This window comes from Impatiens glandulifera, chromosome 2 (genome assembly GCF_907164915.1).
Source record: "Impatiens glandulifera chromosome 2, dImpGla2.1, whole genome shotgun sequence".
Lineage (NCBI taxonomy): Eukaryota > Viridiplantae > Streptophyta > Magnoliopsida > Ericales > Balsaminaceae > Impatiens > Impatiens glandulifera.
In genome coordinates, this window is record NC_061863.1 from 57,843,573 (window position 1) to 57,986,626 (window position 143,054).

At 31.9% G+C, this 143,054-nt stretch overlaps 16 protein-coding genes across 20 annotated transcripts; 9 read left to right on the forward strand and 7 right to left on the reverse strand.

The window, feature by feature from the left end:
• The first annotated feature begins 9,058 nt into the window (after window positions 1–9,058).
• Window positions 9,059–12,361, forward strand: LOC124927771 (carboxy-terminal domain RNA polymerase II polypeptide A small phosphatase 1-like). The gene is made up of 6 exons (XM_047468243.1): window positions 9,059–9,663; window positions 10,269–10,397; window positions 10,479–10,599; window positions 10,712–10,793; window positions 11,683–11,836; window positions 11,916–12,361. Exons 1-6 carry the CDS (start codon window positions 9,358–9,360, stop codon window positions 12,045–12,047), a joined length of 924 nt encoding a protein of 307 aa, XP_047324199.1. The 5' UTR covers window positions 9,059–9,357; the 3' UTR covers window positions 12,048–12,361.
• A 2,013-nt stretch (window positions 12,362–14,374) lies between these two features.
• LOC124927509 (putative serine/threonine-protein kinase-like protein CCR3) lies at window positions 14,375–17,043 on the forward strand. Its single transcript, XM_047467938.1, has one exon. The coding sequence runs from the start codon at window positions 14,457–14,459 to the stop codon at window positions 16,815–16,817; it is 2,361 nt and encodes a 786-aa protein (XP_047323894.1). The 5' UTR covers window positions 14,375–14,456; the 3' UTR covers window positions 16,818–17,043.
• A 140-nt stretch (window positions 17,044–17,183) lies between these two features.
• On the reverse strand, window positions 17,184–21,497 carry LOC124925607 (putative ABC1 protein At2g40090). The gene is made up of 12 exons (XM_047465657.1): window positions 21,193–21,497; window positions 20,813–20,967; window positions 20,531–20,656; window positions 20,344–20,439; window positions 20,086–20,186; window positions 19,777–19,813; window positions 18,869–19,087; window positions 18,456–18,567; window positions 18,256–18,347; window positions 17,976–18,155; window positions 17,762–17,875; window positions 17,184–17,681 (listed from the first exon to the last, which is right to left on the reverse strand). The coding sequence occupies exons 1-12, from the start codon at window positions 21,374–21,376 to the stop codon at window positions 17,481–17,483; spliced, it is 1,617 nt and encodes a 538-aa protein (XP_047321613.1). The 5' UTR covers window positions 21,377–21,497; the 3' UTR covers window positions 17,184–17,480.
• Window positions 21,498–31,923: 10,426 nt separating this feature from the next.
• Window positions 31,924–33,523, forward strand: LOC124926687. The gene is made up of 3 exons (XM_047466963.1): window positions 31,924–32,240; window positions 32,337–32,614; window positions 33,120–33,523. The coding sequence occupies exons 1-3, from the start codon at window positions 31,964–31,966 to the stop codon at window positions 33,204–33,206; spliced, it is 642 nt and encodes a 213-aa protein (XP_047322919.1). The 5' UTR covers window positions 31,924–31,963; the 3' UTR covers window positions 33,207–33,523.
• A 30-nt stretch (window positions 33,524–33,553) lies between these two features.
• Window positions 33,554–38,147, reverse strand: LOC124926688 (nudC domain-containing protein 2). 2 transcript variants are annotated; one of them, XM_047466966.1, is made up of 6 exons: window positions 38,013–38,147; window positions 37,738–37,886; window positions 37,611–37,659; window positions 37,370–37,512; window positions 35,096–35,190; window positions 33,554–33,737 (listed from the first exon to the last, which is right to left on the reverse strand). In XM_047466966.1, exons 1-5 carry the CDS (start codon window positions 38,059–38,061, stop codon window positions 35,104–35,106), a joined length of 477 nt encoding a protein of 158 aa, XP_047322922.1. In that variant the 5' UTR covers window positions 38,062–38,147; the 3' UTR covers window positions 33,554–33,737; window positions 35,096–35,103. The 2 variants fall into 2 exon arrangements, with proteins under 2 accessions (XP_047322922.1, XP_047322920.1); XM_047466964.1 differs by lacking the exon at window positions 33,554–33,737 and having other exon boundaries at window positions 34,916–35,190.
• Window positions 38,148–42,971: 4,824 nt separating this feature from the next.
• Window positions 42,972–48,236, forward strand: LOC124925816 (nuclear pore complex protein NUP88). The gene is made up of 9 exons (XM_047465926.1): window positions 42,972–43,423; window positions 43,704–43,831; window positions 44,418–44,540; window positions 45,297–45,441; window positions 45,547–45,608; window positions 45,782–45,995; window positions 46,083–46,997; window positions 47,075–47,324; window positions 47,713–48,236. The coding sequence occupies exons 1-9, from the start codon at window positions 43,091–43,093 to the stop codon at window positions 47,985–47,987; spliced, it is 2,445 nt and encodes an 814-aa protein (XP_047321882.1). The 5' UTR covers window positions 42,972–43,090; the 3' UTR covers window positions 47,988–48,236.
• Window positions 48,237–48,957: 721 nt separating this feature from the next.
• On the reverse strand, window positions 48,958–53,713 carry LOC124926021 (cytochrome P450 90A1). The gene is made up of 8 exons (XM_047466176.1): window positions 53,158–53,713; window positions 52,781–52,930; window positions 52,434–52,694; window positions 49,896–49,988; window positions 49,734–49,812; window positions 49,554–49,660; window positions 49,329–49,462; window positions 48,958–49,251 (listed from the first exon to the last, which is right to left on the reverse strand). The coding sequence occupies exons 1-8, from the start codon at window positions 53,671–53,673 to the stop codon at window positions 49,164–49,166; spliced, it is 1,428 nt and encodes a 475-aa protein (XP_047322132.1). The 5' UTR covers window positions 53,674–53,713; the 3' UTR covers window positions 48,958–49,163.
• Window positions 53,714–72,184: 18,471 nt separating this feature from the next.
• On the forward strand, window positions 72,185–73,574 carry LOC124926980 (protein yippee-like). Of its 2 annotated transcripts, XM_047467314.1 has the most exons (6): window positions 72,185–72,302; window positions 72,561–72,688; window positions 72,820–72,863; window positions 72,965–73,073; window positions 73,144–73,199; window positions 73,273–73,574. In XM_047467314.1, exons 2-6 carry the CDS (start codon window positions 72,593–72,595, stop codon window positions 73,361–73,363), a joined length of 396 nt encoding a protein of 131 aa, XP_047323270.1. In that variant the 5' UTR covers window positions 72,185–72,302; window positions 72,561–72,592; the 3' UTR covers window positions 73,364–73,574. The 2 variants fall into 2 exon arrangements, with proteins under 2 accessions (XP_047323270.1, XP_047323269.1); XM_047467313.1 differs by lacking the exon at window positions 72,185–72,302 and having other exon boundaries at window positions 72,314–72,688.
• Window positions 73,575–74,760: 1,186 nt separating this feature from the next.
• On the forward strand, window positions 74,761–77,947 carry LOC124923955 (serine/arginine repetitive matrix protein 2). Its single transcript, XM_047463966.1, has 5 exons — window positions 74,761–75,144; window positions 75,233–75,353; window positions 75,698–75,812; window positions 76,248–77,291; window positions 77,459–77,947. Exons 1-5 carry the CDS (start codon window positions 74,961–74,963, stop codon window positions 77,717–77,719), a joined length of 1,725 nt encoding a protein of 574 aa, XP_047319922.1. The 5' UTR covers window positions 74,761–74,960; the 3' UTR covers window positions 77,720–77,947.
• Window positions 77,948–78,114: 167 nt separating this feature from the next.
• On the reverse strand, window positions 78,115–81,337 carry LOC124923954 (putative receptor-like protein kinase At3g47110). 2 transcript variants are annotated; one of them, XM_047463965.1, is made up of 2 exons: window positions 78,625–81,337; window positions 78,115–78,400 (listed from the first exon to the last, which is right to left on the reverse strand). In XM_047463965.1, the coding sequence occupies exons 1-2, from the start codon at window positions 81,287–81,289 to the stop codon at window positions 78,195–78,197; spliced, it is 2,871 nt and encodes a 956-aa protein (XP_047319921.1). In that variant the 5' UTR covers window positions 81,290–81,337; the 3' UTR covers window positions 78,115–78,194. The 2 variants fall into 2 exon arrangements, with proteins under 2 accessions (XP_047319921.1, XP_047319920.1); XM_047463964.1 differs by having other exon boundaries at window positions 78,115–78,535.
• Window positions 81,338–82,012: 675 nt separating this feature from the next.
• On the reverse strand, window positions 82,013–86,021 carry LOC124923956 (auxin transporter-like protein 2). Its single transcript, XM_047463967.1, has 8 exons — window positions 85,881–86,021; window positions 85,285–85,703; window positions 85,095–85,207; window positions 84,827–85,010; window positions 84,631–84,728; window positions 83,079–83,286; window positions 82,752–83,009; window positions 82,013–82,395 (listed from the first exon to the last, which is right to left on the reverse strand). Exons 2-8 carry the CDS (start codon window positions 85,690–85,692, stop codon window positions 82,192–82,194), a joined length of 1,473 nt encoding a protein of 490 aa, XP_047319923.1. The 5' UTR covers window positions 85,693–85,703; window positions 85,881–86,021; the 3' UTR covers window positions 82,013–82,191.
• Window positions 86,022–100,752: 14,731 nt separating this feature from the next.
• LOC124925558 (2-oxoglutarate and iron-dependent oxygenase domain-containing protein CP2-like) lies at window positions 100,753–103,780 on the forward strand. The gene is made up of 9 exons (XM_047465593.1): window positions 100,753–101,202; window positions 101,797–101,844; window positions 102,084–102,260; window positions 102,364–102,514; window positions 102,593–102,679; window positions 102,757–102,881; window positions 103,013–103,131; window positions 103,233–103,344; window positions 103,432–103,780. Exons 1-9 carry the CDS (start codon window positions 100,891–100,893, stop codon window positions 103,486–103,488), a joined length of 1,188 nt encoding a protein of 395 aa, XP_047321549.1. The 5' UTR covers window positions 100,753–100,890; the 3' UTR covers window positions 103,489–103,780.
• A 5,477-nt stretch (window positions 103,781–109,257) lies between these two features.
• Window positions 109,258–112,748, forward strand: LOC124925613 (bystin). Its single transcript, XM_047465664.1, has 11 exons — window positions 109,258–109,745; window positions 109,827–109,953; window positions 110,028–110,082; window positions 110,171–110,495; window positions 110,776–110,855; window positions 110,971–111,018; window positions 111,553–111,699; window positions 111,781–111,853; window positions 112,109–112,184; window positions 112,287–112,368; window positions 112,518–112,748. The coding sequence occupies exons 1-10, from the start codon at window positions 109,422–109,424 to the stop codon at window positions 112,358–112,360; spliced, it is 1,329 nt and encodes a 442-aa protein (XP_047321620.1). The 5' UTR covers window positions 109,258–109,421; the 3' UTR covers window positions 112,361–112,368; window positions 112,518–112,748.
• A 657-nt stretch (window positions 112,749–113,405) lies between these two features.
• On the forward strand, window positions 113,406–116,217 carry LOC124924111 (probable protein phosphatase 2C 15). 2 transcript variants are annotated; one of them, XM_047464179.1, is made up of 7 exons: window positions 113,406–113,787; window positions 113,883–114,413; window positions 114,487–114,664; window positions 114,743–114,896; window positions 115,015–115,078; window positions 115,166–115,273; window positions 115,447–116,217. In XM_047464179.1, exons 2-7 carry the CDS (start codon window positions 114,198–114,200, stop codon window positions 116,038–116,040), a joined length of 1,314 nt encoding a protein of 437 aa, XP_047320135.1. In that variant the 5' UTR covers window positions 113,406–113,787; window positions 113,883–114,197; the 3' UTR covers window positions 116,041–116,217. The 2 variants fall into 2 exon arrangements, with proteins under 2 accessions (XP_047320135.1, XP_047320136.1); XM_047464180.1 differs by having other exon boundaries at window positions 114,046–114,413.
• A 220-nt stretch (window positions 116,218–116,437) lies between these two features.
• Window positions 116,438–119,953, reverse strand: LOC124924112 (syntaxin-31). The gene is made up of 6 exons (XM_047464181.1): window positions 119,633–119,953; window positions 118,330–118,580; window positions 118,021–118,166; window positions 117,077–117,115; window positions 116,753–116,950; window positions 116,438–116,668 (listed from the first exon to the last, which is right to left on the reverse strand). Exons 1-6 carry the CDS (start codon window positions 119,850–119,852, stop codon window positions 116,509–116,511), a joined length of 1,014 nt encoding a protein of 337 aa, XP_047320137.1. The 5' UTR covers window positions 119,853–119,953; the 3' UTR covers window positions 116,438–116,508.
• Window positions 119,954–122,179: 2,226 nt separating this feature from the next.
• On the reverse strand, window positions 122,180–141,063 carry LOC124923797. The gene is made up of 7 exons (XM_047463771.1): window positions 140,978–141,063; window positions 140,573–140,716; window positions 136,553–136,617; window positions 127,640–127,699; window positions 127,327–127,411; window positions 126,135–126,199; window positions 122,180–122,407 (listed from the first exon to the last, which is right to left on the reverse strand). The coding sequence occupies exons 2-7, from the start codon at window positions 140,710–140,712 to the stop codon at window positions 122,367–122,369; spliced, it is 456 nt and encodes a 151-aa protein (XP_047319727.1). The 5' UTR covers window positions 140,713–140,716; window positions 140,978–141,063; the 3' UTR covers window positions 122,180–122,366.
• Between the last annotated feature and the right edge of the window lie 1,991 nt (window positions 141,064–143,054).

Below are 143,054 nucleotides of genomic sequence, written 5' to 3' on the forward strand. Positions count from 1 at the left end.
CTCAAAACTGATACAGTATTTAGTATACCATTTCAAATATTTTTTTGACATACCTAATACATTTTGGTATTTTGCAATATTTTTTCACAAGATTTGATCAATTACCATTCCATTCTCAGTGTAAAAAGACTGTTTTCCCCCTCCATGCGAGAGGAAATAAGGGGAGAGAAAATGTTTGGAAGAAGAAGATCCAACTTCCATTCCGTTTCAATAAGTCCCAACCAATTCAAAAAGATGATTTATTTGCATATTTTCATCGCCATTGTCCTCCCTATTAAATACGTTTTTATCTGGAAGGTGGAAGCGCTTTGAGCGAAAAACCATATATGTTATTTTAAATAAGTCAACTACCATTTTTTTTTAATAATAATTTTTTCATCCTTTTCTAAAGAAATTTCATTAAGGTATCAGGATGGGATGACCTAAGCTAACTGTCCAATATGTTGCATTAATGGGAGCATGAGTGTCACATTTTTTTGTTTTAAATCTGAATATTGATTTAGATAAAGAATTGTTAATCATTTTTGTTTGGAAATACATTTTTATGTGAACTTAAGAGTATTAATAAACAGCTCAAAACCTCCCAATTAATATTTCATTAAGTTATTTCTCGATTATAATATATGCCTTCAAATTTTAAAATTTTGGTTTATACATTAGTATCAAAAAAAAATTCTGAAAAACTCAATATATAAAAATTATAAATAACCCAAAATCAACCAAGTTTTAATGCCTAAATACCTAATTTAAAACAACTATTTTTGTTACATTAGAATGCCTCGATCCAAACATAATTCACCCTCCCGAAAATTGCATGACCCACATAAATAAATAAATAAAAATAAAACCTATTATATTCACACATAATTTAATGATCACAATCACGCAGGAAGAAAAATAAGATAATTGTCTTTATTTTAATTTGGTTATAATAATAAATAAAAGACAAATACACAAATGTGCGGAAATAAGATAAAAGGATCCAGATTAATGCATCTACAATCAGCATGTCCCACCGAAAATTAAGATAATTTGGAAGTGGCCGGTCTTGACTAATAAATTCTAAAGACAAGTTAATTTCATCCACTATTCTAATGTCCTAGTGGAGTGACTGATTGTTATATATAACTACATTCCAATTTTATTTTAAAATAATAATAGTTTTATCACTAATTTTTAAAATAACACTCCGAGTTCAAATGTCTAAAACGTTGTATTATTTTTTTTATTTTTTCAAACTTATCGCAATTTTTTTAATGCGATAATAAAAATAACTAATAAAGTATTTGTTGGTTGTAGAGGTCACCATAATAAACTCAAAATATTAAAAAATATTTTGGACGCGATATACAGTTAAGATAAGAATGAATGATTTATATAGGGGTTGTACTAAAATAAGTCCACCAAATTCTTTTTATTACCTATCAAATTTTAATGTATTTCAATCATCATAACTCTAGTTTCTGATTTCGTCCCGCTAAAAGAAAGAAGAACGCACCCAAACATACAAGTTGCATAGTTCGGCCCTTTCCTAGTAATCCATATTCTCATTAATCCCAACCTAATTCACGACCCTACACAACCACAAGTTGCAATGAACATTATTGAACATCATGTTAAAATAAATTTCATTGAATATATCAATATCCCTTAATTCACCCACAATCCTCACCAACCTTATGATAGAAGGAGAAGAACATCATCATTGATCAAACAGGGACAAGATTTACTACAAATAGAGTTACAAAATAAGAACATGCTAGAGACAGAAGAGCATCGAATACAAAGAACATCGTATGGAGATGGATATTTGTCTTACTTTGAGCCGAGCAAATGCATGTTCCCAAGGAGAAAATGAATTAATTTTATTTGTTTCACGTAGTTTAGGTTTGATTCACAAATTTAAATCAAATTGTATTCCCTTGAAACCAAACAGGCCTAGGCGTTATGGGCCTTGTTTGTGGCCATATTAAGTAAATGCTCACAACTATTGCATTTAATTGAGATCAAAATAATTGAAATGTTGACTATTAAATGGGAATCATTTTAATTTTATTTTATTGAATGAGTCAAATTAATTGGGTATGAACATTATTTCATTATTGGTGGAAATTTAAGCATATGATAACATTTTTTTTAAAATAATCAATGTAAGTATGTAACTATATTATTAAATGAGGGCAAATTATCTAGGCGACCATCTAATTACTCATCGCTTAGTTTTAGTACTCAAATTAAGGTTTAAAATAAATCGGTCCTTCAACTTTTAGAAATATGATGACCATCCCTCAACTTTTTTTTTTTTAAATATAGAAAATTATGATTAAGATATTATTTTATATATTATCTTTAATTATTTATATTTATTTATAATTATTAAATCTTTTATATATATAATATTTATATAATATTAAATATATTTTTTATCACTAATTTTTATATCTATATAATTATTAAATCTCTTTTATATTAATAATATATGTATATATATATATATTATTTGTTTTGATATAGACATATTTATATACAAAAATAAAGTTTAAAAATAATTTATATAATATACATAATTTATATAATTATCTTTAATCATTAATTTGTATATTTTTTTATATATATATATTATTAAATTTATATATATATATATATATAATTTTAAAAATTAATTTAAGAGTTAAAAATAGATTTTGTAGTTGATTGTTTTGTTTATATATATATATATATATATATATATATATATATATATATATATATATATATATTTATTTAGATCAAATAAATAATATATATTATATAAATATAATATTAGTTAGAAGGTTAAAGATAACGGAAAAATTGATAGAAGAGTCGTTAGTGACCTTTTATAAAAGTTTTAATGATGTTTTTATTTTAAAAAATAATATAAGGACAAAATGTATGCTATCGAAGTAATTGAAGGATCATCTAAGTAATTATTTGCCCTTAAATAAATAGTCGCTTGAATAACCATACAACCATAACCTTGTTTGGGAGCAAATCAAACAAATATTTAAAATTGTATGTGTGTGAAAATCTTTTAAGAAATCAAATAGATTCCCGACCCGACCAAATATGTCGGCTCATTTGATTTTATTTTATTGAATGAGCTCATTAATTGGAGATCCATGTGCTTTATATATATTATTTCATTGCTAGAAAATTGATTCATGCAGCAAATGGTTGGAAATTTTGGCATTAAGAAAATACAGTTGTGCATTTTACTTTATTTGCTTTGTGTTTTTTTATTTTAGCCAATTATTGACAAAATTATTTGCAGTAAATGACAAATAGTTGGTAATTTTTGTTGTGGAGTGATTAGTGTGTTAATTAATCCATTTAAGGGGATGATTTTAACTATTTAAGAAAATAAATGTTCAAATAAATGCCTCAAATCAATATTTTTTTCTTCAAATTTTGTTATATTTTGTATTTTTTTATATTGTATTTGTGAATAAAGTTTTTTATTTTAAGACAAAATGTCTAATAATAAACTTTAAGGCTAGTCATTTAAAAAATTACTATGTGTATATTCATTTTATTTCAACATATTTAAATATTAACAAATATGTAATTATTTTTTATAAATATGAAGAAATGATTAACACTTACCTATTCAATCTTTTTTTCCATACACATTCAATTTACCATTTCCTAAAACATTAAAGGGGAAAAATGTTATCTAAAAGCTTGAAAATGGAATAAAGGGTTTGAATTTTAGGGAGTTCAACTAGCTTTCAATATTTAAAATAATAATAATAATAATTGCTAGCACCATTTATTTTATAAACAACCAAAATAATACTTTTATTGTAACTGAATTAATTTATAATATAAATAATCTAATAAATAATATTTTTATTTTTAATATCTTTATTTAAATGTATAAAATAATAAAAATAATAAAAATATAAATATATATTTTTGAAGAAATGATTGGGAGGGAATTTAATAAATAATCTGACCAAATATAATTGGTTGAAAAAATAAAAAAAATTATCTCCTCTTCCCCCTTTATCCAACCAGTGATAGTGATATCTTTACACATATTCTTTCCTCCGTTCCTTTTACCAAATTTCATCAATTTATCCCTTCTCATATCATAATTTGGTGACATATTGAGCGAGCAGATGGGCTTATAAAATAAAGGTAATCTAAAATACATGGGCTTCTCAACCCATTGGACTCAAAGTCATTAATTTACAAATAATAAAATTTGTAAATACTTATAATACTTGTGAATTTTTATGTCTACTCATGGTTTTAAATTAAATGAAAAAAATATAAGTTTGATAGCATTATTTAACATGCCCCAAATTTTGTTTTTATTGAATTTTATAATAAAATGATGAAATTTAAGTTAAGTTAACTTTATTTGTTTAAATTTACTCAAAAAAAACTTTACTTATTTAAATCATAATTTAAATAGATATATATTTTTACTTTTTATAATAATATTATATATTTGATCCTACATAACTTTTCTCCGCTAAATGTAAATTATTTGAAACAAAATTAAATAATTAATTTAATTTTTCATAAATAAATTGATTGAAATGGGAATATATATCATAATAAGTTAAAAGAAAGATTGATTTTAAATTAAAACTAGTACTTAAGTTTGGTAGAATCTAAGAGTGGTTTCATTCACCTATGTATATATATAATTATTAAGCCCGGTCATGTAATTATATATTGGGCTTTAAGGAATTGAGAATCCATTCTCGTTCTATCTATATTTCTTATTATTTTTTTTAAAGAGAAATGATATTCTCAACGACAAGTTAGCGAAAGCAAGGCCACGAATCCTACGTGACCTTGCCAGCTAGGAGAGAGAAAAAAAATTTAAAAAAATTGAAATTTTCTATTTCCCCCCAAAACCAAAAATCCTATTATTTCTATATTTCTATTTCCCCCCAAAATCTTATTATTTCTCTCTTTTGTTTCATTCTCTCTCTTTCTCTTTTGTTTCATTTTTCCTAAACCCACCGGCGATTCTCTTCTTTCATTTTCACCGACTTCTCTTCCGATCGATCGAAATGGTAAGACTTCTTCCGTTAATGAAACGTTTTATTTTTTCCCAAAACCAAAACCCACACGACAATCTCTCTTTATTTTTCGTTTTCATTTCCCAAAACCCAACCCACTGTCGATCTTACTGAAACGTTTCATCGACTTCTTATCTTCCGATCGATTGAAATATAAAGTCTTTTTTCTTTCTTTCGTTTATCTTCCGTTCGAAATGATTGTCATATCAATATTTATGTTTAACGTTTATGGTTTAGCTGCTGAATCGATTTAGATTAGAGTTCTAAAAGATCTGGATCTTCATACATGACCTACAAATCAAATTAACATTACAATAAGATTATTGACAAGAAAAGCTGGTTTCGGGACCAGAAAAGCTAGTTTCGGGACCAGAAAAGCTGGTTTCGGGACCAGAAAAACTGGTTTCGGGACCCGAAACGGCAAAAAAAAAAAAAAAAATTTTTTTTTTTTTTGGAAATGAGTGGTTTCGGGACCCGAAATGAGTGGTTTCGGGACCAGAAATGAGTGATTTCGGGACACTTTTTTTTTAATTTTTTTTAATCTGAAACATTATAATGAATCTTAGAAAATCAAAAATAATTGAAGATAATGTTATTATATTAGAAATTTACATAATTAAACATTTATTTACAATGTTACAATCTGTCATTTATATCACATTTAAAATACAACCTACAATTTGAGAGATCTCAAATAATCTCATTTTTCATTAACTTGATCAATAAGAAGATTTGGATCTTCATACATGACCTACAAATCAAATTAACATTACAATAAGATTATTGGTTTATAAAAAAATAAAATAGCAATAAAAGATCGTATAGAAACCATTTCGAAGTTTGAAATCACCCTAAAATGGTGATTTCGGGACCAAAAATGCTGGTTTCGGGACCAGAAAAACTGGTTTCGGGACCCGAAATGAGTAGTTTCGGGACCCGAAACGGCAAAAAAAAAAATGTTTTTTTTTTTTTGGAAATTAGTGGTTTCGGGACCCGAAATGAGTGGTTTCGGGACCAGAAATGAGTGGTTTCGGGACCAGAAATGAGTGATTTCGGGACACTTTTTTTTTAATTTTTTTAATCTGAAACATTATAATGAATCTTAGAAAATCAAAAATAATTGAAGATAATGTTATTATACTAGAAATTTACATAATTAAACATTTATTTACAATGTTACAATCTGTCATTTATATCACATTTAAAATACAACCTACAATTTGAGAGATCTCAAATAATCTCATTTCTTCATTAACTTGATCAATAAGAATATTTGGATCTTCATACATGACCTACAAATCAAATTAACATTACAATAAGATTATTGGTTTATACAAAAATAAAATAGCCATAAAAGATCGTATAGAAACCATTTCGGAGTTTGAAATCACCCTAAAATGGTGATTTCGGGACAAAAAATGCTAGTTTCGCGACCAGAAAAGCTGGTTTCGGGACCCGAAATGAGTAGTTTCGGGACCCGAAACGGCAAAAAAAAAAAAAAAATTATTTTTTTTTTTTTTTTTGGAAATTAGTGGTTTCGGGACCCGAAATGAGTGGTTTCGGAACCCGAAATGAGTGGTTTCGGGACCAGAAATGAGTGATTTCGGGACCAGAAATGGTTTTTCTTACAACCTAATTGAAATTAGTTCTGCAACTAAACCCATAACAACAGTCAAACATTATATAATCATACTTTCGGGTCCCGAAATCACATTTTTGGGACCCATAACAGCCAAACATTATACAATCATACTTTCGGGTCTCTAAACCATCCATTTCCGGACTCATAATGCAGCAAATACACAATAATCATAGTTTTCTATCGTTAAAATCATTAAAATCATTAAAATCCCTAACTCTAACCGCAAAAAGCTAAACGATCTTCAAATCATTAAAATGATCTACGATTCTAAAAGAGAAAATGTTATTTACCTTGTCTTTTGAGATCTGGGAGATTTTGAAGTCTTGTATGGAGATGTACCTGAACCACCAGCCTGAAAAGATAGTATGAAGTGAACACGAAGGCAGACAATGAAGTGAACATACACGAAAGAGTTCTCTTACCATTTTCGATCGAAAGAAGATGAAGAAATTGAAGAAGTCGGGGATGCCGGAGAGAAAAATCGCCAGAGAAGAAATCGGGGTTCGCCGAAAGTGATAAATGAAAATAAGAAAGAGAGGAAAGAAGAAAGAGAGGAAAGAAGAAAGAGGGGGAAACTGAAATATTTAATTTTTTTATTTTGTTTTTTTTTTCTCTCTCTTAGCTGGCAAGGCCACGTAGGATTTGTGGCCTTACTTTCGCTAACCCTTCGTTGGGTTTATCATACCTCTTTTTTAAATTATCCATATTTTTATTCTCTTTATCAAACTAACCACGTTTTCATTATCTTTATAAAACAATTCATATTTTTTTCTATTTAAATAGTTAAAATAAAATAAAATCTAACTTAATATATATTATAATAAAATAAAAGAATTTAACAAATAAAAGAAGTCAAATAATAATAATTATATTCCTTTCAGCTGCATATTATTTTTTTACAGTAATTTTTTAAAATTTATTTTAAATTTACTATAATTTTCTTTTATCATCATAAGTCATAAATAGGAACTAGGAAAATTTCCGTGCGATGCACACGGATAAGGATAAAAATAAAATAAATTATAAAAATTATAATAATATTTATTCAATGTTTAAAATTATTAAAATAAAAAATATAACGTTTTCATTCCACGTTTTATTATCTTCGATAAAACAACTTATTTTCTCACATGTTTCACCACATATTTTTTCCGAATGAATCTCTCATTTCGTGACTTTACACTTTCACTTTGTCAATCAAATATTTTATTCATATTTTTTTAATAATTAGCATTGTGACCTCACACTTTGGTCAATTAAATATTTGATTCATATTTTTTTAATCACTTTCAAATGATACCAGTCTATTATCCCTCGACAAACCACATCTCAATCACATTTGGTTAAAAGTTGTACTTGTTTTGTTAGGTTGCAAGTTCGAAACCCACAATTCGACCGAAGTATCCATTTACTCTCACATAAATATCCAAATTAACCACAGTTCTCGACCCAGCAATTCAGAAACTTTAAAAATTAAGCATCATTATATATATATATAGATGAGTTAGTTAAAAATTTGAACTTTTATTGTTAAAATGTCTCGCGTTCATCAAATTTGGTGTTGAATCTTAAATATAAAGTGTTGTTAGCCTAGTTGGTTAAAAAGTTGTAATTGTTTTGTTAGGTTGCAAGTTCGAAATCTACCAATAACATTTTTAAATTTATTTTTAACCGTTTTAAGTTTATGGGTGAGTCAACCCACAATCCGACCCAAGTATCCATTTACTTTCACCCACAACTCTCGACCCGGCAATCCAGACACTTTAAAAATTAAGCATCATTATATATATATATATGTAGATAACAATCAACTAAGACCTTGTTTTTATTCAGTTTTTTCAAATAATCCAACAAAATCAATTATCACATCTCTCTCTCATCCATCAAATCAATCAATTCATTAACTAAAATACCTTCTATTTTAAATTATTATTATTTATTTTATTTATATATAAAAATACCCTTAAGTCTTTTTACAAAAAAAAAAACATTATCATTTTCTCAAAATTACCACTCATAATAATTGTTTTCTCCTTTTTAAGTTATAAATAATCTGAAACGAACAAGCCTAAGTAAATCAATATATTGAAAAATCATGTTATTATAAAAAATAAATTTAAAATTTTTATAAAATATATATATATAATAAATATATTTGTATGAATCCCGATACAATTCGGATCGCGTGATGTTTCAATCATTAATAGTGAAAAAGCTAAGGTCTTTTAATAATACAATTATTATTAGTATAGATTATTCTAAAAAAAAGTTGATTAATAAGAAAACCAAACGATTCCTAAGCATATCATCCTCAACCTCACTGTCGGAGCGTGGACATCATCGTCCCTTTCTCTCTCTAGACTTGGTCGAGGATGTTCGAGCTTTGACCACTGCTCCACCATCGTCGAGGAGGCTCACATAATAGCCGGCGAAATAGAAAGCGACGGCAGACACAAAACTCTGAAAATTTGTTGGACGTATATGTCTATGTCTATGTTTATATATATAGAGAGAGAACCATATTATAATAATCATTGATTGGCCAATCTTATTACTTTTCTATCTATCTATCTAGGACACCCATTTGTTAAATCAGCTTCTTTTCCATCCCGGATTAGGATAACTGTTGCTCAGTCGCCCGAACAGAAGGCCGATATGGCCCAAACTGAAGTCTACGCGCCCAAGAGTCTGCAACTATGGAGGGCCCTGTTGAATTGGTTCTCCTTCTTCTTCCAGATCTTCGCTCAGGTTATTAGAGGAACTCCTTCGGTGTCACAGGTCTTTTCCTATGTCGGTCTAGGGCATCGAACCATGCTCTCTTCCAGTTTCCCGTCTTTCAAACCCCTCCCCGTCGTTGAATTATCTGAAGTACATGAGCTAGGGACAGAGACCCCTGTTGCTGCCAATGATGAAAGGGTTTCTTTGTCTGTCAATGATGACCTTCCTGTTGATAGGCTCACGGTACTACTTTCCTCCTCTTGCCCTTTATTATGTCTTGTTTACATCTAGATTCATATAATTGCCTGTTGTGACTTGTGAGCTAGTTAGTTTGCCCACCTTTTTCAAATCTTTAGAAATGGATATAAACAAAGCATATATAACTCTAGCTTTGAGCTGTAGATTTGGTAATGATTTCAACTCTTGTTTGATCATAACTGTAACAATTCTTCATCCTATTTCTATAAGCTCTATATGACACATTTGATTTCTCTCAAGACCATTCATAATGCTTTCCTGAATGATTACCATGTTTCATAATCATTCAGGGGTTGGTTGATGCAGAGACCACTAAAATCTGAGTTCTCAAATCAATGGTATATTGGTTGGATTGGATGAAGAGGTTAGGAGATAAACCCCTTAGAAAGTTAGCCAAATTATGCTACAGTAATGAGATTATTTTCACATTCTAGATTTGTTTCAAACATTATCATATTCGCAACTATTTCTTGGCATCTGTAATACCCCTATATGAAATATAAAATTCTGATCATACAGTGGTTCTAACTTCTAACTTTTATTTATGCTAGAGTTTTGATTTTTCTTTTCTTATCCTTGTTTCTGTACAGGTAGTTCTTGACCTAGATGAAACTTTAGTCTGTGCATATGAAACATCCAGTTTGCCATCTATACTTCGGACTCAAGCGATAGATGCTGGATTGAAATGGTTTGACCTAGAATGTGTATCTTCAGACAAGGTGCCTTTCTGTTTAGGAAAAAGCTTCCATTTCTGTACTATATATGGACAATATATTATAATTTTTAATTATTGGTTGAAGGAATCTGATGGGAAATCGAAGATCAACCATGTTACAGTGTTCGAACGTCCTGGATTACGAGAATTTCTAAGACAACTCAATGAATTTGCTGACCTTGTGTTGTTTACGGCAGGTCTTGAAGGTTTGGTTGCTGATCTGATTTTTTTTAAGTTAAAAATGTTTCTTTTGTATCTAACTGGTTGGTCACCAAGCCTTGACTTGCCTTCACTGAAACGTATGGTTTTCTGTTTCAGGCTATGCCAAACCCCTTGTTGATCGAATAGATGCTGAAAATAGGTTCATCAAAAGACTGTACCGTCCCTCTACAATTAACACGTAAGTGGTATTGTCTTTCATTATGTCAAGAATGTGTAGTTTTCCACAAGATATCCTTGTTATTTTATTAAAGAGGTCATGATTTATCCTTCAACCTTGCATAACTCATTTTATTTTATATCATTTATACATGGCTAATTTTTTGTTTTTGAAACGTTATAATTTTAAATTAAAGTACGATACAATGCATGGCCACATCTATGGTAGAAAGTTACAAAGTGTTTGAGTACAAATCTAAACACAGATTGTCATGAGTTAATCAAACAAAATGAGACGACGCATGCACAATCATTCCATCAATGTCATCACATGAAAAACAAAGTCATGTCGGATGATATTCCTCCAACCCTTAATCGCCAAAACCATGGTCACCAACTCCCATGAAATTGGATTTGAACCATTTGGTTAACCTTTTAAGAGTTCTTTAGGATATTACTTTCAAATCTTTAAAAACTTTGTTTGGATGATATTGATAACCCAGTGTCATATATGAATTTCTCTATGTAAATTTAATCTCATTCTAGATGTCTCAAAAAGAATATATGAATTGTGTATTCCCCTGCACCAACCAACCTCAATGTGGAATATGGAAAATAAAACTCTATTGTAATCTCTCCATTTTACTATTGAGGATACTTATGCTAGATTTATGTAGTATTGTTTTGTCCAGAACAAGACTCAATTGGTAAGCTGTGAAACTGAATTACATTAGGTTGTTTTTTTGTGAATACCTGTACTTAAATTGATTATTTGAGATCTTATTGTCTGATCTACCTGGTAGTAAAGTAGTTTGTTTCTGTGCTTGCTTTGAAATTGCCTTTTTCCAGTAAATAGGCTTCAAATATAACTTGTTTAGAAAATGAATGGTTAAAATCCCTATTAACAACAGGGAATATCGAGAATATGTGAAGGACCTGTCATGCGTTTCAAAAGATCTACGCCGTATGGTTATAGTTGATAACAATCCATTCAGTTTCATACTTCAACCAGTGAATGGAATTCCTTGTTTGACATTTTCTGTAGGACAGCCACAGGATGACCAGGTAACGAGAAATATGATCAATCCACCTCTTCCTTCTAAAGATTTTTATACAATTTTTATTTTTTGGTTTTGTTAATCAGCTTCTGGAGGTGATCCTCCCACTGCTGCGGCATCTTTCTGAACAAGGGGATGTAAGGCCCGTGTTGTACGATAGGTTTCATATGCCCGAGTGGTTTCAAAAGAACGGTATCCCTCCATTGGCTGCTGGATAAAATGTAGGATAAATGTGTATCTAGACTACTACTATTACTACATAGAGAAAAACTGCATCTTCTTTTGTAATCTAAAGGAGGAGGCTGGAACATGAGTGGCGGTTGGTTACCTTAGCAGATGGCTGAATCGTGACTTTCCTGTTCATGAAGGGTTTAGATGGGTGCTGCATTATAATATATATATATATATTCGATGTACATTATTTGTGTGTCAAAGAATCATGAAATGGTCTAATACCCGTGCAACTCCATTGATACACTTCTATATGTTGATGTATTGTGCTGAAGAATAAATTATTTTCATGTACATGTGGCTTTTCTTATTCGTGAAAAATAAATCCTTCAGTTAAAATTGGTAATAACAGATCATTTCTGAAAACATGAACAAAAAGAAAGCTATTATACTAAGAATTTGTATTGAACTTATGTGTTTGTTTGTTTGTTTGTCTATTTCTGGTTCTCATTGGATGATTGTCTGTTTCTCATTAAGTTAAGGATTGCAGAGAGGTATTCCAGCTCATCATAAGGGAAACAAAAAGTTAAAAGGAAGAATAACCAGGTTGGTGTCTCCTCTCACTTTTGATCTTGAAATCCTGGATTTCTGGATCAGGTTTTCTAACTCAAATAATCATTCTGTAGGCCATAATAATATTAATCATGATAAAATCCTTCTATCCATCATGTGAAGAAGTCAAAAGAAACATGTTGAATGTTTCCTAAACCCCCTATTCATGATCTTACTTGAACAAGGATCTGTTCTGTTTTGTTCTATAAACTATAAACTTGGGCTTTTGATTATACATTATAGGATTTCCATCTAGAAGTAAGTTATTGGATGATGATGCTAGCAAATATTTGTCAATTTGGTCAAAACCATCCCCCCCATATATATTAAAAAGTGAAACACCCATTTGAAGTCAAATTCACATTCACCAGCTTCATACACATGAATTTGACTTCCTTATTTTAGTCATCTCCAAACATTTTGTTTGTTGTGTTTCCATGTGCATATGCATTCATTTGTCTCTGTTTTGACTTTTATCTTCCATTAAAGAAAGGTATATCATATATACATATGAAGAAGTTAACCCCCCCAAAATATTGAAATAGACTTTCCTTCTCATTTTTATATATTATTATTATTATTATAATGGTGGGGGGATGGCTTGTGTAACAGTCTTATATTATTGAATTCCATAAAAAAAATATATAAAAAATAAGTTAAACATGGTTTGAGCTCTGAACACTATCATTGTTCTCACATATGGAATACCTTAAAAAGAGGAAAAAAGCTATAAGAACATGATCTCTCTTCTAGAATTGTGTACCCATTTTAAATCATCTAAACTACCTGTCATTGTATTTATTATATATATTTTTTTGGTCAAAAACAGAAAAATAAAACACTAATATATATTGTATATATATATATATGCTTTTTTCTCAACTCTTTTTTGTCATTTGGAGAATGTGTGATAATTCATGAAGAGATTTGCACATTTAAGAGGCTGAAATGTCCAATATTACAAATATCTACAATTTTAAGAGAGTTAAATCTTAATAAATAATAATTATTTAAATTCAACTCAAATTAAATTAAAATATTTTAATTTAATCTGGTAAAGCTAAAAGACAATGTAAATCGTTAAAATTATATCTCGTACATCATTTGCAAGTAGTTTGGCATCATTAATTTTTCCTTTTATATATATAAAAAAAAGCTTAATTTAGATATTTTATTTAATTAACTTTTGAAAGACTTAGGAAAGAAAATTTTAGTAATGGGTCCAATTAGTAGAAAAGAAAACCAAGTGGGCAGGTAAATAATTTACTATTCTTTTAGAAGTTTCCTTCAAAGCCCGTCATACTACTTTAACTTTTTCTTTTTAATTAATTTGAAAAAAAAAAATCTATAACGTTTTAATACGTGTTTGACCCTTTATTATTGCAATTTCCAAAAGAAAATGTCATTTTTTTCCCCTAATAATTTTCTCAAACTCTAAATAATTTATCATTCTAAACTAAAATTGACTTTAAATAAATCCAATCATTACATAACCTAAAGTTCTAATTAATCTAAAAATAAAATATTATAAACAGGTAGGTTTTATTAAATATTTATTTTATAATAAAGTAACACAAAAGTGTTTGGTATAGGGTCCCACCTCTACCGCCAGTGACCAGAAAAATAATTATTTAAAAAATTTCCACGTGTATTACAGTGATTGGTGAATAAGTTTTAATCTAACAAAATGCAGAAAATAAGGATTTTCAGTTTCGTATATATACACATGTATCAATGTTCTTTTCTTTCTCTCTCTAGATTCTTGCTGACCTCTTCCACTTCTCTCTCTATAGATTCTTCCGTTTTACCCACCAAATGAAACGGAGCAGATAGAGAGGTCGGCTATGGCGGCCGTTATTCTTTTTCTTATAGCCGCCTTAATGGCGGTGCCGATTCAAATAACTGCTCTTGGTGGCTCCGCTTCCACAATCGCCGTCGTTTATAACGGAAATGTTACCGTATGTGGTATCACAAGTGAACAACAATCAAGAGGAATCAAATGTTGGCGAGGTAATCAAGTCACCGATGTTTTCGCCGGCGTCTCCTTTGATTACTTAGCCGGTGGCCGGGATATATTCTGTGGTACTGTCTCTGGAGGGTTAAGTCTTCTCTGTTTTGATTCTGAGTTTAGGGCGAAGAGATTGTATCAAAGCCCAACTGTTCGATTGAAGGATCTGACAGTTGGTGAAGGACAGATTTGTGCTCTGACGAATGGAACCCGAAATGCTAGGTGTTGGCGAGGTGGTGTTGGGATTCCGCCGACGTTTTCGAATGAGTCGGATAGGTTCATTTCGATATCATCTGGAATTGGGTTTTCTTGCGGAGTTTTGATGGGTTCAAACAAGGTGGTTTGTCGGGGGGATAGTGATGGAGGGTTGGCTAGTTTAATTGAAGCTGAATTTGCTAACTTTTCAATGAGTAACATAAATGCAGGAGGTAATTTCGCTTGTGGATTGAATCTCGCCGGGTTTATTGTCTGTAAAGGAAGAAATGAATCAGGGCAATTGGATGTTCCTCAGAATACGGCGTCAAGGTATTCATCTTTAGCCCTGGGAAACAGCCATGGATGTGCAATCAGGAAATCAAATGGGTCAGTAGTTTGTTGGGGAAATCTTGGTGAAGATGAGTCTATGAGATCATCACAAATAGCTGATAGTATTTCATTTGAATCGATAGTTGCAGGTTTTAATTTTACATGTGGATTATTGACGAGTAATTTGTCAGTCATGTGTTGGGGAATTGGCTGGCCTACTGCTGGAGTTGTTCTTCCACTCGGTCAGGTTCTTCCAGGTCCTTGTGTTCAATCTGATTGTGGCGATTGCGGTATATACCCTCAATCGCAGTCTCTTTGTTTTAATTCTGGCAACATCTGTAGAACCTGTAACCTTCATGTTCCTCCCGCCCAACCTCCCACCCCGGACCGTGGTGATTCTGTGCCGGCGCCGCCGTCGCACTCCAAGGGTCTGAGAAAGGGTTTGCTTGCGTTTGCGATAGTTGGGTCAATTGGTACAGTTTCAGGCGTTTGCACTTTATTATACTGCCTATGGATCGGCGCTTGTTGTGGGCATAAAAAGATTCATAATTCAGTCCAGCCGACGGTTGCGGCGTCAAATTCCAACAACGGCCGGACTTCAAACAACAACCCTTTTTCGAGGTCGTCGACTCTTCGGAGACAGGGATCGAGGATTATGAGACGACAGAGAAGTGGGACATCATCTTTCAAACACCCGGAAAGAGCAGAGGAGTTCTCGTTCCAGGACTTATCCGACGCTACTAACAATTTCTCGCCGGAAAACAAGATCGGAGCGGGAAGTTTCGGGGTGGTTTACAGAGGGAAGTTGTCGGACGGGAGAGAGGTCGCAATCAAGAGAGGAGATACAGAGGAACAAGCGAAGAAATTTCAGGAGAAAGAGAGTGCGTTTGACTCGGAATTAGCATTTCTCTCTAGGCTTCATCACAAACACTTGGTGGGTCTTGTTGGGTATTGTGAGGAAAAAGACGAAAGATTGTTGGTGTATGACTACATGAAGAATGGAGCACTTTACGACCATCTTCACAGCAAAGACAACACCCAGAAAGACAGCAGCGTTCTCAATTCGTGGAAAATGAGGATCAGCGTTTCGCTAGACGCAGCAAGAGGAATCGAATACCTTCATAACTACGCCGTCCCGCCCATAATTCATCGCGACATAAAGTCTTCAAACATCCTCTTAGACTCCAATTGGACTGCTAGAGTCTCGGACTTCGGTCTCTCCTTATTGGGGCCACAGCCAGATGGTGAGTTCCGGCCCATTAAGGCTGCGGGAACAGTGGGATACATAGACCCGGAATACTACGGGCTGAACGTGCTGACGGCGAAGAGCGATGTTTACGGACTGGGAATCGTGTTGTTGGAACTGTTGACGGGAAAGAGGGCGATTTTTAAGATTGGAGGAGAACCGACGAGCGTGGTGGACTTTGCTGTCCCTGCTATTGTTATTGGTGAGATGGGAAGTGTTCTTGATCCAAGGGTTGGGAGACCTGAGGGGATAGAGGCGGAGGCGGTGGAGCTGGTGGCGTACGCGGCGGTGCAATGCGTGAATAGGGAAGGGAGGGATAGGCCCACCATGTCGGATATGGTGACCAATTTAGAGAGGGCATTGGGGATGTTAGATCATGGTAGCCACGGAAGTATAAGCAGTGGTACAGTGTCTTCTATTGATTGAAACATGTAGATCATTTTTGTTTTTGTTTTTGTTTTTGTTTTGGTTGGTTTTGAGAGGGCGGGAGGAGGCCTAGGTTCAATTGGTTTGGCGGCCTGCCTGCCTTCCTGCCAGCATATTACCTGATTTGTTTGGATTGTTTTATTTAGCTCTTAGGTAGAGGTGTAGAATGTAAAGATGTGACACTTTTTTGAACATGCAATTCAAATTTTTGTCTTTTATTTATTTATTCGGTTTCTTGTCTATTAGATAGATAGATAGATCAAACAAAATAGGTTGGCTGAATGGAGTTGGAGAAGTAAATGAAAGAGGGCCGGGATTAATGAGATGGCCGGCGGTTGTTTCTTGAGTTTTGGGCACATGTCACATTAATATGTAATAAATAATAATAATAATAATGTAGTCAAATGTTATATTGCACAACAAACTCATGCTCTTCAAATAAACAAGTCATTCAAATTGGGTATTTTACTACTAATCAAATAACACCTCCTCAGCTTATTTATTATTATTATCATATTAGTTGTTCTTTGGTAACAACAAATAATAATAATCCCTAGTCTTTAATCTTTGTATGATTGTATGGAATGGATATCCAATAACACCTAAACTGCTGAGATAAAGAATATACCTGTTGTAGTAGTAGTAGTATGCATTGCAACATAATTATAATGACAAAGTTTTCCTGAAACGTAGAACCCACAGAGCCATATGCATTGCAAACAATCGCATTTCCAACGCAAATCCATCTACCCATATCCTTATACGACTTAACAGTGACTTGCTCTCTTTCAACCTGCTCTCAATCACTGCCTCACTGGAAATTCTCCCAATAATCAGAAACGTCTCCAGGGAAGAACCCTTCACCTGCAAAAAAAAAACAGAAACAAAATGAGTTTTGTCGATTATGTCAGTCAAAAAATTTATTAAAAAAACACAACTTATACCAGTGCACCATTAACTGCACGTATGCAGTCATTCGTCTTCAACATTAACAAGATTACACGAGGCAGCCTACATATAAGCTCTGAAATCTGATAGAAATGCTGAGAGGCATACATCTGCAAAAATAGTTTATGCTTATATAATAATAATATCTTTGTTTATCTATCTAGCTACATAGTTGCTTTCAACAGAGCTTGTGCAGAACAGAAACATTACCTGGAATTGGTTAAGATTACTCCCATCAACCTGTATGGCAAGATGATCAATAGCTGGATCAATCACCTTATTCCAGGGTCTGAATGTAAGAATTCCTGCAAATATTTCATGCAAGTCTTCGCCCGCCCCCAGTTTCACACTACTTTCCTTTATTCCATTGGCATCAGCAAATACAAGCGACTGTTGAAAAATAACACAGGATAAAATGCCAATATTCCCCAACTAATAATGGTGAGTGAAGAGTATATATATATATATATATATATATGAATGGGATCACCTTCCAGAGAGCAGCATAATTAGTACGGGTTGGGAGATCGAGCTCCTTGTACAATCCATGATCTATAAGTACTAACTGTGGCTTTCTCCTGCCTGGAAGACAAATCAGGGAATTATCACACAAAAGATAGCATAAGAGAAATCCCAAAAAGCACGGTTTAATCAATTTTTTTACTGTAAAAATAGTAACAAAAGCCTCACCTAGAATGTTTCTTCCGCTAGAGGGCATTGGATGAATTAATAAATTGGCTGCATGTGGATCACAGTGCACGAATCCATGTTTAAAGATCATTTCGGCAAAAGCTTGACTAACCTAAAAAAAGAGAAAGTGAGCTTTGTCATAGAACACAAGGAAAATTAAATTAAATGGTTCACATTTTTTCCCCTATAGGACATAAAGAATGATTTGCCAACAAATGACAATGCCCTTCCTATTTAGTTTTAAGATCATAATATCTGCCCTTAAAAAAGAGAGGAAACTCTTCTTCTATATTTAAAATTGATAAGGCATCAAGTTCATCTCAAGAAAATGCATAATAACATATTAGACAAGACAAATGGATTAAAAATATTTCCAATAGGTTAGCAAGCAATACTTAAGTAGCTGAACTTACAAGCTTTACTACGTCAATTGGCTGAATTCCGAGTTGTTTGATTCTCTTAACATCGTTAACTTGAGCACAATCCATAAACTCCATTGTCAACAACTTTGTGCTGCTTAAATTCCAGTACACACTTGGGGCATAAATATAGTCTGCAAAATGAGGAGATAACTTCCTAAAGTTATCCATACATTTTACGCTGTGCTTGGCCTCCATCAAAAAATCTAGTTCCTGATATTCACAGCTGTAACTTATAAGGATTATATATAATGTTAAGGGCAATTACCTTCTTGCAAAATACATGATGTGATGAAATTATAAAACATCTCAAGAAATACTTCAAGATACATGAGAGCAGTCACTAAAACAATAATAATATGGATATATGGCATTGCAGTGCCTAAAAACAAAGGATTCATGGACCATTCTCATTGAGGATAAGGTAACGGCGTAACGTGCACCAATAAGCAATTTAACACTTTTTGAACTCTTCATCAAATTTTAAAATTACTCTATAATCTGTATGCAAATCAAAATCAATTCTTACTTTCATCTTCATATGATGGACTGGAAGAATATGTTTTGTGAAAGACCCTATACATAACATGGCCAAACAAGTATATTTTAGTTCACAGGACCACTAACATCTTCTAACAGATAAGAGGAGAACATTTTTTTGTTTTCCACAAATTATATGGGGTTTGATGAAATCCCTTCAACCTGTTTTCAGAACAGACGGCTGAAAGGAAGAAATACTATGTAATCACATTGGCGGACTTATCTTAGGTGTGAGGACAATGTCTGTGAAACCATATTGATATTATGTTAAGAAATTGAATCCAGCTTGGAATATGACGAATAGTTTATGGACAATTCAATACAATTGAAGATGGAAAAACCAATAAGCTAAAGTAACTAACCTTAGGTAGACTTTCATGCACTTCATCAACCAACCACCTGCAACAAGTTAAAAAGAAGAAACCAAAATGACAAAACAGGTTATTTCCAGCTTCCTTTCCAACTGAAAGCATGTGTATCTAAATGAGTTGGAACATAAGCGCACTTCTAAACTATTAAATTTCATGCTTTTGTGGCAAAATATAAATATTAACTTGTATATTATCAGTATAAAAAATGGTTGGGGCTTTCTCCACGCATCATGAATGCTAAAGAAATATGTGACTAAACTTTTTGGTGCAACAGAAAATGAACAGACATTATCAACAAACCTGTAATCAAATGAAGGGAAAAGCCTATGCAAGAAGTTAACAATAAGTTCAACGGTTGCATAATCTGCAACTGCAGTATCTGTCATGTGAGCATGTTGAACCTGGAAGTTAAAGAAAATGATAAAAAAAAAAAATAAAAATCAACATACATATATCAGAAAATCCTTGAAACGATGTGTACAGATATCATAATTCATATGGAAGTAAATAGTTCTTGAGACATATATCATCTTCATTTGAGCATGAAATAGTCATAACCTTTACAGCAACTTTTTCCCCATCATGAGTACGAGCAATGTGCACTTGCGCAAGGGAACCACTTGCAATAGGAACAGGATCAAACTCCTTAAAAATCTGAACAAGTAAAGCTTATTCAGATCTTCTACAAATAAAAAAACATGAGAGAAAATGGACCTAGTCAGGAATATCAAGAATAAATGCATACTTCTTCAGGTGCACCTCCAAGTTCTTTCTTCACAACTTCACAAACTTCATCATAAGAAGAAAGTGGACATTTATTCAACAAAGACTCCCTCATTATTTGTACATACTCTTGAGGTATAAGGTACTCCTGCAAATATTAACATTAAGATGCAATGATCAATTCAAAGCTTTTCTCACATACAAATTATTCAACCTTACAGAAGAGTTTCCCAGAAAAAATATGCAAGAAAAAGATCATTCTCAACTCTTTTAGAAATGATAACAAACTGTCATATTGACATACCAATTGACTAATATGTTGTCCAAGCTTGATATATATGCCCTTGTTTTTAAAACACAATTCCTCAACTCTGCGAGCTCCCCTTAGGTGGACTTCATGCTTCACCTGCAGTCTTTCAGCGCTATCCTCTCGCAATCCCCAAAGTGAATATTCATAATCTACAACCACCAAACATAATATTGTAGACTATCAGGCTGTCCTAAAGACTAGATAATTGTAGCTAAGCTCTTACATACTAAACTTCTAACACACTTGAAACTGAGCATTGAAATCAAAATCATGAGCAGATAAGTGATGCAGAATCGAAAAGCAAGTAGAAAATCAAACAACAACAAAATAAAGCTTGATACATTGTAGGACAAGTAATATATATACACACACACCTAAGGCAATGGCTGCAGCGGTGGCGGATAGGCGGGCCAGACGGATAGGAACCGTGGAGAAGAGTCTGAATGTGGTTGCGGGGTCGTCGGAAGTCGCAATTGCTACGGCACCAACTCCGGTTCCAAGGCCGGCGCAAGCAAGCGCGAGTTTCCCCGAAGACCGCCAAATGAATCTGGCAGCCATATATTCGAGAAAGAAGATCCTATAAGAACGAATGAATGAATGAATGTATGACCTTAGTCTTGCGAAGATCTTTATATTTTCGTGTTCGCGCTCCAGAGAAAGAGAGAGAACGGTTGTCCTAACTAATGGCGGTCGTCGCCTACTTGCTGACGACGATTCCTATTAATGAGCTAAATCTTTCATCAGTTACTCTGCTAATAAAACATTATAACTAGTAAATATTTTAATTTAATCATCTTTTCTTCTTCTTAAAAATTACTCTATTAATTAAAAATTGTTAATAAAAGTTTAAAAAGATCTAAGAATATGAGAAGAAAGGAGTGAGAATGACCTACAAAAATAAAAATATTGATATGATTTAGAGTTATATCAATGCAAATGATTATTAAATAAGTTAATAAGTTAATGATTATAAATAAAATTAAATTTATCAAAAGTTTATATTAAAGTTTAGCAAATAATTTGAAAATATAACTCCGACAAGTTCATTATAATATTTTTTCTTGTCCAATTACTATTTAGTATTTAGGGTTCAAATTTAGATCGTTTTTATCGGATTTGGTTCGAACTTTGAAGGGTGTCAATTATCACAATTTTAATTATTTAAGATTTTTTCACAAACCAACATTCGTCTCTTAATTTAACACATTTCCTTTTATAATTAATTTATCACATTTATATAAACAAATTAACACAAAAAATCGATCTTTCCAATTATTACACATTTTTAAACCATTTAAATCGAATTCGACAGTATTAAACGCGTATATCTCAAAAAAAAAATTAATCTAAAATACAAATATGTCCAAATTGGTAGACGGTGACCATACCTAAAGTTATGTCCTTACAAAGTTCTTTGAAAAATAAATATAAAATCAATCTCTATTCCCTATTCAAATTTCTCATATTACACATTTTTACATTAAACCAATTTCAATAAATTGTAATGCGGAAATTTCGAAAAATTTATTAAAATGTTGATCATTTATTCGTGTCAAGAACATTTGAAATTTGATTTCTGATGATTTTTTTAGTTAGGACAGTTATTGGACAGTTATTTCATATTTTTAATATTGAAAATAAGAATTTTGAAAATGACAAATATTTTCTTAATTCTAGTTATCTGAATAATCGACTTAACCTAAGAGTTACTAACCTGATTATGATTGTTAAATGTATGATACTCAATATAGTTGGAATAATCACATTCATAATTGTATTTTGTCAAATATCTTTATTCTCAAATCTGTATTGATACTCACGATTATAAGAAGTAGTTCAGTGCTTTAGCATGTCTTTTATAGAGATTAATAGTTTTTTTTTCTGGATCACAGTTTGTGCTCGGATAGAGATGCATCATACATTTCAAGAGATAGTACGACTTAGATGTCACATATTTCTAAAAAATGTGATTTGATGGGATTTTGTATGATACTTATGAGATCGATGAGATTGATATTCAAATATTTCTTTTTAAGTGTATTGATTTGACCTCAAGGGACCATCACCCAATATCACCCAATACCATGTTGCTGCTACAAGCATAATCCTTTATCCAAAACATTTATAAATATAAATTTATGTCAAAATATAACAAATTAAATAGAAAAACAAAAATAATGTTAAAATAAGATGATAGACATTTTTGTTTATTTGAAAATATAAAATGACTAATTTTGATAGTTTAAGTCTCCTATGAAACAATTTAAAATATGAGTCTCATTTAATAAAACAACCACTCAAGTTTGATTATTGGATAAAAATTAGGTCTTCTTTTAGAACATGTCATTGCATTATAGTTGGTTTGACGTAGGTTTATTTGGGATTTTTAATGGAATTTTAAAAAATTATTATTGGATTAAAAAAAAATAGAGTCATTTGAATCTTTAATTGAAGAGTTATTATATTGACTTTCTATATTTAAAATTGATTTAAAAAAATGATATTTTAAATGATAATTGATAAATTAAATTATTGATAAATAAATATGAAATATATATTTTAATAAAAAAGATAACATCAAACAGCTCCAAAAAGTTATGGAGAAAAAGAAAAAGGAAAAAGGGTACCCGATGATCTTTCCCCTTTTATTATTATGGTAAGAAGTTGGTCTTGGTTTATCATTATTGTCTTTTTATTATGTATATATATTTTTTTTTTATAATTATGAGTTTATGAAGAGATCTTTATATTTTTATGCTAAATTTTATCTTAATAATTTTTTTATATAATTATTAATTTTTTTTTATATATTTTTTTATGCAGATAGTTAGCATGACCCAAAAGTCATGGTCCAAAAGTCATGACACTCACTTTAATTTAAAGTGATAATCAAATTCGTGACTTTTGATTTTTTAAAAATTACTATATCAAAAGTCACTATGGTCACTTTGAGTTATCTTAATGGGTTATTAACAATATTAAGTTCATAGATAAAATAAACTGAAAACCAATACAAAATATGAATAAATATATTTGTGATATAATTATAAATTTACAAGTTTATAAGTTTCTAAAGATGTACAAAAGATACAAACATCATTAAAGTCAAATCATGGAAAATTTGTTTAACATAAACAATTGGGATTGAAAACATACTGAAATTCTCATGCCTCCTTATAAGAATATTAAACCAACTTAATATTAATTAGCATAAATGTTTGGAGAAGGCACACCCAAGCTTGCCCGAATAACCCAATCATCATAAAAATAAAAATAAAGACATGATCGATCTAAGTATAATCCACTAATGACAATCTGCCTCGTGCATATATGAATTCTCAGTTCTATCACCTACGTTGAAGAAATGTTAATATTACATTTTGCCGGCAATGAGAATACATTTTACAAGTTGGGAGATTACATCACATGTGATGCGGTGCGAGTCGAAGAGGCGTTTATGCGAAAGTTGCAGCATCCGAAAATATCTCGCAAGTGTCAGATTTCGACGATTGCCTAGTGTTTTTCGGGCGGAAACGTTTAGGGGCTCAAAATCGCATTTTTATTAGTTCGGGTGTTTTTTTTTGCAATTTATTAAAAGTTGTTTATTTCTTTTGCAAGCTAGGGTTTGAGTATTTAAAAGAATCTTAAAACACTTTGTTAGAAAGAAGATTATTAATCAGAAAACGAGGTTTCCTCAATATCTATCAACTTTCGGTATTCGTAAGAATCAACGAATCTTGATAAAGGTTCATCCTAGCCACGCACGCTGCATCAGTTGGTATCAGTTTCCAGTCGACCCTGAGGTATGCCGCCCCGAAGACAGCCGCGCAACCCTACCCCTGGTGCTGATGATGGTGACCTTGCTGAGTTGCGACGTGAAAACGCTGAGTTTCGCCGTGATAACGACGATTTGAGGCGGCAGGTTGAATGGTTGACGCAACGGATGGATGCATCTATGCACATGCACCACCCTGAAGATGATGTTACGATGACAGATGAAAACCCTCTCGGTGGTCTTCGGAATCGATCCCCTGAACGCCCCAATCATCGCTGGGAGCAGGCTTTCAGGGTGGACATCCCTAAGTTCGATGGTAGTCTACCACCGGAAGAGTTTATTGATTGGCTTTCTCAGGTTGAAGAGATTCTGGATTTCAAGGAAGTTTCTGCAGATCGTCGTGTACCCCTTGTTACGATCCGCTTACATGGTCGTGCACAAGCATGGTGGCAGCAGTTGAAACAGACACGTGTTCGTCATGGTAAGGCAACGCTCACGAATTGGGACAAATTCAGGAAGCATATTAGGGCTGCGTTTCTACCATATAATTACGAACGTAACCTGTACCAGCGGTTCCAGAATCTTCGTCAGGGTTCTCATTCCGTGGATGACTATTCCACTGAGTTTTACACCTTTGTGGCTCGTGTTGACCCGTCTGAGTCCCCTCTCCAGTTGGTTTCTCGCTATATTGGTGGCCTTCGCCTCCAGTTGCAGGATATTTTGAATATGTTTGATCCCTTGACTGTTTCTGAGGCACATCAGCGTGCTTCACAGGCTGAGAAACAGCTAGCCAGGCGCGGTTCAGGTAGCTTTGGAAAACAGGTTGTCCCCACTAGTGGCATTGGTTCTTCTTCCCAGCCGGCCCATCCCACCCCAGCCCCCCCTCGCGGCACTACAGCCCCCCCGCAGGGACGTCCCGGTGGCTTGCGTTGTTTCAATTGTGGTGAAGTTGGCCATCGCCAAGCAGAGTGTCGCAACCCAAAGTCCACCAATCGTGGTCTTTTTACTGAGGTGGATGATCCTGACTCTGCTCTTCCTTCAGATTCAGCCCCAGTGTATGATGTTTATGATGATGAGGCAGCGGAGGAGTATGTTTCTGGTGATGTTGGCCCCCTTTTGGTGATTCGTCGATCATGTTTAACTCCTCGTGCTCCTGACAACGAGTGGTTACGCAATAATCTGTTCCATTCCACTTGTACCATCGGTGGCAAAGTTTGCACCTTCATCATTGATGCTGGGAGTTGTGAGAATGTGATTTCTGAGGTTGCAGTTTCGAAGCTGGGTCTGTCCACTGAACCTCACCCCAAGCCTTATCGCCTGTCCTGGCTGAGTCAAGGTACGGATGTTACAGTTTCCAAGCGCGTACTTGTTAATTTTTCCATTGGTTCCCATTATCGTGATGCTGTATATTGTGATGTGGTTCCTATGGATGCTTGTCACCTTTTACTTGGTCGCCCTTGGCAGTTTGATCATTCTGTTATACATGATGGGCGTGCTAATACCTACACGTTCTTATTTCATGGTACCAAGATTGTGTTGATGCCAAATCAGCCCAAGAAGGGTGCTGCCCCCACTCATCATGCGTCCCCCCCTACCACCTTGTTGTCTCGGGGTCCTTTTCAGACCGCCATGGTCGAATCGGGCATGGTGTTTGCTCTATTTTGTTCGCTGATTACCTGTGGTGCTAGTTCTGAGGTGCCTATTCCAGTGCAGCCGCTGTTACAGGAGTTTGTAGATGTTTTTCCTGAGAATCTGCCTTGTGCCTTGCCTCCTTTGCGTGATATCCAGCATCACATTGACTTGGTTCCGGGTGCTGCCCTACCCAACCGTCCTCATTACCGCATGAGTCCCAAAGAACATGAAGAGTTGCGTAGACAGGTGGAGGACTTGCTGGCTAAGAGACACATTCGAGAGAGCCTTAGTCCCTGTGTTGTCCCGGCCCTTCTTACCCCAAAAAAGGATGGGTCTTGGCGTATGTGCATTGATAGTCGTGCTATCAACAAGATTACAGTGCGTTATCGGTTTCCTATTCCCCGGTTGGATGACTTGTTGGATCAGTTGGGTGGTGCTTCTGTGTTTAGCAAACTGGATCTCAAGAGTGGATACCATCAGATTCGTATTCGCATGGGTGATGAGTGGAAGACTGCCTTTAAGACTCGTGAGGGCTTATATGAGTGGCTGGTTATGCCGTTTGGTCTGTCGAATGCTCCTAGCACCTTTATGCGTGTGATGAACCAGGCTCTTCGCCCTTTCATTGGGAAGTTTGCTCACAATCATGCTGTTAATCGCTCCACTGGTTTCAGTCCTTTCCATGTGATTTACGGGCTGTCTCCGCGTGCTCCTCTTGATTTGTTAGCGCTGCCCAGCAAGGTGCGTCCTCATTCCACTGCTGCGGATTTTGTTGGTCAGTTGGCTCAGGTTCATCAGACCACTCATGACCGCTTGGTTGCTGCTACTGCCAAGTACAAGGAGAAGGCTGATTCGAGAAGGCGTGCTGTTGATTTTGAAGTTGGTGACTTTGTGTGGGCTATTCTGACTAAGGATCGTTTTCCAGCTCATGAATATAGCAAGCTTGCTGCTAAGAAGATTGGTCCTGTTGAGATTGTGGAGAAGATCAACCCCAATGCTTATCGTTTACGCCTTCCCAGTCATGTGCGTACCTCTGATGTGTTCAATGTGAAGCATCTTGTTCCTTTTGTGGGTGAGTCTTCTTCTGATGAGGATGATGCGGTTCCAGATTCGAGGACGAATCTTTTCTACCCTGGGGGGAATGATGCGGTGCGAGTCGAAGAGGCGTTTATGCGAAAGTTGCAGCATCCGAAAATATCTCGCAAGTGTCAGATTTCGACGATTGCCTAGTGTTTTTCGGGCGGAAACGTTTAGGGGCTCAAAATCGCATTTTTATTAGTTCGGGTGTTTTTTTTGCAATTTATTAAAAGTTGTTTATTTCTTTTGCAAGCTAGGGTTTGAGTATTTAAAAGAATCTTAAAACACTTTGTTAGAAAGAAGATTATTAATCAGAAAACGAGGTTTCCTCAATATCTATCAACTTTCGGTATTCGTAAGAATCAACGAATCTTGATAAAGGTTCATCCTAGCCACGCACGCTGCATCAACATGCGAGTGAAAGAACAAAATTTTATCATTTGCTGCGAGAAAACACTATCATAAAAGCATAAAAATAATTGGTTGAAGGTAAAGAAATTGTCGATATATTAGTCATAATAAACGATGATAAATGAGATCATTAGTTGACATTTATGTTAAATACAATGGATCAAAGTTATCGAAATTTTATCATGTTACGATGGCTAATCCAATGTGGGGTTATGCACTATATTTTTAAATCATTATGTATGAGATTCAGGTGTAGCACACCTAGAAATTATGATTATATATTTTAATTGTATAAATTTCAAGTTAGCAATTATTCAAAAAATTAGTTGAGAAATGATTAGTCAAGTCTAACTTTGATAATGTTTAAATAATGTTTATTCAAGAGCAAAAGAAGGCATGCTTTTATTTTTGTGGGAAAGATTATACCTTTCTAGAAGCTGGTAGCTAGAATGTTGAATACTTATCCTTTTTCATACTTGTATAGGTTTAAGATTTATGAGAGAAATAAATATTTATGAAAACTGAAAAGTAGACAATATTTTGAATTGATCTCTTTCTATATAATATAATATAATATAAAATAAAATAAATATAGTATTATTAAGAATAATATATAGTCTTATAATTATAAATCAACGTAACATTACTAGTTCTATAAAATATAATAATTGTTTTCAAATTCCAAACTAAATCCAATCTTTCAACTCAATTTTGATTTTTAATGAGAGTTATGAAGGTGACATGTTACATGTTGTATTAGCCTACGTACTTAAAATAATAATATTAATTAATTAAGAATATTAATTGTGATGAAAATAAAGTATAAACCAAACTTTACCTTTGGAGTAGCTTCTTCGCGTATGAAGCGTGTAGGCGTGTAGCCTTTCCCTTTTTGTTGGTTGACAAAATATATATTTTTTAAATAATTTATGTAAAAATGAAAATATCTTTTGAATCCAATAACAAACCATTACAATTGGATGATAGAAAACAAAAACTTTACAAAGAAAATAAAAATAAAAATGGAGAGAACAAATACAGACACACAGACCTAGGACAGACAAAGTTTCCATCTAACCTTTCGGCATGACATGCTAAGGTCAGCTAGGTCTAGGTGGGCTAGACAAATAAAAAAGTGCACTAATAAATTTGATTATTAACAAAAATTAGTATTTATATAATATTTAATCAATTAAACTAAATTATTGTTATTAATAATGATAACAAATATTATATTTAATCAATCTAATATCAAATATACCTAATAAAATTAAAAACAAAAACAAATTTACTTAGGGCAACCCCAAACCTACACTGCATTTGCAATTCGGTATAAACCTTGACCAACTTTATAATTTTATTTGAAGCAAAAAATATTATTAAAAAAAATTATAGTTGAAATTTATTAATATATATATATATATATATATATATATATAATTATAAAAAAATAAAATATTATTTAATCTAATCAATACCTTAATAAAATATTAAATAAATATTTTAATAAAAAAAAAATTGCCTAAGGCCAACTCCAATTCTTTTAGAATTTTCAAACATGGCCAATATTAAAATAATAGTATTTTAGTCAATTATTTAAAAATAAAGTGTAAATTTATTTTAAATAAATTCTAAATTTAATAATAATAAAATCAATTTTAATAGTTTAGTGACAAATAATCTTATGTAATATTCAAATTCTATCGGATTATATATAACATTTAATCAATTAAACTAAATTATTTTTATTAATAATAAAAAAAAATCAAACAATATTCAAGTTCTATTCTCAATAAAAAAAAAATATTTTTTTTTTATTTATTTTAAAAGAGGTTAATTATAATCCTAAAATAAATATGGTCAAAAAAATAAGAAAAACATAATAATAATAATAATAATGAAACTCATTACGTGAAAATTATTCCATCAAACCTATATCTCTCTACAAAAGTTAGTTTATTTGTGATAGCTTGACTGGATTTAACTGATGATATATCTAATTTTTGTGATGTAATGATTTTGATAAATATATTAATTTATGGTCAAAAGGATAAATAAATTAACGATATGGATGGAGTCTGTTTGAAGCTTATACAAATGGTATAACTAAATACCTACAGTTATTATTTTATTGTAATAAACTTATTGCACATGATCTTGTCTACATTATATATTTGACTCTTCAATTTACACAAACAGAAACAAGTTTTAATGTTTCTATTTTCATATTAAGTGAACTTCTTGAATTTATTTATTATTATTTAAAATTTTAAAAAGTTAATACAATCTCATCACCCACAATTTTAAATTAAAATATTATTATTACAAAATTAAATCTATAATATTTTATCTTTTACAAAAACTCTTATCACTTCAATTATTTAAAATATTTTTTTTGTAACATTTAATTGTAATCAGATTTTCACATTATATCATATGACATTCCTCATCCTCATAATATATATGATTAAATTTCTATTAACTAGTCCTACAATATATATATATATATATATATATATATATATATATATATATATATATATATATATATAATATATATATATATATATATTTGATTTATCAATAATATGTAAATTAGTTAGGCACATGGCTTAATATCCGATAACTTGATTTTCTTGACATTCTATATATTGGCCATTTGTTTATTATAGCAAAAAAATATTCCGATTCCAAATGGCAAATATATTTGCATGTGACCACATGAGTCCAATCGGTCGGTTCCACCAAACAAGGCATAATATATAGTATGGAACATTCAAATTTAATTAATCAAATATTCTTCTTATATATATATACTTAGAAAGGAGTTAGATTTGTTTTTGATATCAATCTCTCTTAAATAATAACGTTCAAATATATATTAAAATTGAGATTATCTTTTTGTTTGATTCGAATTATTATTGTTTTTATCATTTGTGTATAAAGTAAATTTTTATGTCATAACCCAAATCCTATTATTTCTCTGAATTGTATCAAAATGTTTGTTAAATTATTATTAATTTTAATGTAGATTTCATCAATCGTGAAATAAATTGTGAAAACTTGTTCGTTAAGGTAATTTTCTTAATTTGGAAGTAAATAAAAAATATATATTTTAACTATTATTACTGAGTTTTAAATAGAAGCATTATTTATTACTATTTCGTACATCCATAAATATATTACATAAATTTATTTTATTTTCCATTTTTGTACATTTTCATAAAAATAAAGGGTAGTTTTATACTTTAATAAAAAAATACTTTAATTTCAAAATAACTTACATAAACATCCATTTTTATCTTTAACCACTTTGCTTCAGTCACAACCATTGTGACGGTGATATGAACCCAATAAATTGAGGAATCATCATCCTCATTCCCAACAAATGAAAGTGAATTTGTTCATAAATGAAATTAAATGTGCATGTTTATGTAGATTTCTTTCTTGACATATGCAAGCGAATGATTACGAGTAGGCGTCGAATGTGCTTGTACGACCACGATAAGGTTGATGACGCTCGATTCTATTGATAATTTTTGAGATACATGGCTCCAAATAATTATGATGTTGAGAATTAGGAGATCATTAGGTTAAAAATATCGGTAAAATTTTTGAAGATGATAAAAGAACTATCAAACTCATTAGTAATGTAATCAAATATTTGTGAGTCTTTTAGCTTGTATTATACTTATGTAATTTACTTTTCCAGCTTATGTTACACTCATTTATTTATTTTTACAAATTTTATGTATTTATTTTTCTCTCTTTATTGTTATAATTTTATGCTTAACTTAAACTATCATCATCTTTTTTTATTTACTATATTATAAGTGTAAGTTGGATGTGAATGAAGATGTCCAATACTTAAGAATATGTGAACAATTTGAAATAATTTATTTTTGAATATATTTATTTTTCTTACGTAGCTGATCTTATAAATATGAAGAATGGTCAAATTGAATGGTGTTAAAAAGAATAATGGCGATTTCGGCGAAAGATCCAATAGATTGTCGTTTAAGGTTTTTTCCGTTAAAGAGAAGAAAGTTATATATATATAAAGAAGCCCCTGAAGGTTCTGCGCGTGTAAAGTTAGACTGGCAAGTCATTGTCCAAGTACAAATTCGGTCAAAAGTTCACCATTAAAAGCCTTCATCTTCTTCATCTATCTATCTGTATACATTATAAATATATATATCGTATTCTCCACCCAAAATTTGTAAATTTGAGGATTCAAGAGAGAGAGAGAGAAAATGGGTTCATCGAAAGAAGGCAGAGGAAGTAGAATCCTAAGAGGAATCAAGACTCTGTTTTTCTTAATGGCTATGTTATTCTCTCTCTTACTCTGCGCACCGGTTCTTTTAGTCATCGCCGACGCAATCCTCCCGTCGGCACTACTCTCCGCCTCCCTTTCTCCTCAGACCTCTCTCTCTTTTCAAACGATCTACTCTCATTTCAAAACCTACGACTTTCGCTACACTCTTGTCGACGTCCCACTCATCTCCATCCTCCGTTCTGCAATCATTTTCTGTAAGATTTCTAAGACTACTGATCAGATTTAAGATTAATCTTACTCATTTCTAATTGGGTTTTCTTTTTCTGTTTTTGTTATGTTCTGGGTTGCAGGTGTTTACAGCATCTGCGATGGACCGAGTTTATCAAGAGGTCCTTATTTAGGAATCGCAATGGTGTGTTCGATTTCGTCGGTTGTTTTTGTTTCGGTTAAGGCTTCGTTTGTTTTCAGCGAGCCGAGAGGAGGGGGAAGAGATGATCATGCTAGAGCCATGGAGATGGCGATGTTCATAAGTTCATTGATCTTGGCTGTGGGTCATATGGTTGCTGCTTATAGAACTAGTTGCAGAGAAAGAAGGAAACTTCTTGTTTTCAAAATTGACATTGAAGCTGTAAGTTTGTTCATACTCTCTCTCTCTAAATTCGGTCATACGTTTGGCAAGTGGGTAGGGCCAAATCAAATTAAATCTCAAACTCATCGTCCCTTTGTCCCCCTCATGTTTTCAACTGTTTCTTAATCCTTGTTTGGTTTAATCAAAAATGACTTTTCTTACATAAGTCACCCATTTGATTTGATGTATACATGTTTGTTTGACTTTTAAATTTTAAATTATTATTTTTTATTCTAAAAAGGTGGCTTTCTTGTTTACCACAATGAAAAAAGAGGAGGTGGGTATTAATATATATACAAATAATAGCTTAGAAATTCAAAATGATTTAGTTTTGGAGGAATTGTATGACCTACAAAATGAATGTGATGAGCACACAAACATGGAAATGTATCTGATACATTTATTTATTATTTAAACTTGAATTAGAAACAACCTCCCATGTCTCTCTAATATAATAAATTAAAAATAATTCTAACATGGGTTGTGTTATATTGTTCTGTCACAGGTATCTTCAGCATGTAAGAATGGTTTTCCCAAGTATCACAAAATTCTTCAAGAAGAGAGAATCAAAGCAGTTAAAGGCAATTTATGATCTATTATTGGCTTCTTCTTCTTTCTTATTCTTATTGTTGTTGTTAAACAACCCCCTTTACCCATAGCCATATATTAGGCAACTACAATTTTCCAAGCCAAACCCTAAAACCCAACCTTCATTTCAGGTAAAATCATCAATTTCTCTCTAAACTAGCTGTAATTGGGCGGCCAGAGAGGCATTAGTTAGCATTTTAAATACCATATATGTATATACATATACATACACACATCCCATATGGATGTGATACAAAATTTGTACAGCTCATCATTATCAATATATAGTTATTAACTTATTAGCATCTCTTTCTCCTTTCAGTTATTATATCAGCAATCAAAACAAGTCCAGCCTTTTATATAAAGGACTGATAATTAAACAAGTGGCAATCTCAAGTAGAGAGCTTTATAGAAATTCAAACTCCTTCAGCAAGCAAAATAATTCTATTAACATTTCAAAACTTAATTAACGCAAAGAAGAGACCTTTTTACGTATGAGTGTGTATTGTTGATATCTGTCGCAGACCAAAGAACCCTGCATGAAAGCGAATAAAAAAGATATAAGATAAAATAAGATTCTGTAACAGCAAACAAAGCAAAAAACAAAAGAAGAATAAATAAAGCAATATGTAGAACAGCTGCATTACAGGTCATGCTAGCTAATAACAGAGCATTGGAGAAGATCCTGCAACTAATTTAGATAGAAGAGGGGTCCCATTATCACATATAAAGAAAAAAGTTGAAAAGAGGATTATCACAAAGGCTTTCCACTTATCCAGATAAGATTACCACCCAAAATCATTAATTACCAGTAAACCATCAGACTTTTCATTCACACCACTTACACAATTTGTCCATGAGTCAGCCAACTTTATTTCTATAAGCATCAGCAGCTCAAAATACAACACAGATCAAGAAATCCAATGAAAAATCCATAGCTTCAGTTATGTGACAAGAAGATAATATTTTTATGCATATAGTAAAGAAACTGACATTCCCCTCTTTTGAGATTTCTATGTAATTTGCTTGTCTGGACTTTGCATCCTTGGCTTTGCATTGTCACTAGGGTTTTGTCAGCTACTATCAGAGCTGGATTTGACACTTTACAAGGTATATAGCTCAATCAGCTGGGGACCAGTTCCAGACAAGACCATATGTTATTTAAAAGCACTACCAACTTTTATCATTTAATGGCATATGCATCATCCTCAACCTTCTACTGAATATTCTGTAACTTGTTTGGTTATGTGAGGTGAATTATTTCTTATATAATAATATTATTTTAATCTCTAGTTTCATTTATTACAAAATTTCCAGTCCAAAACCACATTAATTTGTTTTCATTTGATATTTATATACTACCATTACAAAAACACCTAAAATCCACATAATACACAATCACCCTGTTAACCAAACATCACCATACATAGTCAAATAACCATAAAACATACAAATAGTGACAAGAGACGCATACACACGTCTCATTTCTTCAATACTAACAATTAATGTCCTCTTGTTTTTGCAACTAGGGTACCAAAACTCAATTTCACAACTTTTTTATTTTTAATTCAAATTATAATGAACTCTGAGCTGAATCTATTTTCATTTAAGTATCATTTATTAGAGAAAACCTCAACATGAGCCAATTCGGTCTCAACTACAGTCGTTTTTAAAAATATACACTTTTTTGGAATTTTCATATGCAATGGAAACTATTATCAAAACGTAACATCACACTAGCAACAGCTAAAGGCTAGAGCTGCAGGTATATTAGAAAGCTTACATTCACAATTGTAGACAAATATTAAGCACCATAGAAGTACATAAACAAGAGGTTAAAAATAGTATTCTTTCAAGCAGATGTGCTAGCTGAGAAAGGTTGTTATGACATACATTGTCCTTCAATCAGTTCTGATACCACCCATGAATGTTCTTGGATCTGGACAATTTCCAGAGAATTGAGCCTGTGAGAAATCAAAACCTGGGTTCTGCAACCAAGATCAGGAATCGGGGATATACTAGTTAGAAACTGAAACAGTAAACAAATCAATAAATTTAACTACCATTAGAATAGTTGTCCTTGTATTATGATACCACAGTTATTGAATAGAAGTAATTTGGATTAAGAAACTAGTTACTGACTGCAACAAAAGAAGCTAAACCTAATTATGATCTAAAACCAAAAATGTAAACAAGGTCCCACTTATTGATGATAATTAAGAACAATAGCAAGACGATTTACACCATCCATTCATGAACAAAAGAAAAGGTAGGAGAAAATGTGAAAACAGAAATTATGCTCAATTATGACAAAATCAAACAAAGATCTGGGTAATATGTAAGAAAGAGACAATTCATAAATACTTCAAGTTCCGCATTCCCTAGTGTTGTATAAAAAAAATTCATTATGAATCTCTATTGTACCACTATACAATAACCATCTCAAAACCATAAGGCAGGCTTCATAAATGTACAGCACTTCTGATATTACACAGGAAATGCTAAGAACAGACAGTATAAATACACTTTATTAAGATTTTGCAAGTGATCTTATAACTAGGTCAATCTCCCTAAAAAGGAAGAAAACATGTTGGGGCTATTATTCTTTCACATGAAAAGCACAAAAGTAAATACTAAAAATTATGTCATTTTACCTAATATTGAATATGCAACTCACAATGGAAGAACAAATCTTCTATGTGAAAAATACTAGATCAAACGTATATGAAGCTTATGGTTTTAGGATGGGGGCATAAAACTGCATATTCAAAATCAGATTGGATTCACAACCGCCATTCTATCACCATATCAGAGTAAGTCTTCTTATCATTAACTTAGATCTAGGCTTTACAATCAACATGCATATGGTGCCATTTTTGCTTACTTAACTACACAACACATTGAAGCTATTATATTGCCATAGGATAAGAGAAGTAGCATTATAATATTGATTCAATAAATTATTAAGCATTAAGCAGCTGGCCTACTATTAATGGCTAATGTCATTCCCCACTTCCAATACATAAGTACGCAGTTTAGAAGCAACTTCTTAGTTCTTAGTTACTTATGTTGTTGCTTTTAAATTTTCATTTGACATAAAGCTCTTTCATACATATATGAACAGCCAAACTCGAAAACAACTTCAAACAATGGTTTCAAATATGCGTTAAAACTAAAGTTGACACAACCAATTACCTTATATAACAGTCTTTTCAAACACCTAGTGCGTCAATCTTAACTAAAAGTGATGAAACCCAACGATAAATAAACTTCACAATATTTTAAAACAGTTAAACTTAGGGGATAATATAAGAAATAGTATAACTTCCTTGCAACTACGTTTTCTAGGTTTTCACATAAGAAATTTCACCAGCTATTGTGCAGAAGTTTATGTAACACTAGTGAGTATATAAGAAACTGTACAATGTATTCTAGATCCACTATAAAAGAAGAAATATATAAGATGGAACCCCATATCATATGGTTTGCAGTATTATTCCATTAAAGATGAAGGGATACTATGTTTTAGACATAAAATTGAGGAGACTTTCTCAAATATTAAACAGTATAATTACGCAGGAATATAAAATCTAAGTTGTAGGGTCGGCTAATTAGTTGACGATATGCACGCTAGCTCCATCCAAGGAAACACAAGCAGTACTATGTACACGCGTTAATCAAAATAGAAGAACAAATTGATTCATTGCCAGTTTATACACATTCGGTAATCCTTCAACAAGAAACAATATCAATCCATAACTATAAATTACAAGAACACAAAGCATAGGATCCCGTCTATCAACAACCATTTTCTTCGACTTACGCTCATAAATGGTGCCACATAATGCAGAATTTAAACCTTACACTTGTTTCAATTGTTTGGAACTCTATAAAAATCCATTTGGGCACATTCTATCCATCTCCTTCACTTGTACGCATTACGCATTTCCCCCTCACAGCCCTAGAGCTCTATAAATATAATCTACTGCCAAATGAGTAATAAACTAAATCAAGGAGACAACCAATAGGTTGCTAGGATGCGTGGATTTGGTTCTTAAAGCCCTATAAGACACAAAAGGCTCAAACAACATGAACCAAAGTAGAAGACAGTTTTTTTACACATATATTTGCCTTGATGAAAAGGCTGAGGATGAAAAGCAGACTTACTTCCTCTTGAAACCTTTGAAGCATTAAGCGCTTCTGCTCAAGGTCAGCTGAATAAGGATCGAGTTGACCTTGACCCAATATTGGTGAAGGCCATGTCTGACCTTTATCTCTCTTTTGCAACGTTATGTGCAAGATTTCATCTTCTGCCACAATTTAAGAGATAACAACTCAATACAACAATACGAACCAGCTAACCCCCCACCCCCATCCTGAACAATCAATCATATAATAAAAAACTTGCCTATCGTCCAAAATGAAGAATCTGTCTTCACAGGACCGTTAAGATCATGCTGCAATGATATGTTTTGAGATGAAAAGTAAGTATATGAGCTAGAAAGACAGAGAGACGAAATCGAATAGAGACAAACATTGAGGTAAGGAGGGCTTCCTTTGATGCCAACTTCGACATGCTTGGACTCAATTTTGCAGTAGAATAACTTCTTGGATACGTTGGGTGGTAGAGTGATGTAGACATTGACCTCTTCTAGAGTCTGATCCCATTCGAAAACCTTCTGTCCTGCAGAAACACAATCACACAAAACTGCTAACAAAGAAACCCTAGAAGAGCAAAGATCAACACTTGCTGACAGACAAACGAAGTACGAGAAAGCAAAACCCTAGAAAGGGGCTAAGAACAGCTGACCTCCGTGAAAAAAGCTGTGAAGCTTCTCGGGAGCCAGTTTTTCAGCCATCTTCTTGCCGGTGCTGTTACAAAGACAAATTCTGTTGTTGTTTTTTTTTATGTTCGGAATTTTGCTCAAACCAGTTTTATAGTCTTTCAAAATTATTAATAAAGATCAATCAAATCTTAAAGTTAAGATATTCTATAACTTAATAAATATCCATAATATTGTTATATCTCTTTATTTTCTCTATGGTATATTTATAAATAGATATATCTAATATTAACCATCGTCATAGGTTCAAAATGTTACAAATACCTAATTATTTATGATTATTAGTTTAGAAAATTATAAAAAAATTATTTTATTGTTGAACTAATTAGGTTTTTAATATGTAAATTGGAATTTTATAATAATTCCATTTCTTAAAAAATATAATTATTTGTGTTGTTATAAATTATTATAATACTCAAAATTATGATTTAACTCATTTTTAGGGGAGGAAATGAGAGCTAGCATGATACCCACAATCATGACTCTCGAGTTTTAGTATCTTAAGTCGATCTTTAGTGGGAGAAATGAGACCGTGGGTTTGCAAACACCATAAAACTTTTTTATAAAAATGTTATCGCTATACTACAACGACTTGTTAAATGAAACAACGAGTTAAGTATGTAACCTGCAAACACTTAACCATTTAATTATGCACAAAATTTGTCGCTTAAAGAGCTTGAACACAAAACCTCGGAGAGTATAAAATATTCCGTTCTTATTACCGCTAAGAAGACTGAAACTCATTTAACTCGTGATTTAACTCGTGATTTAACTCATGTTTTGTATGGTTTATAATGGTGTTTGGTAATAAATATATTATTTAGCAACAAAATGAATTTATATAATATTTTAAATAATTTCATGATAAATATAGCATCTTACTAGTCCTATGTAAGAATTCTCAATTGTAAGTTTCTCCATTTTGTTGGACGATATTTATGTCTCTAATTTGATATTGAATACTAATAAATATACAGTTAAAATAATATCAATAACAATATATTTATTTATTTTTTCATATTTTATAAAAAAATAAATTCATTTCTTTATCCAAAATAGAAAACAGGTATTAAAGAAGTGTAGTAGTATAAGCTCCCTTATATATGATTTTGTTTATTTTTGCTTATACATTAAATTTTTGTTTGAAATAATTTGAATTTTTTTAAAGTAGTGCAAAATGAAGAACATAACTCAAAGTATAATAGTTTTATTTTATGGTCAAAATTTGAACACTTTTGATAACTAATTTCAAACAATTGTTTTAAGGTTTCAACTAGGTTGTATTTTTTATATTTGAATTATAATTTATTTTTGACTAATAAGTTGATTTTGTTTTTAAATAAAATTAAATTCATTCTCACTAAAGGGATAATCGCCATTTTGGTGTAAGTTCCGTCTAACCGGTCGATTCAACTATATTACTGATTTAGTATTACGATATCTTATTTTATATCTTGTAATATCTATCATATTATTTACAATTACTATATAACATTCATACATTTTTCTCTTCTTCAACATCAATATTCTTTATTATATGATTTTGGGCACAATATAAACACATAATATTTGAATATGAAGGAGATAAATGAATAACAATTTTGTCGTCGTCTTAGTCTGTAACATCGTTATGTGAAAATGAAACATAGTAGATGTGTCATCGTTTAAGAATTGAGTTGAAAAAATCATCTTAAGACAAAAAATGAAATTTTTGTCCGCAAAATAGATATACCATGATAAATCTGTGCTTATTTTAGCCACAAATTACCGGGTTTATAACATTTTAAATGGACTTAGTATTTATGATAAAATTTCAAATAAAAATAAATGTATAAAATCAATTTCAAACAAAAATAAATATATAAGATTAATTTTAAATAAAAAAATAAATGTATAATAATCAATTTCAATTCCAATGAAGATTATATATATATATATATATATATATATTTAAAACTTAGTTAAATATAATTAATACAATATAATTATAAATACAAATTAGTTGATAATGATAATTTGAATTTTTTTATATGTCCAACTTATATCTATCAAATGTCTATGTGTGTTATTATTATGAGGGTTATTTCCAAATTTAGCATAGGCTAAATAAAATTTTCAAATATAACATTTTCTCTATGGAAAATGTCTCTTTTGTCCTTAAATTAAAAAAAAATCCACTTTCTCCTTCCCTTCTCCCTTCAGTTTACCGTTTTCACTTTCCCTTCCTCTCCCTCTTTTCAACCCCTTTTCAACTCCCCCCTCCCCGAAGACGACCGATCCAACCGAAGTCGACCGATCCAGTCCTCCCTCTCCCCGACGACGAAAAGCCCCCTAAACATCCACCTCTCCCCGACGACGATCCAAACCCACGTAACCCTTCCTCTCCCCGACCCCCGACGAGCCCCCGACGAGCCCCCGACGAGAAGCATAACGACTATCCATTAAAGGTGAGTTTAAGGTTTTATCTTGCATGGATTCCCGTTTTTTATCCGAGTTTTCCCGTTTTCTATTATTTATGTTCCATGCATGCTGAAATGGAAGAATGGTTTAGGGTTTATTGTTTAGGTTTAGGTTTATTGGCTGACTGAATCGTTTTGGGTTTAAAATGCATCTGTCGAAAGTTGTTGCAGGCTGTCGATGGCGACGATGCATCTGTCGCAGGCGGAATATACTATTCGCCTGCGACAGATGCACAGTCGCCTGCGACAGATGCACAGTCGCTTGCGACAGATGCAAAGTCGCCTACCACAAATTTTTTATTTGTTTTAAAGAAGTGGTATTTGATTTTATTATTTTGACATAATGTTTTTTTGCAGATGGCACCAACCAAATGCAAAACCAAAACGGTAATTGAGAACTTTCCTGACTGTGTTTCATGGAAATCCACTTGCACCTGCTTGTTAAAGACGAAGGACAAGTTTAATCACTTTGGTCTTATGGAAAGGGCTATGAAGACTCAATTTCAGTATCTATTGAAAGCCCCCGACTGTAATTTTCTCAGGAACAATAATCCATCAGATGTTGATGAGAAAAAACAGCTCCAATTCGAAGGGAATAACTTTCATAGTCAATGGTCAGCACCTGTACTGGGGCATGAAGGAATATGCCTTGGTGACAGGCCTAAATTTTGAAAGATTTCCTGTGATCGAAAACTGACACGTTGAAGAATGTCCACCCCTAGTCCATATATATTTTACAAACCAAAGATTTTTTTGTTGACTTCACCACTTTAAGGATAAAATGATTAGACATCGCATGTCTATGCAACCTCAATTGTATTTCTTTTTTGTTATCAAAAAACGTACCCACTTCCAATGCATTTTCAATTAATGGAGCAGGTGTTTCGATCTCGAGTGGTTCATATGAGAAGTAGTGTTTGGTTCCATTAGTATGCCTGAATGTTTTCCTAACATGAGAAGTGCTTGGTTGACTTGGGAAGACATCTTGCTGCTCAAAAACATCTTGCTCCTCACATACATCTCGCTGCTCAAAAACATCTCGCTGCTCACATACATCTCGCTGCTCAAAAACATCTTGCTGTTCAGATACATTTTGTTGCCTTGAGAATACATCTTGCTGCTCACATACATCTTGCTGCTCACATACATCTCGCTGCCTTGGGAAGTTATCTTGCTGTTCAAATATGTCATTTTCTGGTTTTCACTTTGTTGAGTTGAATGTATTGATTTCTCTACTAAAGAGACACATAGTGGGGCGCGATGATTGGGCAGTGAAGACGAGAGTTCTTGTAAATAGAACGCCACATCGCTATCTCCATTGATTATTGTAGGAGGAGAATTCATCATTAACATATTATACTTCACTTTGAACACTAAGTCATATCTTAATTTGTCCACACCAATAGAATTATAGACAATTGAAACTAATTCTTCATATGTAGCATTTCGGGGTACATTCACACCACGACATGAACTTGAGACAAAAGAACTAACACCACCATCATCAGTTTTGCAGTCTCCATCAAAGAGAAGAAAAACACTCACATACATGTGATCTGCAATTGATAAAAATTCATAGAAGTCAGTGCCCAGTCAGTGTTAATTGCAGGCGGAAAATGCATTTTCCGCTTGCGACAGATGCATCATCGCCTGCGACAGATGCATCGTCGCATTCGTCGCCTTCGTCAGATGTATATTTCACCGTAAAACCAATCAACCAAACTCTAAAACCATTCATCCATGACCTAACCTACAACCTAGACTCTAAACGACGAAACCCTAAACATTCTTCCATTTTCCGCGATAAAACGACGAAGGCAACGGAAACGAAAACAGAAAACTAACCTAAATGTTGAAGACGTTCTGGTTCCTAAATGTTGAAGACGTTCTGGTTTTGTTGATGAAGGATCGTTCGTCGTAGGCGATGATGAAGGACGTTGATGAAGGATGAAGGGGGAAACGTTGATGAATGACGTTGGTTGGTGGAGAGGGAGGGAAATGGGGGACAAGAAACTGAAAGTGCCACCGACATTTTAATTTTTTTTTTATTATTTTTTTTAATTTAAGGGCAAAAGAGACATTTTCCATAGAAAAAAGATTATATTTAAAAAATTTATTTAGCCTATGCTAAATTTAGAAATAAGCCTCTCTCTTATGAGGGTTATCTCATCAAATTTCCAGTTTTTATTCTCTAATATGTTTTAATATTAATATTATACTTACTTTAAAAATTCCTTTAATATAAATTGCTCAAAAATTCTTAAGACATTTTATACTTGTATACCTAAATTATATTTTATATAAATTTAATTTATGTTTATTAAAAAATATATGCAGTTATATATATATATATATATATTTTTTAAATTCATCCAATTTTATTTTTTTCAAAAAATCCATTAGTTATATTTATAATGAAAAATTATCATTTTCCCCCTTCTTCTACTTACTTCTCCTTGTCTTAGCGAAACGAAACCTAATAGTAGTAGCAGGTATTGTTAGTTCATGCATCATCATCATCATCGCCCATAAGCAGAAGAGCTGCTGCTGCTTCCTTAGGACAACGAAAGTAAGAGTAATACAAGATGAGATTTAATTTTGATTTATCGGATGCGGCTGCCGACGGCGACGGTTCAACCCTAAACCACTCCTCTCCTTCCACCACCACCACGCCAGAAATGCGTCAAGTCGAATGGCTTCCACTGCAGGACCACCCAATCTTTGCCTCTATGGCCTCCTCTTACACTGAAGCTGCCTCACCTGACTCCTCCGCTTCCCGGACGATAATGAATCTCATGACATGGGACGGTTCTTCTCGTCTTTACGTCTGGGACTCCCATCACCACTGCCTTCACCGTATCTCCGTTCGCTTAGGCGAACCTCACCCTAGCTCTGTCATTGCCGCTTCTCCATCTAAGGTTCCCCCCTTCTTTTTCTACTCTATAGATTCAAATCACAAAACACTCATTGCCTTCAATGCGGATGAGATTATCCAGACAAATGGAAATTACTTCCTGTTCTACCCTATGTAGCCTTTGCAATGAAATTCCCGAGCCTCTTTTTCCAACAAATGTAGCATGTATATCATTTTGTTCTCGTCTTGTAAATTTACTTGTTTTAATAATATCATGATTTGGTCAATTCCATGGTGTAATATACATTACTTTAAATGTGTAGCTTATACCAATTGTTTTGTAGGTTTTACAACCAGATGTGCAGCTGAGCTTTGTAGTTAATAAAGTATCAATTAATAGGAATGGATCTGCCATGCTGCTGATTGGCCCAAATGGTTTACATGTCATGTATCTCAATGCAAATGTTTGCAGGTATTACTCTGTTTGCATTGTCAGAGTTGTAAGTTTCTCTGTGAGGGTTATAGCTGGTTGTTGATTCTATTTTGAGATGTCAAATGTCTTTATGGAATCATGCTGAAAATTAACAATGTTCTTGCATTTCTATACCCTTAGAAATATTGGATGAATTTCTTCCTAGTATTTGGTCATAGATACGCATTACTAATTTTAGTTTATGTTTTGTGTTCTCTTTTTATTGTCTAATTTAACTCATGACAGTATTGATTTACTTTAGTTGATTGCTAGATTTTATTATCCATTATCTGATTAACTAGTACTGTTGTCTAAATTTGAGACTGAAGAAGCCCTGACTTTTCCCCCTGGTTTGGTTTGGACAAATCTAATGAAGTATTGGTATTTACACATTGTACTTGTTCTATTCTCTATGCTCTAATGACGATGTTCAGGACAGGAACTAGTTTTAGACATATATATATATATATATATATATTTAAATATCACATTTCTATTCCCTCCTTATGTACAGGATATTTTTGCATAATCTTTCTTTTGCTCCCTGAGCTGCAAAACCCCCATGCTTTTGTTTTCTGTTTTGTAGGACTGTTTCAATTGGCGTGGAAATTTATCTCTGCACCAACAGCGCTATTCGAACATTACAGATCTCATGGCACCCTTATAGTGAAACTCATGTTGGAATCCTGTCTTCTGATTCAGTTTTCAGGTAGCTGTCACATTGATCTCTTACCTTTTTTCTTGTGTGCAGTGCATGCATTAATCTCATTAGTCATTACTTATCCAGGGTTGATTAGAATATGTTCTTTTCTCATTCTTTGCTAAAAACATACTGATGTTTGAATAAAGTGTTTTTCACTTCTTCTAAAAGTCATGAATATCAGATATTGGGAGTTATCCTTTGATCTTAATGGTGGTTTTCTGACTGTTCAAAGAGATGATTCCATAGTGTTCTGTATATTGTAGTTTTTATCTTCTCTCAATTTGGGTTTTACAGTTGCTTGTACACCTGACATCTTTCCACAAAAAAAAAAGAATTGTGGGACTTATTATTGTTCAAACTTGGAGAGAACCGGAATGAAATTGATATCACATGATGACCTGAATCAGATTTTTGAGCAAGATTAATTTGCTATTTTTTAGATTCCCTAATTTTTTCCTGGAGATACATATTTTGTTAAAAAAATATATGCAAGGTTAGCTTCTTTGGGTTGCCAATATCAGCATTGTTAGACTGTAGAAAATCAAAACCAGGTAACTTTTTTAGAGATGCTCTTGAGATCTTCTTAGTATCCTGCTCTTCTACAATAAGTTTTTATTTCTTTCTTGTGGCTTAGTGAACCAATACCTTCAAGTAAATGTGAGAAACTATTGTTCTCATTCTGATTATTTTTTCTAAGATAATTCTTTGTTGATTACAATTGCCATGCTTGCAGATTTGACTAATAATTTGCCGTGTTTCCAGGATTTTTGACCTGTCTTCATCTTTTGAGAAGCCTGAACAGGAGTATTACTTACAACCTGTGGGATCAAAGAGATTGCAGACTGCATCATCACTCTGCCCCGTAGATTTCTGTTTTGGCGGTGACCATTTATGGGACAGGTTCAGTGTATGTTCAATAGGATCTTGCAAATTATGTTTCATGCCTTTGGCACATTTTCCTTTCCTGGTGATCTTGCTTTTCGTAACTGCAAACCAATGTTTCTGTTTGCAGGTTTTCATTTTATTTAGTGATGGCTCCATCTATGTCCTTTGTCCAATTGCTCCCTTTGGAAGGTAACAAAAAATTCTTATATACTGAATGTTATTGGGTTGTCATATTGCAGTAGTTAGCTTCATAATCGAGTATTGGTTATGCAATCTCGGTCCTCTCTATTATACAACTGCACTAGCTTTTTGTTTAAATTCATTAGTTAAACGAATGAATATCAGTTTTCTCTTTATTTCAGTGTGTACAAATGGGAGTCAGTGTTGGAATTGTATAATGATGCTCAAACATTAGGGCTTAAATCATCAAACACAAAAGCCGTAAATAATTCTAATATGGCGATACAATGGCTGGAAGCGACGTTTCCAGAGTTGACTCGTTTGGCAACGGGAGGAAACTCACTCGTACTTAAAGCCGAGCCATATGCTTTATTTGATGCTACGGTTTCTTTGCAGGTGACATAATGCGTTTTTTTCTTCACACTGCTTCAGATCTTTGTTTAAGAGCATACTTTTGTTTCTACATCTATTTGGTAATCATAGGGTCCTCTCCCAAGACTATGCAATGGAGGAGAAGATTCAGAAGCTTCTGCCAAAGAGTGTGAAGGGCGAGCCGTCAGTTTTTTGTATAATTTAGTCTGCAAGGACACTGTTTTGGTTACTGCATGGACAGGTGGTCAACTCCAGATACATGCTTTAGCCGATGAAATACAGCCAGTTTGGTTACATGGTAATCCTCCCCATCTCAACGTCGATTTTTTCGATCGAATTCTCGGCATAGCGATGATATGTGAATCAGTCCCTGATAAGAAACTGACCGTGAAGCTTCATCAGCAATCTCAGGATACTGTTTGGTCAGGACAACCGCCACCATTGCTAAGGCTGGCTATGGTCGACTTAGCTCTTCCAAAAAACAGAGGAAGCAGTTCCACTATTTCCATGTTTGTGGATCCTCTTATTCCCGAAAGAATGTATTCGGTTCATGGTGGAGGTATAGATTCTATAGTGTTGCATTTCCTTCCTTTTACTAATCAGGCGACTGGAAAAGACGAGGGCATGAGAACTCCCTCTGTGCATCCCATTCTTAGTACTTGCAAAGGAGGATCTTCTGTCCACGCTCCACTATGCGGTTTCATTGCATTATGGGACTCGTTTGGATATTCATGGATAGCTGCGTTAACACCAGCTAGAGAATGCGTTGTGCTTGAGATGAGGACATGGGATATACTGCTCCCATTACATGTTGATGGAGAGGAAAGAAATAGGAGCGAAGAATCGAAAGAAACAGATGTGTCGTTTCTTATTAGCAAAGAGCTCCTTGGTGGCCCTAGAACGATTCTTCTTCCTTCTGTATCACCGAATCTACCTTCTATAACAGCAGATTCTATTGAAGGTAGATCTAAGCTTCACCAATACTTCAAGCTTTTTCATGAGAATTATGTGGAGTATGCACATAAGGTAAGAATGAGTATGATCTTCTTGATGAGATGGCTGCTAAAGAAAGATGTTAAATTACATGGATGTTTTTTTTCTAGGTTTACTTTGAACTGAAGCATCATGGACCTCAAGTGAAGAAAACAATTGAGGATTTACAAGGCCGATTAAGCAAAGCTCAACACAATATTTTAAAAGTTGAAGAGAAACAGGAAAAGCTTGATAGCCGCATTGATATGGCAATTCAAGCTCATGTCAAATTGGAAGAACGATTGCTAAGTTTAAGAAACTTGCCAGGGATCCTCAAGAAGCCGTTGTCAAAAGCAGAGAGAGACTTCAAATTCGAGCTAGGTAAAGTATAAATCTCCCAAACTAGTGTTACATTTTGATTCTGAAAACACTTCCACATATTGCATTATTATGGTAGATGATTAGGCAGAAATGTAAGCAGCCAACGAATATCCAAATACAGACCCAAATATTCTGTAAATTGCGCCACCTTCAAACATCTCCCACCAATGATCCAACATTCCAATTACCATGAAATTTGAAGATTAAGTTTAGATTTTCCTAATGAAACAAATAGAGCCTAAATCAAACCTAGCCAGACTGTATTCTACTTTTTATTTGCTATAAAAATGAGGATCCATATTATTTTCTATATCCTCATTTAGATGAATTTTTTAAGACACGCTTAGCTCAGTGATTAAGCATTCATTAATTAATTTCATTGTTGCAGACCAATTCAGTGGAGTTGAGTTGGATGCTGTTCGTTCTTCTGTTGAAGCATTGAATGGAAGATTGAATAGGTACAAAAGCTCACTGAGGCGCAATCCTTCCACGGTGCAACAAAGGCTCCTCTCTGGGAGGAGAAAGAACCAAGCCCTGGATGACCAAATCTCTAGTCTCAGATCCTCCATCACAAAACTGTCGCTACTCAATAACGAGAACACAGAGAAGGTTAAGCTCATTGACTCGACAATTATCGATCGCGAGAAGAAGTCCATTGAGTAAAAGGAGAAAGGCACATGCAGCTAACTATCTGTATGTATTATGTAATAATTTCAAACTACCTATTACGAATTTGATCATATTTTATGGATATTCTGTATCTTGATTAATGTTTTGGCCACCATACTATAACATTAGTATTGTAAGGGATTATTTGTTTTGAATTATGTTCAGAGCTTTGTTTTTTTATTCAAATGTTAAAATATGTATAACATTGAATATTCTTGTCGTAATATAGAATTTTTTAATGCATATTCGGCCGAACTAGTAGAAAAAAAAATTAGATCAGAACCAAAAGGTAAATTAAATCACTATTATTTATATTTTTTAACCGAAAAACAAAATGTTATAAAATAATTATTATACCAATTAAAAAATCACATTATTATAATTTACATCATTCTCAGAAAATAATCTTTAATTAAAAACATTTTTCAATTTAGCAGATTTTGAGTGGGATTTTAATTGTTGTAAAAGGTTTGGAACCAATAACTAGATTGATTCACTTAACATATTTGAAACATTTTAATTAAGAATCTATAAATGGTTTTAATAATTAAATTATTTAATTTATTAATCAAAATACTCGAATTATATTCTAAGCTGTGTCCGTTGAATTATTTAAATAACCAAAATTCAAAAAACATCTTTTCACCCTGTATTTTTTTTTCCAAGTCACTTAATTCATTAAATACAAAACACTAAAATATCATCTATTTTAAATTATTATTTTTCATTTTATCATTATATATTAATAACTTTTTGATCTCTTTAAAAAATATATATATTTTATATCTCCTCAAAATCACATATCCTTATTTTCAAATAACATAGGTTATATAACAATAACCTCAATCCTACTAAGCTCTAAATAATACTCATTAAAAATCTACAAATAATCAAACATCAAATAAGCTCTTGGTCTATTCTATTAATTTGACATTTTCCCAATCTTATATTATATAGAAGAGCAATTGTTATTTTTGTTAGGCAACAAAAATTGAATGAACTAGTAATAAAATGTTTCATAACAGTATTAATTTATGCATGAAGATAGATTCATACACAAACATATTATAGCTAGCTAGCTCTAAGCTTAATTATTATGGCATTATAAATCCAAGTTGATTTTAACTTTATTTGAATCCTCTTTTCAAATTATTAGATCGAAGATTCTAACTATAATCGTCGAACGATAATAGGGTAACGTTTTTGCGTCCTGGTAGTTGGGAAGAACACTAACTTGTCTTCCTCAGCAGCAACCCAACTATACATTTACAACATATTATCAAAATTAGTTAATTAAACTATCGATCAAACTATATGTTAATTATTTAATTATACCTGAATTGAGTAACAAGGTAATGAAGGAAAACCGAGAGAGCTGCCCGGCCAAGCTCAGCCCCCGGGCACCTTCTCGGCCCTCCTCCAAAAGGCGCATATTTGTTGCCCAAATTCATCTCTCCCGAAGTCATATTCTGTTCAAATTAATTCGTTATAAGACTCGATAGTTTATTAGTAAAGCTATAATTATCGATTTAATTAGCTATAAATGAAATATTTACAAACCTGCCATCTCCATGGATTGAAAGTTCGTGCATCCTTGAAATGTTGATGGTCCAAATGTACTGCCCTAAATGAAGCAAACACCTTCCTTCCTTTTGGGATTGTGTAACCTAATTATTTTCATTTTAATTAAAATCAAATTAAAATCAAATTAATCATATTTATTAGCGAAAATCTTAGTACCTCCCAAATTGACATCAACAGTTGTTCGCCTGAAAACACCGCTAATAATATTGGCAACTCGCAAAGTCTCGTCGACCACCTTTATAAATAAATAAATAAATCGTAATAATATTAAACCGGATATATTTTCAATTAAAAAATTAGATTAAAATTAAAACATACACATTGAGTGAAGGGCATGGATTTGTAATCATCCCATTCTAGAGCTTGTGAATCACCACCGTTCTTCCTTGACTTGATTGCTTCATGTTCTTCCTGCATCCACAACCATATATATATATATAATTAAAAAAAATGAAATTAATTATTTTAAATTATAGCAAATGTTTTATGAAAATTAAAAATAAAAATATATATAATAAATGCTTAGAATTATTATGGCAACAGTACTTCAAATCAATCTTCACATGCAAAGCATTATGGGAGTATTTTGTCATGTCACATCAATCCCATTTTTTTTAATTTTAATTTAACCAATTTCATGATGGGTCAGAATTTGTTTCAACATTTTAGGATTAATTTCAAATAATTTATTTTTATTATTTAATCTAATCATATATTGATTAAATTATTAAAGTTTTTTTTTATCTGAAGTAACTACTGTGTTGCCTAAAGGAAGGAAGGAGAAATAAATACTGCCTGCGGCTAGCAACTAATTAATTAATATGTGCCTAGCTAGTCTATGATATGGTAGGTTCCACCAGCTTAGGGTAGTGACGCATTTCTGAAACGTCCGCTGTTATAACCTCGAAATCAGAACCATGAAAACATTGAACACAGTTCCAACGAGGATATTCTTTGAACCGGCGGTCTAACCAATACCTATTATTCTCACAAGGAAATTTTGTGCAATGGAAATGACAGAAATACCCTTGGAGCCTTTTGAATTTGTATGAAAATGAAATTATTTTAATTAAATAATATTAAAAGAAATTAAATATCCAATATTTAAAACAAAAATATTAAACCCCATGAAATGACGCATCAAACTTTATCCAATAAATTTAAAATAATCCAAGCTCGTTTGATATATATATATATATATATATATATATATATTTTTATAGATTTTCATTAATTTTGTTATATATACTTTTTAATTATCTTAACTAAAATAATTTTATTTCATTGATTAAAATATAATATAACACAAATTATAGGATCAATTGTTATTTAAAATAAGTCAATCAAACATCATTTAATTTAACAATCTTTCATCGTATCACTTAATTCAATAAATAAAATAATAAAATATATTTTTTTGAATAAAAAAATTTAGCAAGACATTCTCAAAATCATATCCCATTTAAACTAAAAAAGCTTCTAAATGGTTAAATCAAACTATCATTTAATTTCGTAATCTTTAATTTAATCACTTAATTCATAAAATATTTTTTTTGAATAAAGAAGAACTAGCATAAAACCTACATGACGCCTCTCGCTTAAACTCAAAACGCTTCAAATGGTTAAATCAAACATAATTTAATTTCACAATTTTTTATCACATCACTTCGTTCATTAATTTATTTTACCAAAAAAAATGAAAGTCTTCTATAATCAATTTTTGAATAGTTAATATAACATACACCGAACAAGACCGTAAATGTATAAAGCTAGTCAAGCAAGCAGGCAGGGTAGATCAAGGGGGTAAAAAGGGTAATTTATTGAACCGGCAAAGTTTCAGCAGCTCTGAAAAAGGAAGCGTGCATGGTGGCAGTAAGAAGGAAGATTGATTTTGTCTTGTTTCTTGTAAGAAGAGAATGTTTTATAATAATAATAATATTAATATTATTTATATTTATATATATATATATATTTTACCTACTTTGACTTTTACAGTTCCTAGTTCGTACTTTCCCCAATGTTCCACACTCTACTTTTGACCCTATCAAACTTACTTATTCACTAGCTGATCAAAATAATTATTTTTTCATATTTTTACTTATGATTTTTTATATACAGATATAAAATTCATTTGGGTCTGTTACCAAACAGACTAATCAAACTAAGTTTGTATTTTTACTAAGTTGAACAATTTTGTCATTAACTCAACAAATATAGTTGAAAGTTCTATCTTTTAAGATATAACTTAAAATCTATTAATATTTATATAAAAAAATAGGGTCTGAATCCAATCAAAATCATTTACTTCAAATATAATTTCAAACTAACTACACTATTCCTAACAACGTACAAATTATATTAAATTTCCCACAGAAATAGAGACATAAACAAAATATTTGAAGCATATTTGTTATATGGGTTTTAAAATTTAGATGATTTTTTTTTTGACAAAAAAATTTAAAAAATTGAAACAGGTTAAGCTTAAGCAAAAGAAATTATCTATAAATTTATAAATATATGTATAACTAAGTTATGTTATGGAATACTATTTGATATATTTATCTTCCATTTTTATCATAAATAATTTTCTAATTGCTTATCATATTGTGTAATAGAATAATGGTTTTAAAATTGGGTGAATATTTGAGAAGTGATATGTTTTAATTAAGAAGTTAGAAATTAAAATTGAAGTCATTTGGTCCCACCATGCATCCTCCTCTACCTATGGGGCATTGTCCATGAATCAAGCTTGTCTTTTGTTAACAAGTAGCATGGGCATAAGGGTGTTAATCTTTATATAATTATTTAATTTAAAAAGTTAAAAATAAATGAGAAAATGGAATTAATCAAAGTTACCTTGAGTTGGGACAAGGCAAGAGGAGTCTCAGTGAGAAACTTAACGGCAAGAGTCATAAGAGTGGACGTGGTCTCATAACCGGCGACTAATAAAGCCAACATATAATCAACTATTTCCTCGTCGGAAAATCCCCCGCCGCCGGTTCCTTCCTCGGCGAACAGCGCCGCCAACATATCCTTCTTCCCTCCTCCTCCTCCGGTCATCTCTCTCCTCCTCTCTCTCACAACAGGAGTTAATGCCTCCCCCACCTTCCTTCTTGCCTATTATTCAAATACCCAAATTCCAAATTAACACACATGCATCATCCATCTTTAACTATATATACTAAATTAATTAAATTAATTACTTGGATAGCTCTTCGGTATGTAGAGAAAATGAAAGGAATAGGAATGGAAAAGAAGCCTTCAATGACAAGCATATACTCTTTCCTCAATCCTTCTGTCCATTCGCATGGATCATAACTCAACAATTGCTTCATTGTCAACTCAAATGTTATCTGCAATTCATTCATTAATTACAACACTTTTTTTCAAATCATTCATTTTAATAAAAAAAAACCAAAAAAACACAATCTTTCTCATAATTAATTAATACCTATATATCAATTTGCAGTTTTGGATAATCATGCATCTTAATTAATTTAATTAATTGATGACTAAAAAGTAAATAAACCGGACCGGTGGTATATACCGGTTCGATTGCATGCAACAATTTTTATAATACCTGCTTGGCTTCTTCCATGAGTAGAATTACCCGTCCTTCGGTCCAAGAATCGAGTCGAAGACGAACGAGCCGGTCTATATCTAACAGCAAATGATTCCTCAAAATAGGGGAATTAGCAAAACTCATTGTAAGAGAATGCATTCTCTTATGAAGGTTTCCTTTCATCAACACAAGAGAGTGTTTTCCAAGTAGGTTGGCGATCGAACCGGGATAACTCGCTTCAAAAAACCGCCCTTCATTCTGTAATATATACTGGTTTGTCTCCGGATCGGTCGAGAAAACGGTCTCTTCTCCAAACACATGAGTCGTGAAGATTGGACCGAACCTGGTAACCCGTTTATCGATGAAGGGTTCCGGGTTATCAGTCTTGTAAGCAGCGATTAATTGGAGGGTTTCTCCGATTAGTGGGAATCCGGTCCAACCCGGCGGGTTCTTGTTTCTCCGGCTGGAGTGGATGATGATGATGAAGAAAAATAGGAGAGGAAAAACAGAGAAAAACAGAGTTGTGTAATCCATGGCGTCGTCAGTCTAGTGAGAGAAGATGAATAAAAAGAAAACACAGAACATTAATGGCTTGCACACGGGTGGGTATCTGCAACAAAATCTAGAACGGTGGGAAACGACATTAATGTCGGGTAGCCATTTTTCCTTCCTTCCTTTCTCTCTCCTCTAATTTTACCAGTCGTCTATTCTCTTTACAGTGACGAGTGATAATTTATAGTGATTATTAAATACTATTTAATTTATTTCAATAATTAATTTAAAATATTTTATCATATTGGTAAAAAGATAAGATATATATTACCATCACTTTATTTTACAGTCATTAATATGATATATAAGATAATATTGATCTAGAAGTTTGATTTTTTTATTACTAAAAGATCATATATGTCTTTAATAAATTATTTGTAATATATATATATGATTTAAATAATACAGTGATTTAAATAGACTATAAACATTACTAACTTAGCCAATTATGTTAATTAGTACTATCTCTATATCTTACAAGAGAAGTTGGTTAGATTAGTGGAAGAAATATTAAATGTTAAATTTTGTAATATTTTTTTTAGGGGATTACAAGGTCAAAACAATATATAAATATAATACTTAAAATGAAGTAAAATGTATTTAAAGTATTTTTTATTTATAAATTAAGTAAATGTTTCATATTTTGCTAACCTTTACAAGATTATGGGGGATGCGTGAAGATAATCTAAGATAATTAATAAGAGGGAAAAGAAAAGGATTGTGAAAGAAAAAAAAAATGAAAATAGAAAGAATATAAAGTTGAAAAAAGTAGGTTTTAATGAGATTTTACTTATTTGACTAATCTATTAAATAAATTTGAGTACTCATTAAATGATTTTAAAGGAATATGGATAAATTAAGTATATGGGAGCATTATCTTTATACTTTAAATTAAAACAATTACTGAGTAAAAAAAAGGAAATGAATTATGTCACTTTAAAAAATTATATCAATTTATGATTGATTGGATAGAGATGTTATTGAGTTTTTAAATGAATAATATTTAAAAAAATCACTAAGATTTTGGATGATAGAAAATGTTAAACATATAATAAGACTAAATTATAAACATCTAATCATCATTGAAAATGACAATAATACAAATTAATTTTATGGAGAATCTAGGAACCTATTGATCTTAATAAAAAAAAAACTTTAGAGATTTCTATATAAATAAAATAATCGTGTTAGATACATTTGTATAATCTACAGGTTTAATTGTTTAAATAACTAGTCAGATTATTTATATGTTATATATATATATATATATATAATATTTCAGAAAAAAAAATTAATTCATTAATTAAATGAAAATCAAAATTTAGACAATCTAATCCAAATAAATATAAACAAATTTAATGCTAGGGGATAATATCGAATACAATGGATAAGATCCAAATACTATTAAGTATAAATTCATAATAAATTTAAATCTGAATTTTTGGTGAAATTTAATGTTAGTGGATAAAATCGAATGCTAAAAGTATTAATATGTCAAGAGTCTAAGAATGACGGTTGTTGGATGAATTATTGTGATGGTTTAATTTCCATCTATAATTCTAAAAATATATCATATTTTCACTCGTTTCATTATCTCTAGAATTTGAAAGGTTTTTTCTTTGTTTTCTTCAGTGTTATTTTGAGTTCTTCATCCGATCGAGTATTTTCGAGTTCTTCACTCGGTCGAGTGTTTTTCGAGTTTTCACTCGGTCGAGTGTTCTTCGAGTTTTTCACTTAGTCGAGTGTTTTTTAGTTTTTGACTCGTCATATTTTCGTTGAAACTCGATGATCGATTCAGGTAATTTGTCAAGTTCGCTGCGTAGTAATTCTAGTGCTGAATCACTACTCGGTTCGTTGTACCCTAAGAGACAGCCATCCGCGATAAACTCTAGCACAAGGAAAATGTTTTAAGGAAAATGTGCTAAGCACATACTCGAAATGAACATTGTATTCTGGTGGATTTAAATATATATATATTCGGTTATTTCAAGACAAGATTTTAACATTTTTAAAAAGATGAAATAATCATTTTAATTATATTTTATTTTCATTATTATTAAATATATAATATATTTTTTTAAAAAAAAACAGTTAATATAATTTCATAAAAAATCTTAAAAGTGGGAGTTCAATATCAAAGTTAGAAAAAACTATGATTAAATTATACAATCAAAAGATTTTAAAGAAATTGATTAGTAACATTCACAAAAACAAACAACATAGATTACAAACAAAATATTACAATAAAAAACAGATCCTAACTACCTCAATCGAGGTATTTATTTTCATATAAACTTGTTGCGTCATAAGGTTTTTCTTCCATTTCCTTCATATCTTTTGCGATGTAAAGAGGTTGAGTTAAAGAAGATGACGAAACTTGCTTATTCTCATTGTGTAATTTTTTTTTTACGAACTCGTGCTAATCTGAAAAGAAAATAGGTTCTTTTCAGGACATCAAGGTTCTTATATTTGTTTGTCATCTACTTGAATTTCAGGATTCTTGCATTTGTTTTCTTCAGCATCAAACATTGTTTCCTCCAGTTTGATTAGTCTGATTATTTTTCTCTTTAGTTTCCTCTACTACAGATTAACTTGTTTGAAAATTAACTTTCTTTTTCTTTCTCAACTTTTGTTTCATTACAACATTTATCATTTTCTTAATTAGAGTCTCATCTACCCTCATCCCTTCAATCATATTTCTTTCTTCCTTTTTAGAGTCCTTCTTGACTTCAATTTTTGCTCTTCCTCCACATTTTTCTATTTGATGTTAGACTCCTCTGTTTTTTTTCATGCTTTTTTTCTCCATGACCTTTCAGTATTCTCTACTCTTCTTCTTTAGCTTGAGCACATTTCGTACTGGTATGTTGGAAATTATTGCAGTATTGCAATAATTTTACTTTCTTGTCGGTCGCTATCATTTTATCTTGCAACGTGATTCGAGTATGCACCTCAATGTTAATTCTAGTAAAAAAAGATATTCTCCTCTTTCACTAATTGAGTCCATATATAATGGTTTACCCAATAAACCTATAAAATGACTAAGAGCTTCTACATTATACATGTGTGTAGAGATATTTTAAAGTTTGAACCATATCTGAGTTGTATCCTTAGGTTTGTTCAATATGTTCAAATCTTTAGATCATCTTTCCAACTTCATGTAGTTGGATCCAACATATGTATGTCCATTTTTCAGAATTTTATCCAAATTTGATCACTTTTTGAATTTTATAAAGTAGAGATAATGTACATTTACAAAAAAATTCTCTAGCCGATTTTTCTCCCATCGCTTAATTAGTGCATCTTTGGTGACTAGAAATGAAAATATATTCTTTCCTATTTAATTTCCCACAGCTACATTTTCTCATTCTTAACATAATTTTCTTCTACTACAATATGAGAATTCAGTGTCTTCACTTTTGTCTGTAAATTACCCAAGTAGATTTTTACTTTGTTTGCATGATTTTTAGCCTTTTTTCCAATGTTGTTCTTTCAAACTCCATTGATTTTCTATGTAGAATTATTTCTGATAGTATAAGTCTTCGATTTAGGAGTCTTCATTAACTCCCTAGCTCATTATTGTAACATATCATTTTATTATTATTTCATATTCATCATTCTTGAGTAAATTCTAATCCTGAAAATAGTGAATGTTAAGGTGAACTATTGTGTTTTTATATTTTCTCCTTTATAAGAATAATCTATCATTTCTTAGCGTACATTAGAAGTTTGGTGATTTGTTTTTTTTCTAAATAAATTGGCTCTTTCATTATATCTTATCATCCAAACTCTTTGATCCCTGCATTATTTTCCAAAGGCTTTTCAGCAACAATATTTGAGTCTTTGGTGTTTTACTCCACTTTTTCATTATTTAATTCTTCAACTATTTTGTTAATTTCATTTTTTGGCGTTTCTCTTATTCCTTTAAGAATAAAGTCACGTACTTCTTTTGCCTTGTTGTTTTTTCTTTTACCCATATTCTAATGAGACTTCATAATAGGGGATTAAAGTTAGAACAACAATCTTGAACGACGACATTGTTCAAACTCTAACCGATGTTTCTTGATTTCGCAACTTATAACTCTAGATAGTTTTTCCTCGATATGTCGAACGTGCAAGACTTGATTGGCCGTGTCGATCGTGCCTAACGTGTCAGAAGTGTCGACGATCTTTATTCCGACCACGTTTACCGTAACAAACTACCAAATCAACCGAATCGCGCAAACGTGTTGATTGTGTCGAACGTGCCGACCGTGCCGATTGTGCTGAACGTGCTAAACGTGCCGAAAATCTTAATTCCGATACGATTCTTGTTGAATATAAGAATGTGCACGTTTTTGGGAAAGAAAATTAAAATTTCGTCGCTAAAAAATTCTCGCTGAAAATCTCTTTCCTCTCGTATATATTTAATGTAGAAAAAAAATATATTTTAAAAGTTCTTCAACAATATATTTAAAAATATAAGTGATTTCATAATATTATGAATTATAAACCTGATCTTATTTGTTTGGTAATTTTATAATGATTCAAGAGTAATTTATTAACATTAATAAAACATTTTAGTCTAGGCTCCAACCATTCTATGATAACATTTGTTAGTCATATTAGGTATTAAATGTAGGTATTAGACAATTAGATTACCAGTTTCATTTTACATTGTATCGAAAGATTAACTGATTCTAACGATTCTGTTTAACGGTTAAATGTTTGATTTTCGGTTAAATTATTTTTCTATCGGTTTAACGGGGTAAACAAATAATATATAATTATAGAATTTTTTTTATTTTTGAAATATTAATATATTATAATATATAATAATCTATATATTAGTTATTTTTAAATTTTATATTATAATTTATATAGATTATTTTAAAATTTTAATTATAGTTTATATAAATTATAAAAAAATAATTAAAATATTTCATATCGAGCCAACAAGAAATTCCATTAATAATCTTTTTTCTGTCTTGTTAATCCGATTCCTTAAACAAAATAAATGTCTTATCTATGATCGAGCTACTTTTAGACTTTACCTCCGTCCTTATCTTATCTTATTAAGATGGATGAGAAGATGGTAAATTGATTAATCAACCATTTGAACACCTCTAAATAAATCAAATCAAATAGTTAAACAAAAAAAAAATATTTAATAAATAGTACGTCAAATCGATCTCCCATAAATCAGATAAATATGAAGTAAATATATATATAAAGAAAACAATACAAAATTCATAAATATATGTGAAGAAGTATTTAGGTTACCTTTGTCTCTCTTCCCATTTTTTTTAAGTGCTTGTTTGATCTTGTTATTTTTTTATTATTTAAATATTCTTGTTACACAAAAAATGAGTTCATTTTTTAAAAATTATATTTCAATTTAAAATTGAATTAAAGTAGAGTAATAATATTTTAATTAATAAAATAAGTAATTTAATAATAAATACTATATATAGAGAATTATTTTTAAAATACTTAATAAAATTTTAAAACCTCTTTATAAAACCCTAAATCAATCAATTCTTTAAAAAAATAAACTATTTGAGTTAAGTTTGTTTCCTCAACTTCCATGTTTTAAGTAAGAATTTATTATTTAAAAATATATGTTTTTTTTTATCTTCGACAAACAACTCAATAATCTTAGACGACAACTTTTACCCTATTTTAATAAATCAACAACCAATACCAATATAAATTGATCACACACCTCTTATATATCGTTAAACCTACCACTAACCCATCAATTGACCACCATCTTGTGATTCACACTTTTACATATGCCTCAAATGTTTAAAAGTTGTGCCACCATATATTATAATCAAGAATGCAATTTTTAACATCGATCTCTCAAATATTTATAATACTCACTTTTAAATTTACAGTTTTGGGGATTTGACTTTCTTAAACATTAAATTAGAACACCTTAATCGCTAAACCAATTGAGACTATTGAAATAATTTTATAATTTAGTATATATATATATATATATATATATATATATATATTGTATTTAATATTTCTTTCAAAACAGTTAATTAGTCGAAATCTTGTAACTCACATTTTTTCATATGTATATTTATCATATTTCACACGCTTTTTATCCCTCGGTAAACTAACCATCAATCTCAACCACATTTCTAAACGTAATCACAAATCTCAATCAAAGTTTCACACGCCTCTTATCTTTCAACAAACTAAACATCAATTTCAATCGACATTTAATCTTGTTACATCACGATCATTTGTTATTCATCTCTTATCCCTTGACAAACCACGTCTCAATCATACTTTCACACATCTCTTAACTCTAGAAAAATACACCACAAATCTTAATCGACATTTAACCTCGTGATGTCACACTTTGGTCAATCAAATGATTAATTTGTATTTTTTAACCACTCTCATTTGTTAATAGCTTATTATCACTCGGAAAATCACACCCCAATCACACTTAGGTTGTACTTATTTTGTTAGACTATAAGTTTGAAACATTTATATAACATTTTAAATTTAATTTTTAACCGTTTCAAGTTTATGGACGAATCAATTCACAATCCGACTCAAGTATTCATTTACTCTCACATATATATCCAAATAACATAGCTCTCGACCCTGACAAATAAAAACAAATTCAAATTAAGCATTATTAGTATATAAGCCAAATAATTCACAATCAAATAATCACATTCTATAAGTATGATTAACATATAATAATGTGAGTTTATTTTTTTATTAATTTTTTTTTGGAGTTAATAGAACAGTATTTAACCCACTCAAAATAGCTGAATTAAAAAAATGTCTAATATAATTTTAAATTTGATTCTTACTAAATATATATATGTTAAATTTAACTGGGATCTTAACTAAAAAAGATTGTTCTAACATAATAAAAAAAAATTTATTATTATTATTTTATAATAATAATAATTAGTTCAACATTTTATATCATTATTCTTAACCTTAATCAACACATTTTTAATGATAATAGAAGTTGTGACATCCAATTTTTTTAACTTTCAATTATTTTTACCTATTGTTACATCAAATTGAATTATTGTTACTCTCGTTTAAGAAAAACTAACCTAACATTGATGGAGGCCAATGCAATTATTTTTATTATACTTTTTAACTGGATTGTCAAATTGAGACTTTTTTTGGAATTTATTTGAGATTTTAGACATATTTTTTCAAACGATATGGGGCTTTCTTATGTTAAATTTAGGGTGAATCCATGAACAAATCTAGAAATCTAGAGTTATAGGTTTAAAAAAAATAGGATGAACTTTAATAAAATAAAAACATATGTTTTGCTCCCTTCTCTAAAAATTAAAGAATTAAATTGAAAAAAAAGAAAATAATGGTAATGTAACATTTTTACGGTAAAAATAAATAATATATATATGGGGTGAACTCCCTAACATAGATCCGCCACTGTATGGGTGAGTATGATCAGGGGCGGAGCCAGGATGAAAAATTACCTGGGGCTGACTCCAACTTGCATCTCAGATTTAACTTTCTATGTTCGGCTTTTTTTTCAATAAAATTTTCACGATTATTAGAAGATGGAAACTCGTCATGCCCTCTCAATGCACACGTTTGCAAAGTGAGCCACCGAGTACTTTCAATAGTTGCTGTAAACCGTAATCTGTTATTTTGTTTTTCGTCTGAAAACTGTGCATTTAGTACTTTGTCAATATGACAAGGATATTCATTAGATTATTAAGATATTCAACTGCCCTATTATGTGGTGAAATATTATATCCTATATGCATAACAAAAGAGCATCTATCATCATCATTAACTCGCTTTCAATATTTGAATCCATCTATTGTAAATGTAGGTTTTGGGGTTGTTTATGTTAAAACAAGAAACATGGGAAAGAAAAAGCAGCATCTTTCAAAGGAAAGTATTCTAACCAAGTAAATTTTTTAAACCAATGACTTTGAAACCGTCGATTTTGATTTTCAAATTTGGTCGGCGGATACTCATCCTTAATAGGTTGATATGACCCCATCTTGATATAAGCTCGTCTAATTTCATCCATTTGATTAAAAGGATATTTTCATATCGGAACACGTAATGTTGAATCAAGTTTAAGAGAACCTACATCAACATTAATTCTAGGAGATTTGTTAAATTCTTGAGTAAAGATATCAAATTCTTTATTTTAACTTGTTTATTAATATTAATTTATATTTTTTCTTATAAATTTTTTAAAATTAAAAAATATAAAACACTATTATTATTATCCCAAAGATGAGGCCAGGGTTTGATCACGACCTCATATTCACATTTAAATAACATAGCCAGCTAGGCTAAGACTCATTTGTCAAACATATATATAAAAAATATTCTTTTAGCATTTTAATTTAGGTGGGGCTGGAGCCCACCCTAGCCCATGGGTGGCTCCGCCCCTGAGTATGATATACCGTAATTTTTATCAATCCGTATATTTTATCGAGAATTTTAGTATAGGAAAAAAACATACATTTATTTTGGTATTATGTTATTTCGATATACTAAAATCTCGACATGATACAATAACATACCGTAAATACAAAATATTGACGGTATACTGCGATTTCGGTTTAGTATCGGTATTATACTTTTTATACTGAATAATATTAAAATTTAATTATATTTTAATTTAATTTTCAAAAATTAAGTTATATAATTAAATTTAAATCAAATAATTTTAGAGAAAAAAATAAATCTCCTAAATTAGAGAAAAATAATATATTTTAAAGTTTGAGTCTCAAATCTATTTAGATAACAAGTTGGTTAATTTGTTGATAAATGTTTAATTTTACTGGAAAGTTCTACGTGAATATAATTCTTAAAATAAAAATAAAAAACAAATTATTTTTATATAAGTAATATATATATATATATATATATATATATATATATATATATTTAATTTATAAAATTATTTGACTATATACCAAAATATCAAAAATTTAAAAATTTATATTTTTACCGTATAGATAGTTTTAGTATCGATATATACCTGATCATTTTTTCGGTGTGCCAAAAAATCGATATTTTTAATATTTTGTTGTAGATCGATATTTTTGATATACCAAAACCTTCGGTAATTTTTCTTCCCGTTAAAGTTATAAACTTCTTAACGGTTTTATACACGCTAATTTATTATTTACGTAATATTTATATATATATATATAAATAAAAAATCAATGTCACTAATTTAACTATCAAATTTTAATATATTAATAGTTTTTTACCAATTATTTGAGAATCTTTGAAATTTGTTAATCAAAACTCTTTCGTTGAAATTCGTTAACTCGTTTTTGTATATCTTTAACTATAATGAGCTCCAAATTGTGAAGTTCGAAAAACAAAGTCCAAAATTTCAATTAACTCTAATAAAAAAATCCCAATTTTACTTTTTGGTATTTATTTTTTTCTTCAAAATTTGAATGAAATATTTATTTTTTAATTTTTAAAATAAAAATTAAGGATATATAATAGTTGAAGTTAATAATTGAAGTGAATGTGCTCAAATATTAGGAAATATATATTAAAATGACCATGTGTTAATACATAAATTGACCATGCTAGTCATAATTGTATATGTACACTGTAGCCAGATTTTCTAATGGTTTATTAGAATTTTGGTTATTTAAATAAACTTTAAAAATAATAATGATAGGTAATTATTTTAAATAATTGATGATTTTTTAATAAAATAAATATTAATATATAGAAATAAAATAAAAATATATATATTTAATATATATATATATATATTATTTATTATTTTAATTAATAAATTAAGTAAAAGGATAAATAAAAAAGAAGTCAACTATATAATTAAAATCAATTCAATTATAAAATAAAATAATTAAATGAAAAAACAAAGTCTATTAAATGACCCTATGAGAAAAATTGAAATTTCAATCATCATCCATCTTAATCCATCCTCACATAATCAATAACATAATGGTTGACTATCACACATATTCATACTAATTCATCACAATCTTTGAATTTTCATGACATATAATAAGTGTTTTATCATTAATTTTATTTTTTTTCTAGAATTTTAAAAAGCTAAAGATACTTTTAATAATGACCCTTATTTTAATTTAAGATGTTTTTAATAAAATAAAATAAATAAATATAATTGATTTGTGATTGTCACACCTTTAATTTATTTTATGTCATAAATTACAATATATATAAACATTCTTAAGCCTTGATTAAGTCCTTCTACCTAGTTATATAAACGTCTCCAATCTTTCTCATTTTTGTTTCTTCTTCTTTTTTATAAGAAGTAAAAATAATCTCAATTTAAGATTGTATATCATATATATGTTTGAATATAATAAAAATATATTGAGGTGGAGGTAACTACATTGAATGTAATGTTACGAATTAAATCATGGTCTAAAAAATTGTTTAATTATTCCCTTTATTTTGTTTAAGAAATGTGCTTTTTTTTTAATAATTTTACGGTGTTTTTTTTTACTGTTTTTTAAAGGGCAAATTACTTTTGGGGCCCTTTAATTACTCTAATCGTTCACTTTTAGCTTCAAAATAATTTTTGACACAAATCGCCACTCCAACTTTTAGAAAGGCTACCAATGATCATTCCGTCAACTTTTTAGTTAAACATAACAATGTAAACTTCAAATATTTTTTTTAATATATTATCTTTATTTTTTTTTTTTATATATTTACATATATAATTATTAAATTTTATATTTATATAATTATTAAACTTTTTATATAATATATAAATAATATATATTATTTATTTTTATCTATATAAAATAAAGTTTAAAATAATTTATATATATTTTCTTTAATTAATTTATATATAATATATTTTCAAAAATAATTTTAGAGTTAAAATGATTGAATAGTTGGAAGATTATCATTACTTTTAACTTTCAAATTATTATTTTTTAAATATATATTATATAAATTATATAAATTTATATATAATTAATAATTAAAGATAATACATATAAATTATTTTTAAATTTTATTTTATGGATATAAATATACAGAGATAAAAATAAATAATATATATATATATAAGGGATTTAATGATTAAATAAATATAAAATTTAATGATAATATAAAATATTATATATAAGCGATTTAATAATTATATATATAAATATAAAAAATAAGATTAAAGATAATATATAAGAAATAATATTTTAAGCTTAAACCGTTATGTTTAATCAAAAAGTTGACGGGAGGCCATTAATGACCTCTCTAAAAGTTGAAGAGGGATTTGCTTTAAAAAATTAATTTAAGGGCTAAAAGTGAGCAATCAGAGTAATTAGAGGACCGCCTATGAAATTTGTTCTTTTTTAAATAGTATTTTTTTTATTATTCTTTAATATTACAATATTACGGAGCCACAGTAGTAGGTTCCAAATTTTGAAGGCCTTACCCGAGCTACATGGTACAAATATTAACATGATCTAAACACAAATGGATCGATCGACAAGAGTTTGATATCAGTACATGATGAACTCATACACATGCCAAGTGGCAACCCTATTTCCATTTTTAGGAACATCCTCCTCTATAAAATAGTATTTTGGTGCCATTAACGGTAAAAGTTAAATTCAATTCAGGGATCGACAAACATGATAATTTTAACTGACGTTACAAATCATCAACGACGACAAAAGAAGTGAAAAAGTGGAAACATGTGATCAAGTGTATTGCACTAATAATTTGTATGTTGAGAGGCTGGGGGTGCCCAATTTGTTGTGGGTCATGATCCTTTAAAAAAAATATTGAAGAGTAGTGTATATTAATGGGAGCCACCATATTTGGCGATTTGAAAGAGTGGTACCACTCCCTTCAATTCTTCTTCCATCTCAAGCTAGGGTAAAATATGTAATCATTGAAATTAGTCTAATGTACTATTCATAACACGAGCCAATGTCTAGTTTGGTTTGGTATATGTCATGTTCTATTCTAGTTTAACTCCTTTTTATCTCCACCTTCAAAGAAGAATTCAATCTCATCCTATATATATACTCACATTTATTGGATCTGTGTTAGCTTAGTTCTTCATTTCTATTGAAATTTCTATTTATTTTGCATAAACATTTTGATATATAATATAACACATGATGCACCGACAAGATAGAGAAAAAAAATATAAAAAAATAAAGAGAGGTTAGAAGGGAGTTTTCAATCGACTAGCCTACGACAATAATAATAGGAGTATAGGACCTTGAGGAGGGTCGGGTACCTTTCATGTTAGTACCCACCTCTACATTCTTATCCATATTATTGGGTATTTTTAAAAAATATATGTACAGAAACTTTTAAAATATTTATTAAATAACTTAAATTATGTTTGATGCTCTTAAGTACTTACAAAACAAAAAAGACTTAAAACGAAAATAATGTAAAATTATTCTAATTAATTAAGTCTGAAAGTTTAATATGATCGTCATTAAAGATAGCTAGTCTAAACGTGTTAAGAAGAGAGGAGGATAAAATTATTTTAATTTAGTAAAATTCCTTTCATGTCTAATTAAAAACCATTGTTAAAGGGTTTAGGACCATTTTAAATATATTATTGCGTTATGGTCTAATTACAATACTAATAACTTTGAACTTAACAATACTAAGTTTACCGTTGCAATAGAGAAGAAAGGTTTAAGTATGGTTTTTCATCGTTATGCCCACACTTTTCTGAAAGAGCTAACAATGGGGAGTTATCGAGTCTTCTCGCTCGTTTTATTTTGAGATTCTTTTTACTAGTTCGGCTTTTGGAATTATTGTGGAACACTATTTATATTATATTATAAAAATTATTTATAAAATAAAATTATCTTTTAATATATTAAAAATTAACATTATTATAACTCATTAGAGTAGTTTAAGTGATAAGCTACGAGACCAAATATTACTGATTTAATTCTCACTTAAAATGTTTTAAATGAGTTTGAAAGTTATATTGTATGGTCATTTTAAAGTTTTACACTAAAAAAATACATTATTATGAAAAAATATTTTTTTTTATAAAATATGAAGGATAAAGAAATATAGAAATACTATTATATATTTATTTGTTTTTATTAGTGACAAATATATCTCCGATATAGGCAAATCGAAAACAAATCGTCTCAAATAATACAATTTCAATTGAAAATAGTAGGAAAATTTATAATTATCATCCTAAGTGATAATGAATGATTTTAGTTTTTTTTTTATATATAAAAATATATACACATCAAATTACCAACTCTATATCTATTTGATTTAAGCCTATAGAAATTAACTGTGTTAAATCGCTAAGATAACTTAAACGACAAAAGTCCATAACTAAGAGATCAAATATTATGACTTTAAGGTTATGCTAATTTTTAAAATTTTAAAAAATAATAATTTTCTGAGCTAACAAAACACATAAAAAAAAATCAAGTAAGCAACAAAATTATATTGATTGATTGTAAATTCAGTTAGATTTAGGGTGGTTGAATTGGGAGACAATCCGCTTTTATTTGGAACCCTTGTAGCTAGCTAGTGTATTACACAAATTTATATTCAAATTTTATTAAAATATTGAAATTATATCAGGTATGTCATAATTAATTGAGGAAGGATAATGGGAGAATTTCAAAGAGAATAAGAGAAAGAACGACGCGTCACCCAATAATTGAAAGAAAAAAATTGATAAATAGTGTAAAAATAGAAAATAAAGAGAAAATTTATTATTTTCAAAAAATTGTGCCACGCATCCCCTTTCCAGTCATTTCTCTAATTAATTATTTATAGATTATTAGGTAAGTCTTTTTCATTGGCGTTATCTTGTTTTTCTTTTTCATTTGGTTGTTTAGAATAATTTTAATTAATATTTTAATTATATATGCACTTATTTCTAATCTACTTAAATTATATATTAAGTGAAACTACCGTTTCTAATTTTTCACATATTTGAGTATTGTATTTATAATATTAAAGTCAAACTAATAAATAAGATATTACAAACCAAATAAACAATAGAAAATAAAAGTGCATAATAAATCAGAAAATATTTTTTATATTGTTATGTTAAGTATTGTATATTATTAACTTTCTCTTGAATAATTGGTTGTGGCCATTATTTACATTTGGGAGGAACTTAGAAAACAGTAAATATGCCTTAATTTATTTGATTGGTTATTTCATTTTCTGTAAAAAATACATTTTACAAACTATATCCCATAATTTATCAACATCTTAACAATTTTTATTATTTTTAAATGACATTTTTGAAAATAAAAAATATTGAATGTTAATTTTATTTTAAATTCTTAAACAAATGTATATAGTTTTGGAGATTATGCATATACAAAATAAAAGTTCTTTGTATCTCCAAGTTACATAAGATCAAATTGAGATGATTATTCTCATAAATATATATATATATATATATATATATATATAATCCAACTATCTTTAAAGTACTTCAAAATATAAAAGTTGGGTATAAATATTGCTAATTTTTCTAAGACTATTTTGGTGTTAAATAGTCGCCTCCTCCTCGATGTATTATATCATTTTTCCGAGAACAAAATAAAAAACCACCAACAAAACAAAACCACAAAAGTGTTGGCTTTAATTTTAAAGATCCCGGATGTGAAAATAGATTAGGTGACAGCCCTAAAGTTAAGGACCACAAGTTAATAAGAAGCATAAGCCAGGGGCTAATATGTCACAATTGAGAAGTTTATTAACAACAGCTCAGAAATTGGACCACTAAATCTAATCTGATCTATCAATAATACTTCTTTTGGGACCAAAATAGATCCGAAATTATCCTTCAATTTGCATCGATCAATTAAATATATATGTCTCCTTCAGAAAGACCTTTAATATTTTGTAAAAGGTTTATGATAATTATTTAGTTCAATGACAATTTGAGCTTATTTGATTTTTATTTTTATCTGGGGTTAAAACTACATTATCAAAAGCATTATAAATCAAACCTTATAATCTAAGTTTGTGATTAAACTCAAAATCAAACTCTTTACATTTTTTGTCAAATAAATTTTGGTGTCTTTCAACTATATTTCTTTTTACATATTAAATGAAAAAAACTTGTAATTGACAGAATTTTGTATGGGATCATGATAGTTCCAAAATTAAATTGTGACAAAATAGGATATTTTTTTTATTTGGGATTATTTGAATATAATAAAAATACATTGTCTTAATTAAATAAATAAAATATTCTTTTATATTTAATAGTTAAATTTTATAAAATAAAATAAAATAAAATAAGAACATTTTCCATATTTTAATTGATAAATTCATTTATTTAATTATTGAATGAATATAAATTATTTGAATTAAATCAAAATAACTGATCCACATCAAACAATCTTATGTAATACTAATGAAAATAAAAAACTAAATACAATTTCGTTATTGTTGTTTAAGGAGGGGTGAGGGGGATTTTTTTTTAGTGGTGGACGAAAAGATTATTAATGTAAAGTATGTGAAGATATATATAATCTTCTTTACTTTAATATATATGGTTAAATAATCTAACACCGTTTTCTTTCTAAAATATGGATACAAATTCGTTACATGTTTATTATATTTATATATTTTAATATATATTTAAAATTATTTATTAATCTATAATTTAAAAAAATAATATATATATATATATTAAATATAAACACGTGCCTTCTAACTTTAAATAGGATTTTTTAACAACAAATAAACAAATAAATAAGAATGATTGAATTGTCAATTGTAAGGCGGTTAAAATGAAGTTGACTTATAAAATTTTACGATTTTATCATTTCACATCAGGTAAATGTATCTGATTTTAAGTAAACTTTTAGATAAATAAACTCTTTTTAAATTTACGGTAATAAAATTTCACGAAATTTATGAGTTTATAAATAATTTCGATTTTAAGATTATATATAATTTTACTTTTATGAAAACAAATTTATATTTAAAAATAAAAAATAAAGTTATTATTTATTTAAATAAAAACATTAATATAATTAATTTTGTAAATATAATTTGTTATAGTGTTATTTATTTATTATTAATTTTATATTAAAATATATAATTTCTTAAAATTGACAAAGTATAAAATATTTAATTATATATATATAAATAAGAATAATATATAATTATTATTATTATTTTTAAATTAAACTCTTACAAATTTCATATAAATTTTAAGATTTTACTATTAGTTAACTATTAGAGGTAAACGGGTAATTTTCTTTCCTAGCCTCAAACTTTATCAAGAATGGGGAAGAGACGTGTCTACTGACATGTGCAATGTATTTATCAAGTATACATAAAGTGTTATTATTTTATTAAATCATATTTCGTATTAAGTTTTTTTTTAAATGTTGTATTGTTAGTACATTCTAATATTATTATAAATTAAAAATAAATGTATTATAATATATATATATATATTGTAAACTCTAAAGTTAGTGTTAGAGAGTTTCTTTAAATAAAATTACTAATTGTTTAATTAATAAATAATTAAACAAGAGTTAAGCATAATCTATACATTTTAGGCTTTTAGCTGTTAGAAATGTACAGGGAGAGGTTGGGCCCGTTGGGGGAGATCTAGATCGGCCCAATAACATGTCAAAATAATATATATATATAGGGCCGGTTTAAGAGTCCACCCAAGAGTGTCTAGTCCAACCCATTTTTGCCTGCCTGCCATATATATATTCAAATTCTATTTGACAAGAGTATACATTATATATTAGCATGACAATAATCAGTCTTAAATTGGTCAATTACCTTTTTAAATTTTGAATATATTGATAAATAAGAAGCAAAAAATTAAGACAAAAATATATTAAAAAAACCAATTGTTGTGTTTTTAAATATTTGGACCTAATCATAACAGTTGTTGTTTATTTGCTCTTTATTGTTGGGCCTTTATGTGTTAATGGACTGATGATTCATTTATAATATTTGAGGTTTACAAAGGATCATTGTTTTTGTTTTTAATTTTATAAAACTAATAATATATTTAAATTAAGGTGTTGTTAATTTGAATCCAAACTGAGAACTTTAATTTTTTATAATCTTTTTTCATTTGAATTATTATACTATGTTACTCAATTATTTAAAACTAAAAAAAAAAACTGCAGTTATTAACATATTTTTAAGGATTGTTAATCTGGATAGTCTAGTTAAATAATGTAGGAAAAATAAAAACTATGATTTTAGGCCAATAATATTTAAAATAAAATAAAATAAAACCCAAACCTATATTTTGAATGACTCATATAGTCAGTCACATGATACACTTGTCCCGGCACCGGCCCATATATTATTTGGTTCACATCATTTAATATTATTATTTCTTTTCAAAACTTATTAAATTACCAACACTAATATGTGTAATTCTAACTTCAATATTTACTTTTATAATTCAAATTATATATATATAGAAGATGTCATTATAAATAATAGTTCCCTGAAAATTACAATAAAATAATAAAGTTTAAAATTTTTTTTGATAACAATAAATTGACTAGCATAACCAAAAACAATAACAATTTTTTTTTCAAATATTTATTTAAACTAGCATTTAGCCCGTGCATTTGCACGAGTAATAATATAAAAAACCGAGAAAAAAATTACGGATAACATTTTTAATTTTATTTTTAACCGTTTTAAATTTATGGGTGGGTCAACACATAATCCGACCCAAGTATCCATTTACTCAACATTATTATATATTAGTTAGTTAAAAAGTTGAACTTATATTAATATTAAAAAGTCCCGCATTTATCAAATTTGGTGTTTGAATTTAATATATAAAGTCTTTGTACCCTAGTTGGTTAAAGAGTTGTACTTGTTTTATTAGGTTGCAAGTTCGAAACATACCTCTAGCATTTTTAATTTTATTTTTAACCGTTTTAAATTTAAAAACGGGTAAACCCACAATCCGACCCAAATATCCAAATTAACCACAGCTCTCGACCCGGCAATCCGGACACTTTAAAAATTAAGCATCATTATATATATATAGATTAGTTAGTTAATTAATGTTAAAATGTCCCGCGTTTATCAAATTTGGTGTTGAATTTAAAATATAAAGTCTTTGTAGCCTAGTTGGTTAAAGAGTTGTACTTGTTTTGTTAGTATGCAAGTTCGAAACATACATCTAGCATTTTTAATTTTATTTTTAACCGTTTTAAATTTAAAAACGGGTAAACCCACAATCCGACCCAAGTATCCAAATTAACCACAGCTCTCGACCCGGCAATCCGGACACTTTAAAAATTAAGAATCATTATATGTATATATATATATATAGATGAGTCAATAAATAACTTAATTATTTAATACTATTTTCCCTTTAAAAACTGAAAAGGAAGTCAATATTTAAAAGTGGAAGAAGTGATTTAAACACGTCATAGAAATTGATAGACAAATACGTGTTTCTGCCTTAGAACAAACAAAAGTATTATTATATATATAAAAATACAAGTAAGAGAACTGTGTGCGCCATTAAAGGCCTTTTTTTTTTTAAGCTTTTGAGGATAACGAAAGTTGTTGTTTGTTGAGCAAAAACGTAGTTGTGAAGAAGCTGTTCTCATCTCTTTCTCGCAACCCAGAAAACTGTATTTATTTATTATCAAACCCTTACAATACACTTTGCGTTTCTTTTTCAGTCATCTTTCCAAAAAAATATTCTCTTTTATATATATATATATAGATTATACCTTCCCCTTCATTTACTTTTTGTTCGATTTCTTCATGTGCAATGCATTTCACCATTCTTCTGATTTCCAAGCTTAAACATCACATCTATGTTCATGTATGATTCTATTATCTCGATTGAATGAATTCGTGACTGATTTTCTGATTAATCCACTTAGGGATCAGATATAGATAGAGAGATAAGGGAGAAATGGGGAGGCTTTTTTTGATTAATCTTGAGGGCAAGATGTATTGTTGCAGGCACTGTCATACCCATCTTGCTCTATCTGACGACATCGTTTCAAAGGTTTTCACTTTTCCTTCTTTCAACTGATCATCATTGTTTTATGTTCTCCTTTGATGTTGTTATCTTTTACCCTTTTCATTCATTTTTGGTGGGTTGAAATTATCTTGGACTTTTTCTTTGTTTTGGTTTAGTCATTCCAATGCAGGCATGGAAAAGCTTATCTTTTCAGCAATGTGTAAGTTGTCTTATTGACAGTTTAACTGTTTGTCTTTCTGTTTTGATCTCTTGATTTGTTTGTTGTAAAGGGTTGAGCTTGAAATTAGCTATTTTGAACAGAGTGAATATGACTGTTGGAAAGAAAGAAGACCGAATGATGATGACCGGTTTGCATACAGTGGCTGATATCTTCTGCGTTGGTTGTGGATCAAGCATTGGATGGACATATGTAATATAAGATTGTTTATTTATGTTGATTTGATAATTGTTGCTGTTAATGTTTATTTATACATTTTCAGGAGATGGCTCATGAAAAGAGTCAAAAGTACAAAGAAGGAAAATCTGTTCTTGAGAGGTCAGTCTCGATTACCCACCCAATACCCAGATTGTGTGGATTTCATTCATTCAGATTGTATTTTTCTATTTAGGGTTAAAATTTCTGGGCCAGAAGGAAGTAGCTACTGGACGAATCACCAAGTGCAAGTTGCTGGTATAAGTGATCTAGATGATATTGTTTGACAAATTAAAGCACAGTGTATGTGGTTCTCTGTACATTCTTCATTCCCCATGATGATGATGATGATTATGATTAATGTTCTTATTCTGCTGCCATGATACAATAATGTAATTTACATACCTACTTCTGGGCATTGTTCATTTTCTAATTTCTATGAACCCAACTTTTTTTAAATATCATGGATTCATGGATTCGATTTCGATCTTGCAACTATATCTACTTCCTCTTGTTGCATCATCATCTTTCTATTTCAATTTTTTTTATGATTTAGTTGAAACTTAGGTATTCTAATTACTTACTGCTTGTTTATGAAGATCTTATAAGGGTTATGAGATCAGTGTCTCTTGTGACAGTAACTTGTCAGTTTTCTAGCATCAATTAGAATGAGAATCTTGCAGAATTCGATAATATAGTATTGTACCAAACTTTAATGCTAAATGTGATTTAATATGAAAACAATAATGCAATAAATATTAGAAAATATTGAACCATTTTGAGAACAATTGTTTTTAGAGATGAATTGATTATTGTTATATGAGTTTGGGGGTAATTTGTTATTTAATTTGAATCTAATAGCTTTGTTTGGTTTAGGGTTATTTCATTAATATTTAAATAACTTGAGGCTTTGTTTGGTATGTCTTTTTCAAATAAGCCCATACAAATCAAATATTATTCTTCCTCTCCCATTAATCACATCACGTTCATATACTAAAATACTATATATTTTAAATTATTATTATTTATTTTATTTATATATATTAATACATTTTAAAGTTTTTTTTATAAAAAATCCATTATCTCTTCAAAATTATCCCCAATCATTCATTATTTTCTCTTTCTTGATTTTTTAAATCTATAGTTTTATCAATCACACAAATTAAATTAATAATCAAAATATTATTTAAAAAGTATTTCTATTATATATAATACACTTTAAATAAAATATTCAAAAACTCTTATGCATCTAATACAATTTTAAGTTTTTTTTTATCAAAATTATATCCCACCTCCTCAAAATCAACTGCCAATCATTATTTTTTAAATAACTCAATTTATTTTAAAAACCCTTACACGAACCTATTATCCTAATTTAATTTAAGTGGAAAAAATGTTTACGTTAAAATGTCTAAATTGGAGTGGACATATATAAGTGTCACATAAATACTATTGTCGTATTAATTTCTTAAATTAGAAAAACAAAAGTGTTGGTTGGTGTCAGATAAATTAATAACGGAGTCAAATTGAAATGGTTGGATATGAGCCGTTGGATGGAGGGAAGTGTGGAGTGAGATGAACTCAAACTTGGGTGCAGGTAATAATAATAATAATAATATGCATCCGTTAGATCGAGGGTTTCCTGCGCGGTCTACTATCATTATCTGATCCATTCAGCTCATTTTTGTTTATGTTAATGTTTATGTTTTTGTTTTTGTTTTTGTTTAATCTTCTCTCTCTATAAAAAAAAATTCGAATCTAAGAGAGAAAGAGAGAGAGGATGTTAATGGCGTCACAAATGAGGGACTTGGGGTTTTAAGTTTCATTGTAACGGCACATTTTCCTCTTAATCTCTCTCTCTCTTTCTGCTGTTCAGATTTCGAGATGAGTCGAGGTACTAGGGCTGCTCAGGAGAGACCCCAAACAAGGAACCTAAGAATGTCGATGGTGAAAGAGAAGGAGAAAGAGAAGGATGAAGAACTTGCATTGTTTCTGGAGATGCGGAAACGGGAGAAAGAACGCGACGATCTTCTACTTCAAAGCTCGGAAGTGATTGAAGCTCCTTTAGGTAGAAAGAAATTAACTTCATTTTATACAAGAAATCAGGCCAAGACTATTTTGTAGATTTGGTTTCATGACTTGTTTTTCATTTGTAGGTGCAGAACAGGGGAGATCTCCTGTATTTGACGTCTCATCTTCTTCTATACCTGTTCCAGCAAAGAAAAATTATTCTGATGAATTCTTGAACTCAGAGAATGATAAAAATGATTATGATTGGTAAGTATAGACTTCATACCTTCTTCATTTTCTAATTGTTAAGTATGCATATATTAAAACAATCTTCGATCTAGCTCACTTTCATCTTAAGGTTGAATCAATTATAGTTCCTAACCAAATCTTAATACAAAACCTACTAGCAAGGCCAGACCAGGCCTATTATACCCATATTAGTATGTATTCAAATGCTTAGCTTCCTGTTTTGCCTTTTGGGAGGAAAGGCGTTTTTCATTTATAATGTATCTCTACTCCATTCTTTTAAAGATCATCCATCCTACTGAACTGGCTTTCTGTTGGAGAGTGTTTAGCTTCCTGTTAACAGCCTTCTATTTTGCTGCTTTCAGGCTTATAACTCCTCCTGGCACTCCTCTTTTTCCTTCATTAGAGAAGGATTCACATAGAGCTGTTGTGAATCAGGTTGAGACATCAAAACCTCGCCCTGTGGCTCTGAAATCCAGAGTAAGAATGTGACTTTTCCTTCTTAGTGTAACAACTTCCTTAGTTTCTTTCATCCAAGATCTTATTTTTTCTGGGAAATTGGAGATATATTTATCTATGTTTATGTGCAACAATATAATGATTCATGGATAGAAACTTTCAACTAATCCAACTGAAAATAACACACAAGTGTCAATTCCACTGAAAATTGGGAAACTGATAACTGATTGCTAAACCTTTTACAAACACCTCCATGTTAATAAATCACTCACCGATTGCTCTATTTATGATAATCTATTTCTGGAAAAACTGTAAACTCATTGTTCATTTAAACATCTGCTTCATATTCATTTCTGGAACAGGAAATCAAAGGAAAAACTGTTAACTTATTTTTTTTCATAATCATCACATGCACAACTCATTTTTGTATCACTTTTTTGTGTGTGGTGATAATAGCTTGCAAATGCTCAGCTAGAGGCTGCTGCCAAGAGTAATTTGCCATCTAGACAGTCCAATCCAGCTCCTAGCTTGAATACTTCAAGTATGAGTCTGCGCAGATCATCATCATCATGTGGGCCAATATCAAGACCGGCTACACCAACTGGACGTACAACATTGACTTCATCATCACCCAAGTCCACGTTGACAACATCTAAATCCATACCCACCTTACCCACCAGGTCATCCAAACCGACAGTGACATCATCATCTAAACCATCAAGGTCTTCCACTCCAACCTCGAGGGCAACATTGTCATCTACTACAAAATCTACAGTTCCAGTAAGACCCTCATCACCTCAGTCTAGAACTACTGCAAGATCGTCCACGCCCACAACCACCCGACCCACACTACCCGCATCTAATAGACCCCCTTCACGATCAGCAACTCCAACTCGTAGAACTCCTACAGCTTCTACAGTCACAAATACATCTTCCGGTTCTGTTAAATCTCATTCAGTTGTGGCATCTAGACCAGCAGCAGCCCCAACAACAACAACAACACAACCGAGACCAAGTTCACCAACCGTGAAATCCAGGTCATGGAATCCTTCGGAGATGCCTGGATTTTCGCTTGATGCACCACCAAATTTAAGGACTACCCTACCCGACAGGCCTCTTTCCGCTACTAGGGGAAGGCCAGGAGCACCGAGCTCTCGTTCTTCATCCGTTGAGCCAGGTAACACTGGTGGTGGTAGGGTCAGAAGACAATCATGCTCTCCCTCGAGAGGACGAGCCCCTAATGGAGTACTTCATGGTTGCGGAAGCTCTGTTCCGGCAATGAGCCGTTTACATGCGAAAGCTAATGATAATATAAGTCCTGTTCTGATTGGAACTAAGATGGTCGAGAGAGTGATTAACATGCGGAAACTTGCACCACCTAGACAAGATGATAGACACTCTCCTCTTAGTAACTTTTCTGGTAAATCTTCTTCTCCAGATGGTTCTGGCTTTGGAAGGTCCCTCTCAAAGAAATCCCTCGATATGGCTATTAGACACATGGTATGCCTACTCCACTCTTTCATATAACATAGATGCAATTTTCTCTTGATCTATTATTTGTGATTTTCATCATATATTTATAACAAGTCCCAAATAAGCTGATATTCAATAACCTTAGCAATTTAATTTTGATTTTAAGTGGTAATCTATTGTGGTGGTGGACACAGGATATAAGAAGAACCATTCCAGGTAATTTACGGCCATTGATGACAAATATCCCAGCTTCATCTATGTACAGCGTGAGATCAGGCCATTCACAAAGCAGAACGGTTAGCATATCAGATTCCCCTCTTGCAACGAGCAGCAATGCCAGTTCTGAAATGAGTGTTAACAACAGCAGCTTATACCCAGAAGGGAACGAAGTGGATGAAGTTATTAGCAGCAGGAGGAGGCGTATGCCATCACCTTCACGTGTACGCGGTAGGTAGGTATTTTACCCTTTTGTCCTTTTGTCGTCTTCTAACACGGATATAACCTCATTTGTGGGTTTAGTTCGTTCAAGGTTGGTAAAACCTAGTTATTAATATGATCCATGTAAAGTGTTCATTAGCTTTTTAGTGATATTACAAATGTTATTAAGACTTCCTTGTCACCATTTAACATCCATCTGGGTGAGACATTTTTATTTGTTATATAATTTCTTGCATTTTTCATAACCCAAAAACACTTGGTCATCTTCTTCTATTGTTTCAGGAGCTTTCGAGCATGACCAGGAATTGAAAGGAATACTTTTATTTAATTTAATAAACTAACACACCAACTCACAATGCCCTCACTTCAACATAGGATGTTTCTAGTAGAAATTGAGAAAAGTCTTTTTAGACATCCATGATATAATCTATTATTCGCTTAAATAAAAGTACAGTTCTTAGCAAAATCAAAGTTGAAAGTGAACCTATTTTTTTACTTGAACATGGTCTCTTTGATCAATTGTAGTTCCCTCACAACATTGGTCATGCTCATCCTGTTTTGGGGAAGCTCTTCTGAGCAAGCCAAACCAATCTTTACCATAGCTATCAGATAACTGTCCCTCTGACCAGTAGCAGTGTCACTTTGTAAAATGGTTGGATCCATAACAATCTCAATCGCCTCTCCTGCAAAAGCCTGACCTGCAAAGTTACGAATGTTGAGACCACCCGTAAACATCAAATCAGTAGGCCTTTTTCCCGTTAACATCTCTAACAACAAAATCCCGTAACTGTAAACATCCCCTTTAATTGACATTTCACTTCCAAGGCCATACTCTGATCAAGATTAGAAAATTATATCATTACTTATAAGGGAAATAAAATAGACCAACAATTAACAATTAAAAAGACATGTTTTGTTCTACCTGGTGCTGCATATCCGACTGTGCCAATCACTCCCATCGAACTACTGTGATGAGAAATACCAATTTCTGGATTATAAAGTCTGGCCAGTCCGAAATCTCCAACATGTGCAACCATTTGTTGGTCAAGAAGAATGTTACTTGGCTTCAAATCACAGTGAATAATAGGTGTTTCGCATTGAAAATGAAGGTAATCGAGTGCAGAAGCCACGTCAATCGCAACACTTAAACGCTGCGGGAGATTGAATTCAAGTCTGCTAGTTTCTTGAGATGGATGCAGCCATTTCTCAAGATTCCCATTCACCAAGAGTTCGTAAACTAGTGCTTTGAATTCGTTACCTTGAAAATCAATGCTTGAGCAACAAGTTATGATCTTGACGAGGTTCCGATGTCTAATGTCCTTTAACGCTTTACATTCTGCCATGAAGCTCCTCATCGCACCTCGGTTTACAAGGTTAAGTACTTTGATGGCAACATCTCCGATCTGATCAAGAACTCCGCTGTAGACGAAGCCGAAACTGCCGGCACCAATCAAATTGTTGGAAGAGAACCCATCCGTTGCATTGAGGAGCTCGCCGTATGAGACATGCACGAAAGACTCCTTGGGCAACAATTCCAAAGTCGTGGGTTCCCTTTTCCTCTTCCGCAAGTAAAACACCATGCTTGAAATTAGGATTAGTATTCCTATTATTATTGAAGCACCCACTATTGCAAAGATGCGTTTGGACGAGAAGAAGAAGTTACTATTGACGGGACATCTTGGAAGTTGTAGAGAAGGTATTCCTCCGCATAGCCTATCGTTGCCATACACGGATACTGCATTTGAGTTTGCAAAAGGCCCTTGTAAAGGCAATTCGCCATTGAAATTGTTGAAGGACAAGTTAAGGTTGATCAAGGAAAGTTTCTCCAAGAATGTTGGGATTTCTCCCGATAGATTATTCCTCGACAGGTCAAGGATTTTAAGACCTCTCAAGAATTCCATCGACTTGGGAATAGATCCTTGGAGCATGTTTCCTTGCAGGAATAGGGATTCGAGGCTGGTACAACTGCTTATCCGGCTAGGAATCTCACCGGACAAGTCATTATTCGATATATCTAACAACGTCAAACTTTTGAGTTCTCCGATCTCTGAAGGAAGTGGGCCGGACAGATGATTATGAGATAAGTTGAGCAAAATCGATAGAGATGAAACTTGGAAAAGTTCTTTGGGAATGGTTCCACTCAAGTTATTTTGTTCAAGACGCAAAAATACTAATCTTTGGCAGTTGCCAATGCTGGAAGGTATCGTCCCCTCTAGGTTATTGTTACTTAAATAGAGCTCATTCATCAAAGAAAGATTCCCGATTGATTCCGGAATAGTTCCCGAAAGCTGATTTTCAAAGAGGGTAAGTCTCTGCAACTTTTGAAGTCGACCTATGGTACTAGGTATCGGCCCAGTGAATCGATTATATGCCAAGCCTAACAAAGACACGTTCACAAGGTTTCCGATGGTCGGAGGAATTCTGCCATGCAGTTGGTTTGCAGCAAGGTTGAAGTGATGCATATTTGATGATAGATTCCCTACAGAATCGGGAAGCACTCCTCTAAACTGGTTTCTAACTGTGCTCAACAAGTCCAAATCGCTGCAATTAGTAAGCGACTCGAGGAAATGCATTTCGTCAAAATCCCCACTCCCTAAATTGTTAAAATTAAAATTAAGACGCAAGAGATTCACTAGTTTGCTGAAATCAACTTTCAGTTTTCCACTGAAGTCGTTAGAGTCAAAACATAGTTCCTTGGCTTTGGTGAGATTCCCTATTGAATTTGGAAGTTGTCCGGTAAAGTTGTTAACTTGGAGTTGAAGCAATTCCAAATGCGGGAACATGTTGCCAAAGTAGGGCGGAAGACTTCCGTGAAGATTATTAAATGATAAAGATAAAACATTCAAGTTGGAGAGGTTATACAATGATGAAGGGATCGTACCAGAGATCTGATTATTACTCAATCCAAGTTGTAAGAGGTTCTTTAATTGCCCCAAGTTATTTGGAATAGTTCCACCAAAGAGATTATTTGCAGCAGAGAAGGACTCAAGAGAAGTGATATTTCCCACAAATTTTGGAATTCCTCCAGTTAAATTGTTTTCATGTACGACGATCACCTTGAGCATCGACAAGGAGCTAAATTCTTCTGGGATGGTTCCCACCAGATTATTGTACCCAATAAATAGACGCATGAGGCTGGAGCAGCGCGACAGGCTGACCGGAATCCTTCCCTGGAAACTGTTACTTGAGAGCGATAATACTTTGAGCCTGTACAAGCCACCTATTTCATTTGGGATTTCCCCATGGAAAGTATTGTTGTTCAGCCACAGTCGTCTAAGAAAGGTGAGATTGCCTACATGAGGAGACAAGGTGCCCGACAAACCCGAAGAGCTTAGATAGATGAGAGTGACCCTCTTGTGCCTTTTACCGCAGAACACACCTTCCCAATTGCAGAAATGGGAAGACTCGTTCCATGAACTCAAAGCTCCCCCACCAAAAGGGTCCAGGGTCTTGGACTTCATAGCCAATAGTGCAGCATGATCAGTCTCATTATTCTTAAGAGCATCAGTAGTAATGATTATAATGATGAGTGCCAATTGTTGTAGCACCAACCAGAACCTCATTTTTGGAATTGTAAGAGTATGCATCACACATCAGCAGACTATGGCAATATATACAAGCCAAGGAAGTTTTTATTTTTTTTCTAAATAAAAGCATTAAAAAACTTAAAGCTTCAGACGTTTTTTGCACGAAACAAAGTTAGATGGGGAGACTTGACTTAGACTTTGAGATCACATAAATTGTGTTGACTTGGAAATTATACATAATTGGAAATTTTGGGAGAACAAGAGACACTGTGTTGACTTGACGACATTGAAATCACAGCCACACATGAAGGCAATGCATAAGGTAATAACTTAATTTAGACATACATGACGTTTTCTTGTGTGGACTATTCAAATGATCCACTCAAAGTCTCAAACTTTTTCAACAATGACAAGCAAACACTTATATTGCATCAAGCTCAAACTTTTTTCATGCATAATGGCGAAGTTAAGTTATGTTAGACTGCCATTAGTGCCTGACTTGGCTGTCTAGAATTAAGTATCAACTTTTTGTTACTTTGAATGTATTTTCATCCTAAAAATTGCATCCCACAGACATAAACAGTCTTCTAGATTCTAAGCATTTATGTAACAACAACCAAACCACTGACAACAAACATGTAACCTGAATTATTTAACCTATTTGAAGAAGTTTTGAAGCTAGACCTATAGCTAATTTGAGCTTTGATAATTATAGGTTTGATTCGGGTCTGCTCGAAAACATATTAATATCAAAACTTAGCTAGGGTCTAAAAGATCCTTAGATAGAAAACCTATTTCAACCCATAGAAATCGGCCGCTATAACTGTAAGAACCGGCAAAATAGGAACCAGCAAAATAGGAACCAACAAATACAATATCCAGATTCCAGCACTAGAAGTAGAAGATGATGAATGAACAAAAAACACAAGAAAAAGAAGAAAAGAAAAGGGGTCGTGGAGTGGTCAATGATGGTGGGTTGATGAGGGTTTGCACTGGTAGCATTTAGCAAAAAGCCCAAATTTGTCAACCTGCTTCATAAAATTGTTCATACTTGCCCATCCCCCAAACCCAAAACCCACCACCAACACCCAAACCACCACAAATATATTCACAGCATACATTCCCGCCCAGCTCGCCAAGAACACTGGTGGCTTCTCCGCCGCATTCTGCACAATCATCATTTCTTCCACTTTTCAGAATTTACATTTAATAATAATCATCATCACATCCCATCAAAACCAAACCAAAGAAAACCCTTTTGGAATTTTTCAAACAGGCCTAAAGTAATTTCCCTTTCGATGATCAGTAACCATCAAACTAAAAGTACCCATAATTGATGATATATCAGCACCATTTGCCAAGAAAAAGATGACTAAAAAATACCCAATAATTCAAAAGACAAGAGCTAGCAAATCGTTAGCTGTAAATGGTCATCCCTATATCAATCAAACAAACCAATGCTTGGTCTAATTAAACAAAACATAAGATCAAGATTAGAGCTGCCAAAAATTAATTATTGTACCTTTCTGGCTGATGCCTTTCTGTAAGTGAGCATATGGGCAAGAGCAGGAATTATGTAAACCGTGAAACTAACCAAAAGTGCCCCCACAGCCGAGTTTATTGGCCCAAAAAATGGGAAAATTATGGCCAAGAACCAAATGGGTATGACCACGGGCAGCCTCGCCACTGCCCTCAAGAATACGCTCTTCGTTTCGTGCATACCAATAACCTTCTCCCACACGAAATATAGAGGCGTGCAAGCGAACCCGAACGTTATGAACTACCGTAGATTAAAGTTAGCTAATTGATGATTTCTTATATAGATTCAAATTCAGATTCAGATCCTGACCTGATGGATGAGCATTAGAATTACGGCGGAGCTTTTGAAGGCGGAACTGGGGAGGAGGGCGAAGGCATTGGCGTGGTCTAGAAGCTCGTCGCCGAAAGCCCAATAGACGGCTGATGCAGATGGGATCGTTAGTGTGAAGACGTAAAGAGTTGCAAACAAGTAAATGTACTTGAATTTTTGTGGCTTCCACATGGCGTGCATGATCTCTCTGTGTTAAAATGAGCATCATTGATCAAATACTAAAGTTTTGGTGATGAATTGAAAAAGTTAAAGAAGTTCAAGGGTTTATCCCTTATTATTGTTATTCTTTTTCAAATCAATGTCATCATTATATCATTTTGTTTGATATGTATCACAATTCATTTCAATAATTTAATAATTTTGTTTGATTCACTGAAAATATAAGAATTTCACCGTTTATTAATTGTAACTTTTGTTGTAAATAATTTTGATTGGATTAAGATTATAAAAAATTGGATAATCAGGTGAAAATAATTATAAAAAAGTAAAAATGATTGATGGAGGGATATTTGGAAGAATGTTATTTAAACAATTGCGTTTTTTTTATTAAAAATTCATAAATTATTAAAATATTATTATTTTATTTTTATAAAATATAAAATGAAGTTATATTCCTTTAAAACTCAAAAAAACTGTTATTATTCTGAACAATAATTATTTTTAAAAAATTAATAAAATATTAATAACCGGACATATCAAACAAGCTCTAAGTCATGACAACATTATTCTAAATAAAATAAAATAAGTGACCAATATATATATATATATATATATATATATATATATATATATATATATATATATATATATATATATAATGATATTTGGGTCGAATTATTATTGGTTGACCCGCTTATAAATTTAAAATGGTTAAAAAAAAAATTGTGGGTTAACCTACATATAAACTTGAAATGGCTAAAAATAAAATTAAAAAAGTTATAAGTATGGTTCGAACTTACAACCTAACAAAACAAATACAACCTTTTAACCAACTAGACTAATAACACTTTATTGTTTAAATTCAACACCAAATTTGATGAACGCAGGACATTTTAACAATATAAGCTCAACATTTTAACTAACTAATATATATATATATATATATATATATAATGATGCTTAATTTTTAAAGTGTTCGGATTGTCCGGTCGAAAATTGTGATTAATTTAGATACTTGGGTCGGATTGTGGGTTGACCCGCCCATAAACCTAAAATTGTTAAAAATAAAATTAAAAAGTCTATCACATTTTATCGTAATACTCGTGCAAATGCACGGAATAAATGCTAGTTATAAGTAATTTCCTTTCATGATATTAAAAGTATTTTAGTAATTTTATTTTCAAGGAATATCAAAATAAGTTACATAAATGAAGTACCACTATATATAAGGAATATCAAACATAGCTTTAATTAAATAAATGGACATAAAAGGAGGGATTGGATAGATGAAAAATTCCATTAAAAAAACAAAAATCCAAAGATCAAACAAATAAGCATTAATGGATACAAAATGAATAATTAGAAGACTTACACAGTAACGGCATGACCACCGAAAGTGTAGAGGATATTGGTGGCCCCTGTAAAATATAACACCAGAGTCGTAGGACCCGAATGGGTCACACCTTTAACCTAATTCAAATCAAAACAAAACAAAACAAACAGGGCCATTTATGATATCATCGATTCATATTATAAGAAGAAAGGGACCTAATAAAAAAACAAAAAACCTGGCCGTGGACTAGGGCGGCGATGGTCATATACCAGGCGGTGTAAGTGGTCATGGCCAGACCGAGAAAAGACCAAAGTCTATAGTTGTGAAATGAAGGTATGAAAACCGTGGTCGCACAACAAGCTCCAAAAATGTATGTCCATGTTCTTTTGTCCAAATGATCATTTATGTAATATATATTACTGCATGTTATTTAATTTAATTAATTAAGTAGAGAATAGAGATGAATTTATAGATTAATGAATATATATATATATATATAATACCTTGCACAGGCTATGAGCTGTATGACGGAGCCGAATAGAAGGAAAGTGCAGTTGAAGGCTAACCCGGCAGCTTTCCAGTATGGACCCAATAACCCATCTAAAACTTCAAACCACTGTTTAATTAATTAAATTGTTAGTTAGTTGTAGAGAAGAAATGAAATGAAATGAAAAGATAGATAGATGGATGGACCTGGATGACATGGTTCTTGAAACAGACATTATTGTGTTTCTCTTTTCTAGTACGGTACTCAATGTAGAGACAACTGATGAGATATGCAGTCCAACTTCCTAAGATGCCGTAGAAAACTTGAAGAAACACGCCTGAGACCATTCCCAGCTGAGAGAATGAGTAAGGCAGTGTTAATAGAACCTGTGCCACCTGATTGGAGGCGCAGCTGAACCAAGCATCATAGGCTGAGCCACCATGCCAGAGGAGGTTTTTGAAGTTATACTGATGATTATGATGATGATCTAGTACTACTACTTGATCATCATCATGGTCATGAACATGATCTAATGAATCGGTAGTAGTAGTATCAAGTCCCATTACATGAACAACATTAATGGGTTTTTCATCAGATTGTTCTCTGGGCATCATCGATCTTCAGTCTGCAAAATTCAAAGTTTAAGAGAGAGTGATGAAGCAAAGTGCTGCTTGGTTGGTTGATGTGTCTTTTTCTTGAAGTGGGTATGCTATGAAAATGGGGGAAAAAGACCTACTAGCATTTAAGAACAATACATTAAATTAAATGCATATTAATAATGAAGATGAGTAATAACATTTACACTTTTCAACTCAAGCAAGCAACCACTGCCCTGCAGATCATAGACAGCTGCTAGTTTGCTAGATCTCTCTCACACCTCTATCAAACTGTCACCAAAATCTCTTCAATTCTTTCTCTCACATACACTACTTTCTTTAATTAATATGGAGCTGATCACATTCTCCCAAATAGTGCTGTTTTGATTCCATATATAAACTTTGTTTAGCTTGAGTCTATAAAAAGTTTAATTATTAAGTGAACATAATTTCATTATATGTAAGTTTTTTTATTCAAAATTTATATTATTCTATTATATTATTCTTTTTAACTATCTAACTATTAAGTTATTAATTAAAATATTTTTATATTTTTATAAAATTTAAATATATAAATATAGGAAGAAATTGAGAAATTTGACGAAATAACTCTAATAATAGGGTTATTTCCAAATTTAGCATAGGCCACATAATATTTGCAAATGTAAGCAAAAGACCCTTTTACCCTTCAAATAAAAACAAATAAAAAAATTTCCCTTTCAGTTTCTTTTATTTTTTTTTCCTCTCCTTCCTCGTTTCAGTTTCTCCCCATCATTTTCTCTCATTTTAGTTTCTCCCCCCAACCCGACGATCCAAGCGAAGCAACGAAGGAAGGAAGTCGATCGATCAATTCCCCGAGGCAACGCCGGAACGCCTTCATCATTCAGGTGAGTTATGCTCGTTTTTCTATCGTTTTCCTTCCATGCATGCTGAAATGGAGAATGGTTTAGGGTTTTAGCATTTGGTTTAGGGTTTTAGGGGGTGGCTGAATGGTTTAGGGTTTAATATACATCTGTCGCAGGCAAAAATGCATCTGTCGTCTGCGAAGATGCATCTGTCGTCTGTAAAGATGCATATGTCGTCTGCGAAGATGCATTATTCGTCTGTGACAGATGCATTTTCGCAGACGACAAATATCTTATTTGCTATTTTGGTATTTGATTTCATTAGTCTAACATAATGTTTCTTTGCAGATGGCACCAACCAAAACCAAATTTGCCAAATCCGTTATTGAGAACTTTCCTGACCGTGTTTAATGGAAATCCACTTGCACCTGCTTGTTAAAAACAAATGACAAGTTTAATGACTTTGGTCTTATGGATAGGGCTTTGCAAACTCAGTTTCAGCATATATTGAAAGCCCGACGATAATTTTCTCAGAACAATAATCCATCAAATTCTGATGAGGAAAAGCAGCTCCAATTCGAAGGGGATAAGTTTCCTGGTCAATGGTCATGAGCTCTTCTAGGGCATGAAGGAATATGCCTTGGTGATAGGCCTCAACTTTGGAAGATTTTATGTGGTCGAAAATTGGGACGTTGAAGAATGTTCACCCTTAGTCCGCAAATATTTTGGGGGCAAAACGATTGTTAGAGTGAATGAGATTCAAACAACTTTCCTCTGATGCTATGATAAGGAGGATTCATGGAAGATGGGGCTCATAAACCTGATTTACCAGTGTCTTTTCGGATCTGATAATAGGAGGATGGTCAATTTGAAAATCTTCAGCATGGTGGAGGACATGGAGATGTTCCTTCAATTTTCTATAGGGAAAGGTGTCCTTCAGTTCAACCCTGAAGGGTATTAACAAAGACATGAAACATCTACGTGGGGTATATCTGGCAAGGGGAACTGTGATGTCGCTTATACTATTAGTGGGTTCGCAATGACTTTCAAAGTTTGGACATATGAGTTTATCAAGACATTTGTCCCTCAAATTTGCAGATATGACCGAGGAGCAGCCTACATGCCCAAGGATTATACTCTATACAGCCTCTAGAAGCAACACCAACACTGTCCAAGAGGTATCCACTGCCCTCCTGAAGTGCAATGTGTTGAACAAGATTGATGAGTCTAAGAGGAGAAGATGAACTACTGTGGGGAAGACTTTGAAGATATGGGAGGCTACATTTATGATGAATTATTTGAAATGGATGGTAGGAAGAGAAAGAATGAAGATGACAGTACTCCCAAATCGGCGCCCAAGAGAAGAAGACCACTTAAAATCACACTAGCCAAGAGGACCGAGAGATCATTTAGTGATGAATCTAGTCAAGACACATCTCGGTCTACTACTCATAAATCTAGCCATGTCCCTTCAGCGACGAATCTTCAAACTAACGAAGACAATTCTCTATTAAGGCATTTTTCCTAGACCTCCAAGTCTTATTATATGTCAGAGTTAACCCATAACTTGTATGCATGTCTTCCATTATTTTCTTAGGCATGTGGTCATGGTGATGGTCCATGTATTTACGTTTGATGCACTCTCTAATTACCCATGATGGTGCTTGCCTCACATTCTCTTGTCTCGTCAAAATTGAGCATTTGTGTTTTTTTACAAATTTTATGATCTCAAACATCTCTGAGAATTTTCATTTTTAGCACGCAATTTCCATTTACAGTTCTCATCCATACATTTTACAAACCAAAGATCTTTTATTGACGTCTCCACTTTGAGGATAAAATGATTAGACATCACATGTCTATGCAACCTCAATTGTATTTCTTTTTTGTTATCAAAAAACATACCCACTTCCAATCTGTTTTCAATTAATTGAGCAGTTGTTTCAATCTCGAGTGGTTCATATGAGAAGTGCTTGGTTCCCTCAGTATGAGTGAATATTTTCCTAGCATGGGAAGTGCTTAGTTCCCGGGGTGAATGATCTACTCTTGCACTAGCACACTGTCTCGGACACAAACATTAGGCTTGTACTTCTTCTGCATGGTTTTAACTTGGGAAGACATCTTGCTGCTCAGATACATCTTGTTGGCTTGAGAAGATATCTTGTTGCTAAAAAACATCTCACTGCTCAAATACATCTTGCTGCCTTGGGAAGACATCTTGCTTCTCACATACATCTCGCTGCCTTGGGAAGACATTTTGCTGCTCAAAAACATCTCGCTGCTCAAATATGTCATTTTTTGGTCATTTGCTTTCTTGAGTAGAATGTATTGACTTCTCTACTAAAGAGACTCACAGTGGAGCGCGATGATGGGGTAGTGAAGTCAAAAGTTCTTGTAAATAGAACGTCACATCGCTATCTCGAATGATTGTTGCAGGAGGAGAATTCATCATAAACATATTATACTTCACTTTGAACACTAAATCATATCTTAATTTGTCCACACCAATAACATCATAGACAATGGCAACTAATTCGTCATATGTAGCATTTCGGGGTACATTCACACTACGACATGAACTTGAGACAAAAAACTAACACGGCCATCATCAGTTTTCCATTCACCATCAAAGAGGAGAAAAACACTCACATACATGTGATCTGCAATTGATAAAAATTCACAGAAGTGAGTGTTAATTGTGCAAAATGCATTTGTCGCAGGCGGAATATGTATCTGTCGCAGGCGGAATATGCATCTGTCGCAGGCGGAATATGCATCTGTCGTAGGCGGAAGATGCATATGTCACAGACGAATAATGCATATTCGCCTATGACAGATGCATTTTCCACCTGCGATAGATGCATTTTACGCCTGCGACATATGCATCTTCGCCTTTGACAGATGCATATTTCACTATAAAACCATTCAGCCACGCCCTAAAACTATTCAGCCACCCCCTAACCTAAACTTAAACTCTAAACGCTAAAACACTAAACCATTCTTCCATTCCAGCATGAAAATGACAGAAATCGGGAAAACTAACATGAAATGTTGAAGACATTTCGGCGTTGCATTGGCTTCCTTCGTTTTGTTGGTTCACTTGAAATGATGAAGGATCAATGTTGGTTCGCTGCAATCATGAAAGGAAATACCAAATGAGAGAAAAGGGAAAACTGAAACGAGGAGAGAGAGAAAAGGAAAAAAAAAGAAATTGAAAGGAAAAAGATTATTTTTTTATTTAACTTTTTTAGCTTTGACAAAAGATTACATTTACAAATATTATGTGGTCTATACTAAATTTGGAAATAATCCTATTATCAGGTTATTTCGTAAAAAAATGTTTTAACTAATTTGGTGGAGAGATGACTAGTAGATCTGGTTCGGACAATAAATTTTTAAAAAAGTCTGAATTATTTGAAAAATAATTATGGATAGTGATTTTGAATAGGTAAATATATATATATATATATATTAAAAATATTTTAAAGATATTAATATATATAATGATAAAATAATAAATAATAATTTAAAATAAAAGATATTTTAATATTTTAATTAATGAATTGAAATGTGACGAGAAGATAATAAAATGATATTTTTTGAATTTTGGTTTATAAAATAACTCATATCAGTACCATGTTATAGATTATTGGTTGAATACATAAATTAATAAATTAATGTCATAGTTCGTTTCCTTAGTACCATTTACAAAATTAAATATTTTTTTTAAAAAATTCATAAAAACCTTCCAAATAACTTAGAGATATAATATTTAATGAAAAAATAAGTTGATGTTAAAGGAAATATAAGATATTTTAACTAATAAATTGATTTAATAAATTGATTGATTTAATAGAGTAAATAATATATTTATATGTATGTTAGATTTTTTTAAAATTATTTAAATAAGGGTTTGTTTGATGTTAGTTATTTTATGATTTTTGTTGGGTTTTTTGAAAAATGTTGTTTGATGAAAATATAAATTAATTGAATTTTTAGTTGGTTTAATTATTGTAATGTTTTTTTTTATATTTAAAATTTGAATTATATAAAAGTTAAATAAGGTTTATAATCGGTCATGAATTAAAATGTAAAAAAGAAGAAGCAAGATGAAATAAATTCTTAGGGCCCGTTTGATGTTGAGTTTTTTTAGAATGTCTGTTGTTTTTTTAAAACATATTTGATAAAGAAAAATGGTTATTTTAAATTTGTTTACAATAAATTAATAAAATATAATTTTATATTTAAATATTAATAAAGATATTTTAGTTAATATATTAAATAATAGGATAAATATAATTAACAATAAAAGAGGGAGAGTATTAATAGGATGAATGATATATTATACAAATGTCTGGTACCACATTTTTTTACTTTTTATTTTGTGAATATCTTGAAGAAAACATGAAGTCTAAAAACGCATAAATTTTGAAAAATCCAGGGTTATATATTTTCAATAGGGTAAGAATTGCATTGTGCAGTATTGAAAAGTATCTCAACATGTACGGAAATAACCCAAACCGCAACAACCACCAAATATACCTGTTCCTTTCCTGTTACTATTTTTTCGGCAAATGAAGTTTGCAAAAGTGTAACAGAGTTTATAACAGATCAATATTCCCTCCAAAATATTATAAATATTGTATTTTAAATTATTTTATAAATTTAAATATATTAACTAATTATTTAAAAAATATATATAATAAAAATAATTTAAATAATTTAAATTCAATAATCTCGAAAAGACAAAAAAAAAATTAATATCAAAAGACCTACAAACCTGACTCGTGACTAATTTAATATACACTAAAAGATCCAAAACTCAATTTAAGTGTGAATTAATTTAAATATCGAAGGTATTAAAAGAGATTCAAAGAAGATTGTTGAATTGGATTCCAAAATTTTAAACAAATTTCATTTATTTATTTTTTCATTAATAATAATAAAATAAAATATATTTGTTTAAAAAAATATATTTTATTATATAATAAATACTTTTAAGTTGGTGAAAACTTATAACTTACTGTTATAGTGTGAACTCATATTTTTAAAATCTTTATAAAAAAATAAAAAATAATAATATGTTTAAAATTTTTTAACATTATTTTTTCAAATTATATTAATCAACTCAAAATCTTTTATTTTTCTTAAAATTATATAATATTTTAAATATATAATAGTTAAAAAAAATATTTACATTTGAAAACTTGAACGTCGTGCTAATAATTCATTATAACATTTTGTGCTCATGTTCATATTGAGATATCAAAAATTCACACGACTCTTTAATGTAAACAATTATATTGAATTTTGGACACATATGTTAGCTTAACCTACTTAAAATTTTTATTGATAAATTTAAAATATTTACTAAATTAACAATTTTGTGTTAAATAAAATAATGAGGTAATGAATTAATTATTAGCAATTTTAAAACTAATTCTCAAAAATATTTATTTCATAAAATAATCCATAAACACAAATAAAAAGAGGTCTCCCAAGTCCAAGATGCCCATTTCTTAGTCCAAATATGCAATTCAAGAGTACCTTTTATTAATCTATAACTACTAGCTAGCTTTAAAATATTAATTAATTAATATTAATCTTGAGAATTAAATGGACCCATTAATCATTTCTCTTCCTCGTCTTATTCTTATCGAAATTGATGCACAAGGCACGGATATTAATTAAATGTTATTAGTGGGAGACCAAATGATCATCCATATAAGAATTAAGTTGTCCATTATATTATTATATTATTGTGTCAATTAAATAATATACTAAGTAAAACTTCAATGTGAGAGTTCTCTACAATGATTACAAGACCCTCCAATGTTAATAATTATTAATGAGTCATTCAAATTGCATATATTTTACACTGTTATACAATTTATACTTGATCAATGAAGACACCATCCTAAGAGTTGCACGAGGCATCTTTTGGTTCTATTTTTCCTTTAAGTAGGAAAATGAAATTTGTTATTGAGAATAAAATGCTTTGAACACTACATTTTGCATGTATATCGCCTTTAATTACAAAGAGAATCTTTTGGTGACTGGGAATAATTATTCGACATTAAATAAATAGACTTTATAAGAATAAGGTCGATCAAGTCATACATTCATTTTGGAGATTCAATTAACGTCAATCAACGTGTTTAGTCAAAGAATCAATTGACTTTGAGAAATATATTAGGAATATACCCAATCAAGAAGAGTAATTAAACACAAAATATATGAAACTAGATCACTCGATTGATATGAGTCTTACATTAAGATGTAGATAAACTCATACATTTTTTTATGCATCTTTATAAAAGCTTCCAATTTCATTACTTGTTCTAATAAAAACATTCAAAAATGAATAGAAAACTAATAAAAATGAATAAAAGAAAACACAAATAGACTACTCAACAAAAATTGGATTTATCCAAAAGTAGTGGTCCTCTAATGATCTTATCCCCTAATGCTCCAAGTCATGAGAACAGAACCTCATTGTGTCGATATTTTCTTTTGCTAAGTCATCGATTATTATGCGTTCCAACCTTGACCGCAATAAGACAAAAAATAATAACTCAAATAAAATCATGAACGAAAGAATATGTTAGAACGTTACAAAACTAATTGAGTTTGAAAAGAAAAAAGAAAACAAAAATCCAACCCTTAAAAGAAGATTTGTCCATAAACAAACAAAATTAAGATGTGAATAGTTCTTATGAGAGCCCACCATAATAATTCATTGATAATCAAAGATAATATTATATGTAGTAATTAAACAACATTAAATTCCTTGGAAGATATGCTATTCAAAATCACTCTCTCTATCTCCTTTTTATTAGTCATCATGATCAGTCCTAAATTATATTCTCTTGAGCTCCACTAACTCTAAATAGACTTATTTTTTTCTTATATTTTTTCTTTTTGAATGATTAGTAGGGGGTCTAACTTAATTAGATCTTCTAATGGATTAAAAGTGAATAAGATGCATGCCGTAATGATAATAGAGCTCTATAAAGATGACCATAGTGACATTGATTTGATCGATTGAGAATATTCTCTATTTTTTTTATGTTCACTTTCGTGTAATATTTGTGAATTGTCGCCTTCAATTATATATAACTAAGGTTATAGAGTCTAAGAGTGCTCTATAAATGAATTTGAGTGTGACAATAAGTCAATTACAAAAGAGATAAGTTGTAAACAATAAAAGAATTTATGTGTCATTGTAGTAAGTGTCATACAACGACACATTCTAACTATTTAGCAATGTTTTTGTATGTGGGAGCGGTGTTTTTGTCTTTTAGTGTTATGTTTTCTTATAATTATATATTTTTAGTAACTTCTTCTATTCCATTTTATGGGCATCTAAAATTTTAAAATTATACCAACATACCATCCAGTTTGAAATATGTGTTTGTGGACCAACTTTATTAGTTAATGGGAAGATGAAGATTGACACTACACACAGTCGTGTTGAGATCCCACTTTTTGAGGGAGAGGACCATGAGGAGGAGGATAAAAGTTAGTATGGAATCACTTTTACACCTCTACCTGTGTAACTCACTGCTGATTTGTCAATTTATTTAAAGAGAGGAGAGTATCATCACTCATATATCCCTCCATTGACTACTATGAGGAACATGACAATGACATCCACTTAACAAGGAAGAGTAAGAAATGTCATATTGGCAAACCTTCACCTCATGAACCTTAGGAGACTAATGGGATATAGGATCAGATATCTGTTTTGAGATTACTGCCAAGCAGCGTCGGCCTGAGAATTGAGTTGCCTCGTTCCCATGTAAAAAAACGTGAAATATAATATTTTTTTAATGAGATTATAACTAATAACCAAATAAAAATTATATTTTTTAATCATAAACTACTAAGTTACACACTTTTACGTTAAAAAATATAATAAATTTATCTAAAAAATTAATTTTTTTTATTAAATGGATTGCTCTGAGTGGATAGCCCTAGCCCTAGCCCTAACCCTAACCCTAGTCCTAGCCCGTGGGCTTACCTAGGATCGGCTTTCAAAGTGTGAAAACCAGGGTTTAACATTTAATTGGTTTATTTGAATCTCAACCCAACTCTAATTAGTAAGATATTTAGAATTGAATTCTAGTTTTTTTGAAAATTTTCAACCCTCTTATAAAACAGTTTTTTTTATTCTTTTAAGGATAAATATATTTTAAAATTTCATTTTGACTTATTTTATACTTATAATTTATTTGACATAATAATTTTAACATACCTAAATTATTTTATAATTTATTAAATAATATTAATCATGTTAAATTAAAATCAAACTTTAATAACTCAATAAAGTTAGGTCGTTCAATATTTGGTCTCGACCGAATTCGAATTAACCGAATTTGAATTTCATTTTAGGTTTTCGAATCGAATTTTAAACCAATTCGAATTTATATATAATTTTTTATTTGATTTTCGAGCTGGATTTCAACTCGAAAACAAAATCGAAAACCGAATTAATTTTTTAGTTATTTATTTTAATTATATATTATATAATTTGTTACATATAACTAAATAATTATATATAATTTATTATATAATATATTAAAAAATTTGAATTCGGTTCGTTTTTGAATTAGCTAAACTTTGTTTCGAATAACTTGAACCGAGGAATTCGAATAACTCGAAAATCGAACCGATGAACACCCCTAACTAGAGTAGCTTAATCTCATGAATATGAGAAGTAGATATTCTCTTCCAAAATAAAAATAAAAAATTAAACCTTAATAACATTAGGTAAATTAGAATAATTTTTAAAAAATGTAAATAAAATAAGCCTACACAGTTAAAAGAATGTCTATTTTTAAAATTATATAATTTTAACTTATTAATTTATTTTAATATTAAAACTAGTTAAATATATCCAAAATTTGTTAGATGAGTAAAAAAGGTAATGTATTAAACTCACATGCATGTTAAACGGATTGAAAACATATTAATCAAATCAATAAAAAATATATTAAACGGGTTAATTAATTGAGGAACCATATTTTAATTTTGGTTAACAAACCCATATTAATGAATTGATAATATGAGTTGTAATAAATTTAATTTGAATTAATATTATTTGGAAGGATAATACCAGTTTAGTTGACCTGTTTCTCACCTCTAATTGAAGCACATGCTTAGCAAATGAAAAGGTGTCTAGCTAGTTAAGAACATTGATTTCAACCGAGGAATTTACAATGTTGATTTAAGAAAAATAGTTATGAAGTTACAAGGAATATGTACACTTCGTAAACTAAAATTGTCAAATCAAAATATGAGAAAAAAAGTACAAAATAATTTATATTGACCAGAAGAAGAGGGTTAGACACGTTGATGACCATGATGCAACCTCCAAATAAGAAACTTTGTTTCTTATTGAATAGTTTCTTTTTTTAAAATGCTTGAGTGTGAAGTTACGAATCTGTAACCCTAAAACATTAGTTCATATATTCTACCGTACGTAGAGCTTTCATTTATTTGTATCCTATTTTGGTCAAATATACTCGTTTTTGGTATGGATAAACAATTTAATGATTTACATGTAGGATATTAATTAACAATGAAACTTTTGGACGATTTTTTAGGGCTATTATGGAGGATTTTTAGTTTGGGGATATATTTGAATATCTAGGACAAGTTCAAAAGTAAATTTAATAGTAGCCTAATATTATACACTATTTTGAAGGCAAATATATATAAAAAAAAATGACACTGTTTTGGTCCCAAGAAAGAAAGTGACATTAAAATTTACATGAATCACAATAAAAATGGAAGTTGAGAATATCTCCACACATGTTCAAAAGTAAATTTGGATTAAAAGTAAATTTAGCATTAATCCGACGCTAAACACCATGTTTGAAGATAAATACAAATAAAATGAGTGAATAAACCCTATTTTGGTGAGCAAATACCAAGAACATGAACATTCAGATTTACGAGGTAGGTCCTTTATGACTGAATCACATTTGTGCCCTCACAAATGGGTATAATGATTAAAAAATATTTAATTTTATCAATCCATGTGAGGGGTACAGAAGTGATTCAGTCACAGAGGACCCTACCTCCAGATTTATATAAAAATAAAGAAAAAGAAGTGTGCACCAAAAAATCGGTCTTCGCTTTTTTTTTCGCTTTTTTTTTTCCAGAGATTTTTGTTTCTGGTTCGGTTCTTCTTTATATGCAAAAAAAAAAGGGTTTCAACGCTGTAGCCGCACATCTTTCTGGTTGAATGGTCTTTACTACGAAATTGTTAGTTGAGACATGAAAATTTTACACAGTTTATTATAAACTTATTTCTAAGGTATGTTTCTCAAATTCAATCTCATTTCTAACTTATTTTTAAAGGCCGTGTCCAATATGTTTCTACGTTTGAAGTGGATTATGACTAGAAAATAATAGGAAAATTGTACATATTTACTAGAGGGCAAAATGTGACCAAAACCTAAAATCATTCCAAATATTTATGTTAGTGCACAGAAAAAATAGATTTGATTTAAGAATCACCTAAAAAAAAATTCCCCATATATGCGTACAAAAAATTTGGTAAGACGGAGAAATAATCTCAAACGAGCCCTAAAATAAAAATAATTTCCATAATTGTTTAGAAATTAAAACCATTTCTTTTTTTTTCAAAATTTTATAAAATTATTTAAAACATCGAATATTGAATATGATTAAAATAATCAAATGTGAAAAAAATAGGGCTTAGGATTCGACATGAGTGGTTATGGACGCACTGACTTGGTTCGGGGAGATTGGGCCAGAAATGTTTGGGAGAGGCTTGGGCTCGCAAGCAGGCTCGATGAGAGGAGGCCCAGAGGTCGAGGGTTCAAATCTTCGGCTTCACGTGTTATTCCTTTATTTTTATTTTATTCTCCGCGCGCGCAAGGGTGTCTTTTTCTCGGTCGGCTGTCTGCACTAGCGTCTATTTCGAAACAATTTAAAAGGGCCGATTCTAATTCACCTCGTCAATTCAAAATCGAGATCACCATTCTTCTTCGAGAGACATTTATATTTATGATATTGGACTCGATTAAAAACATAAGCCGATTTAAAGGATTATTTACCACTAACATAACCATCTTCTGAGCAAAATCATCTCCTTGATAAGAATCTTCGACTTCTTTCTACCATTAAGTTGTTGTCACCGTCATCCCCATTAGTGAAGCGTGATCCGTTCTTGAGAGGGCATCGGCGATCAGGTTGGAACTTCCCTTCTTATATGTAATTGTATAATCAAACCCAATAACTTGATGAGACACTCTTGTTATAACTCTGTTGTGATCTTTTGCTCTATGAGATACTTGAGACTTTGACGATCTGTTTGTATAACAAAAAGTCTCTGATACAAATAGTGTCGTCATTTCGTGACTGTTTACGACAGCCAATAATTCATTTTCATATGTAGAAAAAAACAAGATGAGATTTAGATAAAATCTTACTAAGGAAAGCAATATGTCTACCTCCCTACATTAACATAACTTTTATTCCTCATTGACTGGTATAGAAAAATCAAGTAATACTAATACTTGAGTAGTAGTTAATGCCATTTTGAGTTTATTGAATGTTGCTCCTGCTTCATCAGTCAAATTAAATATACTTTTTTAACAAATCATGAAGTGACTTGCTTATAATACCAAAATTACCCACAAAACGTCTGTAATAACCTGCTAGACCCATAAATCCCCTTAGCTCCTTCACTGTTTTCGTTATTGGACACGAAGTAATAGAATCAATCTTTCGAGAGTCCATTTCAACTCCATTACCACTCACATAGTGTCTCAAATATTCTAGTCGTCATAGTGCAAATTCACACTTAGCTAGCTTTGCCGACAATTGATGTTGTAATAGAGTTTTCAGTACCAATTATAACTGCTTAGTATGAGACTCGAGCGAGATACTATAGACCAGAATGTCATAAAAGAAAACGAAAATTCTTTTCCTAAGTAACATTGACGAAAAATATTATTCATAAGAGCTTGAAAGATCACTGGTGCATTTGATAACCCAAACAACATTACCTTCAATTCATAAATGCTAGAATGAGTGAAATGTCATTTTATGTACATCTTTCTCTTTGACCCGAATTTAGTGATACCCTAAACGTAAATCCAATTTTGAGAAAACCGTTACTCCATACAGTTCATCTAGCACCTCATCTACTTTCTGAATAAGATATTTGTCTTTAATCGTTACTTTATTTAACTTTCGATAGTTTACACAAAATCGCCATGTCCCATACTTCTTCTCAACTAAAATCACCGGAGAAGTAAAGGAACTCGTGCTTTCACAGATGATTCTAGAATTCTTCATTTCCGCAACTAGACTTTAAATCTCTCCTTTCTATATGAATGGATATTGATACGGTCGTTGATTTGGCGGTCAAGTTCCCGACAATAACTCAATGACATGGTCTGTTAACCTTTTTAGAGGTAGGTCAGTTAATAGCTTAAAAACCTTCTTATATTTTGATGAAAATTCTCTTATTTCCAATGATAATTGGTTATCATTTAACTGTTCTGAATGTGTTGGTAATAGAGTTGTAGGCTCAACATTCATAAAAAATAGTTTATCCACATAAAAATCGTAATTTTTCTTCCCGTTCCGAGCTACGTCGTCCTCTATCATTAAATAAAAGAAATTGCCCTCCTTATTACCAGATAGTCGAATCTTCTCGTCGGATACCCTTTGCTTTCGTAACTCTTTAATCGAAATCAAGACTCAATAGTTCATATTTAGTCATACAATCAACACCTAAAACCATATCACAACTTCCTAACTTGATCGTTCAAAAGTCTAGTAGAAAATCATGACTCTGTATTTTTCAAGTCAAATTCATACTGAAGAATCGACTAAATATTTTGCCTTTGCAATAGTCACCCCGATAGACACTATTTCATTTAGAACACAACTCAACTGAAAAGTATTAATAAACGAATGTGTACTACCACTATCAATAAATATAGTGATTTTCTTTTTTTGAGTTGTCCAATAATTTTGAGTGTAGCATTGTTAGCAGTTAGCACTCTCATTAAGAGCGTGCGTTAAAATCGAACTCTTATCGTTAACCCTTTCAACTTTGGCCTCCTCTTTAGCCTTAAAACAATTATTATTGTCATCAAAAATATATTTGACTTTTGCCTCCTTTTTAGCCTTAAACCAGTCGTCTATCTCGTCTTCCATTACTTCAATATTGAATAACTGAAGACAATTGGGACACTGTGATCTTCAGATTATTTTCCATCATACTTCAAACAAAAACCTTTAGCACATTTTTCTCTCATTTCTACAAACATGAGATCTCTTGCTGGTATATATTTCAGTAGCACTTTTGTTAGCAGTTGGTTTAAACGTATCTTGTTGGTTATTACTTCATGGAGGTTTTGGTTGTGTTACATTTGGAGTATGAGCTGAAATTTTGGTGAACAATTTCTTTTCCTTGCCGAGAGGTTCGAGGAATTCGTCATTCACCTTAACTAGTTTTATTGCTCGATTTAATGTCTCTGGTTCTGCCATCTTTAAAACCTCTTTCAATTCAGGTCGTAAACCTCCCATGAAACTCTTCACATAGTACTCGTCGTTCTGTGGAAGACATTAAGCTCCAACCAATGCTCATAGCTCTCGCCATTGAAAATTTTTCAGGTTCCTGTCTATTTCAACTAATTAAATTCTATTATCACATCTTAGTGTCCCCTTCTTAAAATGTCAATAATACCTCTTTGGAGAATTCTTCCCAATTTTGTAACGGAAATGATTAATTAGATAATCACAGAATCAAAACATAAATCGCACCAGAAAGAAAATAAGAAACATAGCTTATCTTCTATTCTTTAGGCATGATGAAGTGATAAAAAAAGTTTTAACCCTTCTGATTCATCCCTTAGGGTTTGAACCATCAAATTTATCTAGATTCATTCATAGTTGTTTAATTGGCATACCTCTTGCAGTCCGTATCAAATTTGGACATGTAATCTACTTCCGATTAGTGATAGGAGTAAATACCATCTCTCTTATTAGGAGGAGGTGTTTCGTGTCTCGGTTGTAGTGGAGATGAAATAAAGGGTTGATATCAAAAATATTATTTACTTAAAACCTTACATAAAATAAAATAAAGTTGAAGGGTGATATAATAATTTGAGAATAGTTTGAGGGCCTATTAATGCATTTGATTATAATATCTTACAGGTTTCGTGCAGCTGAAACACAACGAAGCCCTAACTTGTAACAGAGGATCTTAATTATGATTTTCATGAAACCCTAATTCTCTCCGCAACACTTGATGCTCCTCAGTTAATACCTCTCAGCCTTCAGTTTATGTGCCCTATCTCATTTCCTTTGATCTAGAGCTATGCATCGTCAAGGAGCTCTAGATAGAAAGGAGACTCAAGCTGGAGCAGGAGCAGGAACTGGCAATGGCAACGAGAACACCATATCATCGGAAGGCTTACCTTCGTACTCGAACTATCGTCTTAGGCTGAATCCAAATACAGATCACAAGCCTGATAACTACGAGGATCTCCAATTGGAGTTCAGTCCTCTGCTTTTCAGCTCGTTGGAGAGGTACCTGCATCCTAACCTGTTGGATGAGTCGCGTGAGACCAAGGTCCAATACATCAAGGAAATTTTGCATCGATATTCTCCAGAAGGCGATAGAACGCGAGTGAGTTCGTATAATTCCACAATTCTTGCTTTTCTACTAGTAATATATTTCCACGTGCATGCGTTTTCATGGATGAGAAGCTAAAGCTTGACGCTAAATCGTTTTATTGGTATTTGCAAGCTAATGGAGCGTGCATGTTGTTACTTTTTCTCGCTATGTTTTACTCGTTGAAAGCAAATCCAGAGTCACACACTAGATTGTCACAGAGGAACTGCTCTGGTTAGGTTTACCTTGTCTTGCGATTGGAAATTAGATCTCATTTAGATCTGATGATTTATCAGTGATGTTGACCTTGTTTTGTTGATATAGCAGTGCTTGAACTAGAGCATTGTAAGCAAGCTTGCTTCATGTTCAAATTTTTCTATTTTGTCTGGAAAATCTTGCTTTTCCTTACATGATTGACCATCTGACATTTTGTTTGTCTAAATATGGCTATTTTTCTACCTTATGTCAAGTTGCATCTATCAATGTTCTTTCCATTTCCATCATCCAACTTTAGTAGTGTCTTGATCAATATTGAAATTATTCCTTATCTGGTTTCTACTATTACTACTATGTTCAGCAGTTTCTGATGAGAATAATATGGTTTAACAGGTCCAGAAGCACAGGGAATACCGCCAGAAGATTATATCCAATTATCAGGTATTTGGTGTTTCCTTCTTTTATCACTATAACAGTTGATTATTTATTGTCTGACTAGATTATTTTTCAATGTTCTTGTGGAAGGCTCTGCATGTGTTCTTTGAATATCAATGCAGTTGACCACATAAATCATGAAACAAAAGCACAATCTTTTCATTTTCTAATGACTTGTGACCAACAGATTGCCATGCCTGCTATTTCATGTTCTGTATTTCTCAGTTACTATATCCTATTTGCAGCCTCTACATAGGGAGTTATTCACTATGCATGCAGAAAATTTCTTTGTGCCAACCTTCCTCAAGGCAGTGCATGACAATACTGAGGAGAGTTTTAAAAAGATAATGGTTGAACCCATACCTGGAGTGTTTTCATTTGAAATGCTTCAACCGCGTTTCTGCGAGATGTTGCTATTGGAGGTATTTAATTAATTAATCACGGTCAAAACACTAGTGAACTCCAATTCTCTTCGTTGTAGTTTGTTTAGCTGTGATGTTTTCTTATCAGGTTCTGATTGCCTAGGTAGAAAACTTTGAGAAGTGGGTTCACGAGACAAAATTCAGAATCATGCGACCAAATACGATGAATAAATATGGTGTGGTTCTTGATGACTTTGGGATGGAACCCATGCTTAACAAGTTCATGGAAGACTTCATACGGCCTATGTCTAGAGGTTAGTAAGCAGATGTTTAATCAGCTACAAAGAATGTGATAATTTATTATATTGGCTTATCTAGAGTGTTTTTTGCAGTACTTTTCAGTGAAGTGGGTGGATCCTCACTTGACTCTCATCATGGGTTTGTAGTTGAGTATGGAATCAACAGGGATGTTGATCTTGGTATGTAGCTCTTCTTTCAAATATCTCGATTATTTCAACAGGGACTTTCCTACAATCGCTGGATGTTTTCTTTCTAGGCTTTCATGTAGACGATTCTGAAGTTACACTGAATGCGTGCTTGGGCAAGCAATTTTCTGGTGGAGAATTGTTCTTCCGAGGTGTTAGATGTGATAATCATGTGAACTCAGAAACTCATCCTGAGGTATGTATGGTGTCAATAATACAATTACTTCTCTAATTGATTAATGCATAATTGTTGTGGATTGTGATATGTATGAGCCATATTTTGAAATGGGTATTCTAATTAAGTTTATCATTTTAATTTTTTTGAAGGAAATCTATGATTACTCCCATATACCTGGGCATGCAGTTCTTCATCGTGGTCGCCACCGCCATGGTGCTAGAGCTACAACTGATGGACACAGGATCAATTTGCTGCTGTGGTGCAGAAGGTGATTAAGTTATTTTGGCTTGTCTTTTGAGAATTGTTATTATTGAATCTTGAATCTTGAATCTGAACATGTCTTGTGATAAATTTTACCCATACATACAGTTCTGCCTTGAGAGAAATGAAGAAATATCAAAAAGAATTCCCCAACTGGTGTGGAGATTGCCTAAGGAAGAAGAAAGAGAGGCAGCGGCTGAAAGTTGCTGCCATTAAAAATGTATGTGTTTTCTTGTTTTTTCAAATAATCTATATTGAAAGGAAAAAGACTTTGCTGACATAAATTTCATTGTTTGAATTTGTCCAGGAATTAATAAAGAGGCAAGGAGGAGAACAACAAGCCACTAGAGAGACCGCTGCTTGAATCTCGAGCGAGTTGGTAGGTTTGGTTGTCTCGTGTTTGTAATACTCGTGTTGTTACTGTTTAACAAAGATCATCCTTGGAAGAAGAAACTGAGTGTATTTTGGTCAGGGTAAAAGCTGAAACTGAAAGAGAAACTTAAATTTTACTCATCACAATATGTACTATTGTTCAAGTTATGATGTAATATGTAAACTGAAGCTGTTTTAGGTAAAGAACCGACTCTCAAAGGTCATATAGTGACTTCTTTTACTTTTTGTATCTTATATTTTGGTTATAAAAAAACAAATTTGAATTTCTTAATATGTGTTTAACTAAGTTTAATTTTCAAATATTTCTGGATGTACAAGTTTGGGTTTTGCAGAAGATTTTAAACTTCATCAGTGCTCAAATGTAGTTTTTTTGTGTGTAGAAAACCCACAATTTTGGGCATTTATTTTTTAATGTACCAACAATTTCATTAATCACAATTGCTCAAAATTCTGTAAGACGCTTGGGTTATTTAAATAGTTTTCAAATAATTCACAATCTTTTGATCTACCCAAAATATCAAATTATCTTCAATTTTTTATTATATATTATTATCATTTAGTTTTTTCGCATAATAATCTAACTTTTCATAATATAAATAAATAAATATTCTTACATCTCTATATTAATTTAATCAATTAAATTTATTAAATAATTTATTATACACACCTGAAAATTAAAACATGAACACTGAATTTTAAAGGATTTTGAGATAAGAATTAAATTAACTAAATACAAATATTTAATTTTTAAATATTCAATACTTAAATTAGTTTTATAAAATCTAAAATTAATATTAGTTATTAAATATTACTATTATATATTTAAAATATTAAATAAATATAATTAAAATAAATATAATATTTTTTTTGTACTGAAATATTAAATAGTAATGATTAAATATATATGCAATTTAGACAGGGATAACATTTTTTTAGATGAGGTTTGAAATTGACTTTGTAATGTTGAAATTTTGATAAATTATGTAAAAAAATTGTTGTACTTTTACCTAATACAATTATATATATATATATATATGAGTGATAGAGAGAGGGAATTTGGTGAGGAAATTTGGTGATGGAATCACTTGCATCACCTTTATTGGTTGTAAAATGTAAAAGTGGGAGGAAAGAGAGAAAATATTTGATTTTTTCAGCGAATAAGATTATGCCAAGTCATTCCTTACCAAATTCCCTTACCAAATTCTCTCACCTAATCATTTCTCTATATATATATATATTAATAATTTTATTAAATTTAAAAGAATAAAATTGTTTTTTAATAGAAAAAAATACATTGTATAATATTTATTTTTCTTTTAAAATAAGTTAAAGATATTTTAATTTTTTAATTTTATATATTTTTAAAAATATGTAGAAATAAATGATTATAAATATGTGTTATCAAATAATTAATGAAATAATAAGACATGTTATTACCATTAACCTTAACCCTAATTTTAGACGTACTCTAAATGAACCTCATAAAATGTAAAATAAATGCACATGGCATAGGGTGAGCATATCTTGGGTTAACTCAACCCTTAATCCTAACTCAAACCCAAAATATTAATTTGGGTAAGTTAATTTGGGTTGAGTTGGGTTAGGGTTACTCAAATTACTCAAATTAAATAAATTTAATTTAATTCTCTCTTATCAATCTAACATAAACTAACCATCTTCTAACTCCAATATATTCTCTTGATTTTTACTACGATTAATCTTTATTACAATCAAATAAAAAATAATTAAAAAATTTAAAACTCATTAATAATATATTTATTAATTATAGTATAGTCATACATACTAACATGTCACTTTTATTCTAAAACTTGAATTAATTTATTTCTAAAAATTAACACAGTTTATCATATTTAAAACTTTACTTATTAGGAATGATTTAAATATTATTTAAATAATCTATATTAATCTCACCTATTATTTCTTCAACTAATAATTTAGTAATTAAAATATCAAAAGAAATTTCAAAAAAATTAAAACTATGTTAAACAAATAAAAAAAAGGTATAATAATATCAAAAACATATTAGACGGCGCAAAAAACAAATTAAACGGACAAAAAATGTTAAATGTGTCACAAATGTGTTAAACGGGCCAAAACGTGTTAAACATAATAAGTTAAATGTGTCAAAATGTGTCAAACGTACAAAAAAACGTGTTAAACATGCCATGACGTATTAAATGTGTCAAAAATGTGTTGAATGAGCCAAAAACGTGTTATACTTATCAAGAACGTGTTAAACGTGTCAAAACATGTTAAATGTGTCAAAAACGTGTTCAATGTGCCAAAACATGTTAAACATATTTAACATGTAAAAACGTGTTAAACGTGCCAAAAATGTGTTCAACGTGTTAAACATGTCAAAAACGTGTTAAATGTGCCAAAAACATGCTAAATATGTCAAAAACGTGTAAAATGGATTAAAACGAATTACATACTTATTAAAACTTGTTGAATTATCTCTTCATCTTGGATTATGTGCAATTTTGCTTGCACTCAACATTTTGCTTTGTTTACACTCAACATGTTGAGTGTTGTCAGTCTTTATCTTTTATTACACTCAACATGTTGAGTGTTGTCAGTCTTTATCTTTTATTACACTCAATATCATTTAAATATCTGAATTTCTCACAAAAACTTAAAACAATAATTTAATTAACATTTTCCCTCTCTCTAAATTCTACATGGTATCAGAGCAGGTTATTACATCTTGAAGAAACATGTTCACAATTTTCCGTTGTCTCCTCCAATGGTGGAAATAGCCATTGGAGGAGAACTCAATTATTCTATAATCTTATACTTTTCCAAACTTATTTATCACAAATCCTAGTGTGTTTTTTGTATCTCTTCTTATGGCAGTTTCGAAACGTCGAAACTGCATTTCAGTCGAATCTGTATCGAGCATCGTCTCATCGACATATTTTTTCCAACATTTCATATGTCCAACAAATTATCACTTTTCACTTCAAGAGCTGAGCCAAAAGTCAAGAGCCAAGAGCCAAAACCCAATAGCCAAAAGCTAAGAGCCAAGTGTCAATAGCCAAGAGTCACTCCTTTAACAAAGTGAATCATGAATTAGAATCAGTCAAATTGAAAGAATGTCATCAACATTTTCATCTCCTCGACAACATCCTCTCAAATCGCAAAACTGCCAAGGCCTTTCCTATTAGGTGGTTAACATTTTCATCAAAACTCTTTCCAAGTCGATTTAAGAAAGTATGTGGCAAGTTGGACAATCTCAACATCTATTACCCAACTTGAGGGGGAGTGTTGAATTATCTCTTCATCTTGGATTATGTGCAATTTTGTTTGCACTCAACATGTTGCTTTGTTTACACTCAACATGACTCAACATGTTGAGTGTTGTCAATCTTTATCTTTTATTACACTCAACATGTAAAATGTTGTCAGTCTTTATTTTTAATTATAATTAATATCATTTAAATATCTAAATTTCTCATGTAAACCTAAACCAACTATCTAAATAATATTTTTCCTCTCCCTCAAATTTCTACAAAACTTAAAACGTATGAAGTGAGTCAAAATAAGTCAAACGAGTTAAAAATATGTTGAATAAGTCAAAAACGTATTTAATTAGGTAAAACGAATCAAATAATTGTTAAACGAATCAAAATGTGTTAACCGAGATAAAATGTGTTAAATATTAAACGATTAAAAAACATAATAAATGTGTTACAAACTAAAATTTAGTTTGGGTTACCCAACCCATATTATTCATTAATATGGGTTCGATAATGAATTGAGCAAATTTAATTTGGGTTTAACATGAGTTGAGTTTACCCATTTGCCGACCCCTACCTCATTTTAATTATTTTCTATTATCTTTCTCGATAAATAAAGGGCTGAGTAAATTACCTAGGTGGTCCTCTAATTACTCTGATCGTTCACTTGTAACCCTCAAATTAATTTTTGAAATAAATTGCCCCTTCAACTTTTAGAAAGGTCATCATTGACCTACCGTTAACTTTTTTTTTGTTAAACATAACGATAACGAGTTAAACTTAAAATATATACTTATATATATATTTATATTTATATTATCTTTAATCATTAATTTTTTTTATATATAATTATTAAATCCTTGATATATATAATATATATATATATATTTTATCATTAATCTTTATATTTATAATATAATTATTAAATTTTTTATATTTTTTTTTATCTATACATACCTATCTTATCATTTTTCTAGGAAAAAGGAGGAGGAAGAAGGAGATTTCGGGCATGGTTACGAAATTAGTTATGATTGAGAGGAGATTTCATTGTAACGTGTTGTCGAACACAGAATTGAGGATATATATATGCATAGATAAAAATAAATAATATATATATATATATATATATATATTATCTATATGTAAAAGAGATTTAATAATTATATATATAAATATAAAAAATAATGATTAAATATTATTTATTTTAAAAATATTTTAATTTAAATCCGTTATATTTAACCAAAAAGTTAACGGAATAATCATTGGTGACCTTTCTAAAAATTGAAGGGACGATTTGTTTCAAAAATTAATTTTATAGTTAAAAGTAAGCGACCGGAGTAATTAGAGGGCCGCCCATGTAATTTTCTCATAAATAAATGATAGAATAGGAGATGACAGTAATTACTGGACACAATCTAATTATCTAATTGGTCAAAAAAAATAACAAAATTTCACTTTCTACCCCCAACTCATCTTTTATTTTTTTTAATTAATAATATGATAATATGATGTCAAGTTATTTTTTTTCCCAATTTTCCTCTTTATCACTCCTTATTTCCTGTAATTGTTTTTAATTTATATATTTCATTAATTTTAAAATATATATTAATATTAAATTTTGATTGAAATTAATTTTTATAAAATAAACCAATTTCAAATTAAATAGATTATCAGTTGATAACAAACAAACTTTCATTATTAAGAAAAATAAAATACGAACTCTCTTTAAAATTCAATGTGCATTTCCGCAGGAATCTCAATATTATAAGTAAGACCCTTGATGATGAATAAACTATAAAGTGTAAGGATGTACCTCATATATTTCTTTTTAAAATATTTATACATAAAAAATATTTTATTTATATTATTATTTTGGTTTAATAATATTTAAAATTAGTTAATAAATTCAATATATTAAATTATATAATTTAGTATATTAAAATATTAAATAATATTTTTAAAATAAATGTAAATATTTTTTTTAAGCAAATATTAAATTAAATACATAAAAGAATCACAAGATAGAATATATATATATATATATATATATATATATTCACCCCATTTATTTTATTTTATTTTATAATATTTTAGATATAATAACATTTTTATAATAATATTTAAAATTAATTTTAAAATATTAAAACTTTGATAAATTATATTAAAAAAGATAATTTTTTTTTGTTATACTTCAAAAAAATAAAATAATATAAAATTATAAAATGATATTTTGATAAAAATATTTTGTTTAACTTTTTTTTAAATAAACTAAATATTTTAATTTTTAATATATTTTTACTAAATTTTTTAAAAACAAATAATTATAAATATGTGTTATAAGTTAATAGACTTTAACCATAATTCAGACGGGCCTTAAATGGACTTCACAATAGTTCATATTCTCCATACGATCAAAATCTTATCCGACGGTCATATATTCATACAATTAGCAATGCCCTAAATCTCTTCTATTTTATTTTCTCAAAACCCCTCGACGGCGAATTTCTCGCTCAGAATACTCTGTTCACGATTTCACGGCGGAGGCAAACCTCTCTGCTCACTTTCTTTCTGTCTCTCTTTCGCATCAAGACCTTAAACTGAAAGAGAAAAGAAATAATTTTTTTGAAGATTTGCCCAACAAACGATGGGGAATAAGAGAGAGAGACACCAAAATCCAGAGCCATTTCTTCCTAATGTAGATGCCACTTTTTCTACCGCTTCCAGGAAGCGGAACAAGCTTCCCAAACAACATCAGGAAGATCAAAAGCTTATATCCTCGGGACTGAGCTCAAAGATTCTTAAGGAGGCGTTGCTTCAGCAGAAGGAGATACAGGATGAAACAGATAATCAGAACCCTGCAATAATCATGTTTCCCGAGGAACTTCCGGCCCCAGTAACTTTGGATCAAGAAGATGACATTGATGATTTTAATGGGTTCGATGACACAATTAGCCATTACGATTATGATGTTAGTTTCCCATTGTTTGTATAAAGTTTTGTATAAAGTTTCAACCTTTTATATGTTTTAACTCTCCTGGTCCTTATCCAGGAAGCTATCGATGAAGAGGACGAGCTTTTACTGGAGGCTTTCATGAACAAAGATGCTGGTCCACAGCGCACATTGGCTGATATCATTGTTAATAAGTTTAAAGAAAGAGATGCTAAAACTTCATCAGGTTTTGTTTACAATATCCATTTTTTGTCTAGGGTTTTGTTGCTATATGTTTAATGATTTTAAGTATATTTGCAGGTGGTGTAGGTCATGCTCCCAAAATTGATGATTCTGTCATTGAGATTTACAAGAGGTACTTTTGTTTTTCTTCTTCTCATATTGTTAGTGATGATTAGTGTATTGTAGCTAATTGAATTGAATAATATATATAAAACATGCAGCATTGGCATCCTTTTGAGCAAATATACGGCTGGAAAGTTACCTAAAGCTTTCAAGCACATACCATCTATGGCGCTTTGGGAGCAAGTGCTTCACTTAACTGAGCCTCAAAAGTGGTCACCAAATGCTATGTATCAAGCTACAAGAATATTTGCGTCTAGTAACTCAAGAAAGGCTGAACGCTTTTACAAGCTTGTCTTGCTTCCTAGAGTCCGTCAAGATATCGCCGAAAATAAAAAACTGCATTTTGCCTTATATGCATCCTTGAAGAAGTCTCTATACAAACCTGCTGCTTTTAACAAGGGTATACTGTTTCCCTTGTGTGAGGTATGAACCCATAATCTTATTTTTTAATTTTTCTAATAGTATGTCTATTTGGAGAAGTTGACTATGTACTTTATCTTCTATAGGATTAGTTCTGCTTTGTGCACGCTGTTTTTAATCAAATAAGTTTATTATTTAAGATTTCTGTTAGATGTCTTATGTATTCATCATGTTTATACTAAGATAATGGTGGGTTCTATATTTTTGATTTCAATAGTTTTAGAAATTTAGATGACAATATTGTCGCAACATATGCATTATTTAGACTATTTATCCTCTGCAGTCAAAGACATGTACTCTTAGAGAAGCTGTTATTGTTGGAAGTGTTATAACAAAGGTTTCAATTCCTCCACTACATTCGAGGTATGTTAACTCTGACCTTGTGACATATTAGAAATTATAGAATATAATTGTTATTAGTTTGCATCTTAAATTCATTTCTAATGAAATTCCTCTATCTTCTTATATATGTTTGCAGTGCTGCATTGCTTACTCTTACTCGCATGGAATATTATGGCACAACAAGGTAAGGGAGGTTTTTTGAATTGATTTGTTCTCCAGGTTGTTCAGAATTCAAAGTTTAAGCTTTCAGGTTTTGTCAAGCAAATTGCTTATGTCATAGTCATCTTTATATGGGCGAATCTAACTAGTAATTCACCAATTGTACTCTTATATGTTAACTGGCTTAGTTCACAAAGATTCAATAACATATACTAAATCTCATTGAGCCTAATTGGTAGTTATCAAAATCTCTGGCACAATCACGATTCCATTTAATAATCGTTAAAATTTTAATTGAAAGTGATTTTATTTCTAATAATGATTCTAATTATAGTGTGATTTTTAGCTTCATTGGTAGAAAAGTGTGGAATTTTTTAATTTTTTCTGAATTATGATACTGATAATAAGACGTGATAACAATGAACAAGTAGTGACATTGATGTTTCTACTTATAATTCTTACATCATAGATTTCTGTTATATATGATTCAGACTCTTATTTGTTTTGAATGAAAATCATTCCTTTATAAATTTCCTTTTTGTCCTGTAATTCTATGCAGCTATTTTATTAAACTGTTCACTGAGAAGAAGTATGCGTTGCCATATCGTGTTCTTGATGCCTTGGTTTCTCATTTCTTGAAATTCGTTGAGGATGAAAGAACAATGCCTGTGATTTGGCATCAGTCCCTTCTCGCCTTTGTACAAAGGTTTGCACATCTTATTTGTTAAATGAAGTTTACTTATTTTCAAATTGAGGTATGGCACTAAATTACAAAGTTAATGTTCAGGTACAAGAATGAACTAACTAAGGAGGATAAAGAAAATCTCAAATATCTTGTTGAGAAACAAAGGCATAAAGAGGTATGGACACATTATTAACCATTTTCTTGTGGACACCTAGGTCTTGCTTATTTGAGATGAATTTCAAATAATCTACTATCCAATCAACAACTTTATTACCCAAATAAACTGATTTTCAATAATCTACTGAAACAAGTTTACGCGAAAATAACAACTTGGTTATTCAAATAACTTTTGATCAAATAATGTCCTAGTTTCCTTTTTTTTCAGTTATAATTTGCAGATTTGAATTCATGTTGTTCGATACAAATGCAGGTCACCCCTGAAATCCATAGAGAGCTAGACAACAGTCGTAACCGTGGAGAAAAAGAAGATGTTGAAATGCCAACTTATATCCTTAATTTAGACCTATAATTTATTAAAACTAATTTATTGTCTTTCTGCTCAATGTATTATCTGTTGCCATTATTTTGAAATCCTTAACTGTTCTTACTGAATTCTGTGATTAATAACCCCATAAATGAAGACAGGTTTGACATACCAGATGTGCCTATGGAAGAAGATTAAGTATAGAGGTAATTTAGCTGTTGAATTATTATCACTTTTTAAATTGTGTTCTTGATTGGTTCATATTCTCATGTCTATAAATTGCCATGCCATTATTTGAAATCTATATTGAATTCTTCAACTCCCCACTTACCCATATATCAAATTTATTATGCAGGCACTTTAAATTGTATCCTCAACATTCTTTGGCGGAGGCTTTTCTTGCATGTTTTTTTAGCGTTGGGATTTATTTAAATGGATTTTTACTTAAATTTCAAGTATAAGTTGTAACATTATCTTATTGATTTTATTAAACCCTTTATTTTAGTCCAATTTTGGTAGTTGAACAATTTTATGAGATAGGTTTTTGGTTGATGGATTGAATTTGAAGCAATATAGAGATTGGTATTTATTCAATACTTGTTTGATTTTAACTACTGATTTTTTAAACCACCCCATAGTCATGCTCCACATAAATTTGTTACATTATTAAACTACTATAGTCAATTAGCAAATATTTATTTATGAATGTGAGAAAACATATATTAAATATTGTCCATTGGAAAATAACAATTTTGGGACCCATTTAGCTACATTTAACTGATTTCATGTATAGTTTAGATACTACTTTTTGAATGCATTTAAATGAGCTGTGATCAATAATGTGGGCTAGCTTTGATTAGAGAGTTGTCGCCCATTTATATTGACCATAATCAATCTTGATTTAACATATGTCAACAATATTATTGTTTGTTATATAGTTCTATCACTTAAATGTTCTAATTAATGTTAATGTTTCTAAGCAAGTGCAATCTATACAAAATAAATTCTTAGATTTTCTTTAACTAATGTACAAAGTCAATTAATTGTTTGCTCTACTATATCCATTCATTCTTGAAATAAGTTTAACAAATCAAAAAATCACAATTTTTGTATATATCTATATTTTTTTTATAATAATTAATTGAAATAATAAAGATATAATTTACAGAAAAAAAAAGTAATAGCTGGAGAAGGAAAAAGAAAGAGTCGTCTCTCTGTCTCTCTCTCTTTCTATGATTCTTTCTCTCTCATCGTCGTCCCCATGAAAAAAGCGTCTTTTTTCTTCTCTCTTATAGATTTAGAAAAGAAAAGGCGGTGTCTGTAACTGCAAAAACAATTTCCCGAAATTGTTTATTTGAAAATCAGAAAACAGAGGATTTTCTTATCTTTTTGTAATTCGGCGACAGGTGGTGGCGTTTGCGGCGGTGATGATTGAAGGAGAAGCGTCATTCTTCATAATAATTTCTTGATGAAATACGAGAAAGACAGCTAATTGAATCGACCCATAATCAATATATTTCTTTTTGCTCTACTACTTGTTGTTGATGAAATCCATTATTAATAATAATATTAATTGCCTGTCTGGTCGAGATTGAGGTGGTTGTTCTTTAAGAAAGCTGACTCAGGTTTGTCTCCAAGAAAGAAATAAAAATAAAAACCCTTCCTTTTCTTTGTATGCATGTGCATTTATTTGAAAACTCTATGTTCTTTCTTTCTCTAGAATGTTTTTATTTCGATGATTGAGGAGGGTCGTCCGCATTACAGATCATATCTCTTGCATAATTCCGCGTTTCCTTTCCGTGTTGATTTCTTCCTTCCTTCCTTCCTTGTTATTTCCTTTCTCTCTCGCCAACCAACGCATCTTGTATCAAATCTGCATCTAGGTTTTCGGAGGTCCGTAATCTCAGGTCCTTTCTCAACCCCTAGTTTGTAAGGTCCCTGATCTGGGTTCTGGAAGCAATTTCAAGAAATGGGTGTGGTGAGAAAGGAATAGATAGCTGTGGGTATTTGGAGTTGAGGGTTTTTAGAGTAGAAAATGGGGACAAGGGACGAGAGGCATCATCATCGTCATGAGAATCTTGTGCCTTTAGCTGCATTGATTAGAAGAGAGATGAAGAGTGAGAAGATGGAGAAACCTACGGTTAGGGTTGGCTCTGCAGCTCAATCCAGGAAGGGAGAAGATTATTTCATGATCAAGACCGATTGCCAGAGAATTCAAGGGAACCCTTCATCATCTTTCTCTGTGTTTGCTGTATGTCTCTGTCTCTGTCTCTTTATTCATTATTCTTCTTCTTTATCATAATCAAATCATGTGTTTTGTTCAGATATTTGATGGGCATAATGGATCTGCTGCTGCAATATTTTCAAAGGAAGAATTACTTGGTTATGTTTTAGGTGCTATTCCTAGAGGAACAGGATTAGGTCGAGATGAATGGCTTCAAGCTCTTCCTAGAGCTTTAGTTGCAGGTTTTGTCAAGACTGATAAGGAGTTTCAGAGTAGAGGTATGGAAATTTCACTTCTTTTCATCATTCTTTCATTTGTGTTTGTTTTCCTTAATATGGTTTGCTTGTTTCTTTCAGGGGAGACTTCTGGAACAACAGCCACATTTGTGATCGTCGATGGATGGACGGTTACTGTCGCGTCGGTTGGAGACTCCCGTTGCATATTGGATACGCAGGGCGGTGCTGTCTCTGTTTTGACAGTTGACCATCGACTTGAAGAAAATGTCGAGGAGTGAGTTCTATAATCCTTTATTAAATGAAACTTTGTATTTATAACTTTATTCTTCAAATCATTTGCACACAAAATTTACATTTGTTAACTTATTCGCTGAATATTGTGACATTTGTAGGAGAGAACGAGTAACCGCCAGTGGCGGTGAAGTTGGGCGACTTAACATATTTGGCGGTGCAGAGGTCAGATAACGACAAACAACCAACCAATCAACCCCGTATTTTTTTAATTTGTTTATTTAAATAAAATGGTTTTGCGTCCAATTTCAGGTTGGTCCTCTTCGATGTTGGCCTGGTGGGTTATGTCTATCAAGATCCATTGGTGACATGGATGTTGGAGAATTCATAGTACCAGTTCCTCATGTAAAACAAGTTAAGGTATTGTATTCTACTAGGATCCAAAAATGAAATTTACAACTTTTTACCAAAATTAGGAACTTTCCAACACTTTTTTGTTAACCTTTTAGTTTGATGATTCTCCAATTATGATTGAGATTACCTTAATTTGTCTCTTCCAAGTTCTGACTGTTTTCTTTTTGTCGTATACGAAGTTATCGAGTGTGGGTGGTCGGCTGATAATTGCTTCAGATGGAATTTGGGATGCATTATCATCGGAGGAGGCTGCAAAATCTTGTCGGGGTTTGCCTGCAGAACTTGCAGCTAGGCAAGTCGTGAAGGAAACCCTAAGGACAAGGGGACTGAAAGATGATACGACTTGTATTGTTGTGGACATAATTCCACCCGATAACATACCTTCACCACAACCTCAACAACCATTGCCTGAGGCTCCTAATCGATATAATAAGCTGAGATCGCTGCTGTTGTTCAGGAAGAAGTCCAATGTTAATAAACAATCGAAGAAGCTATCATCGGTTGGTATTGTTGAAGAATTGTTTGAAGAAGGTTCAGCTATGCTTGCTGAAAGGCTAGGGAATGACAGCCCTAATGTTGGTGTTGGGGTAGGTATGTTTATATGCGCCATTTGCCAAGCTGACTTAGCCCCGACTGAAGGCATATCGGTTCATGCTGGCTCCATCTTTTCTATGAGCTCTAAACCGTGGCAAGGTCCTTTCCTTTGTGCTGACTGTAGGGCTAAGAAGGATGCCATGGAAGGAAAACGTCCTAGTGGAGTCAAAGTCACATGATTCTAACTAATTCAACTATTTTTTTTTTATTTATATCTATACATATATACTTCCCAGTGATTCTTTTCATCATAATACCGTTTTTCTTCGACTGTGTTTATGCTCTCCTAACTGATGGTTTTATATAAACATGAATGATAAAACTTGTGATAGATTCTGAATTGCTTGATTTATGGTGTCTTGAGAAGATATTGATTGTAAATGAAAAGATCAGTTCACAGACATTAGGGTTGGAAGAACAGAAAGCATGAAGGTGATCTTTGCTTTCATATCATACATATGCAACAAACAACCTCTGTGTTCTCTCTATATAGTAATAAGAAATACAATAATATGTATATATATAATGTACAGGGGAGATTGATTATACCTATACTTAGTTGGGTGGTGGGTGCAATGAACAAACAGTAGTAACTAAATAAAGAATTACCCAGGGAATGTGAAATGTTCTTCTACTATAACAGTAACTTAAGCCAGGAAAAAGATGAACAGCAATAAGAAGAAAATTATTATAGCAAATATCTTAATCATGAGCCCTCTATTTGATCTTATTTGAGTTAAATGCTTTCCCAGAGCACTTCTGGCATTATCAACATTAGTCAATGATTCTTCCATATTATCATCAATCCTGATATGTTTATATATTATATGTGTAAATACCAAGAAGATGTAAAAAAAGAAAGAAAATAAGATAAAGCAGCATAATATATACCTGATTGCAAGCTCTCCTTGTTGTGCCACCATAGTAGCTAAATGTGTAAAGATTCCACTTAATTCTGAGATTGTCGATTCCACATTTTGAAGTGCCACTGACCGACTCTGCGTGTATGTTTCCTGTCGTGGAACTGTCTGCTGTAACATTGCCATTTCCATCTCATTTGATGGTGTGTTCTCTGAAGCCATTCTTCGCCTAAATAATTTTGGGTTTCAGAATTATCCTCAAGATTAATAAGTTGAAACAATTATGCATGTAAAAAACCAGAAGTCAACAAGTATTAATCTGAATGCCAATATTATCTGTTCAAGGAAAGAATACCTCAACTGGTTCCCACTCTGAACTCCATTTGATGCAGATCTGGGCAGACAAAGATAGAGAAAATCAACTCATTTGGATAAATTACAAGCTTTACATGCAAAAAGAAATATGCAGTAGTAAGGAAAACACCTTTTTTAGTAAGATATTTCATCTGGGTAGATCCAGATGAGATCACATTTGAAAACAGAATTTTATCACACGCTAATTCATAACTTTATTAGCAGTTTCTCAACTGGATTTAGATCCAGAAACAAAAAGTTTTCAAAGTGCATATTGTACATTTTGAAAACATACATGTGAAACCAAAATCTATCAACATTTGTTCTATGCCCAACTTGTGTCTCAACAGGTTGCACCAACGAAACAAAAGATGTCAAGCAAAGTGGAAAGGGTGTAACTTTAAATAAAAATTCACTTCTACCAATCTCTTTCTACACACAGAATTCTTGTACCTAGTTTCCGCAACCAATTGTGGAATGCTTATTCAAATTGATGCAACAAAAGTTCAAAACATTGGCTTAGGGGATTATGGATTTCATTGATATATTTTCTTAGCATAGCTAGTAAGTTGGTGCATGTTGTCGTAAAAGTGACAGGTTCAAATATTTTTTGTACAGTAGAATTGCCAGTTAATTGAATAAATCATTACAACAATAATGTTGCCAGTAATTGCATAGCAAAAGAAAATCATACAGGTCCCTGTATAGATTAGCAATTCAAAAATGGTAGCTTGGTGATTTGTAACTTATTCAATTTCACAGAGTATGCCAGATGCGAACAGCAGACTATTACGCCTTTTGTGGTTAGGAACATTTATCGTATCTAGTTAAGGTCACGAAGAACTTAATTTACCAAGCCTATTCAGAACAATAATATATTATCAACCGGATTTTATAGAAATACTTTTCGCTATTAATGAAAAGATGTGAGATAAAATAACACACCCTGATGGCTGCAAACTGTCTGATGTTCTATGTTGATTTGACCATGGAGGTGGTTCAGCTGCTGTCTGAATTTGATGTTTCAAAGGGTTCTCTCTTGCCAGACTAGTTGAGAACATCTGCTTTCTGTTCTCATGAGCCTTAATATTCTATAGAAAGAAATTGATAAGAGATTCAGAAGGTTCCATGGTTTTTAGAAGTGGCAAAAGAAGCAATATCACATACTGATGAAATAAAGGAGAGTTAAATTCTGATTTCAAGCTAATGTTTTTGTTGGAGGGAATGGGGTTAAATTTATTTCTACAAACTGACCTCTGTTCTGGCAGTCAACACCTCTTTAAACTGTTTTGTAGCCCCCATCAATTTATCCTTCAAATCATCGCAGACAGTTTTAGAATGACTAACTCCATCATCTGAATAATTTCCATCTGCTATCTCCATGTTTTGGAATGTGTGCAAGTCAGATATAGCTATGTTAAGTGCTGTGATATCATTTTTTATCAAGGCAATTAGTTCCTCAATTTCCCTAGCCGGATCATCAAATATTGATGACTTTTTTGCCACTGCAAGTGAAAACATAAATTGAAATTAGAAAGCTTAGTAAAATAATAAAACAAATAGCATGAATTCAGAACAAGAAAAATGCATATGAAGAATCAAAGGCACAATACTCCATGGTCACTACACTAATTAGGAATTGATCCTGATAAGATACCTTTTTGAACAAGTTAGGGATATCAATGACAATTAAAGGGAAAACTCAACCTCTATCAACAACTTGTGCTTCACTTGCATTCTTACAGAAATATTCAAAATTTTCACAAATCATGATACTGAGTAGTCTACAAAATTTGGCTAATCTTTTGGATTATACACTATGAATTTTCAATTGGGTCGATAGGGGACAATATTCAATCTCAAGCAACGTTCATAGGCTTCATTATGAAATTGATCCATCTTTATGAATCCATGTTCTTAATATCAAATCCAACTTCATCTATCCAGTTGGCAGTGGCTACAGCTGCTTATTTTGCAAAACAAATAGCAAAGTTTGAGCACTCATCATAAATATTATTTTGCTATTCCATGTGTGTAATATGGTAACTCATGTCACGTCGAGGTATGTTGAAGAAAAAATTGCAAAATCGGATCCAATTTATCGTAATCGATTAGTTAACATACGAATTAACTTAAAATCTTATAGATCCATTCCTAGGCAATGGTATTCATAGTCCCACTTCCTTTTTGCAATTGACATGTAAGCATAATATAAAACATTCATGTAGATTTTACTTCAGGTAACCAGACATGATCATGTTATATTTGTGTTTTAAAGCCTTCAAAGTTCCAGAGGATCATATCTAAGTCACTATATTCAAATTCCCCGAACGTATTGGTCACTTATTGTAAACTGTTTACGATTTCCAAGGTGATGCAAATTGCAAAACTCAACATATTATTCAAAAATCATTTCTAAGGTCATGCCAATTAATGAATCACTACAACCTAGAAATGGAGATTAATCTTTTGAGTATATGACTACAACCTGTTCGACTCATTATATGTCCAAATCCCGAATAAAAAAGAATGAACAAGATTGAGAAGATAGTATTACGTTTAGCAAGCCTGGCGATCTTCTTGGACGCTTCATGAATAGCAAGTCTGATTCTAGAAGCTTTCTTATTGAATTCTGGCAGGTAAGACGTCGCCGACGGCTGAGGCTTGTGTAAATCGTTGGAGGAAATAGAGATTCCTCCTATGTTCTTCAATGTTTGCAACAAGGATCGGAACTCGGACGTCCGATCTCGAAACACAGAAGATCCTGCGGACGCCATCGCCGGCGAATATCCGATGATGAGAAGGTAGCGAATCACGTTGAACGCATTAATGGGCTATTTAGGCATCTGTTGGCGTCGGATGGGACCGAGCTGTCAACAGTTATGTTAACCCAGTGGTAATTATTTGGAAAAAAAATAACCGTCAATAATTCATATTTACCCTCCAACAACTTAGTTTTATTTATAAATAATTTAAATGTTAAATTTTGTCATAAATATTAAAACAGATCACATGCAAAATTTAAAAATCTAACTCATATTTTATATAATAATAAAATAAAAAAATAATAGTTAAAAATAGAAGATATTTTAAATTATAATTTGACCGGGTTTAACTGAGTTGATTTCATTTTTGATTTTTTTATCGACTCAACCCAGTTTGACGATTGGTATACCGGGTTTGTCGGTTCGACCGACGGGCCGAATTTCAAACTGTAATTTTAATATTTTGGTTAATGTTTTGGTAGGATGCAATTAAGTGTCCCCGTTTGAACAAGACGTTATGCGTTGACAAGACATAGATAATTTTCATTTAAGGTATTAGAACAAGTTATTTCGTTAATATGGTTTTATATAATTTTCGTCTAGAGAAATTTTGCGAGTTAAAAGATTTCATCTAAAATCTTAGTTTTTGGATGTAACGTTATTCAAAATAAAAAATTTAGGGAAGATATGTGCATGAAAAAAAATTGTATTATGGTTAGTCATTGTCATATGTATCACGAGAAGATTGAATCGACAACTCACTTATTTTTGTATTGTCGAAGGGTGACTAAAATATGTAACATTTTGTAGAGTATTACTTATATTCTTTAGGTGATGCCTAAGACATTGGGTAGTTACTGAGAAGTTTGGATTGATACGACTAATATTACAAACATACATATTTTGGTTATCATCCCAATTATTTTTTGGTGGACTATCTGTTTGGAGAAAATCGTCGAGCTTTTAATAATCGTAATCGTCCGATGTGTATCATTCATAATACTATTATTATGACGTTTTCTGAGATTCATTACGAAAATGCAGTAGAGTCCGTCATGAAGTTAATCGTTCGATAATTTATTGAGTAACATTTTTTATTTTATTTTTTTCTTTTAATGTCATAGTTTATCGTTGTGCTAAAAGATTTTTATAATTTTTAATATATCTGAACCTTTTTTTAAATAAAATAAAATATTTTAATTAATAAATTGAGTGATATAATAAATCAGAATAAAACTAAATAATAATTTCTTTTATTTTAGTGATTAAAATAACCCAAACCAAGCATAAAAAAAAATAGAATTGAAGAGAGCTTGTAATAATTTATTACAGTTTGAAGAATCTCTTCAAAGAAAACTTTTAACCTTTATTTGAGACTATAAACAAAAAATCATTACAACATGTATTTGATATTATTTTGTTTAATTAAAATGAAATTAAAAGAGTAGTGGGTATTTATATTAGTTTTAATGTTGGAAAAACATAAAAAAAAAGAAAAGAAAAAGGATAATGTTGAAGATTGAAGTGAACCCTATCTAACAACCACAACCAGTCTAAGTGAGCTACTATGGGATACGTGAAATTAAAATTCTTCAGAATTTTATTTCAATTCTTATATTTAAAAAAAATTATAGAAGTGAAATTCTGATTCTAATTTTTTTTAACAAAAAATTGGTTTATATATATAAATATATATTATTAAGATATTAATTTGACACAAACATAATTAAATGTAAAGAGATCTGATATAAAAGTTGATTTTTATTAAAAAAAAATATTAGTAAACATATTAACTTACTAAATAAAAAAATATCAACTCGAAAGGTTAATTTCTTAAATTAAAAAAAATTAAACATTATTTTTTTAAATAAATATAAATATATATATATATATATATATATATTAGTTCAAAATCACAGAATTAACAGTTTTTGCCAACCAACGTGAGCTTATCTCGAAAATGATGAAAAAGATGAATTACTTCCTTATGCTTACTTGGAACAGAAAAGAGTTGGATAGTAAATCCAATTACATTAAGAAATCAGATTCATAGTATATATATATTAGTTCAAAATCACTCGGAAAAAATTAACAGTTTTTGTCACCAACATAAGTCTATCTCGAAAATGATGAAAAAGATGAATTACTTCCTTATGCTTACTTGGAACAGTTGGATAGTAAATCCAATTACATTAAGAAATGAGATTCATAGTATATATATATATATTTTTTTTTTAGAAAAATAATGTCTAATAAATATTTTATTTATATATATATATATATAGTGATTCAAAGAAAAATATCATTAAGCATGGGAACGAGTAAGAGGTCTCATTCAACATCTACAGTGGATAACTCGCTCTCATCTAACGTCTACAGTGGATAACTCGATTACTACCTTCCGGTCTCATACAACGTCTATAGTGGATAAATAGTTGTAGCGTGGAAAAAATAGAAAAAGGAAGAATGTACGTCAATCTTCGGTGAAAATGTAACAAACTTGTCTCCAGATCAACAACATCGATGCTAGAGTAACTGTTCTGAAGCACTCTCGAAGTCATCGCTAGCTACAAAGATATAAAAACATATTAATTTGAATTGCATAGAAATTCTAATTCTAATTTCAATTTTTAATCTTAAAGATCTATCACACCTAAAAATTGGAGTTACACTTAAATTTTAATTACCAAACACACCTTTAAGATCTGATTTTAAATAAAAATAAATAAATAAAAGAGAAACAAGAGAAAAAAAGAAATGCTTTAAAATAAATTCTATTTTTAAAATTAAAGTAAAATATTCCACTGAATGCATGCATGTCATTGTCCACATAGATGCATGTGTCTTCATAATAATAAGCTTCTGCTGTTTTGTTCAGAATTTGACATGATGTTTTAATTAGATAAGAGAGGGGCTTCCTCCTCTTTTAGCCGCTTCTCAAAGTCTGAATCTAGACTAAATAGCCATGGTTGTTCAATATCAGATTCACGGCCAACAGTAAAACCAAAACCATAACCAGCCAGCCATGCAATTAACAGCGATGTGGCGTTCATCCATCATACTTCTCTCCCTTATATAAACAATCAACCTTAATTCTTTCATTCATATCCCATTTCACTTCACTTCCCTTCCTTAATAATTAGCAGCAGCCATGGCTAACTCTCTTGTGCTCGCAATTACCATAATCTGTTTCCTTGTTCTTACCACCGGAGGCTCTGCTTTTCGGCAAAGGCCTCAGCTGCCCCAACAAGAGCAGCAGCAGGCGCAGTATTGTCGCATCCAAAGCCTCAACCCTCTTGAGTCTGCCAGGCGCATCCAACATGAAGCTGGTTACACCGACGTTTGGGACCAGACCTCTGACCAGATTCAGTGTGCCGGTGTGGCTGCCTCCCGTCACCTCATCCAGCAAGGAGGCCTCCTCTTGCCTTCTTTCAACAATGCCCCTTTGCTAGCCTATGTTGTTAGAGGTATGTATGTTGTAATACTAGTTAATTGCACATCCCCTCTATTTATTGAATTTTACTTTATGGTTGAAAAAACTTGTATTATGGAATAGGTAGGGGAATTGTTGGCATCATAAATCCTGGCTGCGCAGAGACCTTTCAATCAAGTGAACAGACTGAATCTGGTGAACGATTTGGCTCTGAAAGGTTCAGAGACCAACACCAAAAGATCCACCCTTGCAGGAAAGGGGACATCGTTGCCTTCCAAGCTGGTGTAGCTCATTGGGTCCATAACGACGGTAACGAAGAACTTGAACTCATGGTAGTCCACGATACCAGCAATGCTGACAACCAGCTCGATCAAAATCTCAGAGTAACTAACACAGCCATTTATATAATGTTCTCTTTGGAATTTTAAGAGAACATTAAATTATTAACAGTCATATTAATTATTGCAGAGATTCTTCCTTGCCGGTAGCCCACAAGAGTCTGAGAAGCAACAACAGACGAAATATGGGGGCCAACAAGAGGAGATCTTTTCAGGCAACCTTTTTCAGGGATTTGAGACTAAGGTCTTAGCGGAATCCTTCAAAGTTGATTTGGAGACAGCGGCAAGACTACAGGGACAAGATGATAACAGAGGATTCATCGTCAAAGTAGGGAAGGAATTTGAAATGCAAAGACCATCCAAGTACGAAGACGAAAGAAGAGAACGGAGCCCAAGAAACAACGGTTTCGAGGAAACTGTTTGCACAATGAGGATCAGAGAAAATCTCGATGATCCAGAGAGGGCAGATGTGTACACCGCTCAGGGTGGTCGCATCAGCACCGTCAACAGTCATAATCTCCCAATTTTGAAGCAAATCCAATTGAGCGCCGAGAGAGGAGTCCTCTACGAGGTAAGCCTACAAATATGGATACAGAGACTCAAACTGACAACTTTCTAACTGTTTCGATCTCCCCTTAAAAATATGCAGAATGCAATGGCTGCGCCACACTGGACCCTTAACGCCCACAACATAATCTACATACTGCGTGGGTCCGGCCAAATCCAAGTGGTGGGTCACTCCAACCGGGCCGTCTTCAATGGCGAAGTTCGTCAAGGGCAGCTATTGGTCGTCCCCCAAAACTATGCTGAGGTCAAACAGGCGGGAAGTGAAGGATTAGAGTGGGTATCGTTCAAGACAAATGATAGGGCAGTGTCAAGCCCGCTGGCTGGGAAGACTTCGGTGATGCAGGCAATGCCAGAGGAAGTGGTGATGAGTGCTTTCCGCGTGTCGAGAGCCGAGGCACATAAACTAAAGTACAATAGGCAGGAAGTGAGGATTTTCCCTCAGTCTTCCACAAAGAGGGAGAAGGGCTCACGTTGGTCGATTGTGTAATGATAAAGATAGTTTGAAAAATAAATAAATGCTAGTAAGAGTAGAGCTTTGTATCTTTAATAATAAGTAAAGGAGAGGATGTAATGAGCAAGTCTTCCTATGGAGTTTGGAAATAAGGGTGAATAAACAATAAAAGACTGTTTTGTATGATCTTTCTTTATATCTCATACTGAAATTATTTACTTATTTTATGAACATTATTTATTACAATTTTATAGAAATTAAATTGTTCTAGTAAGAAATACCATAATGGAAACAATGGATCACCTGCCTGCTACTTCTCGTAGAACAGCAGTAACACTAAACATTTATTTGTCATATAATTAATTTATTGTCCTCCTGTCTATAATAAATTGAACTCATAATAATATGTCAAGCTAAATTTTCTCATACAGGACACAAACTGAGTGAGGAAATGACAATGCTTAATTAATTGGTAATCTGTCATTCTATGTTCAATGATGTATGTGCCGAGTTTATCATGTTATGACATTACACTACTTGGTCATCCAAATTTTATCCATCTTATCAAACTATATATTTCCAAAACCATTTATGAGAGTGGTACTTCATTTCAATTTCAAAGCAGACATATACACAATCAAAATTGTTTTCACTCTAACCCACGATAGCCTCATCTATGCATAATCTAATTGCTGAAAATAATTGAAATTTGGAAACATGTTTCAGAAAGCACACATCAAACCCCAACTATAGACCGACAGCCCACTAACCAACCTTGTCTGCAATCATCAATGATGTATGGGAATTCTCATATCCTCCGACTCAGTTCAAGTTTAGATGTCTCTAAGTTAATCGGTTAACTCCCATACAGATTAACTCATTTATATTGTCTTTGAAAATAAGATTATATATATATATGATCTTATTTTCAAAGACAATATAAATGAGTTAATCTGTATGGGAGTTAACCGATTAACTTAGAGACAATATATATATTGATTCTAAGACTTATTTAATAAAAAACCTTAGGATACTCTACATTGAGTTAATTAAATACATTTAAGACATTGAACAGACGTTATATAGAACATAATAAATGCTAAAACCTAGACTATTTTAATTGTATGTACGGAGAAACAAGGGGTGCCACTTTCATATTGACAGCAACAGGACAAAGCATCATGCACAAAATAACCAAGCAGACATGATAAGCTAAGACCAAGGTTGCCTTGTATGCTGTTTCTGCTGCTACTTGTCTGTAAAATAAAATTAAGCCAGCCATTCAAACAACTATATGCCCTCCCCTCTCTATATTGGTTTTCTCCATGGAATAGACAGATATATAAAAGCAAATTATGCTAAACATGATCAACTTTAACACCTAAACTACTTATCTACACTAGCAACTGACCATATATGACCAAAGTGATTGGCTATGTCAAGATCGATAAATGGAATGATCCAGCAAGCTGAAGAACAAATATTTTAAGAAATTGGCATCTTACATGACAAATCAAAAGCAGCAATATAGTCTGGCTGAGCCCCGCATTCCTCCTCTTGATCAAATGAGCTGTTGAGATGGATAAATAATTAAATATACAGAGAGCTCATATTGACAAAGAGATTGGGAAGGTAGAAGAACATACAAAACCCAATTATGTGGATTAAAAATAGGGAAGCTGGAAGAAATAACGCAAGAACCCCTCCCCTCACCCCACTTAATCCGCACGACAGATGTTTTTTTTACAAAAGTTAATTTTTGTCAAATTGCCTGCAAGAAACGATAAATAACATGTTCAAACTATTCCTAAGGTACATTAACCTAAAAACAGGTTTAATGTTTAGACAATTACAATGACTCAATCTAGCCATAATATTGGTCATCACACATTGCAGAAAAGGAGACATTGTTTAGGGATCAACACCAGAAGATCCACCGTTGCAGAAAAGGAGACATTGTTGCCTTCCAAGTCGGTGTAGCTCATTGGGTCCATAACGACGGCAACGAAGACCTTGAACTCATGGTGGTACACGATACCAGCAACGCCGAAAACCAGCTCGATCAAAACCTCAGGGGTAACTAACATATAGCCTATAAATATATATTACTCTCTTTCTAACTTATAACCAAACATAAATTAATAAACAAACACACGAACCAAAACCTAAACTTAAACTCTAACTTGTTAACAGAAACATCAGAAGAACATGAATGTTGAGAGAGAGGAACGTGAAGAAGGAAGAAGAACAGAGCAAAACATAGGTTCTGCTTCCTGTATTTTTTATTATTATTCAATTACAAAGAAGACTAAGAGTAGTAAAAGAATATGAATTAATATGATCATATCACCAATTTTGAAATTCAATGGATAAACTGATGCTTCAACAGCTTCTGCCAAAAAATATATGACCCTCTAACGGTACAATATATAACCAAAAAGTCCAATGTCAGAAGAGATAAGTCTCATGTTTGCTTACTGAACTATGGATATTATGAAATCACTTTGAACATTAAGGTCTGGTCTAACAAAGGATCTAGAATATGGAATAGACAGATAAAAGCTAATTATGCCAGACAGATCTAATCTGCACTAGAAACTAGCCATATGTGACCAAAGTAAATGGCTATGTCAATAACGATAAATGGAATGATCTAGCAAGCTGAGGAACAAATATTTTGAGAAATTGGTATCTTACCTGGCAAATAAACAGCAGCAATACAGACTGGCTAAGCCTGTATTCCTCCTCTTGATAAAACCTTTCCACTTCCATACAAATTGAGCTGTTGAGATACATAAGGTCCAGAGAGGTCATATTCACAAAGAGATTGGGAAGCTAGAAGAACTAACTGAAGAACCCTTACCCCCATAAGTCTGCACAATAGTTATATATTTGGCTAATTATGCTAAACATGATCAACTTTAATACAAAATCTACACTAGGCAACTGGCCATATATGACCAAAGTGACTGGCTATGTCAAGATAAATAGACAGAAATCGGCATCTTACATGGCAAAGCAGAAATATAGAATGCTGACCCCGCATTCATCCTCTTGATCAAATCTTCCACTGCCATACAAATTGAAGTGTTGAGATACACAAATATAAAGAGAGCTCATATTCACATAGAGATTGGGAAGGTAGAAGAACATACAAAAACCCAATTATCTAAACAACATGGATTAAAAATAGGGAAGCAAGAAGAACTAACAGAAGAACCCCTCCTCCCACCCCACTTAAGTCTAAACAATACATAATTCTCTTACAAAAGTAATTTTTTGTCAAATTGCCGGCAAGAAACGGTTTATAACCTTTTCCAACTATTCCTAAAGTGCATTAACCTAAAAACAGGTTTCCAATTGAAATTTTTTAATGTATGACGAGCTAAGAACCACTTTGTTCTCTAACACTTGCAATCCTATTTCATGTAAGTGCCTATATCTCAAATGCCAAAACTTGGATCCATCTTGCACCTTGTGTGAACAAATTGAAATCCTATTGTTAAAGTGTCAAGTGGGAATATTGGTCATCACACATTGAAAATTGGCAGGTCAATTTGTTTTGTGTTTAACGACACATGCTTATCAAATTCAATAAAATATCACATAGTCAATAGGTGTACAACGATAATAAATTATGGGCTAAATTAGGAATAAACTAAACATCGTATAGGAGACGTTGGCTACTTTTAATGCAATTATATGTTTGCCTTCAACTTGTAAAATTTCTTGATTATTTCGCATCTTTAAATCTTTAAACATTTCTTTCTTGTATGTCATGTAATTGAAGCATCCAATGTCAATAAACCAAACATCACCTTATGAATCAACTTTATCGGATTAAGCCATAAACAACTTGCTCTCACATGCATAATTAGCTTTGTTATACATCATTGTACCAACAATATGGCACTGATAAATAACAGTGAATATAACTTTTGTTGTTCCTTTTGTAATTGGAAAGTTATAGTAAAGCTCAAAAACACATTGGAAAGTAATTTGAGAAATTATATATTATTGTTATGAAAATTGAGATATTCACATAAATATTAAAAAAATAATCATTTTTACATTCCAACTGCTCATAAAGCCATGCATGTCCAGGCCCACATAGGGGTTGCATGTGTCTCTAGCTGCTGAGAATATAAAATTAATTTGTCTGCATGCATCATGCATACAAAAGTTAGAAAATAAAAATATCCATTTTGAAATGGGTCAGTATGTGTCCTTATTGTGGGTCAGTATGTGTCCTTGTTGTGAAAGGAGATGATCATTCTTACACAGTTAAACCATCTCTCCTTAAATACACCATCAAATAACAATAAAACTTCAGCTGGTTTGAAGAAGGAAATAATCAAAATTTAGCTAGAAATTATTTGTTTACCTCTCATCTAGTCATTTTTTATTTATTATAAAACTTCTTGTTTTGAGAAACTTATAAAACATTAACATCTTCTTAAATAAGATAACTAAGTAAATATTCTAACATTGAACATGCTTAGTTTATACACAGACTAATAATTAATGTTAAAAATAGTTTAATTTATTGCAAACTATTGCAGGGTATTCAGCTTCTTAGTTCTCTGCCTGAACCTGGACTACATTATTTGTTTCCATACTAACGCAACAGGACAAACCAAAACCATGAGCTTTAATTTGGCCAAGTTGCCGCGTATTCTTCTTCAGGGATACTGTAAAACAAAAACCAGCCATGCAATGATGCAAACAGCAATGCCCTATGAAACTTACGTGGAGTTCTCTCAGCCAACTTCTCTCCCTTATAAATTGTCCCACATTCTTCATTTATTCATATCCCACTTCCTAATTAGATATCTATAGCCATGGCTAACTCTTGTGTCCTTCCAATTAGCATACTATGCTTCCTGGTCCTTACAACAGGAGGCTCTGCTTATAGACAAGCTGGCCAACAACAGCAAGCGCAGTGTCGCATCCAAAGCCTCAACCCTCTTGAATCTTCCAGGCGCATCCAACATGAAGCTGGTTACACCGACGTTTGGGACCAGACCTCTGACCAGATTCAGTGTGCCGGTGTGGCCGCCTCCCGCCACCTCATCCAGCAAGGAGGCCTCCTCTTGCCTTCTTTCAACAATGCCCCTTTGCTAGCCTATGTTGTACGAGGTATGTTGTAAATTTGTAATACTAGTTAATTGCACATCCCCTCTATTTGTTGAATTTTACTTTATGGTTGAAAAAACATGTATGGAATGGGTAGGGGAATTGTTGGCATCATAAATCCAGGCTGCGCAGAGACCTTTCAATCAAGTGAACAGACTGAATCTGGTGAACGATTTGGCTCTGAAAGGTTCAGAGATCAACACCAAAAGATCCACCCTTGCAGGAAAGGGGACATCGTTGCCTTCCAAGCTGGTGTAGCTCATTGGGTCCATAACGACGGTAATGAAGAACTTGAACTCATGGTAGTCCACGATACCAGCAATGCTGACAACCAACTCGATCAAAATCTCAGAGTAACTAGCCTATATATATAATATTCTCTTTGGAATTTTAAAGAACATTAAATTATTAACAGTCATCTTGATTAATTATTCCAGAGATTCTTCCTTGCCGGTAGCCCACAAGAGTCTGAGAAGCAACAGACGAAATATGGGGGGCAACAAGAGGAGATCTTTTCAGGCAACCTTTTTCAGGGATTTGAGACTGAAGTCTTGGCGGAATCCTTCGAAGTTGATTTGGAGACAGCGGCAAGACTACAGGGACAAGATGATAACAGAGGATTCATCGTCAGAGTAGGGAAGGAATTCGAAATGCAAAGGCCATCAAAGTACGAAGACGAAAGAAGAGAGCGGAGCCAAAGAAACAACGGTTTCGAGGAAACTGTTTGCACAATGAGGATTAGAGAAAATCTCGATGATCCAGAGAGGGCAGATGTGTACACCGCTCAGGGTGGTCGCATCAGCACCGTCAACAGTCATAATCTCCCAATTTTGAAGCAAATCCAATTGAGCGCCGAGAGGGGAGTCCTCTACGAGGTAATCGTACAAATAGTGACCTAAATACTCAAACTGACAATGTTTTCTAACTGTTTCGGTCTCCACTTACAAATTGTGCAGAACGCAATGGCTGCGCCACACTGGACCCTTAACGCTCACAACATCATCTATATATTGCGTGGGTCTGGCCAAATCCAAGTGGTGGGTCACTCCAACCGGGCCGTCTTCAATGGAGAAGTTCGTCAAGGGCAGCTATTGGTCGTCCCCCAAAACTACGCTGAGGTCAAACAGGCGGGAAGCAATGGATTAGAGTGGGTGTCTTTCAAGACAAATGATAGGGCGGTGTCAAGCCCGCTGGCTGGGAAGACTTCGGTGATGCGGGCAATGCCAGAGGAAGTGGTGATGAGTGCTTTCCGGGTGTCGAGAGACGAAGCACATAAGCTAAAGTACAACAGGCAGGAAGTGAGGATTTTCCCTCAGTCTTCCTCAAAGAGGGAGAGGGGCTCACGTTGGTCGATTGTGTAATGATAAAGATGGTTTGAAAAATAAATAAATGCAAGTAAAAGTAGAGGTATGTATCTATAATAATAAGTTAGAAGTAAAGGAGAGAATGTAATGAGTAAGTCTTCCTATGGAGTTTGGAAGTGAATGGTAAGGGTGAATAAAAAATAAAAGACTGTTTTGTATGATCTTTCTTTACATCTCATACTAAAATTATCTACTTATAAATGCAATAAAGAATTGCCAGCAGCTTGGTTTATTTGTCATACAACTAAATTATTGTCCTCCTGTCTACAATAAATTTAATTCATAATGTGTCGAGCTAAATTTTCTCATATAGGATACAAACTCAGTGAGGAAATGACAATGCTTAATTGTTAATCTGTTAGTCTAACTTCAATGATATATGTGCCAAGATTATCATGTTATAACAAAACATCATGCACAAATTAACCAAGCAGTCATGATAAGCTAAGACCAAGGTTGCCACGTATGTTGTTGCTGCTGCTACTTGTCTGTAAAATAAAATTAAACCAGCAATGCAAACAACTATATGCTCTCCCCTTTCTATGTTGGCTTTCTCCATGGAATAGACAGATATATAAAGGCTAGTTATGCTAAACATGATCAACTTTAATACAAAATCTACACTAGGCAACTGGCCATATATGACCAAAGTGACTGGCTATGTCAAGATCGATAAATGGAGAAATCGGCATCTTACATGGCAAAGCAGTAATATAGACTGGCTGACCCCGCATTCCTCCTCTTGATCAAATCTTCCACTGCCATACAAATTGAAAGTGTTGAGATACACAAATATACAGAGAGCTCATATTCACATAGAGATTGGGAAGGTAGAAGAACATACAAAAACCCAATTATCTAAATAACATGGATTAAAAATAGGGAAGCAAGAAGAACTAACGGAAAAACCCCTCCTCCCACCCCACTTAAGTCTACACAATACATATTTCTTTTACAAAAGTTATTTTTGTCAAACTGCAGGCAAGAAACGGTTTTTATAACCTTTTCCAACTATTCCTAAAGTGCATTAACCTAAAAGCAGGTTTCATGTTTAGACAATTACAACTCAATCTAGCCACATTAAAAAAAAATTAATGTATGACGAGCTAAGAACCACTTTGTTCTCTAACATTTGCAGTCCTATTTCATGTAAGTGCCCGTATTTCAAATGCCAAAACTCGGATCCATCTTGCACTTGTGTGAGCAAATTGAAATCCTATTGTTAAAGTGTCAAGTGGGAATATTGGTCATCACACATTGATAATTGGTAGGTCAGTTTGTTTTGTGTTTAACAACACATGCATCGTTATCAAATTCAATAAAATATCACATAGTCAATAGTTGTACAACAATAATAAATTTTGGGCTAAATTAGGAATAAACTAAACATCGTATAGGATACGTTGGCTTCTTTTAAATGCAATTATATGTTTGCCTTCACAACTTGTAAGACTTCTTGATTATTTTGCATCTTTAATTCTATAAACATTTCTTTCTTGTATGTCATGTGATTGAAGCATCCAATGTCAATAAACCAAACATCACCTTATGAATCAACTTTATCAGATTGTGCCATAAACTACTTGCTTTCACATGCATAATTAGCTTTGTTATATATCATCGTACCAACAATCTGGCACTGATAAATAACAGTGAATATAACTTTTGTTGTTCCTTTTGTAATTGGAAAGTTATAGCAAAGCTCAAAAACATATTGGAAAGTAATTTGAGAAATTATATATTATTGTTATGAAAATTGAGATATTCACATAAATATTAAAAAAAAAAAAATCATTTTTACATTCCAACTGCTCATAAAGCCATGCATGTCCAGGCCCACATAGGGGTTGCATGTGTCTCTAGCTGCTGAGAATATAAAATTAATTTGTCTGCATGCATCATGCATACAAAAGTTAGAAAATAAAAATATCCATTTTGAAATGGGTCAGTATGTGTCCTTATTGTGGGTCAGTATGTGTCCTTGTTGTGAAAGGAGATGATCATTCTTACACAGTTAAACCATCTCTCCTTAAATACACCATCAAATAACAATAAAACTTCAGCTGGTTTGAAGAAGGAAATAATCAAAATTTAGCTAGAAATTATTTGTTTACCTCTCATCTAGTCATTTTTTATTTATTATAAAACTTCTTGTTTTGAGAAACTTATAAAACATTAACATCTTCTTAAATAAGATAACTAAGTAAATATTCTAACATTGAACATGCTTAGTTTATACACAGACTAATAATTAATGTTAAAAATAGTTTAATTTATTGCAAACTATTGCAGGGTATTCAGCTTCTTAGTTCTCTGCCTGAACCTGGACTACATTATTTGTTTCCATACTAACGCAACAGGACAAACCAAAACCATGAGCTTTAATTTGGCCAAGTTGCCGCGTATTCTTCTTCAGGGATACTGTAAAACAAAAACCAGCCATGCAATGATGCAAACAGCAATGCCCTATGAAACTTACGTGGAGTTCTCTCAGCCAACTTCTCTCCCTTATAAATTGTCCCACATTCTTCATTTATTCATATCCCACTTCCTAATTAGATATCTATAGCCATGGCTAACTCTTGTGTCCTTCCAATTAGCATACTATGCTTCCTGGTCCTTACAACAGGAGGCTCTGCTTATAGACAAGCTGGCCAACAACAGCAAGCGCAGTGTCGCATCCAAAGCCTTAACCCTCTTGAGTCTGCCAGGCGCATCCAACATGAAGCTGGTTACACCGACGTTTGGGACCAGAACTCTGACCAGATTCAGTGTGCCGGTGTGGCCGCCTCCCGCCACCTCATCCAGCAAGGAGGCCTCCTCTTGCCTTCTTTCAACAATGCCCCTTTGCTAGCCTATGTTGTACGAGGTATGTTGTAATACTAGTTAATTGCACCTCCCCTCGATTTGTTGAATTTTACTTTATGGATGAAAAAACTTGTATGGAATAGGTAGGGGAATTGTTGGCATCATAAATCCAGGCTGCGTAGAGACCTTTCAATCAAGTGAACAGACTGAATCTGGTGAACAATTTGGCTCTGAAAGGTTCAGAGATCAACACCAAAAGATCCACCCTTGCAGGAAAGGAGACATCGTTGCCTTCCAAGCTGGTGTAGCTCATTGGGTCCATAACGACGGTAATGAAGAACTTGAACTCATGGTAGTCCACGATACCAGCAATGCTGACAACCAACTCGATCAAAATCTCAGAGTAACTAACACATAGCCTATATATATAATGTTCTCTTTGGAATTTTAACAAACATTAAATTATTAAGAGTCATCTTGATTAATTATTGCAGAGATTCTTCCTTGCCGGTAGCCCACAAGAGTCTGAGAAGCAACAGACGAAATATGGGGGCCAACAAGAGGAGATCTTTTCAGGCAACCTTTTTCAGGGATTTGAGACTGAGGTCTTGGCGGAATCCTTCAAAGTTGATTTGGAGACAGCGGCAAAACTACAGGGACAAGATGATAACAGAGGATTCATCGTCAGAGTAGGGAAGGAATTCGAAATGCAAAGACCATCCAAGTACGAAGACGAAAGAAGAGAACGGAGCCCAAGAAACAACGGTTTCGAGGAAACTGTTTGCACAATGAGGATCAGAGAAAATCTCGATGATCCAGAGAGGGCAGATGTGTACACCGCTCAGGGTGGTCGCATAAGCACGGTCAACAGTCATAATCTCCCAATTTTGAAGCAAATCCAATTGAGCGCTGAGAGAGGAATCCTCTATGAGGTAAGCCTACAAATATGGATATAGAGACTCAAACTGACAATGTTTTCTAACTGTTTCGATCTCCCCTTAAAATATGTGCAGAATGCAATGGCTGCGCCACACTGGACCCTTAACGCCCACAACATAATCTACATATTGCGTGGGTCCGGCCAAATCCAAGTGGTGGGTCACTCCAACCGAGCTGTCTTCAATGGTGAAGTTCGCCAAGGGCAGCTATTGGTCGTCCCCCAAAACTACGCTGAGGTGAAACAGGCGGGAAGTGAAGGATTAGAGTGGGTATCGTTCAAGACAAATGATAGGGCAGTGTCAAGCCCGCTGGCTGGGAAGACTTCGGTGATGCAGGCAATGCCAGAGGAAGTGGTAATGAGTGCTTTCCGTGTGTCGAGAGCCGAGGCACATAAGCTGAAGTACAACAGGCAGGAAGTGAGGATTTTCCCTCAGTCTTCCATAAAGAGGGAGAAGGGCTCACGTTGGTCGATTGTGTAAATGTGTAATGATAAAGATGGTTTGAAAAATAAATAAATGCTAGTAAAAGTAGAGCTTTGTATCTTTAATAATAAGGTAAGAAGTAAAGGAGAGGATGTAATGAACAAGTCTTCCTATGGAGTTTGGAAGTGAATGATAAGGGTGAATAAATAATAAAAGACTGTTTTGTATGATCTTTCTTTATATCTCATACTGAAATTATTTACTTATTTTATGAACATTATTTGTTACAATTTCATAGAAATTAAATTGTTCTAGTAAGAAATATCATAATGAAAACAATGGATCACCTGCCTGTTACTTCTCGTAGAGTTCAGCTATAACTGCTTCAGAGAATACACTATAAATGCAATAAAGAATTGCCAGCAGCTTGGCAATAACAGCAGTAACACTAAACATTTATTTGTCATACAATTAATTTATTGTCCTCCTGTCTACAATAAATTGAACTCATAATAATGTGTCAAGCTAAATTTTCTCATACAGAATACAAACTGAGTGAGGAAATGACAATGCTTAATTAATTGTTAATTTGTCAGTCTATGTTCAATGATGTATGTGCCGAGATTATCATGTCAAGACATTACACTACTTGGTCATCCAAATTTTATCCATCTTGTCAAACTATATATTTCCAAAACCATTCCATAATGAGAGTGGTACTTCATTTCAAAGCAGACATATAAACAATCAAAATTGTTTTCACTCTAACCCACTTTAAAGTAAGCGATTAGAAACATTTTATTGTCCTCATCTATGCATACTAACTAATTGCTGAAAATATAATATGCATGAACCTAGACTATTTTACGTGTATGTATGGGGAAACAAGGGGTGCCACTTTCATATTGAGAGCAACAGGACAAAGCATCATGCACAAATTAACCAAGCAGACATGATAAGCTAAGACCAAGGTTGCCGCGTATGCTCTTTCTGTTGCTACTTGTCTGTAAAATAAAATTAAACCAGCCATGCAAACCAACTGTATGCCTTCCCCACTCTATGTTGGTTTTCTCCATGAAATAGACAGATATATAAAAGCAAATTATGCTAAACATGATCAACTTTAACACCTAATCTACTTATCTACACTAGCAACTGACCATATATGACCAAAGTGATTGGCTATGTCAAAATCGATAAATGGAATGATCCAGCAAGCTGAAGGAAAAATATTTTAAGAAATTGACATCTTACATGGCAAATCAAAAGCAGCAATATAGTCTGGCTGTGCCCTGCATTCCTCCTCTTGATCAAATGAACTGTTGAGATACACAAATATACAGAGAGCTCATATTCACATAGAGATTAGGAAGGTAGAAGAACATACAAAACCCAATTATCTAAACAACATGGATTAAAAATAGGGAAGCTCGAAGACACCCCATTTAAGTCTACACAATACATATTTCTTTTACAAAAGTTATTTTTTGTCAAATTGCCGGCAAGAAACGGTTTAAAACATTTTCCAACTATTCCTAAAGTGCATTAACCTAAGAACAGGTTTCATGTTTAGACAATTACAACGACTCAATCTAGCCACAGTGATTTTTTTTAATGTATGACGAGCTAAGAACCACTTTGTTCTCTAACACTTGCAATCCTATTTCATGTAAGTACCCGTATCTCAAATGCCAAAACTCGGATCCATCTTGCCCTTGTGTGAGCAAATTGAAATCCTATTGTTAAAGTGTCAAGTGGGAATATTGGTCATCACACATTGATACTTGGCAGGTCAGTTTGTTTTGTGTTTAACGACACATGCATCATTATCAAATTCAATAAAATATCACATAGTCAATAGTTGCCCAACGATAATAAATTATGAGCTAAATTAGGAATAAACTAAACATGCTATAATGGGAGTGTAGTGTTACGTTGACCACTTTTAATTGCAATTATATAAAACTTCTTTGATTATTTCGCATCTTTAAATCAAATTCCATAAAATCTTTAAACATTTCTTTCTTGTATGTCATGTGATTAAAGCATCCAATGTCAACAAACCAAACATCACCTTATGAATCAACTTTATCGGATTGAGCCATACACAACTTGCTTTCACATGCATAATTAGCTTTGTTATATATCATGGTACCAACAATCTGCTTTCAGTGCCAATACTTTTTTCTTTCTGCACTGATAACAGGGAATATAACTTTTGTTGTTCCTTTTGTAATTGGAAAGTTATAGCAAAGCTCAAAAACATATTTGAAAGTAGTTTGAGAAATTATTAATTATTGTTATGAAAATTGAGATATTCACATAAATATTAAAAGAGATTCATTTTTACATTCAAGCTGCTAATAAAGCCATGCATGTCCTTGCCCACATAGGGGTTGCATGTGTCTCTAGCTGCTGGGAATATATAATTAATTTGTCTTCATGCATCATGCATACAAAAGTTAGAAAATAAAAATATCCCTTTGGAAATGGGTTAGTATTTATTTTTTCTGTGGAAACAGATGTTCATTCTTACACAGTTACACCATCTCTCCTTTAATACACGATAAATAACAACAAAAACTCAGCTGGTTTGAAGAAGGAAATTAGCAAAATTTAGATAGAAATAAGATAAACTTTTGAGAAACTTTTAAAACTTTAACATCCTATTAAATAAGATAATTAAGTAAATATTAAAACATTGACCATGCTTAGTTTATATATCGAGTAATAATGAATGCTTAAAATGGTTTAATTTATTGCAAACTATTGACATGGGATTCAGCTTCTTAGTTCTCAGGCTGAACCTGGACTACATTATTTGTATGTATCCGGACACTTGTTTACATACTAACGCAACGGGACAAACCAAATCTATGACAGCAGGCACACATGAGCTTTAATTTGGCCAAGGTTGCCGCGTATTTTTCTTCAGGGATAATGTAAAACAGAAACCAGCCATGCAATCTTGATGCAAACAGCAATGCCCTATGAAACTTACGTGGAGTTCTCTCAGCCAACTTCTCTCCCTTATAAATTATCCCACATTCTTCATTTATTCATATCCCACTTCCTAATTAGCTATCTATAGCCATGGCTAACTCTTGTGTCCTTCCAATTAGCATACTATGCTTCCTGGTCCTTACAACCGGAGGCTCTGCTTATAGACAAGCAGGCCAACAACAGCAAGCGCAGTGTCGCATCCAAAGCCTCAACCCTCTTGAGCCTGCCAGGCGCCTCCAGCATGAAGCTGGTTACACCGATGTTTGGGACCAGACCTCTGACCAGATTCAGTGTGCCGGTGTGGCCGCCTCCCGCCACCTCATCCAGCAAGGAGGCCTCCTCTTGCCTACTTTCAGCAATGCCCCTTTGCTAGCATATGTTGTAAGAGGCATGTTGTTCTACTTAATTATATATCCCCTCTCCTTGTTAAATTTTACTACTATTATTTAATTTTGAGTACTTAAATATTAAATATTGTGATTGAAAGCAAAAACCTGCATGCATGCATGGAACAGGTAGGGGAATTGTTGGCACCATAAATCCAGGCTGCGCAGAGACATTTCAATCAAGCGCACAAACTGAAGTTGGAGGACGATTTGGCTCTCAAAAGTTTAGGGATCAACACCAGAAGATCCACCGTTGCAGAAAAGGAGACATTGTTGCCTTCCAAGTCGGTGTAGCTCATTGGGTCCATAACGAAGGCAACGAAGACCTTGAACTCATGGTGGTACACGATACCAGCAATGCCGAAAACCAGCTCGATCAAAACCTCAGGGTAACTAACATATAGCCTATAAATATATATTACTCTCTTCGACATTTTAACAAACACAACGTGCAAGAATAAATTAGAGAGCGAGTCTTCTTGAATGGTGTTGCAGAGATTCTTCCTTGCCGGTAACCCGCAAGAACCGGCAGAAATGCATCAGAGGAAGTCCAGGGGCCAACAAGAGGAGAACTTTTCAGGAAACGTGTTCCAGGGATTTGAGACCGAGGTTTTGGCGGAATCCTTCAAAGTCGACTTGGAGACAGCCGCAAGACTACAGGGACAAGATGATAACAGGGGATTCATCGTGAGAGTAGGGAAAGAATTCGAAATGCAAAGACCATCAAAGTACGAAGAAGAGGAAAGAAGAGAGCAGAGCCCAAGAAGCAACGGATTCGAGGAAACCGTTTGCACAATGAGGATCAGAGAAAATCTCGATGATCCAGAGAGAGCAGATGTGTACACCGCTCAGGGTGGTCGCATCAGCACCGTCAACAGTCATAATCTCCCAATTTTGAAGCAAATCCAATTGAGCTCCGAGAGAGGAGTCCTTTACGAGGTAAGCTTACAAATAGCGACATAGAGACTCAAACTGACAACGTTTTCTAAATGTTTCGATCTCCCCTTAAAAAATGTGCAGAACGCAATGGCTGCGCCACACTGGAACCTTAACGCCCACAACATAATCTACATATTGCGTGGGTCGGGCCGAATTCAAGTGGTGGGTCACTCCAACCGGGCCGTCTTCAATGGCGAAGTCCGCCAAGGGCAGCTACTGGTCGTCCCTCAGAATTACGCAGAAGTCAAGCTGGCGGGAAGCGAAGGATTAGAGTGGGTGTCGTTCAAGACAAATGACAGGGCGGTGTCAAGCCCGCTTGCTGGGAAGACTTCGGTGATCCGGGCAATGCCAGAAGAAGTGGTGATGAGTGCTTTCCGCGTGTCGAGAGCCGAGGCACATAGGCTAAAGTACAACAGGCAGGAAGTGAGGATTTTCCCTCAGTCAAAGAGGCAATTCGAGAGGGCTTGAAATTGGAGTAAGAATAGAAGGAAGGATGAGATGTAAGTATATATGTATAAATAAGAGAACTTGGAAAAAGAAAATGAACACAAGTCAGTCTAGTTCTCTAAAGGAATAAGGGTTTTGGAATATGAGAAAATAGGTGAATAAATAATAATATCCTGTTTTGTTTTGTTTTGCTATCATCTATCATTTTTGCATCTCAAATCAGCTTCATCTTCTTCTTCAGAAGAGATAAGACTCATGTTTGCTTACTGAACTATGGATATTATGAAATCACTTTGAACATTAAGGTCTGGTCTACCAGAGGATCTATAATATGGAATAGACAGATAAAAATTAATTATGCCAGACATGATCTACTTTATCAACTAATCTGCACTAGCAACTAGCCATATGTGACCAGAGTAAATGGCTATGTCAAAAAGGATAAATGGAATGATCCAGTAAGCTGAAGAACAAATATTTTGAGAAATTAGTATCTTACCTGGCAAATAAACAGCAGCAATACAGACTGGCTAAGCCTTCATACAAATTGAGCTGTTGAAATATATAAGGTCCAGAGAGCTCATATTCATAAAGAGATTGGGAAGCTAGAAGAACTAACTGAAGAACCTTTCCCCCCATAAGTCTGCACAGTAGATATATATATATTTTTTTACAAAAGTTAATTTTTGCCAAATTGCCTGCAAGAAACGGTTTATCAACTCTTCCATCTCTTTTTCCTAATAAAAACAGGTTTCATGTTTAGACAAATGATTTTTTTAAATTTTCAATAAGGAACCGGAAAGAGATCAACTGTATATCAAAGATACAGAAATATCAACGGCGTGAGCATAGCGTGGTTCAAAAAAAAGAAATGAAACTTGTGAAAGAGGCATAGTTTTGGTACCTGAGCTTGCTTGAGAGAAGCCATGGATGACCCACCTCCAAAGAAGAAGAGAGCCGGCGAATAGAATCAATGAGGAAGAAGAAGAAGACCGGCGGCCGGAAAGCCAAATCATAAAATTAGGGTTTTTCTTTTTTTATTTTTATTAAAAGAAAAAGGTACGATACCTTTAACAACGGTGTTATTAAAGGCTATGACCGTCGTTAAAGGTTATATAAGTTAATAATCCTTCTTTTTACTAGACAAAAATTGTTCTTAAAATATAATTATCCCTCCTGAATGGAATTTAACTTTGTGAAATATGTATTAGATAAATAAGTCTTTTAGTGTGTTATTGTTTGGCTTAATCTTATGTATTGGATTTCAAAGGAGTTTGAAATATCTTATAATTTGTGTTTTTGGAATTAACAATTACTAGAATTTTAAAAAATTAATTACTTAAAACATTTGAGATTTTACTATTCCTTTACCTATTTTGTTAGAGAATTTTATTTAAACACACAAAAAAATTATATATTGTTTGTTATCAAAATAAATATTAAGTTTAATTAAAATGATTCAATAAGTATAAAATTGAAGAGTTTATTTATATATCTATAATTATAATAAGTATAAAAGATATATTTGTATAGAAACATATATGTATTAAGGTTAATCGTAGCTAAAAGTATGAAATGAGGAAGAATAAGAAATTTGAACTTTAAATTATGAACTATATTTAAAAAAAAAATTAGAATAATAGTAATAAGAGATCATAAAAGAGAAGGTAATTTAACAAATATATTTTCAGTCCTTGCCCAACCTGTTACACATTCATTTGATAAGTCTATTTCTCTTCATTTAATTATTATTGTGTTAAATGTTAAATATTTTTTATTTATAATTTTATAAAAAATAAATAATTTAAATATTAAATTTTGGATAAATATTAAAACAATTTTCAAACAGATCACGTGAACAATTTAACAATCACATTTAAAACTTAAAGTAATTTTTTTAATTTAAAAAGTTAACCTAATTTTTATCTTATAAATTAAATATGAGTGGTTTTTTATGTTTAAACTACTGAAATAAGTTTTACTTTTTATATTGATTTAGCTTACAAAGTTGTCCAAGCCTACTCTACTATTTTTTTATAAAAAGAAAAGGTTATTAATATTGTTAATTATTTACATAAGAATAAATAATGAAATTGAATATAGCTTATAGTAATTAGGGATGAAAATGTTTGGAGGAAAAAATAAAAGTTGAATTTATCCTTCAGCCTCATTTTAATTTGATCGATTTGAAGAATCCCTTAAGAGAAAGCATTAGGTGTGTGGCCTATGAGACAATGTTTATATGATAGACTAAAATAACAAAAATCTTTATAAAATGTTTTTTTTAATTTAAATAATTTATAATATAAATAGTCTAATAATTAAATAAATATTCGTCTTACAAAATAAATAAAAAATGATTTTATTTTATTTAATTAAAATGTGAAGTTACAAGCTTAGTGGATATTAATATAAATTTATCACATTAGACAAAAATGAGAAGGAGGATAGGTTGAACAAAATGATGATAGAAAAAACATTAAAAAAAAAAGATAACGTTAACTATTGAAGTTTGACATAATCATTGGTAGGGTTGAAAAATGTTTTTTTTTTTTTTTTAAATGTTGGATTTCGTATCTTCTTTGGAGTACGACTAATCGCGGATTAAGCACATAACTCGTAAACACATTTAACTATTTAACCAGACACAAAATTTATCATTGGTAGTTGGTGCCATCACGATGCATGATCTTTTGTTTAGATAGTCAATTTATATGGGCGAGTAATGAAGAAAAAAATTTGTTTATAATTTTTTTTTAAAAATAGTTAACTTCAAACTTAATTGAATTTGTTTATATTGATGTACTTGTATGTTTTGATTATGAGTAATATTTGTGTGAAAATATTTCTCAAATAATTATAAATTATCAATGAAAAAATAAGATTGAATTTTATTAGGATATGTTGGAGGAATGGAATTGAAATTGAAATTAACAATGAAATTTAAATTATAGATTTTTAATTCAATTTCAATTCCTAAA

Coding starts and splice junctions, on each gene's coding strand:
- LOC124927771 (XM_047468243.1), top strand. CDS start 9,358: ATGGCCCAAACTGAAGTCTACGCGCCCAAGAGTCTGCAACTATGGAGG. Junction 9,664..10,268: donor TTCCTGTTGATAGGCTCACG/GTACTACTTTCC, acceptor GTTTCTGTACAG/GTAGTTCTTGACCTAGATGA. Junction 10,398..10,478: donor AATGTGTATCTTCAGACAAG/GTGCCTTTCTGT, acceptor TATTGGTTGAAG/GAATCTGATGGGAAATCGAA.
- LOC124927509 (XM_047467938.1), top strand. CDS start 14,457: ATGGCGGCCGTTATTCTTTTTCTTATAGCCGCCTTAATGGCGGTGCCG.
- LOC124925607 (XM_047465657.1), bottom strand. CDS start 21,376: ATGGCTGCCAGATTCATTTGGCGGTCTTCGGGGAAACTCGCGCTTGCT. Junction 18,348..18,455: donor TAGCGGAAGAAACATTCTAG/GTGAGGCTTTTG, acceptor TTTGTCTTCCAG/GCAGGAGAAAGCCACAGTTA. Junction 17,876..17,975: donor GTAATCTTAACCAATTCCAG/GTAATGTTTCTG, acceptor CTATTTTTGCAG/ATGTATGCCTCTCAGCATTT.
- LOC124926687 (XM_047466963.1), top strand. CDS start 31,964: ATGGGTTCATCGAAAGAAGGCAGAGGAAGTAGAATCCTAAGAGGAATC. Junction 32,241..32,336: donor CCGTTCTGCAATCATTTTCT/GTAAGATTTCTA, acceptor TCTGGGTTGCAG/GTGTTTACAGCATCTGCGAT. Junction 32,615..33,119: donor TCAAAATTGACATTGAAGCT/GTAAGTTTGTTC, acceptor GTTCTGTCACAG/GTATCTTCAGCATGTAAGAA.
- LOC124926688 (XM_047466966.1), bottom strand. CDS start 38,061: ATGGCTGAAAAACTGGCTCCCGAGAAGCTTCACAGCTTTTTTCACGGA. Junction 37,887..38,012: donor TCACAGCTTTTTTCACGGAG/GTCAGCTGTTCT, acceptor GTGTTTCTGCAG/GACAGAAGGTTTTCGAATGG. Junction 35,191..37,369: donor TTCAAAGGTTTCAAGAGGAA/GTAAGTCTGCTT, acceptor TCTTGGTTGCAG/AACCCAGGTTTTGATTTCTC.
- LOC124925816 (XM_047465926.1), top strand. CDS start 43,091: ATGAGATTTAATTTTGATTTATCGGATGCGGCTGCCGACGGCGACGGT. Junction 43,832..44,417: donor CTCAATGCAAATGTTTGCAG/GTATTACTCTGT, acceptor TCTGTTTTGTAG/GACTGTTTCAATTGGCGTGG. Junction 45,442..45,546: donor ATTTATGGGACAGGTTCAGT/GTATGTTCAATA, acceptor TTCTGTTTGCAG/GTTTTCATTTTATTTAGTGA.
- LOC124926021 (XM_047466176.1), bottom strand. CDS start 53,673: ATGGATTACACAACTCTGTTTTTCTCTGTTTTTCCTCTCCTATTTTTC. Junction 52,931..53,157: donor TCATGGAAGAAGCCAAGCAG/GTATTATAAAAA, acceptor AATGAATTGCAG/ATAACATTTGAGTTGACAAT. Junction 49,463..49,553: donor TCAATCCATGGAGATGGCAG/GTTTGTAAATAT, acceptor TAATTTGAACAG/AATATGACTTCGGGAGAGAT.
- LOC124926980 (XM_047467314.1), top strand. CDS start 72,593: ATGGGGAGGCTTTTTTTGATTAATCTTGAGGGCAAGATGTATTGTTGC. Junction 72,864..72,964: donor GCTTATCTTTTCAGCAATGT/GTAAGTTGTCTT, acceptor TATTTTGAACAG/AGTGAATATGACTGTTGGAA. Junction 73,200..73,272: donor GGAAAATCTGTTCTTGAGAG/GTCAGTCTCGAT, acceptor TTTTCTATTTAG/GGTTAAAATTTCTGGGCCAG.
- LOC124923955 (XM_047463966.1), top strand. CDS start 74,961: ATGAGTCGAGGTACTAGGGCTGCTCAGGAGAGACCCCAAACAAGGAAC. Junction 75,813..76,247: donor CTGTGGCTCTGAAATCCAGA/GTAAGAATGTGA, acceptor TGGTGATAATAG/CTTGCAAATGCTCAGCTAGA. Junction 77,292..77,458: donor ATATGGCTATTAGACACATG/GTATGCCTACTC, acceptor TGGTGGACACAG/GATATAAGAAGAACCATTCC.
- LOC124923954 (XM_047463964.1), bottom strand. CDS start 81,289: ATGCATACTCTTACAATTCCAAAAATGAGGTTCTGGTTGGTGCTACAA. Junction 78,536..78,624: donor AGTCGGATATGCAGCACCAG/GTAGAACAAAAC, acceptor AATCTTGATCAG/AGTATGGCCTTGGAAGTGAA.
- LOC124923956 (XM_047463967.1), bottom strand. CDS start 85,692: ATGATGCCCAGAGAACAATCTGATGAAAAACCCATTAATGTTGTTCAT. Junction 83,287..84,630: donor GGTGGTCATGCCGTTACTGT/GTAAGTCTTCTA, acceptor ATTTTAACACAG/AGAGATCATGCACGCCATGT. Junction 83,010..83,078: donor TTCTAATGCTCATCCATCAG/GTCAGGATCTGA, acceptor AATCTACGGTAG/TTCATAACGTTCGGGTTCGC.
- LOC124925558 (XM_047465593.1), top strand. CDS start 100,891: ATGCATCGTCAAGGAGCTCTAGATAGAAAGGAGACTCAAGCTGGAGCA. Junction 101,203..101,796: donor CAGAAGGCGATAGAACGCGA/GTGAGTTCGTAT, acceptor ATGGTTTAACAG/GTCCAGAAGCACAGGGAATA. Junction 102,261..102,363: donor GCGAGATGTTGCTATTGGAG/GTATTTAATTAA, acceptor CTGATTGCCTAG/GTAGAAAACTTTGAGAAGTG.
- LOC124925613 (XM_047465664.1), top strand. CDS start 109,422: ATGGGGAATAAGAGAGAGAGACACCAAAATCCAGAGCCATTTCTTCCT. Junction 109,746..109,826: donor TTAGCCATTACGATTATGAT/GTTAGTTTCCCA, acceptor GTCCTTATCCAG/GAAGCTATCGATGAAGAGGA. Junction 109,954..110,027: donor AGATGCTAAAACTTCATCAG/GTTTTGTTTACA, acceptor GTATATTTGCAG/GTGGTGTAGGTCATGCTCCC.
- LOC124924111 (XM_047464179.1), top strand. CDS start 114,198: ATGGGGACAAGGGACGAGAGGCATCATCATCGTCATGAGAATCTTGTG. Junction 114,414..114,486: donor CATCTTTCTCTGTGTTTGCT/GTATGTCTCTGT, acceptor TGTTTTGTTCAG/ATATTTGATGGGCATAATGG. Junction 115,079..115,165: donor ACATATTTGGCGGTGCAGAG/GTCAGATAACGA, acceptor GTCCAATTTCAG/GTTGGTCCTCTTCGATGTTG.
- LOC124924112 (XM_047464181.1), bottom strand. CDS start 119,852: ATGGCGTCCGCAGGATCTTCTGTGTTTCGAGATCGGACGTCCGAGTTC. Junction 118,581..119,632: donor GATCGCCAGGCTTGCTAAAC/GTAATACTATCT, acceptor TTTCACTTGCAG/TGGCAAAAAAGTCATCAATA. Junction 116,951..117,076: donor CAGAGTGGGAACCAGTTGAG/GTATTCTTTCCT, acceptor AAAATTATTTAG/GCGAAGAATGGCTTCAGAGA.
- LOC124923797 (XM_047463771.1), bottom strand. CDS start 140,712: ATGGGGGGAAAGGTTCTTCAGTTAGTTCTTCTAGCTTCCCAATCTCTT. Junction 127,700..136,552: donor TGCTGCTTTTGATTTGCCAT/GTAAGATGTCAA, acceptor TTTGTATGGCAG/TGGAAGATTTGATCAAGAGG. Junction 126,200..127,326: donor TGCTGCTGTTTATTTGCCAG/GTAAGATACCAA, acceptor CCATCTCAACAG/CTCATTTGATCAAGAGGAGG.